Genomic DNA, 143,107 nt, shown 5'->3' on the forward strand with positions numbered 1-143,107 from the left:
CATACTTTCCCCCACGGGTCTATGGGATAAGGGAGCAATTGGAAAATTTGGATTAACTAATATAAAATAATTTTATATCAAAACTCCCGTTAGTGAGCAATTGTTGGCAAGTGAGTAGGAGCATGGGCTTTAGAGCCAGGCTGGATTGCTGGATTGAATTCAGGCTTCATCACTCCCTAGCTGGGTGACCCTGGGCAAAACACTCAGTTCTCTGTACCTCAGTTCCGTACATCTTAAGGTTATTGGGATACTTAAATTAATTAATATTTGTAAGTCCTTAGAAGAGCGCCTGGCACACAGTAAAGCTCTAAGTGTTTGCTGAAAATATTTCGCTCAACCCTAGACCACTAACTAGTTCACGCTGCTTGATGATAATCTGCCTCACTCACCCTGTATCTCCTGGACGGGTCTATGGCTGTGTTGATGGGAAGGTGTACTGGCTTTAGTAGTGGTAGTAGTAGTAGTCCTTTTACCAACACGGCCAAGGGTAAGCCTCGGGTACTCATGTGAAGTTCAGTTCACCAGAAGAGCCCCTGCTCCGGACTGTAGTGGGATGTCCTGGGCACACTCTTTCCCGACCCCCGCGCTTATCAGCACCACTCTTAGTTCTGCTTCTACTCACTCGCTTTAGCGTAAACGCCTGGGTGGGGTTAAGGGTCATTGGGCGGTCACTGCGCCTGCGCCGGGACTGGGGGTTGGGGGCCTGAAGCGGGTGGCCTGCCTGGCCCCAAGGTCTGAGCTGTCAGTGCGCCTGCGCGGCCGGCCAGTAGGCTGGCAGTACTAAGCTGCCTCGCCGCCGCCGCCGCCACTGAGCTGTGAGTGCGCCTGCGCGCGGGTCGGGCGCCGGGGTTCTTGACTGTGCCGCGCGGGGCGCTGGGTGTAGCCATGCAGAGTGCCGACTCGCAGAAGCCCCCCAAGCGGCCCCGGCGCGATGGCAGCCCGAGAACCCCGCCAAACACCCCTCCCGCAGACACAGAGAGGTCCCCGAGCCCCGACCTTCACCCCGACCACCGGACCTGGGGCCCGGAGCAGGTGTGCTCCTTCCTAAGGGACTGTGGCTTCAGCGATTCTGGACTGCTGGAACGCTGCCGAGGTAGCAGGGCTGTAGGGGTGAGGGGCCGGGGGCCGGCGACCCGAGGTCGCGACAGCCGGGCCTGAGAGAGGGCTCCCTGAGGCCGTGAGCGTGGGGGCCTCAGAGAGGAGCCAGAGCGGCCGAGGGAGACCGGACGCGGGAGGCATCCGAAGGGGTGGACCTGAGGCGGGGGCGCCCAGGAGGGATGACCTGAGGCGGAGAACGGAAACCTGAGGCTGCGAGCCCTCGGAGAAGGTTGCCTGAGGCGGGGGAGAGAAACTTGACGCGGGAGGCACCCGCAGGGGTGGACCTGAGGGGCGGCGCCCAGGAGGGATACCCTGAGATGGAGGGAGGAGAAATGGGGCGTCTGGCGTTGCGGACCCGTAGGAAGGGAGCGGACTTCGGGGGTTGTGAACCTGGGGCGGGGAGGGGGCAGCTGGTCTAACTCTGGTGGGCTTCTTCAGGAACTTGGCACCCCAGCGCCGGACAGGCGGGACTCAGGTTCCTTTTTTGTTAGAAGACCCTTGGTGGGAGGGTTGCTGTCATTCAAGCTCACCAGGCTCGGGAAACCCCCCTCTGCTGATGCAGCTCCCTGAACACTTGCCACGTGAGAGTATATTTGGGTGCTTTAAAGTTTGTTTCCTCCACTCCCCTCCCAACTCGGGGTTTGTCTAACCGGGAAAGAACTTTTCTGTTAATCTCTGAATCCGCATCGCCTTACCGTAGCGTCCGGGTAGGACTCAATACATGCGTGATGACTGTACTTGCAGAGCTTAGTAAAGATCATGTTTTGTTCTCCGAAAGTTTCCCTCGCTAAATCTGAACCCTGGGGTGGTTCGGTTGACCACTGAACTCCCAGGTGCCCACAACTTGGCCTGTAGGTTGTGAGTTTTAAGCGACTTTACTGGCTTAAGTTCAAGCATCCATCCACTTGAAATCTACTCAACTTCCCGTAAGGGGGATGAAGTTTGACCTCTGCTTTACCCTCTGAAGTGTTCAATAGAAAAGTGGTGTGATTTGCAAATGCAGTAAACTTTTGCAGTTGGGGGGGTAGAACCCTGTTTGCTTAGGCTGGGTGGGAGGAACTAAAGAAGTGTTCAAGACGTAAAGATAGCTTGATGGGTGAAGGAAATTGCACTTCTCTTTTTCCCTAGCACCACCGCCCCGCCTCACACCCCACACACCCCCACACACACACCCCGCCTTGGTTTTCCTCCCCTTCTGGGGTGGAATTTTTCTTTTGAGTAGCAGTAGGTGGGGATGAAGTAGTTTTATGTCTTCAAAATGTGATTGGCTATATTGTTGGCTGCCTATTTCAGTGGTGTCCTGTAGATTAATTCATCAGTCTTCAGAATGATCTGTTCTCTTGAACCACAGTCTAATACTAGAAGACATTACATGCTTTAAATTGGTAAAAACTGACCAAGTGTTCACAGTTGCTAATTTCTTACTGCTCCCTGATCAACTTCTCCTAAGAACTGGCTGACCACAGCCAATGTCCTGTCAGACTGGGGTCACTTCCTCTCCAAAGATTCTGCTTATCTCTGCTTGCTCCTACTTTATCCTATTAAAAAACAAACAAACCAACCAAAAAAAACCTTTTGATTTTGAGCCACTTGCAGATTTCTGAGGTCAGAACGTTCTCCCTATTGCAATAATTTTCTCCCTAATTAGAGTCTGTCCCTATCTAAGTCCAGATTTTTTTAATTGAAGTATAGTTAATTTACAATGTTGTATTAGTTTCTGGTATACAGAAAAGTGATATGTGTGTGTGTGTGTGTGTGTGTGTGTGTGTGTATGTAGTCTTTTTCAGATTCTTTTCTGTTATAGATTATTACAAGGTGTTGAATGTAGTTCCCTGTGCTATACAGTACGACCTTGTTTTTTATCTGTTTTATACACAGCAGCTTGCAAGTCCAAATTTGTTTTTATTTGACAAAACTAAGCACAGGTGCTGGGTCCCTTTCCTCATTTTGGAATACAATTTCACAGGAATTTAGAGACTGTAATGTGTATTTTTTAGTAGATGATGTGTTTGAGATTCAAAGGCCACACAACTAGAAAAAAGCAGAGCTGGATTTTTTTTTTTTTTTTTTTTTTTCAGAGCTGGATTTTAAAGTTAGGTCTTTGGACTCCAGAATTCATGCCACTTATACCTTAACAAGTGTTCTCATCAAAATGCATTGGATTTCCCTCAGCAATAAGGGAATAAACAAACCAGTGAGAAAAGAAAAAAAATGGAGAACATAACCAAAGTTATAAAGTCAACTAAGAACAAGGAAAAAAACACCCCAGTAGGAAAATGAGCAAAACACAAGAACAATTGACAAGCAGCCAATAAAAACAGAAAAAAAACATTCAGTCTTAACAGTAATTTTAAAAACACTGATTTTAAAATTTAAATGGAAAAATATTTAAAGATTGGTAATCCAATAAAGTTGATGGAAGTATCAATTTGCTTAACCCTGGACAGTTTGGGAATACCTTTTTACTTATAGAAAATTTTACTTGTAGGAGTTTACAGAAACATTTGTACACTGTCCAAAGAAATATATTCAAGATTAGTCTTCTAACCACTAGTTATAAATAGCAAAAAAGTAGAAATGGTCTAAATATCCATTGATAATAATAGTAAGTAATATTGATGATTAACAATTTATGGAGCATTTACTTTGCGTGAAGTACTATTCTCTGCACTTCATGTTTCATCTTATAAAATCTTTACAATAACTCTGTGACATAGGTTCAGTTATACTCATTTTAGTGGTGAGGAGCATAAGGTTCAGAAGAAATTGGTTAAATGTGTTATGGTACATCTGTATTGTGGAATAAAAGACAACCATTAAAAATGATGAAACTACATCATTAATAATTGTTAATAATTGACAAGAAAGATCTTTATGACCTATTAGTTGGGAAAAATAGATTATAAACAACATAATTTCATTTGTGTAAAATTACATAATTGCATAAGTAAATGTCTTGAATTTTGTTATCTAAAATATTAATGATTATTAGGAGAATATGAGTAAGTTGATATTTTATACTTTATATTGTTTGGATTTTTTATATTGAATATTTTTTATGCTTGAAAAACACCCCCCAAAATGCCATTTTCATTTAAATGTTTTTTTCTTTCTGGAAAATTACATCCTCATTTTCTCTTGTTACCTTTAGAAAGACTTTTGTTTGTTTGAAAATAGTCCAGTGTTCTGGAATCTGAGGTCAGGAAGATCTGGAATTAACTATATAGAAAGATAAAGAAAAATAAACCATGTGAGACTTCCCTGGTGGCACAGTGGTTAAGAATCCGCCTGCCAATGCAGGGGAAGCGGATTTGAGCCCTGGTCTGGGAGGACCCCACATCCCTGGAGCAACTAAGCCCGTGAACCACAGCTACTGAGCCTGCGCTCTAGAGCCTGTGAGCCACAACTACTGAGCCCATGTGCCTACAGCCCGTGCCCTGCAACAAGGGAAGACACTGCAATGAGAAGCCCGCACACCACTACGAAGAGTAGCCCCCGCTCGACACAACTAGAGAAAGCCCATGTGCAGCAAAGAAGACCCAATGCAGCCAAAATAAATAAATAAATATTTTTAATGTATATAAACCTTACTAAACAGATTGTGTGCTTTCTTTGGAGGTTTTAGAACTAAGTCAACTTGTGGAGCATCCCTCAGGCTATGGTTTTGACCTGACTATTCTAACAATAGACTGACATTTCTTTCCCCGCCCCACCCCAAACCTCACCTGTTTCAGGAAGAAGCTGCCAGTTTTGCAGCTGGACTTCCTTACAAATAATTTACTCAAATAATTTAAAAAATTTTACCTGGTTTATCAAAAAAGTCCTCTTGGTATAGTTATCAAATTAAAATTAAGACTTTCCGGGCTTCCCTGGGGCGCAGTAGTTAAGAATCCTCCTGCCAATGCAGGGGACACAGCTTTGAGCCCTGGTCCGGGAAGATACCACATGCCGCGGAGCAACTAAGTCCATATGCCACAACTACTGAGCCTGTGCTCTAGAGCCTGCAAGCCACAACTACTGAGCCCGCGTGCCACAACTACTGAAGCCCGCGCGCCACAACTACTGAAGCCCACGCACCTAGAGCCCGTGCTCTGCAACAAGAGAAGCCACCCCAGTGAGAAGCCCTTGCACCACAACGAAGAGTAGCCAGCACTCACCGCAACTAGAGGAAGCCCGTGCGCAGCAACGAAGACCCAATGCAGCCAAAAATAAATAAATTTATTTAAAAAAAGAAATTAAAAATAAATAAAATTAAGACTTTCCAAGTAGCAATCAAAAATGTGGTACTTGGCACAGTTTGTTGCCAGTACTGGGTGCTCAAAAAAATGTTGATCTGAGTAAATTCTGGTGGATCCAAATTGAAAGAAATCAAAAGCATGTGCTGTGAATATTGAAATCATTCATTTTTTTCCCTCCCTTTTCTTCCACAGAGAAGAAAATCACAGGTTCAATACTGCCCTTTCTTGATGAGTCTCTTCTTGAAGACCTTGGAATAAGGTAAGAATGATAAAATTCACATTGTAGCCAAGCATACTTAAGACCTTTTTATTCACACTGAAGAGACAAAGCCCAAGATTGCTGATATTAAGTGTCCTCATTTTAAATCTGCACAGGTTTTAAAACAGAATACCACACCTGCTGTCTAAGAGTTGTTTTTATTTGTTTTTGCTGTGCAAATCCTATGTTAAATATTACTAATGATTCCTGTTTTTAAAAATTTTGCTAATAAGCCTTCATGAAGTTTGTAGTGACCAACTTTTTACTCTCAAGTTCAGAATAATTGAATTATACACTCCAGAAAATGTAGAAGAATTGATAGGAAAAAAATGTTGGCAAGAAAAATCAAGGCTACAACCCTATCTTGAGTATATTTCTAGGTCTTTCTAGAGCTACTTAAGGCTGGAATGCTTCCCTGGTATTAGATTTAAAGACACTATCCAAAGTAGTTTGGCACTTTTCAGATGTATGATTTGGGACAATTTATTTAACCCTTCAGTTTCTGCACCTGTGAAATGGCTAATAATAATGAGACATTGTATGTAGAGTGATTAGCACATGTTAAGCCCTTCATAAATTATATATGTAGGTTGAGATCCCTATATGTGACTGGAGATTCTAGGGTCTAGATTTGTGTAAGTCCACTTTAAATATCTCAGTTGAAGATCCAATCAATATTTAAACCTTCCTTAAAGTAGAGACTTTGTTTCTATTAGGGAATTGGCAACAGTGGTAAAATGTGGTCTTTTCTTCTGGAATTCCACTTAGCTAAGTGTTGTTTGTGGAAACAGTAACCAAAGAATCAGAACAAAAGATTATACTGAATTACCTCATGCATTGTTGTTTAGTAATTGATAATGCAAGTAGATTGAGGGAAAGATTACTTTAGAACATTTTACTGACTTTTAATAAGCCTCCTTTGGGTCAGAATCCTTGGGAACCTAATCTTGCCTCTTTCATAATTATGTATCAGCCCCTTCTGTCCCCCCAAAGTCCCGCTTACTACCTATTTCTTATGTATAATAGTAGCTTATTGTTTGAACTGAATGGAATTTTTTCTAATAGAGTTTTGCTTTTAAAGGGAACCATATACTTTGTGGACCCAAATGCTGTTGATTTATTCAACAAATATTTATGGAGGGCTCATTATGCGTTAGGCATTCTTCCAGGAACTTGGGACACATGAGTTAACAAAATAGTAAAAATTCCAAAAGGAACACTATATGTCATGTCTTTTTGTGCCCACGTCTTAACTCTGAGGTGGATTCTGCAGTATCCCTTAGAGCTGTGTTTTCCTATGCAGCAGCCACTACCTATGTGTTAAAATTAATTAAAATTAAATGAAGTGAAAATTTTAATTTCTCAGTTATACTATCCATAATTCAGGTGCTCAGTAGCCACTTATGGCTGGTGGCTACCATGCTGAACAGGGCAGATATAGAATATTTCCATCATGACAAAGTTCTCCTGGACAGAGCTGCCTTTGAGGATTTCAGTGGGATCCGTTGAAGTTGTTCACAGTCGTCCAGTGCAACCAACTTATTAATGTACCCTTGCATTATTTTCCCCTCGTTTCCTGTTTCACCTTTTCTAGCCCTCCACTCCATATCCCAGGATTCACATCCAAAATAAATTAACTGTATGCATGCTCTTGTCCTACACTCTGCTTTCTAGGGGGAATCCAGTTTAGACAAGTACTCCTGTATTTCCTCAGTTTTATGATTAACTGATGACGGTAAAAGATTTTTCTAAAAAAATAAGAAATATTGTCACATTAAATGTACACATCAGTTGTAAGAAACAGTAGATTTCAGAAATGATGAAATATGGAAATAAAATCTTATTGTAGTCCAACTATTCTGGCCCAGATCTTTGTTTAAAGTATTTATTTTGCCATAGCCTTTGCCAAAACAAAAACACCTCCAGGTTTTGGGTGGCTTTTTAAATATACTTTAATCAGTGATTTTTTTTAAAAAATTAAATATTTTTATTGAGGTATAATTGACATATTAGTTTCAGGTGTACAATGTAATGATTCAATGTTCGTATATATTGCGAAGTGATTACCACAATAAGTCTAGTACCCTCTGTCACCATACAAAATTACAAAGACATTTTTTTTCTTGTGATGAGGACTTTTAAGATTTACTCTCTTCGGAATTCCCTGGCAGTCCAGTGGTTAGGAGTCTGTGCTTTCACTGCCAAGGGTGAGGGTTCGATCCCTGATCAGGAAACTAAGATCCTGCAAGCTGTGCAAAAAAACAAAACAAAACAAAAAACAACAAAAAACAGATTTACTCTCTTGGGTCAACAAAAAATTAATCAATATTCGATCTAAATGAGAAATAGAGAGTTTTATTCAAGCCAACCTGAGGATTATAACCCAAGAGACAGTCTTTTAGAAAACTCTGAGGACTCTTCTGCCTGTTAGAAGTCAAAGGAACAGTCATATACATTTTCGAGAAAACAGATTGTACATCAAAGTGACACACTGACATTTTATGTAAAGTTCACCAAAGATACATAGTCCAGATCTGCACATAGGCACAGTATGTCACCAAGATCCCTTACAGGATTAGGAAAGGAAAAATTAATCTTCTAAGGAGTTACATTGTTGGCATCAGAAGAAGGAAAAAAGCATTGTTTTTTACAGTTGAGCAGGCATTCCCAACTTTGAGGAGGTCTGGTTAATGTATAATGCACATTGCACATTAGGGAGGGCCCAGTACAAGCAGCGAACATGTTATGCTTAAATTTTCTTGCCCTGCTTAAAACATAAATTGTATACCATCACTTGGCAACTTTAAACATGCACTACAACATTATTGACTATAGTCATCATGGAGTACATTACATTCCCATGACTTATTTATTTTATAACTGGAAGTTTGTACCTCTTGAAGCCCCTTCACCCATTTTGCCCACCCCCCCCCCATGTGATTTCTTTATGAATACAGTAGTTTCTTTTGGAGTTCTAATTAAGTGATGAATACTGAGTATCAGTTGAGGAAAAGACTGGGCTGTGAGGTTGGTTTAGGTTTGGTATTATTTTATGCTGTGATTCTTGGTTATGCTCCACTGTGCAACTATACTTAACCTGTGTCAGTTACAGCTCTGCCTTAAAGTACTTCTTGGAGCCTGGCCTTTCCCTATGCTTGTTATTTCAAACTGATGAGGGTAGGGGAATAGTAAAACACAAGCTATGCTGCTTTAATGGTTTATCAGCTGTAATGATGCTTCTGTACATTCCAAAAAAATCATTCTTAGATTCTGTAGTTACTGTGGGTCTTGGGGGACAACATAGAGGTCAATTGTAGTACTTCTGGCTCCAAGTCTATCTAGGACTTTTAGCAAAAGATTTACATTTCAGTCTAATTAGCTAAAGGATTGATAAAGGCTAACCCCTTGCCTCCTGCTTCAGCCAGGTACCAGGCTAACATGCCTAGACCAATTAGTAAGTGTAAATGGAGCAAGAAAGTGAATTATAGGATTTTGAGTTGTTTAATTCCTATTAAATTCTTTCTCAAGACTGGAGCATTATGAGTAATTACTAATAGAGGACAATAGGTATAAATGAAGCTAAAACCATATATACTTGATTCATGCATAATTCATACCTGATGCTCATAAGTCAAACTTGGAACTTTGCAACTCATCACTATAAAGAGTTTTAAAAATCTATTCATGGACTGATCACGTGACTGACAGCCACCCCTGCCAAGAAGTCTTACATTGTCCTGCGTTTCCTTTCATTGTATTCTAGACATTTGCATTTGATGTGACTGTTTCTTAGTTGATGTAAGCAATGATTATTTCACTTTGAAAGTTATTTTGATATGACAAAGGCTCAGTTTGTCAAACAAATGTAGTCTTCCTATATGTAACATCTTTGCCCAGTTTAGTTAGATAACTTTGTTCACATACTCCCCGCTTGGTTATACTAATAAACTCCTAGATTCTTGTCCTTAAAACACTGCTGATGGGATAAATATTGAATTTAACATCAATAATAATTTCTATAACATCTGTAATCATAGTTAAAATTCTCCTATAGTTCTTGAGGGCAGGAACTGAGTCTTTTGTATCCTCAGTGCCGGACACACTGTTTAATCCCTCTCCAGCCCTGTGAGGGAGATAGTATTATCTCTGTGCTATAGATGAGAACGTCAGTGTACCAAAAAAGGTTAAGTAACTTTTCCAAGATCATATAGATTCCACGTGCAGATGTGAGTCAGTTCTGCCTGATTCCAAAAACCTTTTTCATTATCACTGTGCTCTACTTCAAAGGGATTTACCTATCTTGAGATTTCGCTTACGTGAGCCATGCAAATTTAGGATCATGAGGGTAGATGTTGGCCTCAATTAGGTTAAAATAAGTTTGAAGTGTAAATTGAGCATTCAGTGATATAGGTATGAGAGGTGTTGAAGTCTGAATTTACCAAGAGAGAAGAGGATTGAGGGCAGAAGAGTTTCATGTCTTAGAAGCAAAGGAAGGGAGAGGGTTTCTAATAGGAGTATGTTTGAATTATTAACTGTTCCTTTTAATCTGACTTCTATTCTAACAACCTACAGTTGATTATATACTATTATATACTCCAGGGATTATTATTTAGCAAATAATGATAGATTTGCTTATCCTGTTATAATTTTAGTTCCTATGGGAAGAGAATAAAGCTGCTTAATAATATCCAACAACTGGATCAAACTCATGTTTATACAATGAAGGTAAGAGGAATCTGAGTTTATTATTTTTTTAATATAAAGTGATATAACTCAATTATGTAGAATTCATTTTGAAAAGAATGGAAAGAAATCTCTTTTCAGTAACGGGATTGTGAGTAATGGGTTTTTACTTTCCTAAACTTTCTGCATTTTCTAAAATAACCACGAGAAAAACTAAAATATTTTAAGCACACAGAAAAGCATAGACTACTGCCCAGCTTGTCAAATCTTAACATTTTGCCTAATTTGCTTCAGATCTATTATATTTAGAACAAAATATTAGAAACAGTAGAAGGCCTCGTTTGTACCCCTCTTGAATTCTGTTTCCATCCTTTTTTCCCCAAGTGTTTAATCATTTTCTTGAATGTTTTTTTAGATTTTTACTACATGTGTATGTATAGCCATAAACAGTGTATAGTATTGTTTTACATATTTTTTAAACATTTATAAATGGAATTTCATTTTATTAGAAGTAACCTTCTAAGCTTTCATATAATGTTGTATTTTTGAGAACTATCCATATCGACACATATAGCCCTAGTTACCCCTTAGTCATAGAATAACTTTTAAATTAAAATTACTTATCAGTTTTGGTGAACTTTTTTGTCAAACAGTAGACGAAAGAACAGATATATGCCTAAAATTTGATCTATCAATAACTGTTTATTTCTTATCCCCCATCCCCTTCCAGACATTTCAAAAGCCCTGTTTTTCACACTCAGTGTCCCAAGAATCATTTTAACAAGCAGTCAACTGCCTAGCTCCCATCTCAGAAATTCTGATTCTGGGAACTTACAGTAGAGACCCAGGAATGTGCATTTTTCACAAGCTCTTCAGGATGGTTCTAATACCGTAATTAAAGAAATGTTTCTTGATTGGTTGGTTACAGGAAATGTACCACACTGTTTATGCTTTTGACATCTATAGGGTAAGAAAACTTAGTTTCAGACCTGGAAGAGGGGAAGGGGTCTCATTCTCCTTTTACACAGTCATCTTTTGCACTTTTCATCAGAGGTGTTTTATGTATTGAGTTATCTCAGATCCTATGAGCACATGAATTTCAATTTTACTGTTACAAGTCAGTCTGCTTATTTTTCATTGAAAATCGTGTTTGAAGATATTTAATAAGTGTGTTTGGTTCAATTCTACAAGAATCTTCTTTTACAGACAAAGTAGTTGTTCTTAGAGCAAATCTGTTATTTGAGGAATGATCAAATCGTAGCCCTTTTTGAAAATGTTACCTAATATTAAAATACTTCATTTTTATGAAGAAGTAAATAGAAGAATCACTTACCAAAGATGATATCTAAATATTTTGTTCTGCAATTGGGAGACAGTTGCTGTCCTGCATTCTTTTTTGTCCTTTCTCAATAGCAGCAGCATGGGTGTTCTCATCAGGCAGGGCAGAGATAAGATGAGTTTTCTTCATTAGTTGAGATCATCTCAGATAATCTCTGAGGTCACATTTTCACAGTTTGCAACAAAAAATCTTTTTGAAGTAATTTTCAAGGCAGTCAGTAGTTTCATTTGCCCCCTTTTATTTATTTTTTCTATTTTTCATTAAAAACAAAATTGTTTAACCTCATATGTAAACTATAGTCATTGAAAATAGATCTTAAAGCTACTAAGTACTTGAGTCGGTGAGTCACTGTCTAGTAATGAAATTGATACCTTTTTTGACCTTAGCTTCATCAGCAGTACAGTTGAACAAAGAATTAATTCCTACCCTAATTTGGCATCTACCTTTTTTTTTAACATCTTTATTGGAGTATAATTGCTTTACAATGGGGTGTTAGTTACCTTTTTTAACCCTTTTTTTTTTAAATAAAAACAGTTTTAGTGAGATATAATTCACATACCTTGCAATTCATTCATTTTATTTTATTTTATTTTATTTGTTATTGAAGTGTAGTTGATTTACAATGTTGTGCCAATCTCTGCTGTACAGCAAAGTGACTCAGTGACACACAGATATTTTCTTTTATTCACTCATTTTAAATATACAAGTCAGTGTTTTTTAGAAAGTTCACAAGGTTGTTCAGTCATCACCACAATCTAATTTAAATTGTAACAGTTCTTTATATATTCAGGATACAATTCCCTTATTAAATATATAATATGCAAATATTTTCTCCCATCCTCTGGATTATCTTTTTACTGTCTTTTTATTTATTTATTTAGACCACATCATGAGGCTTGCGGGCTCTTAGTTCCCTGACCAGGGATTGAACCTGGGCTCCCAACAGTGGAAGCGTAGAGTCCTAACCCCTGGACCACCAGGGAATTCCCTATATTTTTAGTTTAGTTTAGTTTTGTTTTTTTAATCAGTATTGCTTCTTTGTAAATGTGTTTATTTATTTATTTTTGGCTGCATTGGGTCTTCGTTGCTGTGCGCAGGCTTTCTCTAGTTTCGGTGAGCAGGGGCCTCTCCTCATTGTAGTGCATGGGCTTTTCATTGCAGAGCACAGGCTTTAGAGCACAGGCTCAGTAGTTGTGGCGCACGAGCTTAGTTGCTCCACAGAATGTGGGACCCTCCCAGACCAGGGATCAAACCCGTGTCCCCTGCATTGGCAGGCGGATTCTCAACCACCATCCCACCAGGGAAGTCCCCTCTTTTTAGTTTCTTGATGGTGTTCTTTGGAGCACAAAAGTTTTAAATTTTGATATAGTCCAGTGTATCTATTTTTGCTTTTGTCTCTTATGCATTTGGTGTCATATCTAAGAAACCATTGCCTAACCGAAGACTATAACCTCTTATTCTTGGCTTAGTTTTCTTCATGCTAAATTTAGTTCAATTGGCCTCTGAAACCAGGAATTGCATAATAGTGAGGATGAAGTGCAGTGTTTGACATAGTAGGCACTAATTTGTCAAATGTATTGGTGATTTTTTTTTTTTTTTTGGCCATGCTGTGTGGCTTTGGGGATCCTAGTTCCCTGATCAGGGATCTAACCTGTGCCCTCCCCACAGTGGAAGCGCAGAGTCCTAACCACTGGACGACCAGGAAAGTCCCTGGTCTTTTTAAAACAGAATTTTAAAACAGTGAAATGTCTACCTAATATGTGTGAAATTATAGAATCACCACCTCTGAATCTTTTTCTGAGGGTTCCTGTTCCCCTTTCTTCAGGGTAGAACTGACCACTCCTTCTTTTGTTTCTTTTTCCCCATTCTCTTTCCCCACTACTCTACAAATAGATTCTATTATTTTTCCTGGGGGCAGGAATGGTAATTATTCATCCCTCATCCTCAGTGCTTGGCATATACAGAAGGCAATAGAATTGTTTCATCCTGCTTGGCTAGTAACACAACAGAATATCATATACCTTTAAAAGTGATAAGTAAGTGGACCATGTGACTATAGAAGGAGTAGATTATATTAAATAACACTGGGAGACACCAGCTCTGAGACACCCTGGGCACCTCAGCCAGGCACCCAAGGATCTGGCCCCGCTCACCAGTGGGCTGACACAAGCTTCAGGACAACCCTGACCCTACAGCCAGCTGTGTCAGGAACCAGCCCCACACCCCCAGCTCTGGGACCCCTGGGTCCTGCAGCCAGGGACCCCAGAATCCAGCTGTGCCCCCGCCATTGGGCCAGCACTAGCCCCAGGACCCAGTTTTACCCACCAGTAGGTGCGCACCAGTCCCAGGAGCTCCTAGACCCTGATCCTGCCCACCAGAGGGCAGACACGGGCCCCAGGACCACTGCAGCCCCACAGCCTGCCCTGTCAGGACCCAGCCAACACATCAGCAGTCCAGGGGCCCTACCTCTGAACCCTGCCCACCAGTAGGCCAGCTCCAGCTCTGGGGCACCTTGGGTGCCTCCGTCAGCAGCCCTGGGATCCAGGCCCACCCATCAGCAGACTGTCAGCTTCGGGACCCCCAGGGCCCTGCATCCAGAGACCTCGGGACCAGCTCCACCCACCAGTGAGCTGGCAGTAGCCTAGGACCCACCCTGGGCCCTGCGCCTGCCCACCAGCAGGCTGACAACAGCCCTGTGACGCCCCAGCCCCTGGACCCACCCATCAGCAAGCCAACACCAGCTCTGAGGTACTTTGGACTCCTCAGCCAGCCACCCTGGAATTCATCCCCACTCACCAGCAGGCTAGCACCAGCTTTGGGACACCCTGGAACTCACAACCAGCAGTGTTAAGAACTGGCCCCACCCACCAGCAGGCCAACACCAGATTCAGGAACCTCAGCCTCACAACCACTCATCTCAGAACCTGGCTCTGCCCACCAGTGAGCCAGCAGTAGCCCCAGGATCCCCTGGGGTTCTGCAGCCAGCCACCTTGTGACCCGGCCCTGCCAACCAGTGGCTAGCAGCCTCCACACAAGGTAGGGCCCGGCAACCAAGCAAATTGGGGTGCCAGCCATGCCTATCAGACCACCCACAGTAGTCAGCCCACCACAACAGAAGGACCCATGCAGCTCACACTGGGGGCATCCCTAGAACATATAACCCTAGTGACCAGAGGGGAGTGCGCTGCTGGGACACATAGGACGTCTCCCACAAAAGGCCACTTCTCCAAGGTCAGGAAACATAACCAACATATCAGATACGTAGAAATAAAAACAGCAATTTAGGCAAAATGAGACAGTAGAGGAATATGTTCCAAACTAAACAAGACAATAGAGGAATATGTTCCAAACTAAATAAAATATGTTTATTTTATTTGAACAAAATAAAACCTCAAAAGAACTAAGTGAAGTGGAGATAGACAATCTAGCTGATAAAGAGTTGAAGGTAATGATAGTAAATAAGATCAAAGAACTCAGGAGAAGAATGGATTCACAGAGTGAGATGTTAGAAATTTTTAACAAAGAGTTAGAAAATATGGAGAAGAACCAAGCAGGGATGAGGAATACCATAACTGAAATGAAAAATACACTAGAAGGAATCAGCAGTAGACTAAGAGAGAATATTAAAAGCAGCAAGGCACAAGCAACAAGTTATGTATGCAGGAACTCCCGTCGACTATTAGCTGACTTATTAGCAGAAACTCTGCAGGCCAGAAGAGAGTGGTAGAATATCAAGAACCAAGAACCTACCTGGCAAGGTTCTCAGTAAGATTTGATAGAGAAATCAAGTTTTATAGATAAGCAAAACCTAAATAAGTTCATCACCACAGCCAGCTTTACAAGAAATGCTAAAGGCACTTCTCTAAGCAAAAAAGAAAAGGCCACAACTAGAAACATGAAAATTATGAAAGTAAAAAGCTCATTAGTAAAGGCAAATATACAGTGAAGGTATTCAATCAACCACGTACAAAACTAGGAGGAAGGTTAAAAGGCAAAAGTAAAATCATCTATATCTGCAGTAAGTAGTTAAGGGATACACAAAACAAAAAGATGTAAAATATGACACTAAAAACAGTACTCACGGCAGGAGGGGAGTAAAAATGTAAGGTTGTTAAAAGGCATTTGAAATTAAGAGATCAGCAACTTAAAATAATCATTTATATATATAGATTGCTATATATAAACCTGGTAAGCACAAACTAAAAACCTATAACTGATACATACACAAAAAAGAGAAAGGAATGCAAACATAACGCTAAAGACAGTTATCAAATCACAAGGGAGGAGAACAAAGGAAGAAGAAAGGAACAAAAAAGAATACAAAAACAACCCCCGAACAGTTAACAAAATGGCAATAAGTACATACCTATCAATAATTACTTTAAATGTAAATGGGCCAAATGCTCCAATCAAAAGACATGGAGTGGATGAATGGGTACAAAAACAAGACCCTTATATAGACTGCCTACAAGAGACTCACTTCAGACCTAAAGAAACAGACAAAGTGAGAGAATGGAAAAAGATATTCCATGCAAATAGAAATCGAAAGAAAGCCGGGGTACGCATGTAACAACTAAAAGATCCTGCATGCCGCAACTAAAGATCCTGCGTGCCATGACGAAGATCCCGTGTGCCGCAACTAAGACCCAGTGCAGCCAAATAAATATTAAAAAAGCAAAAGCAAAAGAAAGCTGGGGTAACAAAAACTTAGACAAAATAAACGTTAAAACAAAGACTGTTACAAGAGACAAAGAAGGACACTACATAATGACCAAGGGATCACTCCAAAAAGAAGTTATATAACAACTGTAAATATATATGTACCCAACATAGGAGCACCTAAATACATAAAGGAAATATTGACAGACATAAAGGGAGAAATTGACAGTAACACAATAATAGTAAGGAACTTTAACACCCCACTTACACCAATGGACAGATCATCCAGACAGAAGATCAATTAGGAAACACAGGAGTTAAATGACATATTATTCCAAATGAATGTAACAGATATATAGAGAATATTCCATCCAAAAGCAGCAGAATACACATTTTTTTTTTTTGGCCATGCCGTGTGGCATGTGGGATCTTATTTCCCTGGCCAGGGATTGAACCCGCACCCCCTGCAGTAGAAGCTCAGAGTCTTAACCACTGGGCCTCCAGGGAGGTCCCAGAATACACATTCTTTTCAAGTGCACATGAAACACTCTCCAGGATAGATCACGTTCTAGGCCACAAAACAAGTCTCAGTAAACTTAAGAAAATTGAAATCATGTCAAGCGTCTTTTCCGACCACAATGCTATGAGACTAGAAATCAACTTACAAGAAAAAAACTGCAAAAAACACAAACCTGTGGAGGCTAGACATGCTACTAAATAACGAATGGATCACTGAAAAAAATCAAGGAAAATATCAAAAAAACTTGGAGACAAGTGAAAATGAAAACACAGCAATCCAAAATCTAAGGGATGCAGCAAAAGCAGTTCTAAGAGGGACCTTTATAGCAATAAAAACCTACCTCAGGAAAAAGAAAAATCTCAAATAAGCTAACCTTACATCTAAAGGAACTAGATAAAGAAGAACAAACAGAACCCAAAATTAGTAGAAGGAAAATGGACAGAAGACCTGAATAGACGTTTTTCCAAAGAAGACATACATAATGGCCAACAGGCAGATGAAAAGATGCTAAACGTCACTAATTATCAGAAAAATGCAAATCAAAACCACAGTGAGATATCATCTCACACCTGTCATAATGGCTATCATCAAAAAGCCCACAAATAACAAATGTTGGCAAGGGTGTGGAGAAAAGGGAACCCTTGTACACCCTTGCTAGGAATGGAAATTGGTACACCCACTGTGTAAAACAGTATGGAGATTCCTCAAAAAACTGGAAATAGAACTACCATATGATCTAGCAGTTCCACTCCTAGGCATATATCTGAAGAAAACACAAATGCTAATTTGAAAAGATACATGTATCGCAATATTCATAGCAGCATTATTTACAATTGCCAAGATATGGAAGCAATCTAAGTGTCCATCAACAGATGAATGGATAAAGAAGATATATATACGCAATGGAATAGTACTCAGCCATAAAGAGTGAAATTTTGCTATTTGCAACAACATGGATGGACTTGGAGGGTATTACTCCTAGTGAAATAAGTCAGAGAAAGACAAATACTGTATGTTATCACTTACGTTGGAATCTAAAAAATGAAACAAATGAATATAGCAAAACAGAAAAAAACTCAAGAATAATAGAGAACAAATGAGGGGTTAGCAATTAGGAGAGGGAAGAGGGAGGGGCAAAATAGAAGTAGGGGATTGAGAGGTACAAACTGCTATGTATAAAATAAGCTACAAGGATATACTGTATGGCACAGGGAATATAGCCAGTATATTATAAAACTGTAAGTGGAGTATATTCTATAAAAATTTTGAATCACTATGTTGTAACCTGAAACTAATATAATATTTAAGTCAACTATACCTCAAAAAAATACTGCAGGAACAAAAATAACAGATTATATACAATGATCAGAGCTCTACTCAGTACTCTGTAATGACCTATGTGGGAATAGAATCTAAAAAAGAGTGGATATATGTATATGTATAACTGATTCACTTTGCTTTACAGCAGAAACGAACACAACGATGTAAATCAACTATTCCCCAATAAAAATTAATTTAAAAAAGTGATCAAAACACTTTAATATCACATATACACACTAAGGGTTGCAAAGGGAATATGAAATTGACTAAATAGAATTTCTAGTTTCGCAAAGCCCAGTGTTAGGGGAGTGGTTTAAAAATGTTGGTTCATCAATGAAATAGAGCCATTACAGTGATAATTATTAAGATTTGTAAAAACATGAGAAACTGTTCATGATGCATTTTGACCTGAAAGGAGAGTGTGTGTTATGATACTAAGTTAAAAATAATTTTCATTGAGTTCTTTTAAAAACAGTTATTAACCATTGAAAAATTGACAGTGAAGTCTTTTAGATCTTTAAATGGATTAAAAGTAGATTATGGGACTTTTCTTTCATAATTTTTCAAAATAAAATAGATTCTTGGGACTTTCCTGGTGGCGCAGTGGTTAAGAATCTGCCTGCCAATACAGGGAACACGGGTTCAAGCCCTGGTCTGGGAAGATCCCACATGCTGCGGAGCAACTAAGCCTGTGCGCCACAACTACTGAGACTGCGCTCCAGAGCCCACGAGCCACAACTACTGAGCCTGCGTGCCACAACTACTGAAGCCCATGTGCCTAGAGCCCATGCTTCACAGCAAGAGAAGCCACCGCAATGAGAAGCCCGTGTACTGCAACGAAGAGTAGCCCACACTTGGCACAACTAGAGAAAGCCCACGTGTAGCAACTAAAACCCAACACAGCCAAAAATAAATAAATTAATTTATTAATTTAAAAGATAGATTCTCATTTGTTTCGTGGTTACATTGATCTTGTATAAGGGAGAAATAATAGACCAGTATATGATTTTCATATATTTAAAAATTGTGCAACTTTTTCTTCTCTGATAAGGACATTCACAGGGTTGAATTACAACATCCTTCTATTGCTGAGATACTTTGACATCATTCTTGGTGTATTATTAAAGATATACTTGGTACACTGTATTACTTTGCAATAATGTTTCAACAGTAGTCATTTAAAATGTGTCTGAGTTCCTACTCTGTGCCAGGAACTGTGCTGTTTGATGGGTTCTGAGAATATGGCAGTAAATGAGGCAGACAAGGCCCTTCACCTCCCAGAATTCCATACATTTTTTAGGAACTTCATGGAACCATTTGAAGCAGTTTGAAAATCATGGATTAGATCATTTATCATGTTTCTTTTTTTATTCTGAAACATTCTTTTTAAAAGACAGTTATGGACAATTAAGAAAGATGTTATCTTTATTTAAAGAAACATAGAGGAGCATTAAATCTTCACCCATAGGGCTTCCCTGGTGACGCAGTGGTTGAGAGTCCGCCTGCCGATGCAGGGGACACGGGTTCGTGCCCCGGTCCAGGAAGATCCCACATGTCGCAGAGCGGCTGGGCCCGTGAGCCATGGCTGCTGAGCCTGCGCGTCTGGAGCCTGTGCTCCGCAACGGGAGAGGCCACAACAGTGAGAGGCCCGCGTACCGCAAAAAAAAAAAAAAAAAAAGATCTTCACCCATATTTAAAGCCCCTGCTTAAGCTTAGAGTAATGAATAATTATGAAATGTATGTTTACTAAGTATAAGTAAGTACTTCTTAGAGACATTAAGTGCTGTAGAATTTTATAGTACTTCCTGCCTATGATTGTTTACTACATGGTAGGAGGTTTTTTTTTTTTTTATGAAGGATTATAGTGATGGGTAGATACATTTACAAAAAATTAGACACAGTGCCTGTGGTAAAATAGTGTATGTGATCTGAATGAGTGTGTTAAATGAGTATGTTTAACTTGAATACCAGACTAACTTACTAAAGGCTAATGAAATCATACACATAAAAGAAAGATTGAAATCTTTACCCTTCTGTTATTAGAATCCATTAATCCATTAGGTCCAATATACTTGCTTTGTCTGGTAGTGATACCTAAATAAGGTAAAGATATTCATAACTTGTCATTTCCCTTAGTATTATTCTTACTTAAAAATGAATAGTTTTGACTTTGCACTGTAGATAGGAATGACTGGACAAAAATTTTAGATGGTGTTATGTATTGTTATTCACATTAATTTATAATTTTCTAGGTGATTAATGATCCTATCCATGGTCACATTGAATTTCACCCTCTTCTCATCCGAATCATCGACACACCTCAATTTCAGCGCCTGCGATATATTAAGCAGTTGGGAGGCGGTTACTATGTTTTTCCAGGAGCTTCACACAATCGATTTGAGCATAGTCTAGGGTAAGAAGGGTATTGGGGTGGGGAACTTATAGTTATTAAGTCCCTTCTCGGTCACATCGTATCTTTTAGAAAACAAATAGTTTTATAAAATGGTAATAATAGCCTTATTTTTTTTAAGAGCCTTGTTTGACTGAGACAATCAATATTTGACTTTTTTTTCCTTTGGCCGAGCCATGTGGCATGCAGGATCTTAGTTCCCCAGCCAGGGATCGAACCCGTGCCCCGTGCAGTGGAAGCGTGGAGTCCTAACCATTGGACTGCCAGGGAATTCCCAATAATATCCTTATTTTATTGATGAGAAAGTTGAAGGTTTGATTTACTTTGCTCTACTTTACTTATTTTATGTATTCTTAGAAGCCACCTCAAATCCTTCCTGGAAAGAAAATGAAAGTGCCTGGAAGGACTTTTAGATGAAATATTTGTGTTTAAATATTATTTAAAAGTTAATAGGGTTGGTTACTGATACAATTAACTTTGTAAGTTTGATTATTTAACTTTCCTACATTTCCTATTTAGTCTTATACATAATTGCCCTTTAAAACCACATCGTTGGGCTTCCCTGGTGGCGCAGTGGTTAAGAATCTGCCTGCCAATGCAGGGGACACGGGTTCGAGCCCTGGCCTGGGAAGATCCCACATGCCGCAGAGCAACTAAGCCTGTGTGCCACAACTACTGAGCCCGTGTGCCACAACTACTGAAGCCTGTGCACCTAGAGCCTGTGCTTCTCGACAAGAGAAGCCACCGCAATGAGAAGCCTGTGCACCACAACGAAGATTAGCCCCTGCTCTCTGCAACTAGAGGAAGCCCACATGCAGCATCAAAGACCTAATGCAGCCAAAAATAAATTTAAAAAAACGAAAAACAAAAAAACCACATTGTTTTCTTACCTATCAGGAAACGTGTAAATCAGAAAAGCATTCACAAGCTTAGAGAAGGTGGCACCTCTGTTACATACAACATAGTTGAGACTTTGCTTGCTCTGCTTTTTTTTTTTTTTTTTTTGCCTGCGTTTGGACTTCTTTGATGCGCACAGGCTTTCTCTAGTTGCCGCGAGTGTGGGCTACTCTTCATTGCAGTGCACGGGCTTCTCATTGCGGTGCCTTCTCTTGTTGCGGAACATGGGCTCTAGGCGTGCGGGCTTCGGCAGTTGTGACACATGGGCTCAGTAGTTGTGGCTCGTGGGCTCTAGAGCGCAGGCTCAGTAGTTGTGGCGCACTGCCTTAGTTGCTCCGTGCATGTGGGATCTTCCCGGACCAGGGCTCGAACCCATGTCCCTTGCATTGGCAGGCGGTAACCACTGCACCGCCAGAGAAGTCCCTGGTCTTCTTTTTCATTATAAAAATGTAGAGCCAGGTGGACATAGGCGCAGAAGAATCAGACAGTTATCTAGATTTTCATGAAGTACTCACAGTGTAAGTGGTCCACCCCTTATCCACGGGGTATATGCTCCTAGACTCCCAGTGGATGCCTGAAACCACAGATACTACCAAACCTTATTTATACTATGTTTTTTCCTTAAAAATACATACCTATGATAAAGTTTAATTTATAAATTAAGCACAGTAAGAGATTAACAACAACTAATAATAAAATGGAACAATTATAACAATACAGTGCAATAAAAGTTATGTGCATGTGGTTTCTCTCTTTCAGAATATCTTATTGTACAAATTTAATGCCTTTGCCATCTTAATTAAGCACTTATCACACACCGTGGCTGTAACTCTGACAGTTTGAGATGCAACAGCAAAACTAGCACAAATTTCTTTTTCCTTCTTCACTATTTCACAGGTAGAAGATTTGTTCTTATGATAGATCTTAGCAACCTCAGCGTACAATTTTGTTCTATCTTTATTGAGTTGAGAATTTTGACCGTTTCACTCACTTACCGGAAGCACTTCTCGACTTGTCTTTGGCACATCTGAATTGCCAGCTTTACTACTCTTGCACTTTGGGGCCATTATGAAGTAAAATAAGGGTCACTTGAACACAAGCACTGTGGAAACCTTGGCCGTCAATCTGATGATTGTGTTGGCTACTAAGTGATTTAATGTGTGGGACACGCTGGACAAAAGAATGATTCACGACACAGTCGTGATGGAGCAGAACAGTGTGATATTTCATCATGCTACTCAGAATGAAGTATAATTTAAAACTTATGAATTGTGTATTTCTGGAAGTTTCCATTTAATATTTTCAGACCATGATTAACTGCTGGTAACTGAAATGAGGAAAGTGAAACCAATAATAAGGGGAAACTGCTGCGTTACTTTGGTTTTGTTTGTTTGTTTAGAAGCATGTTTAATTAGCCAGAACACATGCATCTACTCAAATGTTTATTCATCAACAAATATTTATTGAAAACTTATTAGTGCCTACCAAACCAACAAGATATCAAGTGTTTCTATCCTTGTGAAGCTCAGAGTTTAGGGGGCAAGAAAGATATTGTATTCATTCAGGAAGTACTTTCAGGTAGAAATGCTAAAAGTGTATTTAACATTTGTTGAGCACCTTTTCTACAATCTATGTTGTAAACATTACAATACCAGAAGCTCTGCTTTTAAAAAAAATTGTGGTAAAATACACAGAATATAAAATTTACCATCCTAACCATTTTTAAGTTTATAGTTCAATAGTGTTAAATATATCCACATTATTGTGCAACCAAGTTCCGGAACTTTTTCATCTCGCAAAACTGAAACTCTGTACCCATTGAATTCCCCATTCCTCTTCTCCCCAGTCCCTGATAACCACCATTCTACTTTCTGTTCTAATGAATTTGACTGTTCTAGGTATCTCATATAAGTGATTTCATAGAGTATTTGTCTTTTTGTGATTGGCTTATTTCATTTAGCATAATTTCCCCAAGAGTCACTCATATTGGAGCATGTGTCAGAATATCCTTACTTTTTAAGGCTGAATAATATTCCATTGTATGTATATGTTACATTTCATTTATCCCTTCATTCATCTGTGGACTCTTGGGTTGCTTCCACCTCTTTGGCAATTGTGACCGCTATGAACGTGGATGTGCAAATATCTCTTCAAGACCCTGCTTTCACTTCTTTTGGGTATATACCCAGAAGTGGAATTACTGGATCATATGGTAATTCTATTTTTAATATTTTGAGAAACTGCTCTACTGTTTTCTATAGTGGCTGCACCATTTTACATTCCCACCAACAGTGTACAAGGGTTCCAATTTCTCCACATCCTGGCCAAAATTTGTTAGTTTTTGTTTTGTTTTATAATAGACATCCTAGGGACTTCCCTGGTGGTCCAGTGGTTAAGACTCTGTGCTTCCAGTGCAGCGGGGACGGGTTCAATCCCTGTTTGGGGAACTAAGATCTGCATGCTACGTGGAACAGCCAAAAAAAAACCCCAAAAACCCTTCCTAATGGGTATGAGGTGATGTCTCACTGTGATTTGATTTTGCATTTCCCTAATGATAAGTGATTGTGAGTCAAGAGGTCCTGCTTTTGGGAATCTGTGTGTTTCTGCCTAGTTCTGAAACAGACTATTCTGTTAAGTTGCCCTCGAGGTATATTAGAACATTTGAAAAACATATTGAAATTCTTGAGTGTTAACTGAAAGAAAAATGCACGATGTGAAAGTTATGAGTTAAGTTTTATTTGGGGACCTTACTGAGTACTATAGCCCAGGAGTTCTCAGATAGCTCTGAGGAACTGCTCCAGAGAGGTAAGGGAGGAGCCAGTATATATGTGAACTTTTTTGCTGGGGAAAACATGTGGTCAAGTGTAAAAAGATTACTGCTAATCACAAATGTAGACCAAAAAAATGTTACCTGTCATTCTAGTAAACAACAAATATTGCCCGCCGTCAAGCCATCAAGCCACTGCAGCTGCCCCCAGTGCTGCACCCAGAGGGGAATTCAGGGTGGAGAAAAACAGCATGCTGGCCCTAGATAGATCAGATGAATATCTAAGGAATAATTTCAATGACCCCAGACTCTTACATCTTCCCATACATAGGAAAATGCTAAAAATTATTAACTTGAAGTGACTGGTTTTTGTCATTAGCAGTAGTCTTTTGATGTTGGACGAAATGTTTTTTTTTTTTCCACCAGAAACTCCTATATACCCTGGTTCCTCCCTTACCTCTTTGGAACAATGCCTCAGTGCTGTCTGAGACTGTTTCCCGGGCTACAGTCCTCAGTAAGATCTCTGAATAAAACATAACTTGGAACTTTTAGGTAGTGTTTTTCTTCAGTTGACAGTTCAGTGACCACGAAGGGATCCAGAGCCAACTTTTCTCCTTTGCCTGAACTTTACGAGGATCTGGAGCCTTGGTACTAGCAGAGGCCTCTTGTGCCCGTCTGTCTCCTCAGTGAGTCCAGATGAATTTGGATGAGTGTCTCCTGGATCTTGGATCTCCTGTTATTTGCTTATGGTCCTAAGTTTTATTTGGTGGTATTTAACTTCTCACTGGAGGAGTAGGTTTTCCTTGAACTTAGTTTCAAAAAGAGGTAACAGGGTTATCTTCAGTTGAAAGACATTAGGAAGATTGTGGTCAGTTGAATGACAGAGTGGGTTATCCTCACTTGAAAGACACTGGGAAGATTTTGCTCAGTTAAAAAACGCTGATGGGTTACCCCAATTGACAGACACTGGGAAATTTTTATTATGTACGTACAGAATTTGTACTTGCAAGTACTTGCTTAATTGGGAATTAAAGCTCATCCTAAAAATGGCCAAACTGGGGTTCTTTTGACATTCCAAAATTAATTTTTTTTTCATATGCAGCTAGAAAAACCCAACTTGATAAAACATCTTTTCAAAATTCTGAACTTAAAGAAACAAAAGCCCTTCTGGGAGAACTTGCATTTCTCTACCTGTGTCTTAGAGATGTAAATGTTCTACCTGATCTTCTTAGACTTTTTTTTTTTTTCTCCTGTGTTCTGAGAGCTTGGTCTCTGCTACCCAGGAGGTACACATATGGTGTACATTTGGCAACCAGTCAAATAGACTGGAATTCTGAGCAATCTTTTTGCCTGGCTGTATCAACTCTCAGGAAAATTTGTCATAAGGGGTCCCAGCCCATAAGGGGCCTTTGTCATCTCAACCTTCATTGCAACCACCTGTACAACGAAGGACTTTACTCTCTTAGGCTGTTTGGGGGAGGAAATTTCTAAATCTTATGAAGGCTGCATCCTTTGCACTCTCTTGTGGGGATGCCTCTTGCATTTTATTGGCTTGAGTCACTATTAAGATACTATTCATCGGACTTCCCTGGTGGTGCAGTGGTTGAGAGTCCGCCTGCCTATGCAGGGGACACAGGTTCGTGCCCCGGTCCGGGAAGATCCCACATGCCGCAGAGCGGCTAGGCCCGTGAGCCATGGCCGCTGAGCCTGCGCGTCCGGAGCCTGCGCTCCGCAACGGGAGAGGCCACAACAGTGAGAGGCCCGCATACCGCAAAAAAAAAAAAAAGATACTATTCATCAATGACCAGACAGTGAATCCTTAAAATTGGAGAAACTTGGTAAATTAGTAAATTTTTTAGAGAGCTCTCATAACAAACAGCTGTTTTATTTTTACCTATAAAAAAACAACTTAGAAGATGGTAGTATATATAAAACAGCTAACCTAAGAACTCCCTTAGTTTATTTATTTATCTTTTTTTTAGCATTTTTAGTTTTTTTCTTAACTTTAAAAAAATTTGAATATCTTATTTTCCCCCAGATTTATCATGATATAATTGACATATAACGTTGTGTATGTTTAAGGTGTACAACATGATTTGATACAGTTTTCTTTGTCATAAGTTGTGGATTTAATTCCATTGATTTAAATGTTACCTTTTGTTGTAAATTCACCACATATTCCATTAAGAATAGAGACCATATTATCTAGTTCAACAATGCTATATATAAAATAGATACCCAACAAGGACCTACTGTATAGCACAGGGAACTATACTCAGTATTTTGTTTTTTGTTTCTTGTTTTTTTATCTCTTCTTGATTTTGTGGACTTAACATAGGTGTTGAATTTATCTTGTCACTGACTTTATCCAATTATTTTTTTTTACTTTTATTTATTTTTTTATGCAGCAGGTCCTTATTAGTCATCAATTTTATACACATCAGTGTATACATGTCAACCCCAATCGCCCAATTCATCACACACACACACCCCCGCCGCTTTCCCCACTTGGTGACCATAAGTTTGTTCTCTACATCTGTGTCTCAATTTCTGCCCTGCAAACCGGTTCATCTGTACCATTTTTCTAGGTTCCACATATATGTGTTAGCATACGGTATTTGTTTTTCTCTTTCTGACTTAACTTCAGTCTGTATAACAGTCTCTAGATCCATCCACATCCCTACAAATGACCCAATTTCAGAACTCCCTTAGTTTAAAAGAGACAAAAATAAACCAGTTTGGGAAGCCTTATTTGTAGTCTCTAGGGTTACCCTCAATGGGCCTTACAGATGCTAATGAAAACATTAGGTTAAGTAATGTTAATTGGGTTGGTTAATAGGGAAAAAAAGCTGAGGGGAAAGTTAAGAGACTTCTTCCCAAGAAGGTGGAAATTTTAACGGGACTTGTCTCAACAGGATAAAAATCTTTAGATGGTTATTAAGAAATTGGATAAATAAAATGGATGGTAATGAGATTAAAACAAACGTTTTTATACAACACTATGTAAGGTTGGATGGGCCAAGGGGACATCTTATTGGTCCCCAACATTAAGGGCCCCGAAGAAGTCCATTCTATCATTCTATTTACCCCAGTTTAATACACACACACACACACACACACACACACACACACATATATTTAAAAGGCTGGAAGAAAATTACACTGAGATACCTGATCAACAGTTGAACAATTGTTTGGGGCAACAATTAGACCAATTAATCAAGTTAAATTTTTTTAAAAAGGCCTGTGTCCCTGGGCTCAACTCCTCCCTGGAGACCCCAGAGCCTTTATACAAAAATAGATAAAATAGCCAGAGAATAAAAAGGAAAGTTTCTAGGACTCCTTGTAAGACCACAGCTTGTTGATGGGGTCCTAATGGAGGCTAAAGTTAAAGGTGTAAGAGTTGATTGAATCGAGATGACAGTTTATAAAAGTAGGTATATTTAAGTGGGCTTAATATAAGATGTTTATATCTCTTTTGCCTCACTATATTGTGTGTAGACATTATGTCTCACTGGGGAATGCTTCCGCTGCCTGGTATTAATGAGACAGGGTATGTAAATCTGCCCCTCAGAAAATATTAATTTAAATATACAAAAAAAAAAAACCCAGTAAGGTTACATGAACCCACACAATATAATGTAAAACTATGGGCTAATATTCAGAAGCTAATAATAATCAAATTAAAGAAAATGTAGTTGGGCAAATCAATCTTTTAAAATCATTTAGGCAGCAGAGCAGTTCTTTGAGGAATTAAAAACAACTGTCTTTGTCTTGCAAATCCCTACAAATCAGAAATGTAATACAGCCCAAAATGACCTGAGACTGAGCCTATAGCTAGTTCAATCAGGTAGACTCTGAAACAAAAAAGGGGAAAAGAGGGCTTTTTATACTCAAACTGCTGGGAAGGCTCCTTCACCCAAAGTCTAATTCACAGCCTCCTTAAGGATTTATCAAGGACAAATACAAATCTTAACAGTCGCTCATCTTTCAAACAGAAGAGTAATTTTTTCATTTTTGTTTTGTTTTTTCCGCTCTGCAGCGTAGGGTATCTAGCAGGACGTCTAGTTCGTGAACTGAGTGAAAAACAACCAGAGCTGCAGATAAGTGAACGAGATATGCTCTGTGTTCAGATCGCTGGTCTTTGTCATGATCTCGGTAAGCAGTTCAAAGAGCCAGAGTTCTAATGTAAAAACCACATGGTACCTCTCTTTGAAATTAAAAAATCCAACTAACTAGGAGAATATGAAAGTTGTGTTTTAATTCTTCAGTTAACATTAATGTAAATGTGCCATTGCTTCTTCCTAGAATGATTCATAAGCCCAAAGCATTGCTATTTTTTTTTGTAGGCTTTCAATGAATTTCCCATGTTAAACATCTTTGTTGCAGGTTATATGAAGGGACTTTCTGATAGTGATTTTTTTCTGACTACTGTGTGTTGGATGATGTGAATTTGATTTTTCCTTTATCTTGGTTGAAATAAAATTGCCATTTTCCTTTAGATAATTTGTCAAATCTATTCTTCTCACACCTAGAATACATAATCTGCTCTAACAGATTAACAACGGATTTAGAGAACTTCTTTTCTTCCCTGACCCATGTGAGGTCTTGGGCCACTTAAATCCAAGTAGAAGAATATCATCCTTTTCCATGGTCAAAGAAAGAGAAAAAGGACTGTTCTCTTTTATCACAGGAGATTTTTCCCCTATCCTTGTAATTTTTTTTTTTTTTTTTTTTTTCGCTGTACGCGGGCCTCTCACTGTTGTGGCCTCTCCCATTGTGGAGCACAGGCTCCTGACGCGCAGACTCAGCAGCCATAGCTCACAGGCCCAGCCGCTCCGTGGCATGTGGGATCCTCCCGGACCGGGGCACGAACCCGTGTCCCCTGCATCAGCAGGCGGACTCTCAACCACTGTGCCACCAGGGAAGCCCTAGCCTTGTAATTTATTCCTACCTGTTGGAGGATCCTAAGAGTTTGCATGTGCCCTCAGTGCAGGGAAAGGGAGGTTTCAGTAGCCAGATACTTAAAGGCATAGGGCACGCTCTTCAGCATGTCCCCTTGGAGATTTCAGTAGGACCAGTATCAGCCCTAGATCATAAATTTAACAGATTTTTGGTATTTTGAGAGGGAATCATTGGAAACTTTTGCCAATTTCTAGGAGTCTGAGCTCTGTAGTAACAAGCCTTTGTGTACAGACTGCAACATGCAAAAAGGCCCAGGGCTGGTCCAGGTAGGCTCCCTTTCCCATCTATCAGGACCCCCTGCGGATACAAAAAAAACCCCCCAAAACCCCAAAATCCTGGATGCTCAAGCCCCTTATATAAAATTTGCATATAACCCACACACATCCTCCCATGTACTTTAAATCAATTCTAAATTACTTATAATACCAGCACAGTGTAAGCTATATGTAAATAGTTGCCAGCAAGCCTGGCAAATTCAAGTTTTGCTTTTTGGAACTTTCTGGAATTTTTTTTTCTGAATATTTTTTTGTCCGAGGTTGATTGAATCTGCGGATGCAGAGGGCCAACTGTAACTCCTTCAGAAATTCTGATAATCCAGAGTTGTGCCTCAGCAAAGTTTCATATTACTAGATGTTGTGGAATGTTAAGATCACTTATGAATAAGATAAAGTAGTGATCTCCACTTTTGATTGCCCATATCATCAGTAAAAACCCAAGATAAGCCCTGATATGTGTATATTTATTATAAAATAAATTACATACATTATAAAATTTACATAAAAATAGATGTTTTTAAAGGTTGAGAGTAATAAAGTTCTAATATTTTCTTTCTAACCCTAGTGGATTGTGTTAAAACTGCTGTTCTAACACTACCAATATATAATCTGAAGAAGCCAAAAGTTTTTGTCATTAACATTCCTTTGGTTACACAAAACTGTCCTTTTATCAGATTTATGTAAACTATGGTGACTCAGAGACCCCTCAGTGGAGAGCTTACTTTCCTGTATTTGTTCTGCTTCCTGTTCTCTTGTTTTAGAAAATAGGAAGGAAGGGTTTGTTCCTTTTTGTGATGTATTTATAGATTATTAATTTCTATTGATATTCAAGTTTAACTAAAAAGATTTACATTTTACCAATTTACAAACATTTTTCTTGTTCTAAGGCTGCTTTTGTTTTTAAGGTCATGGGCCATTTTCTCATATGTTCGATGGAAGATTTATTCCACTTGCTCGCCCAGATGTGAAATGGACGGTATGTATTCATATATTTAATAGTCAATAAAATAAAGACTAAGCAATGACTGCTGTGTTAAAGTATTCTTCCTTTTACAGTTTTTCAGAGTGTTTATATATAATGCTTTCATTTGATCCTCACAGTAATCTCTAAGGAGGAAATCATTATCTCCAGTTTCGTAAGTATAAAGGAACTTGAAATTCGTAGAGGTGTATTGATGCACCAAAAATCACAAAGTTGTTAAATGATAAAGCCAGCACTAGAAAACCAGGTTTCCTAGCTGCTAATTTAATGCTCTTTCTACTCTATCACACTAGTATAAAATAAAAAATAAAAGGCTGACTCTGGCTTTGACTCATTTTGTATGACCATGAAGTAACTAATACCAGCTAAGTTCATTTTATACTTACAGATTTGCAGGTGACTGACCTGTATTTTTGGAATCAATTTTTGAGAAGTAAAGTTAGGTCAACTCCTATTTTGGGCCACACTATTATTTGGAGTAGAAAAAGGTATTAATACATATTGAACACTTCTTACATGTCAACCACTATTTTTTCTCTCTCTCTTTAAAGGTAATTCGTATACAATATGTTGTACAGATCTTCAGTGTACAGTTCAGTGAGTTTTGACAAATGTATACATCCATGTAGCCACTACCCAAGTTGAGATATAGAATATTTTCATCTTCCTGGAAAATTCCTTTGTGACCCTTTTCAGTCAGTTCCTACATCTCCCTCCCACTATTACCTTCTGATTTTTATAAACAGACTAGTTTTGCCTGTCTTAGAATTGATAAGAGTAGAATCCTATAATAGGTACTCTTTTGTGTCTTGCTCTTATTCACTCAACACAATGATTTTGAGATTCGTTGGTGTGTCATGCATCAGTTGTCGGTCCCTGCTCATTGCTGAGGTAGTATTCCATTGTATGAATAAGTTATGATTTTTTATTTTTTCTCCTTTTGTAGAATTTGGGTTGTTTTCAGTTTTTTGGCTGTTATGAATAAAGATGCTATGCATGTTACTGTACACGATTTTTATGGAAAACGTTTTCATTTGTCTTAGGTTCATCTAGGAGTAGAATTGCTGGGTCATTAAGTAGATGGATACTTAACTTTATAAGCAACTACCGGATGTTTCCCATTTTACACTCTGCCAGCAATATGAGAGTGCCTGTTGTTCCATAGCCTCCCCAACATTTAGTTTTTTAAGTTATTCTTTCTAATGAGTGTGAAATGGTCTCTTATAGGATTTTTTTTTTTTTTTTGGCATCCTCTGTGGTATGTTGAGTACCATTTCCTGTACTTTGTCATTGATAAATCATCTTTTGTGAAGAGTTTTTCCATTTACTCATTTAAAAAATTTGAATGTTTGCCTTTTAGTTATCAATTTGAGTAATTATATATATAGTCAGATACATGTATTGTGAATATAGTCCCTGTCCCCACCCCAGTCTCTGACTTACCAATTCATTTCTTTAATGAAGGTGGCTTTTGAGAAACAAAAATTTTAAATTTTGATGAAGTATTTCTGGTTCTTCAACCTAGTAAGATGGATAGTTTCTCTCCAGTTCTGCAGCCTTAGGGCCTCCCTCAGGCTAAAAGCCATAAAAGAACTGGAATATTGCCCACTGCCTTTCTCTTCCAAGTGTTTATTTCCCTCTAACATCTGCCTGCTTTTGGTCATAATCCAATACCTTCAGGAAGTTGTCCAGAGTTAGTTTTTTTCTCCAACAGGGTCGATTGAAATAGGATCTACTCAGCCATTCCCAAGTCTTTTTCTTTAAATATTTTGCCTTTAACATGTAAGTCCTTACCTCATGGGAATTTATTTCTCTGCATATGTGTGGTAGAAATCTGATTTCTTTTTTAATATGGATAATTGTTTATTGAATTTCCCCAGTGATCTGCAGTCAAATGCTCTACCACTGTCCCCACTGATTCTGTGATACCAACCCCAACATTTTTTTAACATTCTGTAATGATGAATCTTTCTGGATTCTGTTGCATTCCACACTTTTCATAATTGTTACTTCTTTATAATAAGTCTTGATAGCTGGTAGGACAGCTGTTTCTTTTATTAGGTATCTTTGGCCTTTTGCTCGTCTATTATAAATGTTGTAATTTTCTCCATAAAGGTTTTATACATCTTTTATTATATTTACTTCTAAGTTGCTTATAATTTTAGTTATTATTGTCTGTGCTATCTTTGTGGAACTTGAATTTTTCTGTATGTATAAGTTTTTTTCTGAACCATTTGAAAGTATGTTGTAGGCATGCCCGTTTATTCCTAAAGCTTCAGTAGGTATTTCCTAAAAATAAGAACATTCTCGTACATAACCTCAGTACATTTATTAAAATCAGGAAATTATTATTGATACAGTACTATTATCTAATTTACAGACTTTCTATCAAATTTCAACAACTGTCCATATAGAAAAGGGGAAAGAAAACCATTTTTGGTCCTGATCCATCATACATTACCCTTAGTTGCCATTTCTCTTTAGTTTCTTTTGATCTGCAACAATTCTTCCGTCTTTATCTCTCGTGACCTTGTCATTTTTTGAAGTATACAGGTAGATTATTTTGTGGATTGCCCCTTACTTTGAGTTTCAGTTTTCGGTTTCCTCATACTGTCAGACTATCTGTTTTTGGCAGAATGCCACGTGTGACCTTCTTAGTGTATCCCATTAGAGGCACATAAGGTCTTTTTAAGCCATTACTGGTAATATTAACTTCAATCACCTGATTAAGGCCATGGCTGCCAAATTTCATAAACTTACTGTTTTTCCTCTATGTAATTGATATATATCTTGATTCAGTTAAAAAATAGATATAGGACTATTCAGGGTTTTGTCTTCATGTTTCTTGAGTTTGTTTTTGCTAAGACCTGTGATGTCTCCCTCCAGTGGGCCATTTGATCTTTATAACGATTATAAATGAGCAAGCAGAGACAGATGAGTAAAATGAGTCTAATTTGAGATTCCAGTCCAGATCTTGACTTCAGGGCTCTGAGACATTTTTGTTTTTACTGGCAAGTTTGGAATTACCCCCCCCTTTTTTTTAAATTAAATTTATATTTTATTTATTTTGGGGTGTGTTGGGTCTTTGTTTCTGTGCGAGGGCTTTCTGTAGTTGCAGCGAGCGGGGGCTACTCTTCATCGCGGTGCGCGGGCCTCTCACTGTCGTGGCCTCTCTTGTTGCGGAGCACAGGCTCCAGACGCGCAGGCTCAGTAGTTGTGGCTCACGGGCCTAGTTGCTCCACGGCATGTGGGATCTCCCCAGACCAGGGCTCGAACCTGTGTCCCCTGTATTGGCAGGCAGATTCTCAACCACTGCACCACCAGGGAAGCCCTGGAATTACCCCTTTTTATCAGTAGATGGAAATGCTAATAGAACTTGCATCTTCACAAATTCCAAAGCTGATGAAACAATACAACTAAATTTTATAGTGGTATTCATTAAAATGGTATTCTATTGGGAATTCCCTGGCGGTCCAGTGGTTAGGACTCAGCTCTTTCACTGCTGGGGCCTGGGTTCAATCCCTGGTCCGGGAACTAAGATTCTGCAAGTGGTACATCTCAGAAAAAAAAAAAAAACCTATTCTATCTTTATGATCTGGTAATATTCAGTTGTAGTGTACAATACTTATGTATTATAAATGATTATATCTCATTAAACATTTATGTAATAATGATGAACCTAGTTTGTAAAGGTTTATAGACTGGTAAAATATAGAGGGTTTTTTTTTCCAGTCCCATCTGATATTTATTTATTTATTTGGCTGCATTGGGTCTTCGTTGCAGCATGTGGGATCTTTCCTTGCAGCACATGGGCTCTTCATTGCAGCTCGCGGGCTCTCCAGTTGTGGCACACAGGCTCTAGAGCTCGCGGGCTTAGTTGCCCCACAGCATGTGGGATCTTAGATCCCTGACCATGGATAGAACCTGCATCCCCTGCATTGGAAGGAGGATTCTTAACCACTGGACTACCAGGGGAGTCCCAATATAGACAAATTTGACAGATTTTTAAAAATATCTGTAAGATTATAGTTGAAAACTTGATAATTAACATGCATTAGAACCTTACCTCTGAATTACCTGGAGCCAAGAGTAATTTAAATAATGAGGGGTCTCTGATGGACTAGAGTCTACAACAGACCATACTGTGCTGACTTTTCCCAGCATGAACAGGGCTCGGTTATGATGTTTGAGCACCTAGTTAATTCTAACGGACTCAGAGATGTCATGGAACAGTATGGTCTCATCCCTGAAGAAGATATTTGGTTTATCAAGGAACAAATTACAGGACCACCTGAGTCACCCATCAAAGATTCTTCAAAGGTAAGTTTGTGTACAACTTAATTTGAACTGACTGGTTCCTTTCATCTAGTCTCTCTGCTTGATTCCTTCAGATCTATTTGAAGAGGTGACATTTGGCTATTTTAGAGAGACTAAATGATAAAATATGTGATACATTTCTACTGTTTAATGCAAAAAATAAAAGACTTATATAGTTCTTCCAGCTCTTAACTGAGTTCTTCAGAAGTTATCCCCCAAATTAAAATACATATATAAATATTTTTAATGAATATGTATGCAGTATTTTATATAGAAGCCTAAAGTAACTTAGTTTGGAAAATGTAGAAGTATGTCTTGTTTATTCATTAAAATTAACATATTTGAAATATTTAGATATGTGAAGACCTAGAAAAAAGTTGAATTAGTTTAGAGGGAAATATGTTTTGTTTCCTTTTTGATCTTTTTTATTTTACTTAGAAAAAAGAATTTCCCTTTGTGGTTTTTAAAGTTTTTTTCCTTAAAATATACAAAGCTACTTGTAAGGCATAAGATAAAGAGGTGGATTTTATAGCAAATATCCTGTTTCCAAAAAACAGAGCTCCTGGGAATTCCCTGGCAGTCCACTGGTTAGGACTGTGATGCTTTCACTGCTGAGGGCCCGGGTTCTGTCCCTAGTTGGGGAACTAGGATCCCACGGGCCAAACTGCACCGCCAAAAAAACCCAAACAAACAAACTACAGAGTTCCAAAAATTCTTTGAATGGTGCATATCATTTAGACTAGATGTGTGGCTACTTTGAAAGACAATACAATTTTCATGCCTGAATTTAAGCATTAGAATATAAGGAACATTCTTACTAGTTCATAATTAGATCTTATATTTTTTTTAAATTTTTAAACAAGAAAGCTTGTTGGGGCTTCCCTGGTGGCGCAGTGGTTGAGAGTCCGCCTGCCGATGCAGGAGACACGGGTTCGTGCCCCGGTCCGGGAAGATTCGTGAGCCATGGCCGCTGAGCCTGCGCGTCCGGAGCCTGTGCTCCGCAACGGGAGAGGCCACAACAGTGAGAGGCCCGCGTAAAAAAAAAAAAAAAAGAAAGAAAGCTTGTTGGTTATGGGAAGTGTAATAGAGTTAGGATCCCTCCGAAGGCACAAGGTTTAGTATTAACAGGGTATCACACTTTAGCATTTCTTTTCCCTTTTCTACTAATTTAGGAATTAAATGGAAGAAGGAATGAGTAGAACCTTCTCACTTACCTAACCTTCCCGTTCAAATATCTGTTTATAATTTTCAGATTAATACAGTTGCTTTGCTTTGCTTACAAATAGATTTGGCTCCTATCCTAAAACTTTCAGTGGGTTTTCTTGTCTTCCAGTGGCTATATAAAGGGCTGGGTTTTCTTGTCTTCCAGTGGCTATATAAAGGGCGTCCTAAAGAAAAAAGCTTCCTTTATGAGATAGTGGCCAATAAAAGAAATGGCATTGATGTGGACAAATGGGATTATTTTGCCAGGTATGCACTGAACACTTCAGAAAAGTTGTTTAAAATCCTTATATACTTTAAATATATACAATTTTTATTTAAATAAACAAAATAAAATTCTTGTATAAATTTAGTGTTGATATTTAAGGTACCGTTTCCTTTGTTGAAATATTTAATTTCTCTGCTTTGGAATCTTTCTAGGGACTGCCATCATCTTGGAATCCAAAATAATTTTGATTACAAGCGCTTTATTAAGTTTGCCCGTGTCTGTGAGGTAGATGATAGGAAGCACATTTGTACTAGAGAAAAGGTAAGCTATGTCAGAGAACAACGAGGAAGGTATAGTTCCTAGTGTGAAATCTAGAAATAACCTTTAACTAATTTGGAAAAATCACTACCTGGTAAATTGTCAATCTCTTTACTTCATGCTTAGCATTTGGAAGTATCATAAGGCTCTTTTCACTTTTACTGCATTGTTAAATAATAATAAAATTATGATAGACATTTATTGAATGTTGTGCTTTAGAGGGATTAACTCAATCCTCCTCCACCCTATGGAATAGATACTGTTATTATCCCATTTAACAGATGAGCAGATTGAAGCACAGAGAAGACATACAATTAATGGCAGAATTGGAATTTCAATCCAGGAAGTTTGGCTTGAGTATTATCCTTAATCACTATATTACGTGTTTCATGGTAGTTAAAATCCTAAAATCATTAGGTCCCATGCTAGGTTAGAATCATGTAACTAAAGAACATTACAGTATTATACTATAGAAGGTCTTTCTCTTGAGAATGAAGACTATAAGAATAATAATACCTAATTTCTAGAGGTATTGGGAAATTTAAAGACTATATTTAAGATGCCTAAAACAGAATGTGTCACTGAGTTAAAACACTCAGTAGGGCTTCCTTGGTGGCGCAGTGGTTGAGAGTCCGCCTGCCGATGCAGGGGACACGGGTTCGTGCCCCGGTCCGGGAAGATCCCTAATCTGATCCTACATTGTTCCACATTCTTCTGCAGGAGGTTGGAAACCTGTATGACATGTTCCACACACGCAACTCTTTGCATCGCAGAGCTTATCAACACAAAGTTGGCAACATCATTGATACAATGTAAGAAATTCGATTGTTATTTCCCTATAAAATTTTCCATGATGCTTTGCTAGAGTATCATACTTGGGTCAAGTTGAGATTTCTAGGTAAATTCAAGTGAATTTTAAGTGAACAAACCTAAAATGGTTCGCTTAAACAAATAAAAACTAGCAGAAAGTGAACTTCATTAGAGGTGAGGAGGAAAGTGGGTAAAGAGGATAGATTCAAGCAGAAGATGGGGTTTAGGCTAGGCAGGAAGGAGGCCACGCTGGGATGGCTTAGACCTCCGCACAGGTAGTCGCTTAGGTACCAGATATTAGTCATGGAGGTGAGAGGTGGGACGTGGATAATTGATATTCTGAAATTAATGACAAAAATGAATTTTAAAGATTAAGATTAATGTTGCTCCTTACCCTGTCAATTATCAAAATTAGTAGCAAATAGTAAAACCTACAGGAATTTCACCTCTTCTCCCTGATCCAGTCAGAACCAAAGCAGAAAAGTACAGCCAGGTCTCTGTGTGACTCAAAGACCCCATGAGGAATTACCAAAAGTTGGGTGTGAGTCAAGTTAATTCCATGTCTCTAAAATAGTTTTAAATTGATTTATTTTAAGCCTTTCATGTTCATATTTAACATTTGTGTTGAGAAAATTTACCTTCTTTTCTACTCTTTTCCTCATCTCTTCTCATGAGCACACTGGTTAGAATTCTTTCTCCTATTTGTATGGTTGTCACTTTGGTAAGAGATTTTGTTGTTTTGTTTGTTTTTAATGTGGAGAATCAGAGAGATGTAGGTACAAAGCCTGGTACCACTTCTTCCTAACTTGATTAAATGAAAATTCCTTAATTTCTACATCTGTAAAATTGAGGCTGATTACATCTATCTTATAGTTGGAAAGATTAAATAAGATGATGTATTTAAAGCTCTGTTATAATGCCTGGAACACAGTAAATGTAGTAGTTCACAAATCACCATGGATTTATTTAGCATGATTGAGAAGCAGTTGTCTTTTTTTTTTTGCTTTTTTAAAAATTATAAGTTGCAGGTGTACAATATAGTGATTCACAACTTTTAAAGGTTGTATTCCATTTATAGCTATTATAAAATATTAGCTGTATTCCTCATTGTACAATATATCCTTGTAGCTTATTTTATACCTAATAGTTTATACCTCTTAATCCACTACCCCTATATTACCCCTCCCCACTTCCCTCTCCCCACTGGTAACCACTAGTTTGTTCTCTATATCTGTAAGTCTGAGAAGCAGTTGTCTTTAGAACATTGTGTCTCAAGATTTTATTTCCCTAAAGTAGAAAGATTTCCTTAACTTTAAGCAAGGCATAAAACAAATATTCAAAATTTCTCATAAGCATAAATGTTTATAAAATGATCTTTAGGATTACAGATGCCTTCCTCGAAGCAGACCCTTACATAGAGATAACAGGTTCTGAAGGAAAAAAGTATCACATTTCTACAGCAATTGATGACATGGAAGCCTTCACTAAGCTGACAGGTAAGAACTAGAAGGTAACATAGGTGGTCCATCTCAGATAAAGTATAAACTTACCCTGGATTGCAGATGAGTTATTTTCCAAACATTCCAATGTATTTAGCTTCTAAAGTGATTGTATACTATTGGATTTGAGTTTTATCTCTGCTTTGTACTAACAAGGTAACCTTAATAAAGTTATTTAACCTCTCTGAACCTTAGTTTCCTCATCTAAGATGGGAGTAATGACACCTAGCATATAGTTCTGTTGTGATGCTTCAATGAGGCATGTAGCACCAGGAATAGTACTTGGCACATAAGTACTCAAATTATTATTTAACTTATAATACAGCTGGACTAATACCATACTAGTATCAAAAAGCTGACTTGCCCTTTTAACATGATTTTTGTTGCAAAACACAGGATGTGAGAAACATTTCAGCAGAAACAAACTCTGCGGCTTAGGGTGTGAAGGAAGAGAGGTGAGGGGTTGCAGCTGATTCTTTAATGTGGGAAAGTGTAGACTGAGAAATAAAGATCAGTAAAGCAAAAGAGGTAAACCAAAAAGCATGTACCAGTCAGAGTTCTTAGTTGCAAATCCTAAAACTGTCTCTGCTTAACTAAAAACAACATGACAGAATCAGTGGAAAGGCTGGAGGCTCTGAACCAAGCAAGAACAACAGAAACTGAGTGGCCTCAGACACAACCAAGATCAACTTCCTGCTCCATCTCTGCTAGATTTTATTTTGTATACATATAATATAGAGAGTCCCCATTACACTTGTAAATTTTTAGTCATTTTCCAATCATAACTAAATCAAAGATTAGAAGTGAAATGGTGATTCCCTGTATCAAATGTCTGTGTACACTGACAACACTGTACATAAGTACTTACAGTTTATAATGTGACAAGTGAGTTTGCTTTTTGCTTGTTAATTAATCTGGGTTGGACTGATGACAAAGTTACTTATAGGGGATAATGTATCTAAATTGTTTCTGTGTTTTGTTTTAATAACAGCATAACAGGTATACTAGTCTCCCATTGTTGTGTGGATAGGAATGGAAGAAGAGATTATAAGACAATGTGAGCAAGCTGTGGATATTTATTTATTTATTTATTTAAACATCTGTATTGGAGTATAATTGCTTTACAATGGTGTGTTAGTTTCTGCTGTATAACAAAGTGAATCAGTTATACATATACATATGTCCCCATATCTCTTCCCTCTTGCAACTCCCTCCCTCCCACCCTCCCTATCCCACCCCTCTAGGTGGTCACAAAGCACCGAGCTGATCTCCGTGTGCTATGCGGCTGCTTCCCACTAGCTAGCTATTTTACATGTGGTAGTGTATATATGTCCATGCCACTCTCTCACTTTGTCCCAGCTTACCCTTCCCCCTCCCTGTGTCCTCAAGTCCATTCTCTATGTCTGCGTCTTTATTCCTGTCCTGCCCCTAGGTTCTTCAGAACCTTTTTTTTTTTTTTAAGATTCCATATATATGTGTTAGCATATGGTATTTGTTTTTCTCTTTCTGACTTACTTCACTCTGTATGACAGATTCTAGGTCCATCCACCTCATTACAAATAACTCAATTTCGTTTCTTTTATGGCTGAGTAATATTCCATTGTATATATGAGCCATATCTTCTTTATCCATTCATCTGTCAATGGACACTTAGTTTGCTTCCATGTCCTGGCTATTGTAAATAGAACTGCAGTGAACATTGTGGTACATGACTTTTTTTTTTTTTTTTTTTTTTTTTTTTTTGCGGTACGCGGGCCTCTCACTGTTGTGGCCTCTCCCGTTGTGGAGCACAGGCTCCAGACGCGCAGGCTCAGTGGCCATGGCGCACAGGCCCAGCCGCTCCGCGGCATGTGGGATCTTCCCGGACCAGGGCACGGACCCATGTCCCTTGCATCGGCAGGCGGACTCCCAACCACTGCGCCACCAGGGAAGCCAACATGACTCTTTTTGAATTATGGTTTTCTCAGGGTATATGCCCAGTAGTGGGATTGCTAGGTCATATGGTAGTTCTATTTTTAGTTTTTTATGAACCTGCATGCTGTTCTCCATAGTGGCTGTATCAATTTACGTTCCCACCAACAGTGCAAGAGGGTTCCCTTTTCTCCACACCCTCTCCAGCATTTATTGTTCGTAGATTTTTTGATGATGACCATTCTGACTGGTGTGAGGTGATACCTCATTGTAGTTTTGATTTACATGTCTCTAATGATTAGTGATGTTGAGCATCCTTTCATGTGTTTGTTGACAATCTGTATATCTTCTTTGGAGAAATGTCTATTTAGGTCTTCTGCCCAGTTTTGGATTGGGTTGTTTGTTTTTTTAACATTGAGCTGCATGAGCTGTTTATATATTTTGGAGATTAATCCTTTGTCCATTGATTTGTTTGCAAATATCTTCTCCCATTCTGAGGGTTGCCTTTTCGTCTTGTTTATAGTTTCCTTTGCTATGCAAAAGCTTTTAAGCTTCATTAGGTCCTGTTTGTTTATTTTTGTTTTTATTACCATTACTCTGGGAGGTGGGTCAGAAAGGATCTTGCTGTGATTTATATCATGGAGTGTTCTGCCTATGTTTTCCTCTAAGTTTTATAGTGTCTGGCCTTACATTTAGGTCTTTAATCCATTTTGAGTTTAGTTTTGTGTGTGGTGTCAGGGAGTGTTCTAATTTCATTCTTTTACATGTAGCTGTCCAGTTTTCTCAGCACCACTTATTGAAGAGGCTGTCTTTTCTCCATTATATGTTCTTGCCTCCTTTATCAAAGATAAGGTGACCATATGTGTGTGGGTTTATCTCTGGGCTTTCTATCCTGTTCCATTGATCTATATTTCTGATTTTGTGCCAGTACCATACTGTCTTGATTACTGTAGCTTTGTAGTATAGTCTGAAGTCAGGGAGCCTGATTCCTCCAGCTCCGTTTTTCTTTCTCAAGATTGCTCTGGCTATTCGTGGTCTTTTGTGTTTCCATATGAATTGTGAAATTTTTTGTTCTAGTTCTGTGAAAAATGCCATTGGTAGCTTGATAGGGATTGCATTGAATCTGTAGACTGCTTTGGGTAGTATAGTCATTTTCACAATATTGATTCTTCCAATCCAAGAACATGATATATCTCTCCATCAGTTGGTATCATCTTTAATTTCTTTCCTCAGTGTCTTATAGTTTGCTGCATACAGGTCTTTTGTCTCCTTAGGTAGGTTTATTCCTAGGTATTTTATTCTTTTTGTTGCAGTGGTAAATGGGAGTGTTTCCTTAATTTCTCTTTCAGATTTTTCATCATTAGTGTATAGGGATGCAACAGAATTCTGTGCATTAATTTTGTATCCTGCTGCTTTACCAAATTCATTGATTAGCTCTAGTAGTTTTCTGGTGGCATCTTTAGGATTCTCTATGTATAGTATCATGTCATCTGCAAACAGTGACACTTTTAGTTCTTCTTTTCCAATTTGGATTCCTTTTATTTCTTTTTCTTCTCTGATTGCTGTGGCTAAAACTTCCAATACTATGTTGAATAATAGTGGTAAGAGTGGGCAACCTTGTCTTGCTCCTGGTCTTAGTGGAAATGGTTTCAGGTTTTCAGCATTGAGAACAATGTTGGCTGTGGGTTTGTCATACATGACCTTTATTATGTTGAGGTAAGTTCGCTTTATGCCTACTTTCTGGAGGGTTTTTATCATAAGTGTTGAATTTTGTCAAAAGCTTTTTCTGCATCTATTGAGATGATCATATGGTTTTTCTCCTTCAATTTGTTAATATGGTTTATCACATTGATTGATTTGCGTATATTGAAGAATCGTTGCATTCCTGGGATAAACCCCACTTGATCATGGTGTATGATCCTTTTAATGTGCTGTTGGATTCTGTTTGCTAGTATTTTGTTGAGGATTTTTGCATCTATGTTCATCAGTGATATTGGCCTGTAGTTTTCTTTTTTTGTGACATCTTTGTCTGGTTTTGGTATCAGGGTGACAGTGGACTTGTAGAATGAGTTTGGGAGTGTTCCTCCCTCTGCTATATTTTGGAAGAGTTTGAGAAGGATAGGTGTTAGCTCTTCTCTAAATGTTTGATAGAATTTGCCTGTGAAGCCATCTGGTCCTGGGCTTTTGTTTGTTGGGAGATTTTTAATCACAGTTTCAATTTCAGTGTTTGTGATTGGTGTGCTTATATTTTCTGTTTCTTCCTGGTTCAGTCTCAGAAGGTTGTGCTTTTCTAAGAGTTTGTCCATTTCTTCCGGGTTGTCCGTTTTATTGGCATATAGTTGCTTGTAATAATCTCTCATGATCCTTTTTGTTTCTGCAGTGTCAGTTGTTACTTCTCCTTTTTCATTTCTAATTCTCTTGATTTGAGTCTTCTTCCTTTTTTTCTTGATAAGTCTGGCTAATGGCTATCAATTTTGTTTATCCTCTCAAAGAACCAGCTTTCACTTTTATTGATCTTTGCTATCATTTCCTTCATTTCTTTTCCATTTATTTCTGATCTGATCTTTATGATTTCTTTCCTTCTGCTAACTTTGGGGTTTTTTGTTCTTCTTTCTATATTTGCTTTAGGTATAAAATTAGGTTGTTTATTTGAGATGTTTCTTGTTTCTTGAGGTAGGATTGTATTGCTATAAACTTTCCTCTTAGAACTGCTTTTGCTGCATCTCATAGGTTTTGGGTCATCATGTTTTCATTGACATTTGTTTCTAGGTATTTTTTGATTACCTCTTTGATTTCTTCAGTGATCTCTTGGTTATTTAGCAGTATATTGTTTAGCCTCCATATGTTTGTATTTTTTACAGATTTTTTCCTGTAAGTGATATCTAGTCTCATGGCATTGTAGTCAGAAAAGATACTTGATACGATTTCAATTTTCTTAAATTTAGCAAGGCTTGATTTGTGACCCAAGATTTGATCTATCCTGGAGAATGTTCCATGAGCACTTGAGAGGAAAGTGTATTCTGTTGTTTTGGAATGGGATGTCCTATAAATACCAATTAAGTCCATCTTTTTTAATGTATCATTTAAATCTTGTGTTTCCTTATTTATTTTCATTTTGGATGATCTGTCCATTGGTTAAAGTGGGGTGTTAAAGTCCCCTACTATTATTGTGTTGCTGTCGATTTCCCCTTTTATGGCTGTTAGCAGTTGCCTTATGTATAGAGGTGCTCCTGTGTTGGGTGCATAAATATTTACAATTGTTGTATCTTCTTCTTGGATTGATCCCTTGATCATTATGTAGTGTCCTTCCTTGTCTCTTGTAACATTCTTTATTTTATCTGATATGAGAATTGCTACTCCAGCTTTCTTTAGATTTCCATTTGCATGGAATATCTTTTGCCATCCCCTCACTTTCAGTCTGTATGTGTCCCTAGGTCTGAAGTGGGTCTCTTGTAGACAACATATATACGGGTCATGTTTTTGTATCCATTCAGCCAGTCTATGTCTTTTGGTTGGAGCATTTAATGCATTTACATTTAAGGTAGCTATTGATATGTATGTTCCTATGACCATTTTCTTAATTGTCTTGTGTTTGTTATTGTAGGTGTTTTCCTTCTCTTGTGTTTCCTGCCTAGGGAAGTTCCTTTAGCATTTGTTGTAAAGCTGGTTTGGTGGTGCTGAATTCTCTTAGCTCTTGCTTGTCTGTAAAGGTTTTAATTTCTCTGTCGAATCTGAATGAGAACCTTGCTGGGTACAGTAATCTTGGTTGTAGGTTTTTGCCTTTCATCACTTTAAATATGTCCTGCCTCCCTTCTGGCTTGCGGAGTTTCTGCTGAAAGATCAGCTGTTAACCTTATGGGGATTCCCTTGTATGTTATTTGTTGCTTTTCCCTTGCTGCTTTTAATATTTTTTCTTTGTATTTAATTTTTGATCATTTGATTAATATGTGTTTTGGCATGTTTCTCCTTGGATTTATCCTATATGGGACTCTCTGCACTTCCTGGACTTGACTGACTATTTGCTTACCCATATTAGGGAAGTTTTCAACTATAATCTCTTCAAATATTTTCTCAGTCCCTTTGTGTTTCTCTTCTTCTTCTGGGACCCCCTATAATTTGAACGTTGGTGCATTTAATGTTGTCCCAGAGGTCTCTGAGACTGTCCTTAATTCTTTTCATTCTTTTTTATTTATTGTGCTCTGTTGTAGTTATTTCCATTATTTTATCTTCCAGGTCACTTTTCCGTTCTTCTGCCTCAGTTATTCTGGTATTGATTCCTTCTAGAGAATTTTTAATTTCATTTATTGTGTTGTTCATCATTGTTTGTTTGCTCTTTAGTTCTTTTAGGTCCTTGTTAAACGTTTCTTGTATTTTCTCCATTCTATTTCCAAGATTTTAGATCATCTGTACTATCATTACTCTGAATTCTTTTTCAGGTAGACTGCCTATTTCCTCTTCATTTATTTGGTCTGGTGGGTTTTTACCTTGCTCCTTCATCTGCTGTGTGTTTCTCTGTCTTCTCATTTTGCTTAACTTACTGTGTTTGGGGTCTCCTTTTCACAGGCTGCAGGTTCGTAGTTTCTCTTGTTTTTGGTGTCTGCTCCCAGTGGGTAAGGTTGGTTCAGTGGGTTGTGTAGGCTTCGTGGTGGAGTGGACTGGTGCTGGTGTTCTGGTGGATGAGGCTGGATCTTGTCTTTCTGGTGGGCAGGACTGCATTTGATGGTGTGTTTTAGGGTGTCTGTGATCTTATTATGATTTTAGGCAGCCTCTCTGCTAATGGGTGGGATTGTGTTCCTGTCTTGCAGTTGTTTAGCATAGGGTGTCCATCGCTGTAGCTTGCTGGTCATTGGGTGGAGCTGGGTCTTAGCATTGAGATGGAGATCTCTGGGAGACATTTCGCCGTTTGATATTACATGGGGCCAGGAGGTCTCTGCTGGACCAATGTCCTGAACTTGGCTCTCCCACCTCAGAGGCTCAGGCCTGACACCCAGCCAGAGCACCAGAGCGTGTCAGCCAAACAGCCAGGTATGTGGGGAGTTTCTTGCCTTTGGGGAAATCTGAGGTCTTCTGCCAGCGTTCAGTAGGTGTTCTGTAGGAGTTGTTCCACATGTAGATGTAGTTTTGATGTATAAGTGGGGAGGAAGGTGATCTCCACATCTTATTCCTCTGCCATCTTGAAGGCGCCTCCCTGGATATTTATTTTTAACTTTTGCTCATAATGAAGCAAGTGATGCTGTGTTTTAAAAAATCATCTTCAGTTTTCCTCAGAGACCAGTCCCAGCCATTCATCCTGTAACATTATATTACATTTAAATTATCTTTTGGTGAAAAGAAATGAATTCTGCATTTTATACACTTTGGGGTTAACTGACAAACCATTAAAATATCATACATTTTAATGAGGTCTTAAGTGCTCATGACAATACATAGCTCTTGCTCACCATGAAAGTTCTAGAACACCCAAACTGGTTTTTAACCCCATTCGGTAAGATGAGTTCACTGATCACATACTTGGATGTTGTAACAATGTCAAAAATCCCAGACAAGAAATTAGGTTACATTTTTGTGCTTTATCTGCCAGAGTATGGGAGAACAAGCATATAGCCTTTCCAGCTTTCATCATTTCAGACAGGGATCATTGTAGTTTTCTTGCGTATTATTCTGAGCAGTCATATAATCCTTATTGTCCTTAACTACATGACCTTGAAGGAATAGGACCATGTGAGAGCCTTCCTTACTTTTGCTGCATTTCCAAAAGCAACTCACCTTATCTTTACTTTAAAAATCTCCACTTCTTTTTTTAAATCAATTTGCTTTTATTTATCTATTTGATTGCACCAGCTCCTTAGTTGTGACAGGCAGGCTTCTTATTTGCGGCCTGCATGTGGGATCTTGTTCCCTGACGAGGGATCGAACCCGGGACCCCTTCACTGGGAGCTCAGAGTCTTATCCACTGTGCCACCAGGGCAGTCCCAAATCTTCACTTCTTATTTTTAAATTTTTTAGAATGTTTTTTCACATTTTGGGGGTAAGTGTTGAAAATATATAGCAATGTTGAAAGAATTTTACAGTTAAAACCTGTATACTCACCACCTAAATTCTAGCATTTACTGGACTTGCTTTATCACATATTTATTACCTACCATCCCTCTACCCATTTATTAATCTATCTAAGGTTTGATGCATTTTAAAGTAAATTTCAGACGTCAGTATACTTTACCTTAACTCCTTCAGCATGCAGATTAACTAAAGTTCACTAATTGTTTATAGATTTTTTTCTTTTGATGTAAAAGTTACATGCAATTTGTATAAATGCAAAAATGGTAAGTGTAACATTTGCTAAACAAATGCAGGACACAGAACCTTATCTTCTCCTTAGAAAATTCCCTCATGCCCTGTCCCAGTCAATTCCTGTCCCTACCTCACCCCGAGAAGCAACCTATTTGCCTGTGCTAGACTTTTATATCAATGGAATCATACCATACGTATTCTTCTGTGTAAGGCTTCTTTCACTCAGCATTATGTATTTCAGATTTATCCAGATTGCATGTACCAGTAGTTCATTCCTTTTCATTGCTGAGTAGTAGTCTATCATATGAATATGCTGTTTCTTTATCTGTTCTCACTGCTTCCTAAATTCCTATTTCTAATGGATGTTTCAGCTTATCTGGATGTAGCTATGTTAAGCATTGCAAATGTTATGACCACTGTCTTAAGTAACCATTTTCTAAATGCTAATACATTTAGCAAATACCAATGCTAAACCTTGGTCTTTATCCCTCAATATTCCTAAGCAATAGGTGGACCGTACCCCTTCCCTCCCTTTCCCTGCAAGACCCTACCCCCAAATCCCTTAATTAAATTGAGGTCTTAGAATGTTAAATTCAAAAGAACCTTAGAGATCATCTGCTTAAAACCCCTCAAATGAGGAAACAGGCCAAATGAGGGAAAGCAACTTATCCTAAAAAATGGCAAAGCTGAACTCAAACCAAGTCTTCTGATCCCAAGTTGAATGTTGTTTACACTATTTTAGTGATATTTTAGTCATTAAATTTAATAGACAAGCAGTTCACTTTTGTACATGACTCTTCTGAAAACATGTACGTAGAACAAATAGAACTCTCGTACATGGCTGGTGGGAATGCAGGTGGTACAGCCACTTGGGGAAAGTTGAGCATTTTCTTTTAAACATATATGTATCCTGTGATCCAGTAATCCTTCTTTTACCCATTTAGCCAACAGAAATGAAAATATAAGTCCACCCCAAAACCTGTACCTGGTAGAATAAGATGAAAGGCATAAGAAGAGTATCAGTTGAGTTCCATGGGGTTCAAAGAGGAATTACATCTCTGGTTTGGAAGAATTAGGGAAGGTTTCACAATCAGGTGCCTTTTGAGATGAACCTCAGGGATTAGACGGGCCTTCAGGAAGTGAGATTCTGTCATGGGGAAAAGCATTTCTTTAATTCACCTGGGAATAGGGTGGATAAAAGCATGGATAAGAAAAGCGTGGTCTTGTTTTTTGTTGTTGTTGCTGTTGTTTTTTATTGGGGTAGAGTTGTTTTACAATGTTGTTAGTTTCTACTGTACAACTAAGTGGAATTCCCTGTGCTGTACTGCAGGTTCTCATTAGTTATATATTTTATACGTATTAGTGTATATATGTCAATCCCAATCTCCCAGTTCATCCCACCCCTGGTCTTGTTTATGTTAAAATAAAATTGTTCTGTTTTTCATACTGTGCGTATAATGTGTAAAGGAATAATGAAAACTAAAGATGGAGAGAGGGGTTTGTAGACAGCATCACTGAGAGGGTGAGGAATGTGTTAACCGTGGATTGGTACATATATTTGTGGGTGACGTGAATGACATAGACTACTAATATTTTATTTTGCCAAGAAAAGGCATTTTAATAAAACTCACTTTGCAAAATGCGGTGATTGATTCAATGAACGATTATCGATGAATGCTAAACCATTGGTTGACAACTTATTGGGATAGTCAGACTCTCTCAAAATATTACCCTGCAGATTGTTAATTACAAAGGGAAAGATACATTTATAACAGAGAAATTCGGGGCGGGGTGGTGGTTATTGCTTTAACCAACTGTTGGAACTTAACATAACCCATAAATATAACAAAGCTCATTATGTGACTTGTGATGTGATGCACTGAGCCAAGCTCTTATATAGTGTTCTTAGATGTTGTAACACTTATACAGTGTTCTCGACAACAGTGTTCTCCTTGAATCTAATGGTGAAGAAGCAGTCGAACAAGTTCAAAGTCTGGGACATTTTACATAATGACTGCCTGAACTTTTCTAAAACGTCAACATCGTGAAAGAAGTCAGGGAAATTATCCTAGTTCTAGATGGGAGGAGACTATAAAACACGATAACTAATGTCATCCATAATACTTGATTGGTTTCTCTAAACAGCAACAAAAATTCATAAATTGCATTATTGGAACAATTAAGCAAATTCAGATATAGATTGTATGTCAGATATTTTTATATCAGTATTAAATTTCTTGGCATGATTGTGGTTATGTTGGGGGACGTTCTTGTTCTTGGAAGGTACATGCTGAAGTATTTAGGAGTGAAAGGTATTGATGTCTGTAATTTTCAAATGTTTCCTCAAAAATTTATGTGCATACACACGGAGAGAGTGTTTGCATATGTGGGAAAATGTTAACAGTGGATAAATTTCAGTGAAAGGTATTTTATTTTGAAATTTCCAAAATAAAAAGTTGGAAGAAAAAGAAAGAAGGAAAATAAACTACCTTCTATCATCATGGAATGAAACTTTTAAAAACTTTTTTTATTTCTTTTTTGCGGCCATACTGCGAGGCTTGAGGGATCTTAGTTCCCCGACCAGGGGTCAAACCTAGGCCCTGGCTGTGAAAGCACAGAGTCCTAACCACAGGACTGCCAGGGAATTCCCTTAAAAACTTATTATTAAGGAAATTTACATCACTTAGCCTCATCACTTAGCTGCAGCAATTATCAACGCATGACAATTTTACTTCATCCCTTCACCCCATCAGACCCTGGGCCATTTTGAAGCAGATCTCAGACATAATTTTGTAATCCTTAAGTATCATTCTCTTTAAAAAAACATAATATAGGGACTTCCCTGGTGGTTCAGTGGTTAAGACTCTGAGCTCCCAATGCCGGGGGCCTGGGTTCCATCCCTGGTCAGGGAACTAGATCCCGCATGCTGCAACTAAGACCTGACGCAGCCAAATAAATATAAATAAATAAATAAATAATTTTTAAAAACCAACATAACAATAAATTAATACACCCCTTTGTACCTAAAACCCAGTCTCAAGTCATCAACTCCAGTGCAGTCTTGTCTCATCTCTCCCCTTTCCCGCTATTAGATTACCTTGAAGCAAATATGAGACATTGACTGCAACACTTTTACAAAGGTTTTTTCACTCCAGGCTTTAAAATTTTTTTTCACATTGTTATAATCATAGTGTACCTACGTTTGTAAACTGCTTGAAATCATTTCAGACGATGTATGAGTCATACAGCAATGTATGAGTCTTTTAAAATTTTGTTTTTTCATTTTAATGTAACTGAAATTTCATCAAATTGGCAGATAACATTTTTCTGGAGATTTTATACTCTGCTGATCCCAAATTGGATGCTGCACGAGCGATTTTAAAGAAAATTGAATGCCGTAATCTATACAAGTTTGTGGGTGAGACTCAGCCTATAGGACAAATAAAGATTAAAAGGGTAAGTTGAAAGGTCCTCTGACCCCCAGGAGGAAACCATTAGCCCATCACAATACCACGACTGTATTCTAAGCCCTTTACACGTTCTCACTTAATCTTCACATCAGTCTTCTGAGCCCTGCCCTGCAGATGAAGAAACCGAGGCTTGGGAGAGATTAAATAATTTGCCTTTGGAAGCACAGTTAGCGAGCCAGGATTCAAAGCCAGGTCTCATTTACTCCAAAACCTTTACTCTCTCATGTCAGAAGTGAGAGGGGAGCCTCAAATTTTGTCTAGACCCAAAGGCAAGAAAATGAATGTGAGTAAAAGGGGCCTCAAAATGAGGTATCTGCATGAGCTTCTTTGACACTCTAAGGACCTGCTTTAACTACTTCCTTCTTTGGCAGACTATCAGGTTCTCGCAGATGGTGCTTGCTTGCCTTCTTTAGTTCAGTTATCAGTTATCTCTCCTGCTTGTTGAAGGGTTTTCTCTTTGCCAGAAAGCGCATAACAAAAGCCACACTGATAACCACACCCCGCCTCATGATACTTCCTTGGGTCACACTTTACTTCTTGTTTTACTAACACGTTAATGCCACATTTTTTTCAATGTGAAATGCTGTTATGAAAATCGCACTATTGTGATTTGATTAAAAGATGGCATAGGCAGAAACCATATATTTGTTAGGGAAATCTCTACCCACTTTTTTTGGTAAAGTGCTGTTTTTAGAGAGGGAACCTCTTTGTGACACAAACACTGTAGAATGAAGAACTGGAGTTCTAACATGAGGAGCCTCGTCTTTTCTAGGAAAACTACGAAAGCCTTCCGAAAGGGGTCGCCAGTGCTAAACCCAGTGACATGGTGCTAGAACCCGAACTGAAGGCTGAAGATTTCATAGTGGATGTAAGTAGTTAGTCCAATAACATACTAAGCAAAGAATTTATTTAAAATAAAGCACTGCTACCCCCCCTCATTATAACAGTAGTACATGTTCATTATAGAAAATTTGGAAAATACAGAAAGATGGAAGAAAGAGAATCACCTGTGATATCACAGAAAAAAACTAACATTAAGCAGTTTTAAAACCTTCTTTGACATTTTTATGTCAATATTGTAAATATTTTTATGTAATTGTGGTCATGTCATTAATAGAATGTTGTATATAGTGATTTTTGAATGTTTTCTTGATCAAAAAAGTAATACATACCAATAATATTTTAATTGCACACACACACAAAAGAAAAAGTTAAGACTTTTTGACTCCTATTTTCATAGAGGATGTAGTGTCTTCTTGTATCCTAATGAGAATGCCAAACGGCTTTCTCACATTTTCTTGTTTCCTCTAAGAAATTCTTTTCAGAGTTCTACTCCTCTGAAATCTCAGGACAGTGTTCTCTGTGTATTTTTTCCATAAGCCTCTCATTTGTTATTCTCTTGCTGATGCATCTTTGAGCAAAAGGCAATCTCTCCATAACCATTCTTTGCCGAGGGACACAGTGAGTGAACTGCCCTTGGACCCTCTCTCTATTCACTTGACTGCGTGATGAAGTGCCTCAGATCTGCAGATCAGGCTGCAGTTTCCTGTTTCATTAGATGAGGTTCCACCAGAATAAAGGGATCTCACATCCTGACTTCCTGAGGCTCTGAAAGGCTTCACTCTCCAGAATGTTATCCCTGGGCTCCCACGTGTCTGCCCTTTGCCCTCAGTGCAGGCATTACTCCTAGTCGGTCCCCCACCTCCCCATCTCCCAATGGATAGAGGATCAGAGGTACTTCAGGTGGCTGCCATGCATAGGAGAAGATGACATACACATGGCCAATAGACATGAAAGAAGTTTAACTTTCTTGTTAACCTATAGGCAAATTGATGCAACGAGTTTTTTGATTATCAGACGTATAAGATAAAAAAATTTTTATAAGATTTTGTGATAATAAAGGTATGTGAAAATGGGAGTGTAAATTGATACAAGAGACCAAACTAGGGTCAATTTTAACTGACCCAGCAGTTTCATTCTGGGGATTTGTCCAAAGGAGGTGATCAGTTTTTCAAAAAAAAGCACAAATATATTTATTGTGGCTTTATTATAGTGTGAAATTAGGGGAAAAATGTGTATGTCTTTTTTTTTTTTTTTTGGCCATGCCACATGGCATGTGGGATCTTAGTTCCCCAACCAGGGATTGAACTCGTGCCCCTTGCATTGAGAGCGTGGAGTCTTAAGCACTGGACCACCAGGGAAGTCCCTATATATGTCTCTCAATAGGAAATTCAGTGGAATAATGCAAACATTAAAAGTTGTTTTTAACATCAAAAGATGTTTATAATAAGTGAAAAAAAGTACGTACAGAATGATTTTGTTTCTTTAAATGTATATACATTACATTTAAATATGTGTGTGCAGTGAACATACTGAAAAAATTTTGGATATATTAATAGTAAAACGTTAACACTGTTTCTACCCAAGTGGTGGAATTGCAGGTGATTTTTTTTTTTTTTACAGTGAGTATGGTACAAGAGTTTCATAATCTGAAACTCTTTCCATTTTAAGATGGGTAAAGCCTATCTGTATTCTGAGAAAGCAATAAAATTGCTAATTAAATGTCTTATCATGAATTAGCATCTAGTTATAGCTTGACAGTGTAATATATTTACGTGGTGCATCTTACCATACATGGCCCCTTTGGGGACTGTATGTAGTAACTTTTATGATTATGTAATGGGCTATAAAACATAATGTACTATTTAGAATTAAAGATTCATTGTTGTTGGTCTGTAGCTACTTTTTTACTCTTGAGTCCTTGGTTAAGCACGGGATCTCTGTATAACATTGCCCTTCTGGAAAATAATGGTTTTATCAAATCTGCTTTAAGGAGGAATTTACAGTTATGCATTATGAAGAAAATAGGGCTTGCCTTTTATTACTATTCTAAAGCCAAGGAAGTAAATACCGAAGAGGTAGTGGCACTTAGATTGTTGAAAATTTGACTAGTGTTCATGCCTTAGCACGATGGGTAAAATGTCAGTGCTGCAGCAGGTCCCGCCCTCATGAAACAACACCCAGGAGAGAGACCTGTGACAGCACCAGCCCTGGGACCGTGGGGAGGACTGAGCAATTTTCCCTCACAGATAAAGGAATGCAGCTATCAAAGCCAGTAGACCATGCAGAGTGGGAGGGCTGGCCGTGTACTGCAGACCCCTGGTCTCACTTCTGGACCATGGCTGAATCTCAGATGTCCACCCTTGTCTCACAGGCCACTGGCAGCATAGCCAGCAAAGCACATATACCGGTTTTCTTCAGTCACCACTCACAGGATAAGCCCCTCTTATCATCTGTTCTTTTCTGTACCGTCATCACCACATTACTCTATTTCTTCCCCTTACTTCACTTCCAATCTCTTCCCTGTCCCAAACCTGTCCCTGGAGCCCTTTGGAATTTCCACTCCGTAATTAACTAACTCCCCTCTATCTTTAGCCTCTCCTCTGACTATCTTTTTGCCTTTGTTGCAGCCTGGCTGTCCCCTGAGAGCCTGATTCCCCTGCAGCTCTTTCAGGAAAAGCACATTCCTCAGGGTCAGGAGACCTTCCTGTTCATCAGTCCTCTTGTTCCCTAGTACCACTTCAAGACCCCATGCAAGATCCCTGTTCCTCTGAGACTGACATCCTTAAACCATCTCCTGTCCTCTTGGTTGCAGGTTTTGGCATGGTGCAGAGCCTTCCACTCTACTCCGGTTCCTGCCATCATCCTTAGTGGCTTCATAGTCCACATGGCGCCAACTCTGATCTCCTTATCCTCATCTTCAGTGACCTTATCCCCTCCACCTCTGAACCTTATCAACATTTGAAAATGCCCTCCCTCTAAAAATCACTAACTGAAGCATCCCATCTCTGTCCATAAACCCCTTTCTTCCTTACTTACTTGTTCCTAGCTCATCAGGACCTCCAGTTTACTGTCTCCTGACTTTCTTCCAGCTGGTTAGTGATCTTCTATCTTTATTTCTCTCCCAATCTAACTTAGATCGTGTTTCCATTAATTCAGTCATTTTCTGCAATTACCCTCAACTCCCTCGCAAAACGCTGAATGACAGTTCATGGTCACCAACCCTAGGTGGGCCCTCTGGACTTACTGGCAAGCTTAGTGCAATTCTCCTAGTCTCCATAGTGACTATTTCAAACCATCTTCACTCCTCCCAAATCTCCAGCCCTGCTTCCCAACCCCAACTGTATTCACTCTCAGTGACTAACTCCACTTTAGCTCTTATTTCAGAGATAAAATATAGGTTATTAGATAGGAACTCTCTCCACCTACACCGTCTGCCTCCACATGCAGCTGTGTTCAGACTTTGCTCTGGTACAGTGGGGAAGTGTCTCTCTTCCTATCAAAAGGCTAAGGGTAACCCTTCTAATTGTGTTCCAGGCCAGGGCTGTCCAATAGAACTTCCTGTGGTGATGGAAATGGTCTGTATCTGTGCTGTCCATTTCAGTAGTGACTAGCCACACATGTCTATTGAGCACTGAAATGTGGCTGCTGCAGTTGAAGAACTAATTTTAATCTTATATTTAATGTTAATGACTTGACATTGTAAAAATCCACACATGGACAGTGGTTACCCCATTGGGCAGTGCAGCCAGAGAGCAATTTGTCTCAGAACGTCTGCAGAACCACACAGTATGCGTTCTCTCCTCTCTCTCTTTGACTTTCCCATCAGCAGTTAAACAGACTTTCATCTTAAGAAAATAACAAACCCTGCACTCCTCTTTACCCATCTTCTCTTCTTCAAGGTTAAACTCATTGAAAAGTTGTGTCCCCTTACCTTTCCTGGGTACCACAGTCCGCTTCATATTCTCCCCTCTTGCCTCTCGTAACAGCCAAACTTCCAAAAGTTGTCTTCTCTCTCATTTCTCGTCTACTTCTTTTTTGTTTTGCCTTGTTTTTTGTTTGTTTGTTTGTTTGTTTTGGCCACGCCACATGGCTTTCGGGATCTTCGTTCCTGGAACAGGGGTCGAACCCGTGCCCCCTGCACAGAGTCTTAACCACCGGCCCGCCAGGGAAGTCCCTTCTCATCTACTTCTGAACCTTTTCTCTGTCACCATCACTATACAGCTATATTTCATTTTATTGCAAGTCATTTTATTGCACTTTGCATGTATTGGAATATCTCTGACGTCTGCCTGTATTAAAACTACTGTCACTAAGATCAGCAATGACTTCAGTGCTACTAAAACCAGCAGACAAGTTTCAGTCCTCTCTGCTTCAGAGCTGTTTCTTCTGCCTGGAATTCTTTTCTTTCCTACCTAGGCCTTGTTAATTCCTGCTCACTTATTAGTAATGTCACTTTCCCAGGAAAACATTTCCAGTCATTGCCTAGGAGCCCCAGACTACTAGGTTCCCAGGTTACAAAGTTTCACAGTACCATTTGCTTTTCCTTGGTAGCTCTTATAACAAATGGTGCTAGATAATTACTTTTTTTTGGCCAGGCTGTACAGCTTGCAGGATCTTAGTTCCCTGACCAGGGATAGAATCCGGGCCCGGCAGTGAGAGCACCAAGTCCTAACCACTGGACCACCAGGGAATTCCCGATAGTTACTTTTTAAATTATTTGTTCTACCTCAGTCTAGGCCATGTGGTCTACGGGGGCTGGGATTTTATCAAGGATCCTTGTATCTCTACACAACAGTGCCTGCCACGTGTCTATCACATAGTATGTATTGACGTTATACCCTACTTATGTTGAAAGCACAAATACCCCTCCCACCCCACCCAGATTTCAAAGACCAATTCCCTATGGGTCATGCACCAGAGCTACCTTTATTCCGCTATGAGCCACCCTACCAGGGCTCCTACTTCTCAACCTCCAGAGAGCTCTGCTTCATTTCCTGTGATGCCCCACAACCCTGAATTGAACTCTCATTGCTATTATGTACACGATCACTTACTTATTGCTTGTATTAAGGTTATCAACATGGATTATGGAATGGAAGACAAGAATCCTATTGATCATGTTCGCTTCTATTGTAAGAGTGAGCCCAGCCAGGCAATCATGATTACTAAAAATCAGGTAACTACTTAGGTAAAACAAATATACGACAGTGGCATTTGGAACTTTACAGTAAATTGCATTTTACTTTCAGGTTGAGTCCTAAAGTCAATGTGTACTGTTTAAAAAAAAAGAAGCAGAAGCATATCTTTAAAATTAAAGTATACCTGATTTTGTGTAGCCTAGACCATCTTAAGAGCCAGTTTATCCTGTTTGCTAAACACAGAAGAAAGCTCTGTTTTTTGGTTTAGAGGCTAGCTTATAAGTCTGGTGGGAAGGGAGTGTCATATGGTTGAAGTCATCTAAGTGAAATGTGCGTATTTGCAGATCTTCTGTGTGAGAGTCAGTCGTCTTCATGTAATTATATCATACAAACCTTTCATCTTCTATTAATGGACATAAAATTGCGGGACATTTTGCAATATGACAGCTGCCTTGAATTCTTTTCTCTGGATTATCACTGGGATAAAATAGCAAAACAACATGGTGCTTTTAATATAACATCAAGCACGGAGCTTAGGAACAGCTGATCTCTCTTCAGTGTGTGAATTCAAGGTGACAGTGAAATTTTTCCTTCTTTAAAAAGGTTTCACAGTTTTTGCCAGAGGTGTTTGCTGAGCAGCTGATTCGAGTTTATTGTAAGAAGACGGATAAAAGGAGTCTCTACGCTGCACAACAACATTTCGTTCAGTGGTGTTTAATCAATGACTTCACCAAGCCACAGGTGGGTGACATTATTCACATATGTTGCACAAATTTTTAAGTAAAAAACGCAAGCAATCCTTACATCCCTCTGAAAAGTTCTCATTTAAATATAGTCATTTGATGAACTTATTTACAAAACAGAAACAGACTCACAGACTTAGAGAACGAACTTACGGTTACTGGGGGGGACAGTAGTGGGGAGGAATAGTTGGGGAGTTTGGGATTGACGTGTACACACTGCTGTATTTAAAATGGATAACCAACAAGGACCTTGTATGGCACAGGGAGCTCTGCTCAATATTAGGTAATAACTTAAATGGGAAAAGAATTTGAAAAAGAATAGATACATGTGTATATATAACTGAATCACTTTGCTGTACACCTGAAACTAACACAACATTGTTAATCAATTATACTCCAATATGAAATTAAAAGTTTAAAGTAAATAAATAAAAAAATGTCATTTGGTTTTGGTTTGGGAGAAAAAGGTTTTTCCACATTAAGCTTTCCTTTTAAAATGCCTGAACCTGTGTCCACCAGCAGTTTCTTCCTACAGCAATTGTGAGTGGGTGCTCTGTTTATCACTATTGTCCTAATAATAAAAGTTTAAGATGGTGAACATGTGAATAGTACTTGACAGTGTTCTCACCAGTTGTCTCACCCAGTCCTCCCAGTGACCCTGGGGGGGTGAGATATTGTGTCCTCATCTTGAAGAGAAGGTTACCAAAGCTGAGCTTTAACTTATTTAAGGCCACATATAACTGATAATAAGTTTTCTAACTTATTTCAAACTCAGCATTCCCAAACCTATAACCTATTTAAATTCTCTAGTTGCCAATCCCATAGAGAATGTTGTTGAAATTGTCCCTTATTGACCTGCACATGGTGGGTGCCTGGCACAGAGAATGTGACCAGTTGATATTTGTTGACTGAATGAATATGATTGGCAGGCAAGTGGGAAACAGAGTTCTACTTCCTGGCCTAGTGCTGTCTCTCACAACACCTTAGCTGCTTCCCACCCCCGCCCCCCTGTGTTGGGTGCTGAAGGAAACAAAAACCAAAGGTGAGACGTGAAAGAGTAGCCCAGTACATCGGCTCTTTGTCAGATGCCAGAGGGAGGGACACAGGTGAGTCTGTTAGGACTCAGAGCTTTGGGAGAGCTGTCAGAAAAGCCTTAGAGAAGTTCCTTTAGCATTTGTTGTATAGCTGGTTTGGTGGTGCTGAATTCCAAAATATGGAAGCAGCTCATGCAGCTCAATATCAAAAGAAAACAAAACAACCCAATCCAAAAATGGGCAGAAGACCTAAACAGACATTTCTCCAAAGATATACAGATTGCCAACAAACACATGAAAGGATGCTCAACGTCGCTAATCATTAGAGGAATGCAAATCAAAACTACAATGAGGTATCACCTCACACCAGTCAGAATGGCCATCATCAAAAAAGCTACAAACAATAAATGCTGGAAAGGGTGTGGAGAAACGGGAACCCTCCTGCACTGTTGGTGGGACTGTAAATTGATACAGCCACTATGGAGAACAGTATGGAGGTTCCTAAAAAACTAAAAATAGAACTACCATACGACCCAGCAATCCCACTACTCGGCATATACCCTGAGAAAACCATAATTCAAAAAGAGTCATGTACCACAATGTTGCACTGCAGCTCTATTTACAATAGCCAGGACATGGAAGCAACCTAAGTGTCCATCGACAGATGAATGGATGAAGAAGATGTGGCACATATATACAATGCAATATTACTCAGCCATAAAAAGAAACGAAATTGAGTTATTTGTAGTGAGGTGGATGGACCTAGAGTCTTTCATACAGAGTGAAGTAAGTCAGAAAGAGAAAAACAAATACCGTATGCTAACATATATATATGGAATCTTAAAAAAAAAAAATGGTTCTGAAGAACCTAGGGGCAGGACGGGAATGAAGACACAGATGTAGAGAATGGACTTGAGGACACGGGGAGGGGGAAGGGTAAGCTGGGATGAAGTGAGAGAGTGGCATGGACATATATACACTACCAAATGTAAAATAGACAGCTAGTGGGAAGCAGCTGCATAGCACAGGGAGATCAGCTCGGTGCTTTGTGACCGCCTAGAGGGATGGGATAGGGGTGGGAGGGAGACGCAAGAGTGAGGAGATATGGGGATATATGTATATGTATAGCTGATTCACTTTGTTATAAAGCAGAAACTAACGCCATTGTAAAGCAATTATACTCCAAGAAAGATGTTAAAAAAAAAAAGGAAGAAAGAAAAGTCTTAGGCAGGAGGGAGGATTCTCCTACATCCAGAAGGCTGGATTGTGTTTGGATGAGTAGCAGAGAGAAATGGGAGCTACACAAAAATGCAACTGGAACAAGTTGAGTGTGTTTGGGGGCCTCAAAGTCTTATTGTTGAGGTGATGGAAACGGAAGAGTCGGCTGGATTGTGGAGAAGCGTGGGTAATCAGCTAAGAAAGATTTACTGTTATGTACGGTGGGCAGAGTATTCAAGACTTACCATGCTGCTGTAATATTTACTTCTGGGTTTTGTCTCCAGCTAGAGTGAGACCAGTGGAAATAAGGAAGTATGTCTGTCTTATGTACTGTAGCTTCTAAGGAGACTAAACCCCTGATGAAGAAGGAAAACTCTAGCAGCAGATGGATTGGAACGTGGAGAGACTGGAAGCAGAGAGACAAGAGGCTATTCAAGTTCAGCCATGTGGTGATAGTGACTTAAATCCAGATACATTCAGTCAGGGAATGAGTGTTTTCACCAGGCCCTATGTTAGGGGCCAGGGATGGAACAGTACCTGAGACAGTTCCCACAGGTTTCGCTCTATTTGGGGATAACAGACACATGAGTAAATAACAGTCACAATGGTGTGGTAAGTGCTTTGGGGTTAGGGGCAGTGTGGACAGTCTTAGAGGAGCAAAAAGGAGCCGGGTTTAAGTCTGGTTGGTTGGGGAAGGCTTATTTAAAGAGGGACTTGGAAGCTGAGACCTGAAGAATGGGTGAGGAGTCAGCTGGGTAAAGGTGGGTGGGGGGGAGGCCGGAAGGTGAGAGAGAACAGGGTGCATTTAGGGATGGGGCGGGGCACTGTGCACAGTGCTGTAAGCCAAGAGCACCAGAGCAGTGGGAGCCCCTGGGGTGTGTAAGCAGGAAAGGGACATAGTCAGGTCGGTGTTCATAAAGTTCACTAGAGTTGAAATTAGAACGGGTAGAGATAAGGATGTTTGGTAGAAATAGAGACGAGTTTGAAAACAAATCATGTTGACTTGAGGTACGGGTCTTCCGAATATGAGTGTCATGGCAATAGTGTGGCTGCTTTTAATAATAGCTCTATCAAGTCGGATCCAGCGTAGGTCAGCAGAAGAAATGTGATACGGGGCAGGAGATCCGAAAGCTTTAGAAGAGCTAAATGGGCCAACAGGACAGTGAGACAACAGGAGGGAGCTGCTGCCACCTCTAGGGTAGGAGGTGGGAGTCCAGGTGCTGGGCCACCTGCAGAAGCTAGAACCACAGCAGAATCACAGCCACTGTACCCAGCCAGAGGGGTTAGGGGAGAGACACCCTGGCTTCTCTGCCCCCCTCTCTTCCAGCCTCCCACCAGTGCCTCCCATCGGCCAAACCTGACTGGAGGCCAGTAGACACGGGAGCTGGGAAACGTAGTTCACAAGAGCAGCTCCTGTTACACAGCACAGCAGAGGGAGGCGAAGTGTGAATCTGAGAGCAAGTAGGCAAATGAAGGCCACGATATTCTATCACAAGCGTTCTCTTGCTAGTGCAATAAAGGCTCTCACAGATCTGTACCCTCACATAACCTCGAGAATCCATCCACAAGTTCAAGAACGATTCAGGATAGAGTCAGGTGTTAGAGGGCCTAGCTTCTCACACTCTTTGTTTTCAAGTCACTTCACTTTGACACCATCCCTTGTTTTGGGTGGACTCAGTGCTGATGGGGCCAAAGTTATAGCCTTGATTGTGGAGCAAAGCTCAAGTTCTGCAGGCGCATGCTGTCCTTACCCCCTTTGCCGTCTTACAGGCCTGGGACGTTTATTACAGGGGAGACTAGGAAAGAGAGGAGCAGGGGTCCAGTGCAGACCCTCTTTCTCCTGGAAAACCAGGACAGAGTGTGTTCCATGGAAGTGTGTGAAGGGAGAGGGCCGTAAAACCTAGCCATGTGAAAAGATTAGGTCTGGTGGCTTTTGCTCTGAGGGCTCTTCCCTTGCTAGGACCGTGGTGTTTCTAATTCAGCCCACACACTGAGCATATATACAGTCTGGGGTTTCCCAAGAGTAAGTCTGTTCAGAAGCAATCTGTCTGGAGGACAAAGATACGTGTACCTGAGGCCTTCGCAAAAACCATGAAAACTGGCTTTTCTCTATTTCTAGTTTCTCTCTCTTTGACAGGATGGTGATATCGTAGCTCCACTTATAACACCTCGAAAATCGGAGTGGAATTACACAGATTCAGCCCAGAGTCCAGCTCACACCCGAGAAGCATCCAAATGCAGAGCCCAGCTTTTTCGAGATGGTTCAGTGTGAATGTCTGCAATCAGTTGTTTACAAAAAGCCTCTCCGTCCTCCCCCCAACAGAATTAACTTAGGGAATTTGATTACAGAGTTCTACAAATGTATTGACAACTAGTGCTTTTTATTTTATATTTTGAATGTACGCACATGCTAAGTCATTTCTATTTAGAGGAACAGGTATTAGGCAAACTTTATTACATGAGTTATGGAAAGCACTGCCTTGCCTATTTTTAATATTAATCAAAGCCTTTCTTCTTTAGCAGCCAGTTTTCTTAGAATAACCGCTGTTTTATGTACTTTGAACTCTTAGGACATATGATTGTTTTTTAAAAAATTTGGAAATTAGACAAAGGTGCACACTGGAATTTGCATTTGGGATTGTCACGAACAGCCACAGTTAAAAGCAAAACGTAAAATCCTGCGCCCCTGAGGAGGCGCCCATCACCCCAGATTTGAAGAGAGCTCTCCTTGAGTGACTGTAATATTAGTGAAAGGCACCTACCCTCACCCTTTTCGCCCCCTGTCAGCTGCCCTGTGGGATCAACAGTAGATGAGGGCCAGGAGGGGCTCCAGCGTTTTGATGACAGGCCTGACTGATTTGCTGAAAAGATCTGAGGGCTCTGGCCTCCTCTGAAGTGGGGCATAAAACTACCTTATAGGAAACCCCTAGCCCCAGTGGCAGAGGGATCCCCCAAACCAAGCTGTTCTCTGGGTCAGCTGTGGCTCTAGCCCGTGTTGGTTTCTTTCCTGGGTGCTCACTGCCCGAGCCCTGAGGGTTCTGCCATTGCCCAGCCTGGAGAAGGCAGCTTCCCTCCCACCTGCTCTCTGCCTCTTGCTTGGGTGCTGATCAGAGGTCATGACAGGAACCGTCCATCCTCAGGGCTCCTCAGAGCTGGGACTTCATTTTTGCTGGTAGCTGCCCGTGCAGAGATGAAGTGATTGCCCAGTGAGCTCCAGGTTCCACTCTGTGTCTCTACACAGTGGTTGAGCAGCGCTCCTGAACTGAGGGCTCTCCTCCCATACGCACATCCCCAGTGCTACAGAAATTCACCAAGAGCAAAGTCTGGAGTTAGAGCCAAAGCTGGTGGCTGCCAGAGGCAGGGCAGTGGGGAGTGTAGTCATGAGCCCCTAACATCTTGTGCTTTGACGCTCCCTTACAAAAGCCTGACACTCCCTGGCAGCCTGGGCCTGGGGAGCCAGCCCTGGCCCTGGGCAAGAGCAAGAGGGAGTGGGGAGGAACTCAGACCAAAGGCCAGCGGATTATCCCCAGGGCCTTAGGAGTGCTGCACCTTCCACTGTGTAACCAGGCTCTCTGCTGTAGACACTAGGGTGACAGGTATTTGGAATGTCTGCCGTTGTGCACTATCACCCCTCCCCCATCCCTCAGTAGATAAAGAGTTGACCCTAATTCATAGAGTAGTTAGAACCCTTCTCTCCCACCACGGTGCTGTGTGGTGGGGATGTGGTCACACATGGGCTCATAGAAGCACAAGGAAAGTGGTCCGTGGTACTGGGTCATGTCCGTTTTAACCAAGGTGCCTCTGAAATGTTCAGCAGGGAGAAGCATCCGTCCCAGACTCCATGTGCCCGGACCCAAGGTCAAGAATGTAATGTTTCTCTGCCAAGATTGTTTTATTTTTGCACCTCCTCCCTTTAAATCATTGTTTTACTCTGCAATTTTGTGGTCTCAGTGTTGTATCGTTGTACTCTCTGAGAAACAACTTGAATCTGTTTTGTTTGCATCTTTTGTTACATACCAGGCAGCTGCACTTTATGCTCTTTGCAACTGTTTTAATTATGGGAACCATGTGCCACTGACAAGGTTAAATTTTTCTTAAGAAACATCTTCACTATTCGTATAAAAACGGAGACTTTAACTGCTTGGCCTCTAGAGTTACTGCGCATTGTCACATTGAGAATGTAAATAGAACTGCAAGTTCAAGTGACTGGTTATTTCATCTGGGTGAGGGAAACAGCTGCAATAAAACGTCATGAATGTATCTCTATCTTGAAACCAACCGTGTCTTCCTTGACGACTTTCTCTCACACTTGTGTGCCCAGTTTTGACCCTTTTGTGCAAAAGAACTGTGTTTGGTCTAGGAATGCGCCCAGATGTTTCTTTATACCTCAGCACTGTGTTGGGTCTTCGAGAGGGGATAATATTAACAGGGCCTATGTTACTTGGTTTTCCTCATTCAGTAATGGCAAGTAATGGCCTGATAAAGAATCTTCTGGAAGGAGACAGGCACTAGCATGGGGAGGGATATGGCTTTCTTTTTTTTTAGTTTTTCTGAGCTCCTGTTTTGCCAGAAAACATATCCTTCCTCCTTTTTAACCTCCCTGAGGTTCCCATCTACAGAATTTCAAATTCTTTACCCAAATATGCATATTGTTCATTTGCTGCTTTCATATTTTCCTCGTGGAATTAAATAAGAGATTTGCAAGCACCCGGTGGCACACTGGTGGCAGACAGAAAGCCCTCAATGTTCTGGGAAAAGAAGGATGCTACTGGAGTCTTTATTAATTTCACTGGTTGAGTCCTGGTGTCTGTGGCTTGACAATATTCTTTAAGTTAGAATAATGTCCAACACATATAGAGTAGAATCCCATTTTGTAAGATATATATATATATATATATATATATATATATATATATATATATATATCCTTGGAAAATTGTCTGGAAGGATATACATGAAATGTTAGTGTTTTGGGGGGTGGTTGAATTTTAGGCAACTTTAATTCTTTTATATCTTCTGGTTTTTCTACAATAAACATGTATTAACTGTATACTCTCTAAAAAGATCATTTTCCTGAGGGACTTTGTGCTGCTCGGGTGAGGTATAAGTGCTTTCACTCCTTCAAAGTCCCCTCTCCAGGAGAACATGGGCTGTGCTCATGCCTGTCTTGGTCCTCTGGCGACGGGAGGCTGGCTCAGAGCCACAGTCCACACTGGGACACTTCGCCATCTGTGTTTCGGACAGAATGGACTGCCCAGGGTGACGGAGGCCTCGTCAGCATCCGGGGGCAGATCCAAGCCCCTGTTGCCCCAGGAAGCTGCCCACCGGGGCATCAGCTCAGGACCCAGGCCTCTAGCTCCTTGATGCAGAACTGCTCCTGCCCGGCCAGCACCTCGTTGTTGAAGGTTGCACAGGGGTGGCTCCCCCCGTGATACAAGTCTCCATCCAACCACAGCCCAAAGTGTCCACTAAAGAGAGAGGAGAGTCTTGGCATCGCTCCCTCCTGGGTGCTGACACCTTTCGGACCTGCACCAGCGGTGCTTGGCTACACCGCGACCGCAGCCTCACTTCACCTTTGTCTCAGCTCCCCTTAAACCAATTTATCCTGATTGTTAGGGGCTCGCATGTTGTTCCCCACAGGGTTTGGAGCGTTTTTTGTTTTTTTTTTACAGTTCAATGATTTTGATAAATATATGCAGTGGTGCAACCATCACCACAATCCAGTTTTAGAACATTCAGAACGTTAAAGGTGGCAATGCTTAACCAAAGGAGGGACTCGCGCAAGCGCGGAGTCTGAGCCCAAAACACGTCAGAGGGCATCCATTCTAATCCCCTCGTTTGACAGCAAACCTAGGCTGGAGCTGGGAAGCGGCTTACTGCAAATCAGCCATGGCTGGTGCATTCTGTGTCAATCTGCCTCTCAGTGGAGGCTTTTCAGGCAGTTGGGAGAGCAAAGAACTTGCCTGGTACTAAGCAAGCAATGCTTTCATCTGTATCCTCAGGATAAGAGTTATTCTGCCTGAACTTGCAGGTCATACCAGAGGCGAGACTAACCTTGTCTTCCTAACGCACTCCATCTCCCACCCCCAAGAGGCGCGCGCGCACGCGTACACACGCACGCACGCACGCACGCATGCCGGGTTCCAGGCAGATGCCTGCCTTCCTCCAGTGAGTTATGTTCCTACAGTCATGGAGCTGACAGGTAAATCTGAGGCTTGCCCATCCCTTGAATCTAGCCTCATCCAACCATAGGGAATGCTGTTTCCAAAGTGACAGCCTAAGCTGTCACCAACGTAACACTTCGGGGGAGAGTTCACGCCACCCTCTCCTCTCAATATTGACTTAGAGCAGGGTTTAGGGGATTGGCTAGTGGACTGAGCAGGAGCTGCTGAAGGGAGAGGCTTGAAGGTTAACCAGCAGCCTCCCCATCTTGTCTGGGGGCAGCCTAGCTCAGCATTTCCGGACGGGAGAAGGGATCCGAGCACAGACCACCCCGACACTCGAGACTCGGGGAGGACTGAGACACGCACCTGCCACAGCCCATCATCAGTGAATCCAAGTCTCCTTTCACGAAGAAAGAGTTGTTTCCTGTCCACTTGAAGACCTGTGATGATAGGAGAAACCTGCGGTTACTGGGTGAGTCCTGCCCTTGCACTTTGACTCTACACCACTGGGCGGCAGTGTTGTGGAGGAAACAGAACCTCCAGGCCCCAACGAAGGCGCAGGAACTACTCTGGTCTCCAGTCTCCCTGGAGTTCATCTCCTCTTGCCCTCCAGTCTGAATTCCCACAGCCCCAAAGCCCTTCTGTTCTAGGAATAGACCCGAACCCTCTGAGGCTTCCTGCGTCCAAAGCTGGAGAGAGGAGGCGGAAGGTCCAGGTCAGGGGCGGGGCCCTGATTCTACCCTTACTAACTGTTTCCTCCCCTCGCTGGAGGCAACACCAAGCCTGCACACTCCCCAGTGCTGCCTCACACCCAGTTCCTCAGCAAGTGTTGTGGGCCCCACCCCAAAGAGACACCCTGACTACCACCATTTCTGTCCCATCCGTCCCCGCCAGTCACTCCTCCCTGGATCACAGCCTCCTAATGGGTCTCAGCTTCCACTGTCTCCTGCCCAGAGCCCATGTCCGCACTGCGGTCAGTGACCTATTCAAAATCCAATCGGATATTAGCCCTCCTCTGCTAAAGCCCTCCAATGGCCCTGGAAATAAAATCCAACCGCTGACAACAGCCGAAAGCCCAGCCTGCTGTGCCCCCGATTTCTCTCCGACCTCTTTTCCCCCTTAACAACTGCACTTCATCTACCCTGGCCCTTCTGTCCCTGGGACACTTGAGGCTATTGCTGCTCTAGGATCTTCATGCTTGCTGACCCCTCTGCCCAGGATGCTCTTCCCCCAGATCCTCAAATGGCCCACTTCTCATCTTTCAGCCCAAATGTCATCCCAGAGGAACTGAAAGTAGCCCTTCCTCCCAGGCCCTGTTCATGTGGCAATATGCCACTGCCTGCCCAGCTAACAGGTAAGCTCTGTGATGGCTGCCTTGATTCCGGCAGTATTCCTGAGACATGGTATAGATGTTTGTTGAATAAACAAATTATTCAAGGGTCAATTTAGCTAATAAAAAGATTTTTAAAAGGCTGCAAAAGTATAGCATATTATTGCCTGTAATTAGCTGCCAAAAATGCTCTGAGCAACCAAAGGGTGTTAAGCAAGAAAATGGACTAATGAAAGATAAGCCCTGGGCTCAGAACAGGTGAGATAATATTAACAAGTGGCCACGAGAAGACAGAACCATTCAGCTCCTCCTCCACTTTCCTCAAGGAACATGACCTTCAGACTTGAAGGAGGAAGATAAACATTGCTACAGAAAAAGTTAAGGCCACGTTCATGGTGCTTCTTGGAAGAGCAGTAAAGGAACGGCTGGGAATTCATGCAGAACACAAGAAGTGCCAGAAGACCAAAGACGGGCAAAAATTAACCAATTTTTGAAAGGATGAGATTCCATAACAGTATCCTGGGAAGACTATAGTGATCCCCTGAAAACAATCATAAGCTCCTTTGAAGAACTTTTTTGGCACTTAGCACCAGGCACTGTTTAGTCACTGGAGAGAACAGCAAACATAACAGACAAAAACTCCTGCCTCCTGGAATTCCCACTCTAGCGGCAGGAGGCGGGTAAATCAGTAAAATAAATGGTATATTAGGTGGCGACAAAAGCTAAGGGGAAAGAAGTAGAGAAGGGCAATAAGAATTTCTAGGGGCTGGAGTGTTACAAATTTAAAGCAGGCGGCCAGGGAGGGCCTTGCCGAGAGGGTGACATCTGAGCAGCATCCTGAAGGGAGTGAGAACCGACCCACATGGAGATCCTGTGGAGGGCACACTAGGTAGGGCAGTGTGTGCAAAGGCCCTGAGGTAGGAACAGGCCTGCCTGCTTAAGAACAAACCGACAGGGCTTCCCTGGTGGCGCAGTGGTTGAGAGTCTGCCTGCCGATGCAGGGGACACAGGTTTGTGCCCCGGTCCGGGAAGATCCCACATGCCGTGGAGCGACTGGGTCTGTGAGCCATGGCCACTGAGCCTGCGCGTCCAGAGCCTGTGCTCCGCAGTGGGAGAGGCCACAACAGTGAGAGGCCCGCGTACCGCAAAAAAAAAAAAAAAAAAAAAAAGAACAAACCGATAGGTTTGTGTGGCTACAGCGGAGTGCAGGAGAGGGAAAGTAGCAAGAAATGACATCAGAGAGAGGCCAAGAGACGTAGGGACTTGTAGGTTATTGTGAAGACTTTGACTTTTCTCTGAGGGAGAAAGGAAGCCATCGGCAGCTTGGAGCCCAGGAGTGATGTGCCCTGACTTACCTTTTAAAAGGCTCACTCCAGGTACTGTGATGACTGAAGGTGGAAGCATTAGGAGGCTATAGCAGGAACACAGGCAAGTAATGATGGTGGCTTGAACCAGGGTGACAGCAAAGGACATGGTGAGAAGTGGTGGATTCTGGATAGCGATAGAAAGAGAAGGAAGAGCCATCAGGATTCGTTGACAGCTCAGATGTAGGGTGTGAAAGAGGCATTAAGAAGGGCTCCAAAATTTTTGGTCTCGACGGCAGAAAAGATAGAGGTGCCGTTAACTTTGTCAGGGAAGATGGCAGGGGGAACTGATTTTCTGGGAGAAAGTCAGGAGCTCAGCTTTGAACATGTGAGGCTTGAAATGCCATTTAGATCCAACTGGAGACACTGGGTAATGGTTGGATGTATGTGAGTGTGGAGTCCGGGGGAGAGGCCATCAGCACCTGGATGACATGGAAAGCTGTGAGAATGGACGAGACCTCGAAGGAAAGAGGATAGTCAGAGAAGAGATGACAACCAAAACCAGAGCTTGAGGACCCCATGATGTTAAAAGGTTGGGGAGATGAGGAGGAACCAGCAAAGGATTCTGCCACGAACTGTCGGAGCAGTAGGAGGAACCTTGTACAACTTGAGGATTCTAGTAGGTGAACCCTGGAAGGCCAGCGGTGGGGACTAATACCCAGCATGGGTTTATTGTAAACAACTGTCCCCTCTCCTCTTCTCTGATAAGATTTCCAGGCTGGCGATGGAGGCAACACAGCAGATATGGTGTGTTTTGCCTTCGGCAAGGCAGTCAGTCCAAGCTTGTGACCTCCTTGTCATGCAACCAGATGCCTATGTTGTTGCATGTATCTGTAGGTGTCTTGCTCTGTGCATGGGACAGGGGTTTCTAATGGCAAACCAATGCACCTGCAACTAGTGCTTCATCTATTTTGTGTTTCCACTCCATTCAACTCCCTTTTCCCTGTCTACCTCTAGTAAAGCAGCTTGGCAAAACCCCAGTCGTGGTTGAACCCTCCCATCGCGCTCTCCATGCTTGAACCTGAGGAGCTGAATTTTGCTAGAGAAGAGCACACACCGAAGTAAGTGGCCTTTGCATTCGCAGTCTCGGACCTCCAGTCAGCCCTGCCTAGCTGCCCTTCTGTTTCTCCAGTTTTCTCCAGCAGCTTCCCTTTCTATTCCTGCCATACCTCCTCTCCCCTCAACCTTCACACCCTCCTCTCCATCTTCACCCTTAGCTGATGCCCTTACCCGCCACTGCCTAAGAAAATATAAGCCACTGGGCATGTCTGTCTTCATCTTCCTACCCCCACACCCACAGGGCTACCTGCACTTGGACCAGTTTTGTCTTTCCAGCCTGTATCTGCTGAGCGACACACCTCCTCTCAAGCCAGTCAGTGGTTGCCAGGAACTGAGCACTTTTTAAATGAAGGGGGATGCTCTGCCTGCCACTGCCCTGCTGTACTCCCTCTGTGGAAAGATGGAAGGACACCAGGCACCCAGCACGGGGGATGGAGCTGGGGGCCACTGGGACCCCGGGTTCTTTGTCCTGCCATAGATCCCACTCCCCGCCTGGAAGGTTAAGAACATCACCTTCAGCTGTGGAGAGAAGGAGAAGAGGAACGTCTCGCCAGTACCGTAGAAGCCTTTGCTGAGTCGAATAGCCGAGGAGGAGAAGGCCCCAAACATCTGGAAAGAAGAATTTGCAGTTTGCCGCTGGAAGGGAGCTGGAGGTCCACTGGCAGCACCACCCTTCAGGCTTGGTAACATAGGCCCATCCTAGAGAGGCTCCTGGGGAGCCTGGGGCAGAGCTGGGGGATGGAGAGGCCCTCGGGGCCCCATCGACATGCATCCCTTCCACTAACACTCCCCGCACGGCTCACCTGGCCATCCTGGTCCCTCAGCACCAGCAGCACCGGCCCGCTGTGGCCCTCCATCTGCCTGTACAGGCTCCGCAGACTGAAGCCGTCCCTCGACGTGCGAAAGGCCAGACTCCAGGAGTGTCCAGCGACTCTCGGGGGGAGGTGGAGGCTGATCTAAGGGACAGGACTGGAGGTGAGTGAGGGTTCCCGGTCCTCCCACCCTCCTCGCCCCATATCCTTCGGGTCCCAGGAGGACTGAGGTTGAACAGCCACCGCTCACCCAAGCACGGTGCTTTGCAGGTTACAGGGTACTTTACTGTTTCCAGGGGACTTTCACGCCAATTAGCAGGAACCCTCAGAGAGAGGGATTAGTGTTCCCATTATATAGATGAGGAAGCTGAGGCTCAGGGAGGTGAAGCAACCTGCCTGAAGCCCACATGGGGAGTAAGTGGCAGAGCCAGGATTTGAACCCAGGTCAGAGGGGTCACCTTGGCCCCCAGCAGCCAGAGAATAGATGAGACGCTGAACCCTTCCTCCTAATTCCCGCCTCTCATCCTCCCACCCCCACCCCAGCTTTGGCGTCAGTTCCCAAGGACTAGATTAGTTCACTATATCCTTAACCTCCTGGCCCAGGGAAGAAGGCGGTGCTAGGATTACTGGATCATTTTACAAGAAAGGAAGAAAAGCCCAGAGAGGAGAAGTGATTTGCCCAAGGTGACACAGTGAGCAGAGGACAGAGCAGGAGTGACCCTGGGTGTCCTTGGGCCTAGCTTGGGTGGGGCAGGAGGGTGGGACCCTCAGGCTCAGGGCTGAAATCTTTGTACCATGGACTGTGCCCGAACCTGCCTCATCTCCGAGGCTCCCAGAACCTGGCTGGCTTCTGCCAGCTGGGGCTCCACTGGATCTTCCGGAGCACGAGCTGGGGCTGGGGCTGTCTCCTCCTCCTTTTCCTCACCCTCCTCCCCAGACAGAGCGTCCTCCACCTGGCTGGGCTGTGAAGACACAAAGAGGCCTGGTGAGTGGAGGGACAAGGAGACACCAGCCTCCACATGTCCTCGGCCACCTCATCACCCCGGCCCAGGCCCCTGCAGCCACGAGCGCAGCCAGAGGAAGCAAGTGTCAGCGACAGACCAGGCCCTGCCCCCGCCTCCAGCCAGCTCCCTCCCTGGCCCCTGCCAGCCATGCCCATCCGATGTGGCCGTAGGCCCTGCAGCTTGTATGCCTGGTTTCTCTGGATCCGGAGTGGATGCCAGGGATTGCGTTCTAAGCCTGTGGGCAGGAGAGAAGGGCAGATGACAGCCCAGCTCTGGGAGCCGCAGCTGTGCCTTTGTACGTGAAATAACGATAATAATAATAACAACAACAGTAGTGGCTGACGTATACAGCACACACTTGACTAGGCCTGTGTGAAATGCTTGCTGTGCGTGGTCTCTCTGAATTTTCCCAAGAATTCTAAGAAGAATGTGCTGCTTTTTTTTCCCTTTTGGCCACGTACTCTGTGGCTTGTGGGATCTCAGTTCCCTGACCAGGGATTGAACCCGGGCCGCAGCAGTGACAGCGCCGAGTCCCAGCCACTGGAGTGCCAGGGAACTCCCGAGAATGTGCTTCTTGCTACGCCCATTTTACAAAGGAAGAAAGAAGGCCCTTTCAGCCAGTGAAACAACGCATGTAGTCATAGGTGAGACAGTGTGCAGGTTAGCAGATTCATATAAAATGCACATTTGTCTGTGTGTGATGTGTTGGCTTAAAATAGAGTTGTGTAGGCAAATCAGTGTGAGAAGGTATTGAGTGCAACTTTGTGTGTTACCTGTCAATGTGTTTGTGAGTGTGAGTTGGGATTGTGTAAATATATGTGTGTGTCAGTGGGCATGTATGGTGGTGTCTTCATTCATTCATTCACTCCATTGAGTACCAGAGTGTGTGTGTGTGTGTGTGTGTGTGTGTGTGTGTGTGTGTGTGTGTGTGTATGCACGCCTGCACACAATGACTTCGGGGCTTTTCATCAGGAGAGACTTCCTCAAGGACTTCCCTGCTGGCGCAGTGGTTAAGAATCCACCTGCCAATGCAGGGGACATGGGTTCAAGCCCTGGTCCAGGAAGATCCCACATGCCGCGGAGCAACTAAGCCCGTGTGCTGCAACTACTGAGCCTGTGATCTAGAGCCCACGAGCCACAACTACTGAAGCCCACGCACCACAACTACTGAGCCCGCGTGCCTAGAGCCCGCGCTCCGCAACAGAAGCCACCGCAGTGAGAAGCCCGCGAAGCCACCGCAGTGAGAAGCCTGCGCACCGCAATGAAGAGTAGCCCCTGCTCACCGCAACTAGAGAAAGCCCACACGTAGCAACAAAAACCCAACGTAGCCAAAAATTAATTAATTAATGAATTAATTTTAAAAAACAGCAGCGGGTACTCCATTAAAGGAAAAAAAAAAAAGACAGACTTCCTTGAGAAGGAGAGAAGGACAGGAAACTGCTTTCCTATTCCCCAGGTTCAGGCCTAGGGAGGGCGTCCTAGCTGTGCGGGCTTCTGGATAGAGCTCCATCTGGCACCCACTCCGGGGAGGAAGGGATGAAGACAGTGGTCTGTGCTTCCTGAGGGTCTTGGGACCATGGGGCTGGGCACTAATGCCCCAGGTTCCTGAGCCCTTGCTCTGAACCCTGGGCCAGCTGAGGAGGGGCTTGGAAGGGGGACACCAGCCTGTATCCAATCCTGGCCCAGACCCCCTCTTCCCCGCCTTTCCTGACCAACCCCCAGCCCAAGCTGGCCCCTTACCAGCCGAGTGTAACGCCAGCGGAGACCTTTCATGCTTCTGTCCGAGCCCAGCTGAGGGCAGTAAGCAAGCCCTCAGCCTTCCTGAGGGAGGCAGCACCCTTGGTGAGGCCTAAAGATGAGAGGGAGAAACCTGGGGCACACCCGGCTGGCTCCACGCCCATCCGCCTACCCTTTGCTCCCTCTCATCTGTCATTCACCTGTCATTCCCGGGCCAGTATGTCACTGGGTGGGTCTGTGAGGTCAGCTACGCTGGGCATTCAAGGCCGCACTTGTAGTTAGCAATTAACACGTTAGCCGTAGATGCTAGCTGTGATTCCCTTCTACCTCCTTGTCCTTCTGGCAGCCTGGCCCATGGACTGTAGCCTTTGGGCAGATGCCTGAGCCCCCAGACTGGGGGTCTGGGGCCTCTGGTTCCCTGTATGACCTTGCATAAGTCCCTTGCACCCCTGGGTTTCCCCACATGTAACTGGGTTTCCCCACATGTAACATGTAGCACTGTTACATGTTTCCCCACGTGTAACATATTACACTGTTTCCCCTCTGGTTTCTCTGAGACCAGATTATTTCAGAGGCCCTCACAAGACTGACAGCCTGCAATTCAGTTGCCTCTCAAAGCTTGAAAGGGGCCAAGCTAGACCAAAAGAACAGATATTGAAAACAAAAAAAGTCATTTTTCTAATTAAAAAAGCAATACATGTTTACTGTAGAAAATTTGAGGAATTTAGAAAAGAATAAAGAAAAATACAAAAATATTCATAATTCCACCTCTCAGAGATAAACTCTCAACCCCAAGGGTATTTTTTCCCGTCTTTTATATTTATTTCATATACAAGTATATACACACATTTATAAATACATCATACTGTGTATCGTTTTATAAAGTGCTTTTTCAAACTTAACAAATGAAAAATTTCCAGTTACATGCAGTACCCTTTGAACACGTGATTTTTAATGGCTGCTTATTATTTCGTCACAGGATGTACATCATTTCTCAAATGTCTGACATTTTGTTTGCTTCTAATTTTCTGTGATTATAAGCAAAACTGTAATGAACCTCCTTATTCATAAATCTGATGATATCCTTTATGATAAATTTCAAAAGTTGAATAATGGATCAAAGGGCATCCCCATATTCTTTTTTTTTTTTTTTCCCCACACACCACGCAGCATGTGGGATCTTAGTTCCCCGACCAGGGATCGAAACTGCGCCCTCTGTACTGGAAGCACGGAGTCCCAACCACTGGACCACCAGGGCAGTCCCCATTCACACATTATTGATAAATGTTCCAACAGGGCTTCCCAGTGCTTAAGGCTGACCCATGTCCAGATATCTTTCCGGAATCTCAGGACAATATCGTTCTGATCATCATGTTTTACACCCTTAAACTGCAGATAAGGAAACTGCCACTCAGAAAGTAGAAGGGACTAACCACAGCCACATGATAGAATAGCACAGTCATTAGGAGCACAGACTCTGGAGTCAGGGAGTTTAAATCCTGGTTTTTGCCACTTCCTTGCTGTGTGACGTTGGGCAAGTTACTTAACATCTTTGTGCTTCAGTCTCCCTATCTGTAAAATACTAATACCTATCTACCCGATGGGGCTGCTGTAAGAGTAAATGAAGATAATGCCTGAAGAACTAGGATGCTGAGCCAGGCCTCCATCATCCTGTTCACAGTTCCTGGTGTTTGCTGAGCACTGGACAAATGACAGTGCTATGGCTATCCCCCGACATTGCCCCTTTGTGAGATTCAGGGCTCAAGTCCCGGGCAAATGGCCATTCAGTCTCCACCCGGGCACCTCTGGGGCAGAGAGTCACTCAGTCACTTGCAGGGGTGAGTAGCTCAGTGGAGAAGGGAAAGGCAGGAACCGTGGAAGAATGTACTCACCCTGCCGAGTCGCAGCCTCAGGTGACCTCCTCCAGCCTGTCCAGCCCGACGGCTTCCCTAGTGCCTCTGCTGGATCCCACAGAGAAGGGGCCACTTCCAGAACTGACCCTGTCCACCTGGTGGTCTGTACAAAGCAGTTTTAGCTCTGCACCCTGGTCCCCCAGCGGGCAGCTGGCACCTCTGCCCCAGCCGGGCTCCAGCCCTCCTCCCAGCTCTTATACCTGCCCAGAGGGTGGCAGGCCTTGGCCCCGAGCCTGCTCCGGTTCCAGCTGGAAAGGCCTGGCAGTCATTGTCGTCCATCAGAAACTCAAATCCCACAAACAAGACCTTGTCACCTCAGGCCCCCAGTTCTGCCACCACCAGCCCAAAGAGGTGGGGTTTACTCAGCTCCTTGTCTCTAACCTGGAGCCTCTCACCCACAGCTACTAGGTGCCACGTGGTGCCTGAAGCCCATCACATAAGGCGCTTCCTTAAGGGGTGCAAGTGTCCAGGAAAGGGTCCTTCCGTGGGGTCCCCACCAATCACCCTGTGCTGCAGGGGAGGCCCGGGGCTGGGGGGTGAGAAGAGGCAGCCTTGCTGGTTTCCCACTCTCACACGGGATGCCGATTCTTTTCTCACTGGCCTGTCGTGCCGTGGGGTGAGGTCATGTCCAGGAAGCCCAGCGTCTGGCATACAGTAGGCACACTGTCAGTGGGGCACTTCTCTATCCCTGGCTCATAAGGGGACTTAAGTGAACGCTGTTGTTGAAACACAGAACCTCAAATTTGGAAGGGGCTTCAGCCAGTCCCAGAACTAGCGGCCTCCACCCAGGGCAGGAACTCCTGAAAAATTATGTCCACCAAGGGTCCCCCAGCGTGTTGGGTGGGTAAGCCCACTCTCTCGGGTGGCTTACTCCAGCTTCACAGACCTGAAAGAGACCCCCTCCTGCTGGCTTTGGTGGAAAAGACTCGGGTCCCCAGATCCTCTCCCCATGACCAGGTCTCCTGGGGCAATGCCCGCTCCGGGAAGGTGGGATACCAAAAGGACTTGTATTATGGGGAAAACATTCAAGTGAGGAGCCCTGTTGCGACCTCAAACATGGCTGTTGCTATATGCGTTTGAGCTGTCAACAGCTCGGGGGCCACACGTCTGGCCTTCCCTTCTCTCAGGGCCCCTCTCCCAAATCTATTTCCTCCACACTCAATTCCCGAACCTTTGGGCACTTTGGGAGGCCAGTGAGGTGTGCCTTGCTGTCCCATTCTTCATCCTCAAGTCTAGGAATGTGACCTGGCAGGAAAGCCAGTTGCCATGTAATTGGTCCCTAAAAAGCTTCCACGATGAGATTCTAGGCACCAGCGTGTTGAATGTCCCAGCTCTGCCTTGCAGCCTGTCTTGTCCTTTCTCCACCAGACCACAGGCCGCCTCTCTGAGAACTGCAACAGTCAGAGCCAGGAAACAATTTCCATGTCCAGTAAAAGGGGAAAAGTTTAAGCGACCCATGGAATATCCCCTCTGTGGATCATTTCTAAGTATTAAAAGTGATGTTTGCCAAGAGTTCATAAATGCACGGGGAAATGCTTCTGCTACTCTGTAAAGTGAAAAAAGCTGGATATAAAACTGGATAGGCGGCACAGTTTCAGCTCTGTGCTTTGCTGAGTCGACTGGCTTCACTCTGATCCTCGGATGGGTGCATGACATACCCCTTCACACATCCTGAGAGGTCTGATTTCTTCTCTGGTCGCTGTGACAGACGGTCTTTGCCCTCCTCACACAAGCTCCACTCCTTCGGCTGCTGACTCAGCCGGCAACTTTATTCTTCACCGAGAAAACAGAAGCCATCAGTCACTCCCTCACCTTCCCGACAGACCCACCTGCATCTCACCCATCTCTTCCGCCTTCCCTCCAGGACAACGGAGGAAGGGCCCCTGCTGCTTTCGAAAGCCAGTCCCCTGGGCCTCCCTGGCTCTGTCGCGCTCCGCTTCTCCTGCCCGGCTTCTCTCGGCCTCACCCATCTCTCGCCTGCCCCTCTCGACACAACCGTCCCCGCCACGACTGCTCTATCCTCTTCTCCCTACACTCCACCTCTACCTCTTCTTCGCTCTTCAACCCCCTGCCTTTGGCATCTGTCCCTACCACGCCTGCTCTTGCAAGGTCCCCAGCAGCTTCCGTGTCGCCCTAGAAAGGGGACACTGCTCTCATCTTCCTTCAGCTCCTCTGCCGCTTGACAGAGCGATTCTCCCAGACAACACGCTGTCTTCATTTCCCTCCGCCCTCCTCGGCCACTCCCTCTCTGTCTTTTGTGGCTGGCTTCTCCTCTCTTAACCACTTTCTAGAACCAGGAATTCCCCCCCCAACCCTTTTTTTTTTTCAATTTTCTACTTTATGAAAGAAATAATACATGGATACAGTTTTATTTAATAAGATTCAAACAATTCATGATAGATGTTTTGGGAGCAATTATTAAAGGCCCTCTTCATCTGTCCTCTCCCAATCTCATCCACTCCTAGAGGTAACAACTATCAATCTTTTTTTTTTTAATTTTTAAATTTTATTTTATTTTTTAAATTGAAGTATACTTGATTACAACATTATATAAGTTACAGGTGTACAGAATAGTGATTCACAATTTTTAAAGGTTATACTCCATTTATAGTTATTATAAAATATTGGCTATAGCGGAGCGGCTGGGCCCGTGAGCCATGGCCGCTGAGCCTGCGCGTCCAGAGCCTGTGCTCTGCAATGGGAGAGGCCACAGCAGTGAGAGGCCCGCGTACCGCAAAAAAAAAAAAAAAAATTGGCTATATTCCCTCTATTGTACAATATGTCCTTGTAGCTTATTTTACACAGAATAGTTTGTACCCCATACTCCCCTACCCCTATGTTGCCCCTCCCTCCTTCCCTCTCCCCACTGGTAACCACTAGTTTGTTCCCTGTATCTGTGATAGAACCAGAAATTCTTTATTTTATTTTATTTATTTTCAATATTTTATTTTATTTTATTATACAGCAGGTTCTTATTAGTTATCTATTTTATATATATTAGTGTATATATGTCAATCCCAATCTCCCAATTCATCCCACCACCACCCCCCTGCCTGCTTTCCCCGCTTGGTGTCCATACATTTGTTCTCTACATCTGTGTCTCTATTTCTGCCTTGCAAACCGGTTCATCTGTACCATTTTTCTAGATCCCACGTATATGTGTTAAGATACAATATTTGTTTTTCTCTTTCTGACTTACTTCACTCTGTATGACAGGCTCTAGGTCCATCCATGTCTCTACAAATGTAGAACCAGGAATTCTTAACTTCCTGGTTTTTCTTCTCTCTGTAGACCCTTTCTCTATGTGACCCTATCTGGTCTCATGGATTTAAATATTGTCTAAATGCGGATGACTCTTCATGACTCCGGACTAACTGCTACCCTGGGCTCCACACTCATAGGTCTCTTGCCTATATGACTTGGATGTCTCCACAGACATCTCAAACTGATAGGGTCCAGAAAGAACTCTCCATTTCCCCCTCTAAACCTGGTCTCTCTACCCCCGACCACATTTAAGCTGTTTTCCCTGTCTTGTTAAATGACACTGTCACTCATCCTGTAACGAAAGCCAGTAACCTGGGAGTTGAACTTGACTTCATTTCTCTGATTCCTCACCTCCAACCAAGGGTGTCTAACTCTTCAAAGCTCCAGAACAGATCTCAAAACTACCCCTCTTCTTCCCTCTCTACTGCCTCCACCCTCATCCAAGCCACCGTTACCTCTCAGAGGCTGGTTCAATAGGCCCTTTACCCATCTTCTAGCATCTTCTTGCCATCAGCTAGAGTGATCTATTTAAAACACAAATTAGATTACATCTCACCCCTGCTTACTCCAAAGTCCCCGGTGGCTTGTCACTGCATCAACAATAAAGCCCCGGGCTTCCCTGGTGGCGCAGTGGTTAAGAATCTGCCTGCCAATGCAGGGGACATGGGTTCGAGCCCTGGTCCAGGAAGATCCCACATGCCACAGAGCAACTAAGCCCATGAGCCACAACTACTGAGCCCATGTGCCACAACTACTGAAGCCCGTGCACCTAGATCCCGTGCTCCGCAAGAGGAGAAGACACCGCAATGAGAAGCCCGCACGCTGCAATGAAGAGTAGCCCCCGCTTACTGCAACTAGAGAAAGCTGCACAGCAATGAAACCTCAATGGAGCCAAAAATAAACAAAAATTTAAAATATATATATATAAAAGATATTTTAAAAACAAACAAACAATAAAGCCCTGCCCAGGGCTGCTGAGGCTCCCGCTGTCCAGTCCTGCTCTGTTTTGTCCTTCCTCTATCACCCATCAAGTGCCAGTCATTCTGACCTTCTTACTTCCTTGAACATCTATCAAGCTTATTCCTCCTTCAGCCTTCGCCCTTGCTGTTCTCTCTGCCTGGAATTCTCTTATTCTGGCTCTTTGAATAACTCAGTTTAAAGGTCACCTCCTAAGAGAGGCCTCCCTGACTACCCTATTTAAAGCAGGTTCTGGGACTTCCCTGGTGGCCCAGTGGTTAAGAATCCATGCTTCCACTGCAGAGGACATGGGTTCAAACCCTGGTCAGGGAACTAAGATCCTTCCCGCATGCTACGTGGTACGGCCAAAAACAACAACAACAACAAAAGCAGGTTTCCCTACTAATTCTTCTAATTCTCCTTCAGCCAGTGGTTTGTATAAGGAATATAACCTTTATTTTTTTAAAAAATCACCTCCTCTTTGGAGCCTTCCAGGATTTACTCTCCATTCAGTTTCCATCATGTTGGTCAGTTTAGCCACTTGAATGGGAGAACATAAACTGTTTTTCCGCTGGGTGATCAGCATCTTCATTTTGTACAATCTGATATATAATTCTTACAATCATTTAACGCTTCATGCCTTCTGGAGTAGAGCTTCACATGGCACACGCTGTGTGCCTGAGCTGGACACCACCCAACAGTGCAGCACAACAGGCTCTGAAGCTGGATGGCCCTGGGTTCCAATCAACCCCAGCCCTGCCACTTCCAAGCTGTATGACCTTGAACAAGCATTCCAGTTATCCATTGCTGCGTAACAAACTACCCCCTAAATTAGTGGCTTAGAACAACAATATTTTGCAGTTTGGGACAGCTCATTTCTGCTCCACTTGGCATCAGCTGGGGCAGCTCCAAGGCTAGGGGCTGAATCATATGAAAGTTCCTTCTCTCACATGTCCGGGGCTTCGCGGGGACCGGAGCTGGAGTTGTTGGCTGGAGCACCTTCACGTGGCCTCTGCATGAGGCCTGGGTTTGCTCCCAACATGGTGGCTGCGTCCCAAGGGAGAGTGGATTGAGAGAGAGCCAGAGAGACAGAGACTGAGAGACACAGAGAAACAGAGGGCAGAGAGAAACTGAGCTGTAAGAGCCATATTGCCTTTTATGACCTAGTTTCACACTGTCGCTTCTGCCATTCTCTATTGGTTGAGGCAGTCACAAACGTCTGCTCAGGTTCAAGGAGAGGGAACATAGACCACGTCACTCAACTGGAAGAGTGTCAATGCCACACTGTAAAAAAGAATAATTGGGATGAGCTATATATTGCTGAGCCTATCTTTGGAAAATATAATCAGCCACAAGAAGTTCCTACCCTTTCTGAGATCCTGCTGAAGTGTTGAGCACACAGCCTGGCATGAGTGCCCAGGGCTCAGGAAAACCCAGGTGGCCTCCCCGCTTGCATGGAGCCAATCCTGGGCCCCTGGCTAGTCTTACTCCTTTCGCTGTTGCCCTGGTCTGACCTGAGTCCAGAGCCTCACCCTGACCCAACCCCTGGGTCCCTCCCCACCAGGACCTTGCTGCTCCCCGGGCTCTTCTGGGGCTGCAATGTAGATTCGTGGCTCCCCAAATCCGAAGACCTTCAAAGCAGGAAGGGCCATCAGCCCCCTGCTCAGCCATGAGTGTTGGGACCCAGTCAGGGTTTGTGGTAGAGCCAGGACTCGGGCCCAGGCCCACATGGGGAGATCCAGGCCACCGCTGGTGTGGCCATGGGTGTGTCAGGAGTGGCTGAGCAGCCTGCTCTATGTAGCACATCCCCTGCTGGGATTCCCACCATCCAACATCTCCAAGCCCACATTCTGCATAGATGGAGAAACTGAAGTTCAGAGAGGGTAAACAATTTCCGAGAGCCACACAGCATCTCTCTGTGCCAGGCCAGAACCAGTCTACAAGAAACGGGGACATCAGAGCTAGAAGGACCCTGTCATCTGTTACATCAGACTAAACTAAGTGGTGTCTTCTGAGGCCCGGGAAGCAGGAGGGCTTACCCTGGCCCTTGCCCCTGTGAAATGCCATGCCACACTGTTTGTGGTGAGTCTATTGTGGCTCATCTCCTCGCTTTACTGTGTGTTCCATGAGGTCGGGAACTCACCATTGACAAGTCCACCACTGTGTCCCTCAGGGTCCCGCCTGGTGCCTGGTCTGGGTGAGTGGACAGTTAGTGGGGGCAGGGGAGCAGGTGCCTTGCCAGGATGGGGGTGGAAATGCCCCTGAAGAAGTGTTTGCAGAGAACCTGCTGAGTGGCCCTGTTCCTTACCTGGCTCCGTGGGGGGCACCCAGAGGAAGGATCCGAGGATAGAGGGGGCACTTACACACCTAGACACACCTAGATGGGGATGAAGCCGTGCCACTGGGAGAGGGCATACCCCAGGAGTGTATTCACCGCTGCGGGGCAGGTGGCACAGAAACAGAGTGGACCTGAGCCAGCTGTGTGTCAAGGGCAGGAGGAGGTGAAGCAACAGGTTTGGGGGAAAAGGAAGAGGAACAAAGAGAGAAATGGAAACGGAAGGAGGAAAGGGGGAGAAGGAGGAGGAAAAGGAAAGGAAGGGGAATAGAGGGAGGAAGAAGAGGCTGCAGACCGGTAAACACCAGCCTTGCCCCCCACGCCCGCCAGGGGGTGCTACCCGGAGAGTGAGCGCCTGCCTGCCGGGCAGCCAAAGGACTTCAAGTGGCTCTGCCCAGCTGCGGCTCGGTGGCGATGGGAAGTAGCAGCGAGGAGCGGGGGCGGGGAAGGCGTGACAGACACAAGGGAAAATCAACAACACAGGAGCACAGTTCTGGAAGGAAAGAAACGACACCCACAAGAGCCGGGGCTCCGGGGTTATCCGGAGTTGTTCCTGTGGGGGACGTGTGGGGATCAGGGCAACCGTGTCCAGCTCGGACCAGCCCCCACCGGAGCCAAAACCTATTCCCAAAGCATGCGCTGGTCTGACTCCTGAGAACGGGTCGCCTCCATTTTAGCCCCGCAGAACCTGAGACCGGGGTCAGGGGAGGAGGGAGTACGCCTGGGATCACAAGCCGCTCACGGCGTGCAGAGCCGGGCATGCACCCAGGGCCCGACGCTCCCCACGACTGTGAGAGGGAAGCCAAGCCAGAAGATGCGGAGCACGCCCTGGAGGCGCGAGGTCTGGCTTCCATCCCGGCTCTGCCGCTAACCGTGGGCTGATCGCCTGTCTTCCCTTGGCTTCAGTTTACCCATCTGTACATTGGGATAATCGGTCTTGCTCTGCGAGGTTCAGGGGGGCGGAGTTCGCGCACGCTCTGCACAGCCTCGAGGGGCGAGGTGCTCGGCGTGTATATGGATGCTGGCTCCCGCGATCTGAGGTCCACCCGGCCTCTACCTAGGAGTCCCCCCTCTCGCCGCTCGCGCGACCCCTGCGCGGACGAGGGGAGCAGGGGCGCCTCCGCCGGGTGCGTTCCCCAGGCCAGCAGGGGAGGGGGCGGCGGCAGAGCGGAGGGGAAGGGAGTCCGGGCCACAGCGGCCCCGGCCCGCCTGACCCTCGAGGGGGTCGCTGTTGCTTCGCAGATCCCTCCCTCGCTCGCTGCCTGTGTCCCTCCCTGCCGCTCCCGCCGCGTCCGCCTTTTGTTCGCGGAGCCGCGCGCCCCCGAGCCGAGGCGGCTGGGCGGGGAGCTGGCGGGGCTGCGCGGGGGGCGGGCCGCGCCGGGCGGAGCCGGGGCCCGGGCCGCAGCCGGACTCGGAGCCCGAGAGAGCGATCGGCGTGCAGGCAGCCGGGGCCCGGGCGCGCTCCGGGGGCGCGGCGAGGCCGAAGGGGCGGGCGCCGGGCGGAGCCGGAGCCGGAGCCGGGGCGCCTGGAGGCGATCGGGCCGGTCTCTCCGAGCCCAGGGCAGCGGAGAGACAGTACGGCGGGGGTCGGGGCCGGAGCGCAGCCGGGGGGCTGAGGTGGGCCGAGAGGAGCCGCGGCCCCAGCGGCCGGAGGGGCGCCAGGAGCCTCCCACGGGGCGCGGAGGCCGGGCGGGCCCGGGCCATGCGCGCCGCTCGCTAAGGCCGAGGGAGGCCGCGATGGAGGTGCCGGCGGGGGAGTCCCCGGCTCGGGGCTGCGGCCCCCCGCCTGCTCCCGCTCCGGAGAGGAAGAAGAGCCACCGCGCGCCGTCGCCGGCCCGGCCCAAGGACGTGGCCGGCTGGTCGCTGGCCAAGGGCCGCCGCGGCCCAGGCCCGGGCTCAGCGGCCGCCTGCAGCGCCGCGTCCTCGGCGCGGCCCGACAAGAAGGGGCGTGCGGTGGCGTCCGGGGCGCGGGGCTCAGGGACCCGGGTGGCCGGTGTCCGCACTGGGGTCCGCGCCAAGGGCCGTCCGCGCCCGGGTACCGGGCCGCGACCGCCGCCACCGCCGCCCAGCCTCACCGACAGCAGCTCGGAGGTGTCGGACTGCGCGTCGGAGGAGGCGCGCCTGCTGGGCCTGGAGCTGGCGCTGAGCAGCGACGCTGAGTCGGCGGCCGGGGGCCCGGCGGGGGCCCGCACCGGGCAGCCGTCCCAGCCTGCGCCGTCAGCACAACAGCCTCCGCGGCCCCCCGCCTCCCCCGAGGAGCCGTCGGTGGCCGCGTCGTCGGTGGGGAGCAGCCGCCTGCCACTCAGTGCCTCGCTCGCCTTCTCCGACCTCACCGAGGAGATGCTGGACTGCGGGCCCGGCGGCTTCGTGCGAGAGCTGGAGGAGCTGCGCTCAGAAAACGACTATCTCAAGGTGAGGGCGCTGGTGCGGGAAAGGGAGGCCGCGGGGAGGCGCGGGTGTCAGCCCCACCGGCCTGAGGCACCAGCCGGCCCGCTGTCCCACCGCACGAACTGGGAAAGGGGCCTAAACCCTCAGGGGCTCCCTCACATCCCACTTCCTGTTGTATCTGGGACACCGTCTCCTGAGGAAGGAACCTGGAAGAGGAGACTGCCCAAAGGACCCTGATTTGGGAAGGGGAGCTTGAGAAAAGTACTTTGGAGGATGCCTAGATGCGGTACTTGGGATGGGGGTGGGTACTCAGCGAGGGGCTGGACCTCTGATGCAGCTGCTCGGAGCCTCCACCCCCAAGCCAGAGGCTAGGCCTCTGGCGGCTCTCCTTTCTGGGACAGGCACTGCTGTGCGGTGCTGCCAGGGAGACCTGTGGCCATCCCCTGCCAAGGAGAGGCCAGAACACCATCCTGAGTCTCTACCCAGGGCTTTCCTGGCTCAGGCCTGTCCCTGCCTGCCTTTCAGGGCGGGTCCGGTTTGAAAGCATTGACATCTGGGAACATCCCCTTGGCTAGAGTCCGACTTCCGCCCTAACGGTCCCACAGCCTGGAGGATGATGTCGTGGGAGAACCGGTTCAGAGGCAGCTTCCTAAATCCCAGGGTATTGTCTTCTGCCCAGTTTGGGACAGGCCCTGTGCACGCAGCAGCTGCACTGGTGCCCCACGGCAGTGCCCATCTCCTTCCCATGTTGCCAGTGAGAGGAGGGAAACTGACATCTGAAAGGGGCCTTTCCTCTGGGGGGGCGCAGTGGGGACCTGAGAGTTTCCCCGGGAGAGCAGGCTTGGCCTTCACGCTTTCAGTGGACATTAGCACCTGCTGGGTGCAGGCCAGCCTCTGTCTGCCCACTGCCTGGCACCGAGGCAGCTTTAGGGACAGCCCAGCCCTGTGTGTCGATATTGGCCTGGGAAGCTTCATGGGTTCTGCCACCACTGGCTGGGCGTGGTTTGGAAGAGGCTGAAATGTACCTACTCTTATTAGTTGATGTCCTGGCACAGTACCCAGAGCACCCCTGGCCAGGAGCCGCCGAGTTCACGGCACTCTGCTAATTTACGTCTGCCCAGCAGCACTTAGCTTCGCATTGTAGCTCTTCTGGCCAAAAGGGTTTCTCTCGCATTAGAGTCTGTAAGATCTTACTTAACTGTGTTTCCCCTTCCCTATTTTCCCCAGCATCTGCTATCCAGCGTACGTTTAGTGACTGTTGTCACTAAATAGAATAGAAGGACAGGGTCTGTCTGAATCAGAATAATCTACCCCTTTAGCCTCTAACCTTTCCTCAGGCCAGGGCTTAGTTTTCTCATCTTTTAATTGAGAGGGTAAGCCTTCCTAAAGACCCCATTTGCTGTTGACAATCAGGGGTTCAGTCAGCTCCTATAGTATTCAAAAGCCAGTGGTGAGGAGAAGACAAGTGGAGGGGGGGTAAGAGGAGGGAGACAAGCCAGAAGGAGGCCTGGCCCTGCCCAGTTGGTGCTCTGAGCTGCTTCCAGTACTCCTTGCCTGAGCTGCTCTAAACTTGGACCCCGAGCTCCTCACTCCTGCCTCCTGGCCCCAACTGCTCCCCTTGGCAAGGGAAGATGGGCCATAGAGCTCTTGCTTTAGGGTCTCACGCACCCACCCCTGTGGGCTCCTGTTCATTCCAGGAAGTCAGCAGGCGGAGCTCTGGAGTCCCTATGAGCCACCCATGACTGTTAAGATGGAAAATAGTTCCAGAAGCCTGGGGATTGAGCCTAAGGTCTCACAGGGGCCAGGGCCAGGCTGGGGACCTCCCACTGCCTGGGTCAGGGTGCAGCCTCAATTTCTCCCATTCACGCAGTGTTTCTGGCTTCACGTGCAGGTCTTAGGCCACTGTTAGATCTGGGGTCTGTGCCTTCCTGGCTGTGTGATCTTGGGCCAGTTACTTAATGTCTCTGGACCTCAGTTTCCTCGTTGTATAAAGGGACATCACATGTCTTCCAGCCTTAAGGGTTAAATGAGTTATGTGTGCAAACACCACTAGAGCGCCTGGCATGTAGCGAGCCTCAGATGAGGGTAATTTCGATCACTGCTGTTCTCAAGTGGTATGAGACACATTTCCGTGGGCGCTTATCATGTTCTCCTGTGGACTCCATGGGGGCAGAATAGATCCTCCTCCCCACCTGAAGCAGTCCCGGCCCCTCGTTCATTCATTCACCAACTACTTATTTAAGGCCTACTGTGTACCAGACACTAGAGCAGTTCTGAGGATACGGCCATGGGCGAGGACGAAGTGTCTGTTTTCATGGAGCTGTTCATCTAGTGGGGGAGACTGGGATTAAACAAGTCATACACTACGTCACAGTACGGATCGTGATAAGGGTGGGGAAGGACACAGTGTGCCGAGAGCACATGAAGCTGGGGCTGGGGGTGCTAAGGGAAGCCAGGGGCTGAAGGATGAGATGGCGCCAGCTGAATAAGGAGCTGGAGTAAGACCATTCCAGGCCCAGGGAAGTAGGAAAAAGCTCGTGGATTTCGAGGATCAGTGCCAAGGCTGGAGAGAGGAAGGAGATTGGATGGAGAGGAGAGCAGGACCAGATTGTGCAGTTACACTGTGTATACATGGGTCAGTCCCTGAACTTCTCTCCAGCTGCCAGCCTCACAGAGGCAAGATGAAAATCTAGAGCCCTGAATGTGGGCCATAGATGTAGAGGCTGTTACGGGAGGTGTTGTTTTGTTCATTCTACAGATGGGTAAACTGTGGCCACAGTGGGGAGGGGACTTGTTCCAGGTCCCAGAGCCAGTTCTCCAGGCAGCCAGGCTTGGAGTAAGAGTACCTGTACTCTTGATGTGTTTCCTGCCCCTCTGGGCCACTTTGCTTCTAAGATGCAGGAGCTGAGTTACCAGGAGAAGGACTTCAGATCCCCAGTGTGTTCCCAGCAGGCCTCGTGCTGCCTTGGGCTGAGTCCCACTGAGTCCAGTGGGGCCCTGCTCGAGCTCACCTCCCAGCTGGCGGGCGGCCCTGGGAACCATCAACTGGGGAAGACCTTGCGGGTGATGGCAGATCTCCTGTGGCATGAGGCTTACTCTGGGGCCCGAGTGGAAAAAGTGGAAATGGGGCAGCTCTCTCTCAGTGAGACGACAGAAGGAGCTGCTACAGAGAAGGGAGTGAGCTTGCTGTCCGTTGAGTTATTCAGAGTTATTCAACCTTGCATGTTGGATAAAGACATGGGGTTTGTGGAAAGCAGCTGGTAAACGGCACGAAATGTGGTGGTTGTGATTACTTGAGGAGGATATTTATGTGGAGGCTGTAGTTGAGTTGCCTGACCTCAGCCGAGGAAGTCTGAAGGTTATTAACTTTTAAGGTTCCAGGATTCTAAGAGACAGCTTTGGCTGCAGGGCAGACACATGGACTGTTTGACCTTCAAAACCCTGGTGGTCTGAAGTCTTCCATCTCCCCATCACCACTAACTGTTGCCCATGCACCTTTTGAGGACATGCTGGGAACCCACCTGGTGTGGATGGAAGAGACCTGGTCTAGAGACCTGACTCTGCTGTTTACTGTGTGGCCATGAGCAAGTCACTTGGCCTCTCTGAGCTCTTTTTTTTTTTTTTTCATCTGTAAAATGAAGATGATGGAACCTGCCTGGGCAGCTTCATAGGATTGTTTTCAGGAATCAGGGAGGTGTGAATAGATAAGAAGATATTTTGCAAGCAGTGAAATCCCGCATCTTTTTTTTTTTTTTTTTTTTGCGGTACGCAGGCCTCTCACTGTTGTGGCCTCTCCCGTTGCGGAGCACAGGCTCCAGACGCGCAGGCTCAGCGGCCACGGCTCATGGGCCCAGCCGCTCCGCGGCATGTGGTATCTTCCCGGACTGGGGCACGAACCCGTGTCCCCTGCATCGGCAGACGGACTCTCAACCACCGTGCCACCAGGGAAGCCCGAAATCCCGCATCGTTTAGGGAATTGTTATTATTGTTAGCCAATGAGCAGTTAGGATGTCAAAGCCTTCATTCTTGAGGGAGCTGGGAGAAGCCAGGAGGGTGGATCCCCCTAGCTTTAGGATGTTGATAAATCAGGAGCTGCTCCGAGGAGGACAGGAAGGAGTGATCACATTCCATGCTGAGTGGGCTTCATGAAGCGAGGCCTCCCCACCTCCTTGGAGGTTCTACGTGTGAGTGTTTGAAGTGTAGCCAATCTAGGTGTCAGCCAGAAGGGCCCAGAGGAAGCATGTAATTCCCCTCCAGTTCCCATTGCACACTTGGGCAAATGGAGGCTCCTGGTCACACAGCCGGGATTCCAACCTGGTTGGTCTAACCCTGGGTCCTGTTCTTTCTACAGTCCGACTGGAGCATGAGCTTGTGGTTGCTAACAGCGTGTCTAGTTTGGGACATAAATTGTTGAGAGGAATTCTGTTGTGTGCAGGGCTCCAGGCTAAGACTTGTTGGGAGCAAGTAGAGAATGACATCTGCTGGGGCCCAGAACCTGGAGCCTGCAGGCGGCGTGCGGGGGACATGTGCCTGCGTGTGTGTACATGACCCTGCACCAGTAGAAAGTGTGATTGGGACCAGGGCTCTGAGGTCTTGGAGGAAGTGATGGGGGTTTGGATCGAGACTTAAGGGTTAGATAATGGTTAGGTTGGAATCCAGAGTGCTGGAATGTTAGAGCTGGCCTGGACACCCCCAGACCACTGATCCCCCGCCTTCTGTGGTACTTGCTCACAAATGCTATCAACAATTAGATCATTTCCAGTGTGCCAGGCTCTGGGTTAAGTAAGTCCTTTAGTCCTCACAGCAATCCTGTGTGGAGGGTTCTGATATCAGACCCATTTGACAGATGAGGAAATCGAGAGGTTATGTAATGTGCCCGAGATTGCACAGCTGGTGTACTTGGGAACCTCACTAGACAACCCCAAGGAGCTCCCTTCCCCAGGCTCTCTTCCACCCTCTCCCAGAGGCGGCTTGTGCCTCCAAGTTTCACAGAGCAGGGTTCTCACCTGGTGTTGCCAGTTATAAGCTTTGTGACTCTGGGTGAGGTTCTCAGTCTTTCAGAGTCTGTTTTTCCTTCTGAAAAATGGGAGGTAAGCATGTCTGCCCCAGGGTCATGGGGGCCCTTTTCCGAGTGATGATATAGATCGAGTGCACAGTAAATGTTAGTGCCTGTCTTGGTTGTCACCATTCCCATACCTGCTTCTAGGCCCTGTGCCAGGTGTCTGGGGCAGTAACCCACAAGTTGTGAAGCTCTCAGTTCCTGGGAGCTGTAGGGGGAGGACTCCAGTATATCTGTCACTGTGGGGGGGAGAGGAGTGGTCACCATGGTCAGCAAAGCTCCTGGCTAGTCCCAGCCCTCCCTGTGGCAGCTGAGAGGTGGCCTGAAAGAAGCTGCTCTGAGAACTGGGTCTTTAAGGATCCTTAGCTGGTCGCCTGTCATGGGGGGCGGGGGGCAGCTCCAGCGAGATGGAGAATGAGATGCAGAAGGTGAGGTGGCTGCTGCTGAGGCCTTAGGGGGACCACGAAGCTACCAGGGCTCCCAGCATTCCTTACGGAGGGGTTTGGCCTGTGTCCCTGGGCACACTCTTTCTTGCACACACAAACACAGGTACACATATTCACAGCGTGCGCTCAGAGATCCACGACTACTCACACATGTCTCACGTACACATCCAGGGACATGCTTGTGCTGTCTGTTTGCAGAAGCACACCTCCAGACTTATCAGGGAGGATGCCTGCTCAGAGAAGTACACAAACCCATGCAAGATACACCACCTCCTGTCTCATCACACCCGCAGTTATCAAACAGACACAACAGAGACTCACCACCTAGGAGACTGCTGGCTCAGAAACACACCCTTACACACCCCCAGACACACTTGACCATGTCCCAGAGATGGACAGTCCCTGGAGACACCCTCAGACATATCGGAAGCACACACGCATATGCGGGGGCACACACAAACCCACACAGAGTCATTACACACAGGTGCTCGCATCCGCGGAAATCCACGGATACGCCCCTGCCCAGCGGGCACAGACACAGCTCATCACCCAGCCACCCCCGCTGCCTCTTCCACAGAGAGAGCAAGCAGCAGAGGTCCTTGCACACCCAGGCTCACAGACACACACCCAAGAGACACACATGAGCAAGACATGTAGCCACGTACATAGAAGCAGGACACGAGCACAGGGCACTCAGATGTCAGGCCTGTAGCATTTGCTAACAGGAGCCAAAGACCCACAGACCAGGTTCCCCAGACGCACACACACACACAAACTGGCTGTGACACTTCAGCTGCACAGAAACGCAGGAAATCCTGGCCCGTGTCTCCCTGGAGCTCATGTGTACAAACTACTGTTTTTAGCTCCTCCACGAGGCTTCCTTCCACTAGGCTGCTGGGAACAGTGAGGAGTGTGGCAGGGGCTTGACTTGGCAATCTTCTGGATCTGGGGGTCCTAGGAGCCTGGCTGGGGCTGAGTGGTATGTAGGCAGATAAGGGGCTGGCAGGTCACCAAGGTGGAGAAGAGGCACCAAAGGCCCTCAGGCCCCGGACACGCAGCACTTGGGCCTGGGCCCAATGAACTGAGTGAAATGGAGCAATTGTCAGGCCTGCCAGCGCCCAGGGGCAACTCCCTTCTAATTTCCTCGGAATTTCCTGCTTGCCCTCATCTCCCGCCTCCTCCCCCTCCCCCTTTGCTGGGGACTGTGGAGGGCCATGCCACTGCCATCCCTAAAGGGTGCCTGATTCTGCCTGGGAAAAGGAGGCCAGGATAGAGAAGGTTGGAGGACATGTGGGCACTCAGAGGAGGGACCTGGAAGACTTCCTGGAGGAGGAGGCATTAGAGTGGAGGAGTTAGCCTTGAATGACTGCCTCTGTGTCCAGCTGCTGGGACCGTGCCTGGCACATCATAGGGACTCAATAAATATTTGTTGCATGGTTGAAGGAAAGGCAGTGATCAGGGTCTGCAGGTGGGCTGCAGGCCGGCTGCAGGCTTAAAACAGAAGAGCTGGAGGGAGTTGGGGGTGGCAGTGGTGAGGGAGAGGCTGGGAAGGGGAGTTGGGCCTGCTGGGGAAGGGCGCTGGATGCCGAACTGAGCCGAGGCATTGTGAACGCCTTGCTGGGAGGGGGCCGTGTTGACCTATAGCAGAGCTAGGAGCTGCCTCCTTTCCATGTGTCTGTAGCACCGGACACAAGGCCCCAGGGCCTCTCGGGAGGAAGGTGGACAAATTCCACCTTTGGGATCAGGTCTGGGGCCAAACCTTGCTTTGTCACCTCCTCCCTGTACATGAACCCCATGTGCAAGGCCCCCTCATCAAGCCTCAGTCTTCCTATCTGTAAAATGGGAACTTAATCCCTTTCTTGCAGAGCACTTGGGAGGATTAGTATTCAGGTATATGGCACATCCAGCACTGTCCTGGGCACAGCAGAAGGGAGGGATCCCCATGTCCTGTGTAGCTGCTGGGGCAGAGAGAGTTCCCCAGGGGAGGGGCTCGGCTAAGTTCTAAGCAGAGGCCTGACCAGCAGCCAAGGTTATTACTAAGGTCATTGCCCCGGATGCCCCATAGGCGTGACCTCATCTGCAGTCACATTCTCTTCCTTCTGGTGCCAGAAGGAACTTGGAGCTGGGGTGGGGAAAGAGCTAGAGACTCTGGGGTGTTCTGGGCCAGGCTGGCCCTGGCATTCACTGGAGGCCCACAGGTCAGCGGATGGCACTGGCCTCCCTGAGGAATGGCAGGGAGTCAGAGAAGGTGAGAGCAGCAGGCCAGCCTTTCCCTTCTCTGGGGTCGAAGGTGGTGAAGAGCACTGTGGTCTAGAGCCGAGCCCACCTGGGCTTGAATCCTGGTTCCGCCTTTTCCTCTATGAGCTTTGCCTTTATAAGCTTCAGTCTCCTCCTCTGTAAAATGGGGATGCTGATACTCCTTTGCTGATGCAGGGCTGCCTTTGGGGTCCCACATTCTAAGACTGGGGTGAATAATCTCCCATTGCCTGCACCGCAAAGAGAAGCTCGGGCTCCAATAGAAAAACTGTTTTGGGTCTCCTGTGGCTAGGCTGGACCAGTTAAACATCTTTCCCGTGGTTTTGCCCCAGATCCACATGGAATCTTCTGGGTCAGTTGCATCAGCCTCTCCCCTCCACACCCCTCCTGGGCCCTGCCCAATTGCCTGGGTGGCCTGTGTGGTCCTGCCTTTCTCAGCCTCACCTCACCCCTGCTCCACCCCAGTTCTGAGCGCTCCATGCACCCCAAGCCTCTATCCCTGCATTCTTCCCACTGCGGGGGCCTTTTTACTGTAGTTCCCTCCCGCCTCCCTTGGTTTCCTCCTCCACCTTCATGTGTTCAGCTCCAGGCCAGGCTCCTGTGTTAGACACGAAGGGGCTTCTTATAGGCTCCTTTGGGGCATTTACCTCTACAGTAATTAGATTATTAATTGGATAATTACAGGTTTCACTCCAGCCCCTCCCCCTATGTGCTCTGCATGAGGGCAGGGATCTTACCAGGGTGGGACTTAACCCCTTCCTTTCACACAAGTGTAAGTAAACTGAGGCTCAGAGAGGTTAAAGGACTTGCCAGAGGTCACACAGCCTGCAAGTGGCAAGAGGCAGAAGGACTGGGATCTCGTGATGCTCTTTGCTCAGAGATTTGGCTGTGGCCCAGAGGCCCTTTGGGGGATGTTTTAAACACATCCAGATCCAAAAGCTGCCTTCCTTCCTGTCAACAGAGAAAGGACAGGAGGGATGCTGTCGGGTGTCCCCGCTGTGAGTGCCTCCCCAGAGGCATCAGGGACTGCAGAGGTCTCCCTGCTCTGGCGGGTGAGGCCTGGAATGGGGCAGTGACAAGCCAGGCCTGGCCTTGGTGGGCAGTGTTCTCCGGGCATCTCCTCCCTGCCCACCACTTCCACACACGCACACAGCTCCCCACCAGAGAGAGTGTCTGTGGTCTCACGCACAGAGCTGTGCCACATCTGGGAGGCTCACTCCTGATTGCCTTTGGAGCCTTCATCTTCCTGAGCCTCTGTTTACTTATCTGTAAAATGGGCATAGAGTAATAGCACTTTCCTCAAAGGGACTGTCATTGAGATAACGGACATTCACTCAGATCTCAGCCAGGTGTCTGGCACATGGTAAACCCTTGTAAACGTTAGCTATTACGATTCTCACTGTTGTCCCATTATAGAGACTGTCTAGTCTCGTTTACTGGAGCTCAAATTGGACTCAAATCCTGGCTGTGCCATTGAACTGTGACCTCGAGTAGACCTTTCTGACCTCAGTTCCTCACCAGTCAGTGGGGTGGCTGGGGATGCAGTGAGGTAGTGTGTGCTACCTGGCACGTGCGTGGCACAGGGGGAGTGCTCAGCGAGCTCCGTGCCTGTTACTGTTTATTGCTGTTAGAGAGGTAAGTTCAGGACCCTGTCTTCCCTCATGACCCTGTGTGTCACTGGGACCAGGCAGCCTCCACGCCAGTGGGAGGGGGCATTGTGTAGCATGGCCGTGCCTGGCTGGGGTCCTGGCCCTCCTCTTCCAGGACCCTTGACCCTGACTCCCCTAAAACTAGAGCCCAGCCTCCAGGCAATGAGGCTAAGCTGGGAGGCAGGAACCCCGAGTCCCTCCCTGCTTGACTCTGTTCAGTCTGGGGAACTATGGGGTTGTCCCCAGTCCCTCTCTAGGCCTCAGTGTCCCTGCTTGTGAAGGGATGGTGTCTCTGGGTTCCCCTCTGCCTGCTGCTACTCCCACAGTCTTGGCTTTTGAGCTGGGAGGAAAGTGGAGCTCTGCAGAGCCTTCTGCCCTCCTTGGGGTCCAAGTGTGAAGATCTCATCTGGAGCCTTGACACACCCTGGAGGACAGGCAGAAGGGACAGCAGATGGCTGCCCTGGCCTCTCGGGGGTCTGGCATGCCGCCCTTGTGGCCACTGCTGGCCCAAACTGCAGGTCAGCCCTTCCGGGCTAGGGTGAGTGGCCCGGGCCAGAGCCAGGGTGGCAGATGGGCAGGCAGCCTGGGCTTTGGCCTGAGGGAGGGACCGTGGGGGGCAGGGTGGTGTGGGAGAAGGCAGGCCAGGCAGAGGCTCCCGCAGAGTGAAGGTTCTGGGTCCCTTAGCTCAGCTGTCATTCTTCCTGGGTCTGTTGCCCATTGATGGGTTGGGTCCCTAGAACCTGGGCAGGAGGTGATAAATTTGGGTAAGGTTTGAAATTGGGCAGGGACGCAGTTGGGCTGGGACCTGTGATACGCTCCTTGAAAGAAACACGGGGTTGAGATGAACACAGTGGGCTTAGAAGGGTCTGGAAGGCTTCTCTGAGGAGGTGGCATTTAAGTGGAGGCTTCAAGCAGGACGGGGAGCCGGTAGTGGGAGATGCAGGGGAGGGGAATCCAGGCAGAGGCTTAGAGGTAGGACAGGCAAGGTGTCTTCTGGCTGCGGGGAGAAGACCCGAGTGGCTAGAGTGTGGCCAACAAGAGGAGGAATGGGGGGAGATGAAGATGGACAGGTAGGCAGGATCAGCCTTCTGTTTTGCTTTCAAGTCCGGTGATATACATACTGTGAAATGAGTTTTGACAAATGCACACAGCTCTGTTAACCACCACCACAATCAAGACAGAGAACCATCGACCTCCAAAATTCCCCCGTGCCCCTTTGTAGTCAGTTCCTCCCTCCTCCCCCAGCCCCTGGCAACCACTGATCTGTTTTCTGTCCCTGTAGTCTTGCCTGTTCCAGAGTGTCATGGAAATGGCTTAATACAGTACGTAGCCAACGGAGTCTGACTTCCTTCACTTAGTATAATGCGTTTGGGCTCCGTTCACGTGGTTGTGGGTATTGGCATTTCCTTCCTTTTTCTTGCAGAGTTGTATTCCATTATATGGATGTACCACCATTTAGCCATTCACCAGTTGAGGAACATTTAGGTTGTTTCCAGATTTTGGCGATTGTTGGAGGGTTTTAAACAGGAGAGTAACAGTTTACAAAAAATCACTCCATGTACTAAGTGAAGAACAGATTAGTGGCGAGCAGACTGACCATCATGGGGACTAAATCCAGTGATTTGGTGATGAATCGGGCCCACCAGAGATACTCACTAATTGTTCATACAAAACGGCTGTGCTCCGAGGTAGCCAGGGAGGCTTCTTGGTGGAGGTGGCATTTGAGGTGGAGCAGTGAGGAGGTGGGAGACAGATGCAGAATGGAAGGAGGCCCAGGCAGTGCAGAGTCCCCGTTGGAGCTGGGTGGGCTGAGACCCCGGCTCCCTGCTCCTGACCTAGCCTTAGTATCCCAGGGTTTCTAGAATGTGGTGTGCAGGGCCCAGATCAGAGCTCCCTGGGGACGCTGGGTGAACAGGCCCCTCCCAGGGTCCACCCTAGCCCTGTGGGGGCTGATTCTCTTGGGAGGGAGTTGGCCAGGGGACCTCTGCGCTGGAACAGTCTCTTCCTTGGTGGCTGGTAAGAGGCTGCCTCCTCACGCCTTCAGGAGCCTCCTGTCCCCTGTGGGCCAGCTGGGAGCTGTTGCTGAGGCTCGCCCACCCATTGCTGCTTGCTGTGTTTCTGCAGAGGGGCTTCGTGTTTGGTCGCTTTCACCTCCAGCCCCATGGGTCAGGAGACCTCACCATCTGCTTTTCCAGACCAGTTCCATCAGACCCAGGCATCTGGAGTCACTGCGAGTGTTCCAGTAGCCCCACATCTCACCCCCGCCCCCTTCTGTCCTCATTGTGCAGAGATTAATCATCTTACATTCCTGTAGGTTTCCTGAAGAAAGCATTCTTTCCTGGAACATTTTATTTTGTTTTGGCTGCACCGAAAGGCCTCCAGGAGCTTAGTTCCCCCACCCGGAGTCGAACCGGGGTCCATGGCAGTGGAAGCACTGAGTCCTAACCACTGGACTGCCATGGAATTCCCTGGAACACTTTATTTATTTATTTAAATCTTATTTTTATTTATTTATTTTGGCTGCGTTAGGTCTTTATTGCCGTGCGCGGGCTTTCCTCTAGCTGTGGCGAGCGGGGGCTACTCTTCATTGCAGTGCGCGGGCTTCTCATCGCGGGGGCTTCTCTTGTTGTGGAGCACGGGCTCCAGGTGTGCGGGCTTCAGTATTTGTGGCTCCGGGGCTCAGTAGTTGTGGCTCGCGGGCTCTAGAGCGCAGGCTAAGTGGTTGTGGCGCACGGGCTTAGTTGCTCCGCGGCATGTGGGATCTTCCCGGACCAGGGCTCGAACCCGTGTCCCCTGCATTGGCAGGCGGATTCTTAACCACTGCGCCACCAGGGACGTCCCTCCTGGAACATTTTTAAATGTGGCGCGAAAGCGGAGCTCTGCTTCGCCAGCTTTATGCCCTGATGGTGGAGAGCAAGGGTCTGGGGTGGCGACCCAGACCCCACAGATGAGGCGGCTCCAGAGGGAACACAGACTCCATCTTATTTTGCGCCATGTGCTGAGAGTAATTCTCAGAATAATGTTTTTAAATGTTTAAAACAAAATATAAAGGAAAGCAAGCATATTGAAATATAGTTATCAAAGTATATTTTTAAATTATGATATAGTAATATGTGTGTTTATTAACTCATAAGATCTGGAAACAGGTCTGTTAACTACTGTAATTTCAAAGTACTGATGAGTGTATACAATATTTTGACATTTCTGCAACAGCTGTTATGGGATATGAAAATATCTGTGGTTTCTTTTGGTGCCGAAACTGTAAGTACTGCTGATACAGCCGTGGCTTGTCCAGAATAGAAGGAAACGTTAATTTTTAGTTAGCATTAGTGAAAGTAAAGACGTGATTTTTTTTTTTCCCTTCCCATCCAAGTTCATGGACTCACTGCATTCTGGTGCAGGTGAAAGAGCGTGAAGTCTGCAACCCGAGTCCCGCTTGGAGGTGTCTCTGTGTGACCCTGGACACAGCCCACCTCCCCTGTGCTCCTCTGCAGTTCTTTGCCTCTAGAACAGAGATGGTGATTCCTGTCCTGCCTGTCCATGGGGCTTCTGTGAGGACCCGTGAGATGACTCACATGGAATGTCTTTGTAAACTGTGAAGCCCCATGCTGCCATGCAATGCCACGCTATTATTAGCGGTAGTGTGAGCTCATGTCTGGCCCTCCGGCCCAGCGTGGACCAAAAGACTCTTCCTGGCCAGTTCCCTCAGGATTCCTGGGAACCAATCCACTTCAGGGAGCGGGTCTGCCCCTGAGAGGCTGATTCCTGCAGGCTGACCTCATGGGTCATTAGAGGATGTGAGGGAGGATGGACAGAGGTGTACTTGTGGGCAGGGAGTGGGTGGGTGAGCTGAGGTTCGAGAGACCCTGCCTATCCTCCTGAGGTGGCATGGGGGTCTGAGGCCTGGAGCAGCCTAGGCTCTCCCTGACTCTTTGCAGCTGACGTGGGGCTGGGATCAGGAGGGCCTGCCCTCTCTGGGCTGTGAGAGAGGCTGGGCAGGGCAGAAGCCATACTCCTTTCATTCATTCATCTACCCACCCATAGACAGTGACGGGTGCCTGCTCCGTCCCATGTCCTGTCCAGGGCTGTGCTGGGGACCAGACACGAGTCAGACCCAGCACCTGCCCTCCCCGCCAGCTCCTGGGGAAGATAGACTTGAAGACGAGCAAATGTGACCTAAAGTTGTTAGCACAAGAAGAATGGAGTTCAGAGCGTGGGGTTTGAATCAGATTGGGGGAGGAGGGAATACTCTGGAAGGATGAGAAAGTTAGCAGTTAGCCTGGCAAAGGCTCTCTAGCAGAGGGAATAGCTCAAGCAACCCTGGGAGTAGAACACACAGTTAAGATGAACTGGCCCAGGGTTACAGGGCTTGTTTGGATTCCAACTCCACCGCTCCTTTGCTTGAGCAGCTCTGGAAAACTTCTGAGCCTCAGTTTCCTCATCTGCAAAGTGGGAACATTTTCCCTACCTACCTCACAGAGCTGGTAAGGGGTCAAACTATTGTGCACGTACTGTGCTTGGACTGGGCCTGGTAATTAGTGAGCTTCCCGATAGGTGGTGACTATTTCTTCGTCGTGGTGTACCTGGACATGGAGGGCAGAGGCAAGACAGAAGTGGGGAGGAGACCCGGGGTGGGTGGGGGGGCGGTGGAAGAGGGGTGTGCTCAGATTCCAGGGTAAGAAGCTTGTACCTAACGCAGAGACCAGTGGGAAAGTGGAGGAGATAGAAAGCTATCTGCTTTTTTTTTTTTCCCCAATAAACAGGTATTACCTCTATAATCAGAGCAAAATAAACATTCTCTGTAAAGGGAAAGGCTGACTACCCTGGCAGCAGCATGGGTGCCCGATCCTGTCCCCCGTCCTCCCCACTCCACTCCCCGTTCTCAGTCCAGGTTAAATAATCAGGGTAAGCTTCAAGGGGAGGAGAGGTTTCCTTGAAGGAGCGGCCGGAGGGGATGGGTTTGGAGGCCTGGCAGGCTGTACCTGATCTGAGCACCTTTGCTCAGCTTCTTCAGTCCAGACTTTCTGACTGTGGCGGGGGGGTGCGGTTTGAGAATCGGGGGCCCCTGGGCTCTGAGGTGGGCACTGCTGGGCAGTGTGGCCTCTTCCTGTCTGCAGTGGGGGATGAAGTCTGGGTTTCCCCACCGACGTTGGGGGGTCTCCGACAACCTTGTTGTATAGCCACTGGGCTGGCGTAGTTCAGTGGTGTTGGCCCCCTCTCTCCGCATTTCCCCGGGGCTGGGGTGAGAGGCTCAGCGGACACTGAGCTGTCTTTTTTTTTTTTTTTTTTTTTAATGGAGGAAACTTTTTTTTAATTAATTAATTTTAAAAAAATTTTTGGCTGCGTTTGGTCTTTGTTGCTGCACACGGTCTTTCTCTAGTTGCGGCGAGCGGGGGCTACTCTTTGTTGCCGTGCACGGGCTTCTCATTGTGGTGGCTTCTCTTGTTGCGGAGCACGGGCTCTAGGCGTACGGGCTTCAGTAGTTGTGGCATGCGGGCTTCAGTAGTTGTGGCTTGAGGGCTCTAGAGCACAGACTCAGTAGTTATGGCACGAGGGCTTAGTTGCTCCGTGTCACGTGGGATCTTCCCGGACCAGGGCTCAAACCCACGTCCCCTGCATTGGCAGGCGGACTCTTAGCCATTGCGCCACCAGGGAAGCCCTACTGAGCTGTCTTTGAAGGGAAGCATGAGCTCCCCACCCACTACCCGCTGGCGATTCCCTACCAGCTCCCTCGGTTGGATCAGACAGTCCCTGGTTGAAGTCCTGGGAGACTGGGAGGCTCAGTGAGGTCCAAGAACCTCTGGAGGGAAGCAGAGTCCTACCTTCAGCCCCCTCCCCATGTCCCAGCAGCCCCTTTCCCAGCCCCCACCTCAGACCCCAAAAGCTCAGCTTCTGCTGCACACATCCCAGCAGACCCAGGCGTGCGGGCTACAATTCAGCCTTTGTGGAGTCACCCTCTCACGTGGACGGTGCCAGGAGGGGCTGACCGCATTCTGCCTGCAGCTGGGACAAGCCCCCGAGAGGTCTGGGCCCCCCTTGGCCTCCACGGAGAGATGGAGCTGGCATGAATGCAACATCCTGCATTTGCAGAAATGGACTGTGGTGAAGGGCAGGCCTGGAGAGACAGCTGCTCATGTGAGAAAGGTCATTCATTCATTCACTTCTTCAATAGATGCTTATTGAGACCCCGCTCTGTGCCAGGCTCTGGGCTGAGGACTTGTGTGCTGAGACATGTGACTCTTGCCCATTTAAGGAAAGAGACTGGAAGGAAGGGACTTCCCTGGTGGCACAATGGTTAAGAACCTGCCTGCCAATGCAGGGGACGCGGGTTCGAGCCCTGGTCCGGGAAGATCCCACACGCCGTGGAACAACTAAGCCCGTGTGCCACAACTACTGAGCCTGAGCTCTAGAGCCTGTGAGCCACAACTACCGAAGCCTGTGTGCCTAGAGCCCGTGCTCCGAAACAAGAGAAGCCACCGCAATGTGAAGCCCGTGCACCGCAATGAAGAGTAGCCCCTTCTCGCTGCAACTAGAGAAAGCCTGCATGCAGCAAAGAAGACCCAATGCAGCCAAAAAATAAATTAAAAAAAAAAAAAAAAGACTGGAAGGAAACACCCTGCATTAGAGTCACTCAGGGGCCCCCATTTCCAGGGTTTCGGATTCAGGAGTTCTCAGTCAGGGCGTGAGGATTTCTGGCAAGTCCCCCACCAGTGTTGCTAATGCTGCTGGTCCAGGGACCACACTTTGAGAACCACTGTGATTCAAGACCAGGTGGAGGAATGATGAGTGGTTTATGTTTTCTGTTTTCAAAACTGTCTTTATGACCGTCATTTACTTTTTTTAATAATTTTTTTTATGATTAACATTTTTTAAAATTTATTTATTTATTTAGTTTTGGCTGCGTTGGGTCTTCGTTGCTGCATGCAGGCTTTCTCTAGTTGCAGTGAGCAGGGGCTACTCTTCGTTGCGGTGCACGGGCTTCACATTGCGGTGGCTTCTCTTGTTGCGGAGCATGGGCTCCAGGTGCGCGGGCTTCAGCAGTAGTGGCACGTGGGCTCAGTAGTTGTGGCGCATGGGCTCTAGAGCGCAGGCTCAGTAGCTGTGGCGCACGGGCTTAGTTGCTCTGCGGCATGTGGGATCTTCCCGGACCAGGGCTCTAACCTGTGCCCCCTGCATTGGCAGGTGGATTCTTAACCACTGAGCCACCGGGGAAGTCCCGTCATTTACTTTTATAAACAGAAAAATCAGTTTTAAAAAAAAATATTTATTTGGCTGCATCGGGTCTTAGTTACGGCACGCGGGATCCTCGTTGCAGCATGCAGAATCTTTTCTTTTTTTGCGCATGCGGGCTCTTCGTTGCGGCACATGGGCTTCTCTCTAGTTGTGGCACTTGGGCTCTAGAGTGCGCGGCCTTAGTTGCGGTGCGCGGACTCTCTAATTGTGGCACATGGGCTTAATTGCCCCACGGCATGTGGAATCTTAGTTCCCCAACCAGGGATCGAACCCGCATCCCCTGCATTGGAAGGCGGCTTCTTAACCATGGGACTACCAGGGAAGTCCCGAAAAAATCAGTTATTTAAAAGTTAGAAAAATAAGCGGTCGCCAAAAATGACTCCAGTGCCCTGGGTGTGGTCCTGTGTTGTGGGCTGTCACCTCCCATGATCTAAATGTCATACATCTTTTTTTTTTTTTTTTTTTTGCGGTACACGGGCCTCTCACTGTTGTGGCCTCCCCTGTTGCGAAGCACAGGCTCCGGACGCGCAGGCTCAATGGCCATGGCTCACGGACCCAGCCGCTACGTGGCATGTGGGATCTTCCCGGACCGGGGCATGAACCCGTGTCCCCTGCATCGGCAGGCGGACTCTCAACCACTGCGCCACCAGGGAAGCCCTCATACATCTTTTAATGTAGCCCAGCATCATCAGCTTGTGCATCCCCTGCACTTCCCTTTGGCTCACCCTGCACTTTGGGTCCACTCCGACCCCCAAATCCTCCCTGTCAACATGTTCTGTAAATAGTATGGTGAGGATTTGGACATAGGCCCATCTGGAGGCTGGTTTAGCTTGGATTTAGCCAACTGGCCCACACTTCCTTAGTGCCGTTTCCTTTATGCTCCCTTAATCTCGCCAGCTGAAATGCGTGTGGACCCCTCACTTCCTCATTCCTTTAACTGGTGTGATCATTGACTGTCCCACTTCCTCCTTCTCCACTTTTAGTTCTGTCTGCTTGGCATGGGGGGGAGGCTGCGTCTGTGTATACATTGGGGTAGAGGTGGGGTTCCTGATGAGGGGACCATTCCGCTGCAGCTTGATGTAGGCAGAATCATTCACTTTGCGGGGTGCTGCTGAACACCCCCCCCCCCAACTAGGAGCGAGGCTGTGGTGCCAGGTGGGAATCAAACCCTTCAGTTGCTGGTGGGAATGGGACAGTATCTGTTGTGGTTGAGAGAAGCAGATACCCTGTCATCCCCTCTGTCTTCCTTTCCTGTGTTCAGAACCATTTGAGAAATAGTCCCAGGAGTAACTGGGTGCAGATGGATATAAAAACCTCCGTGAACTTTCATACTAAAAACCAGCCTGAAGGTGCCACTTCCTAAACCTGAATTAAGCCAACCCATCCAGTCTCAGGGGCGCTGGGAACCGCAGGCCATTCCTCCGTAGGGAGCCACCCATTTTCTTTGGGGAAAGGGAGGCTCAGAGGGCTGGTGAACCCAGCTCTCCAGATGTGGTCCCTCTCCAGAGCCTGCACAGTGGTTGGTTGGTTTGCTTCTTGGACCCACCCCGCTTTCCCATCAGCACCATTTCTAGGTGCTTTCTGTGACTCCTTTGGGATGCCTTTGGCAGGTCATTCATCTCCTGTGACTCGGTTTCTCTTTTTTTTTTTCTTTTGCGGTACGTGGGCCTCTCACTGCTGTGGCCTCTCCCGTTGCGGAGCACAGGCTCTGGACGCGCAGGCTCAGCGGCCATGGCTCACGGGCCCAGCCGCTCCGCGGCATGTGGGATCTTCCTGGACCGGGGCACGAACCCGTGTCCCCTGCATCGGCCTGCGGACTCTCAACCACTGTGCCACCAGGGAAGCCCATCGGTTTCTCTTTTTAGTGTACAATTTTATTTAATCCGTTCCATCACACTAAGGGCAGATATTATTATTTCCATTTGTGACTCAGCTTTCGTACCTGCTGTTAGACATAGTAATCATCCATTTCTTCTCCTGGGTCTCCCCACTCATCCCCCTACACTCTGTGGCTAATGATTGTTTCGCGTTGGTATGTCTTTTTGTGATTGTTTACATAACAAGACATGCCTCCGTGCACTCAGTATTTGTTGGGAGCCTGCAGGATGCTGGGCCCTGTGCTGGGTGTGGGGCATACAGCAGGGAGTGAGGTAGACGTGGGGAAGCCCCCCAGGCACTCACGGTCTCTCTGGGAGACAAACTCTTAAATGAAGAATTGCTGATATACCCATGATAACAAAGGGGAAGTGAAGGACATCTGGGAGTTGATGACAGAGGTGGTCAGGAGCTGCCCTGAGGAAGTGAGGTCATCCCCCTCAACCCCCTCCACTTAAAACCCAGACTCAGATTCTTTACTCAACCCTTCAAGGCCCTGGATGGCTGACCCCTGTCAGTTTCCCCAGCCTCAACTGACCCCTGTAGCTACCCTGGCTGCCTTGCTGTATCTTGACGCACTGAGCTCTTTCCTGCCTCTGGGCCTTTGCACACACTGCTCCCTGCCTCTCTCTCTGCATGGCTGTTCCTTCTTGCCTCAGCTCAAAGGTCCCTTGAGAGGCGGCCTCCCCGACCTCGTCCTCTAACATAGCACCTTCCCCCATTACTCTTTCATATTACCCAGGTGTTTTGGTTCTGGTTTTTTGGGTTTTTGTCTTCCCAGCTCTTAACAGTATCTGAGGGGTTTTTTTATCTTTCAGTGTACTGTGTGTCTTGCCAATGAGACTTGGGGCTCCATGCAGACAATACAGAAAGGGCCACGTTTGTCTTGGTCACCACTCTCCTTCCCCACCCCCTGTGCCTGCACAGAGCCTGGTACACAGTTGGTGTTCATAAATGCTTGTTGAATGAGCCTCTTCTCTTCCCCAGTGTATTACTTCCCTATTGCTGCTATAATAAGTTACCGCGAATTTGACTTAAAACAATCCCAGGGCTTCCCTGATGGCGCAGTGGTTGAGAGTCCGCCCGCCGATACAGAGGATACGGGTTCATGCTCCGGTCCGGGAAGATCCCACATGCCGCAGAGCGGCTAGGCCCGTGAGCCACGGCCGCTGAGCCTGCGCGTCCGGAGCCTGTGCTCTGCACCGGGAGAGGCCACAACAGTGAGAGGCCCGCGTACAGCAAAAAAAACAAAAACAAAAACAATCCCAGGTTATTATCTTATAATTCTGGAGGTCAGAAGTCTGAAAGCCAAGGTGTTGTCAGGACTCCATCCCTGTAAAGGCTCTGGGGAGAATCCATTCTCTTTCCTGCTTCTAGAGGCTGCCTGCATTCCCCGGTTCATGGCCCTTTCTCCGTCTTCAACATACATCACCCCAACCTCTGCCACATCGCCCTCTCCCGCTCTGAGCCCCTTGCCTCCCTCTTATACGGATGCTTGTAATTACACTGGGCCCACCCAGATAATCCAGCAAAATTTCCCAATCTCAAGATCCTTGACTTAATCACATTTGCAAAATCCCTTTGCCAGGTAAGGTAACATTCACAGATTCTGGGAATTAGGACATGGGCATCTTGGGGGCCCATTACGCGGTCTGCCACACCCAGGCCCCCTGAGGTGTGCCTGGGACAGCATCGAGTGTGCCCTGCACTCCAGTACCCTGGCCACTGCCATAGGGCCCAGCGACCTGACCTCTCCTTCCCTCTGCAGGACGAGATTGAGGAGCTGCGGGCAGAGATGCTGGAGATGCGGGACGTCTATATGGAGGAGGATGTGTACCAGCTGCAGGAGCTGCGGCAGCAGCTGGACCAGGCCAGCAAGACCTGTCGCATCCTGCAGTACCGGCTGCGCAAGGCTGAGCGCCGCAGCCTCCGCGCTGCCCAGACTGGCCAGGTGGACGGCGAGCTCATCCGTGGCCTGGAGCAGGACGTCAAGGTAAGCCCAGGGCCCTCCCAACCCTCACAGGTGCCCTTTCTGGGGGGTCGGACCATGAGCCTGAGTGCCCAGGTCAGCTCCCTCCTCATGTGTCCTTGGGCAAGTTCCATCATCTCTTTGGGCCTCAGCATCCTCATCTGTAAAATGGGGATCCCTAGGAACTGACAGGCCGTCTACCACGGTGGTCCCAAAGTGGTATCATAAGATGATACCTACTAACAGCAGCTGCTGTGTGAGTGCGAGCCACACACCTGGTGCTGGGCTCCAAGGTATCCGTGCATAGTCCATGGAGGTTTCTTTCTTGTGCTGATGGAGAGTAGTGAACGTCTGGAGTTGAATAAGGCTGGTTTAAATCTTGGCTCCAATATGCCCTAATTTTATGATTTTGAGAAGTCACCTGTTTCAGTTTCCTCATCTGTAAAACACGTGTAACGGCAGCCCCTGCCTCACAGGGTTCTATGAGGATCAAATGAGATCAGGTAGGTAAGAGGTCACTGTAGGCACTGGAAAAGGTTAGCTAGTAATTCTTCTTCTTCTTCTCATTTTCCGGATGAGGAAAGTGAGTCTCGGAGAAAGGAAGTACCTGTCCAAGTTCACGTGACCCTCCATGGAGCTGGCAGAGCACAGACTTATCGGCCTCCCATGCTTGCTGCCTGACCTTGTTGATCTTGGCCTCAGAGAGCAGGAAAGGGACGGCCTGGAGGCCGGCAGATGGGGCTTCCAGAAGAGAAGTCTGCTCTGCCTGTCTGTATGAGCCCTGGTCTGGGGGCTGAGAACTCCAGGGGACCTGGCGCAGCACCCTGCTCTCAGAACTCAGCCCAGTGTTATCCAGGGATGTAGGAGCTGGGGGGAGGGGCATCTGGCACAGCCTGGGGGACTGTGGAGTCTTCCTGCAGGGGTGACCTCTGAGGTGAGGCCTGAGGTGGAAGAAGGAATGTTGAAGGAAGAGGGCCCCTGTAAGGGGAGGTGAAGAGTGAGCACCAGATCCACACCGGCCTTTGCGTCTCCCATCGTCTTGCATGCGCTGTGGGCACATTGGGATTGTAGGCCTGCTGTACAAGTGAGGAAACAGCTCAGAAAGGTTGTATCTCCAAGGCCAAAGTGTACCTGTACCTAAGAAGGCAGCTCTTGAGATAAATTGTTCTACAAATATTCAAATTCCAGGTACCAGATCGAGAGGGTGTGGGGTGAGGGAGAGCCCTGGAAGCTTAGAGGAATCTGAGTTTGGGGCTTTGGGGCGAAGACACCGAAAAGTCAGCCTTAGATGAGGAAGGGGTGGAGGAAGGCTGGAGCTGGGAGCAGACTAGCTGGCTTGCTCTGTGGGAGGAGCTGAGAGCAGCTGGTGTGTGTGTGTAGAATGGGGAGGGGGGGAGGCCCTCTGGAGTCTGGGCGGAAGGGAGCGGCCCCTTCTGTTGGGATTTGAACTAGCCAATCAGCAGCTGGCTTGGCCCCTTCCCTCCCTCCTGTCCCCGTGCCTGCAGCTGGAGCGCTGAGCTCATCCGCACAGAGAGCTTTGGCCGCCTCTCTGTGTCCCAGGTGCTGGGATGTTCTGGGGCATTTTTTGGAGGCTTTCAGAACGCTGACTTCCCTGGCATTGCCTGGGAGGGCTTGAGAGACCCAAGTGTGGAGGGAGCTGGAGGCTGCCTGGGAGGGTATCCCCGGGGGCCCTCCGACTCGCCGTGCCAGCAAGAGTAGACAGGCGTGAGGCCGCCTCTTAGAGTCTCAGTTTCCCCTTCTGTTAAAAGGAGGGCTTCGAGCAGCTGAATCTCCGGGGCTTTTGCAGCCCCAGTGGTTTAAGCAAGCAGGTAGATTACTGGTGAGGGTGCCATGAAAGAAACCTCAGGCCTCGGCCCTCCCTCTCCCTCACCCCCACCCCCAGGCTCTCTCACTGTCTCCTGGTTCTCACAGCCGGCAGGACCCACAGACGCTCAGCAGGAACATTGTCCAGCATGAGGAGGGCAGGGGTGGGGAGGGGGAGAGACCTGCTCTACCACTTGCTTGCTGTGTGGCTTTGGGAAAGCTCCTTGACAGCCCTGAGCCTCAGTTTCCCCATGTGGAAAATGGAGATGCAACAAGTCTCTACCTGTAGAGATTTTTGTGAGGCTAAAATGAAATAGCTCAAGTAAAGAGCGTGCTGAGCACGGAGTCCGGCTCGGGATGCTCCCTCAGCAAATGAGCAGATGTTGCTTGGCGCGTTACTGTTCAGGAGGAGAACTTAAAAGGCACTAGTGGGACAAATGGCTGGACCACGGTGGAGAAGGGGGCCAGAATCTCTACCTCCCTGGGTAGATAAGTGTAGCCTGGAGGTTTGTTCACCATGGAGATTCCCGGGCCCCACCCTCAGGGCTTGGGATCCTGTAGGAGGGCGTCAGGTCCCGGGAATCAGGGATGAAAATTCCCACCTGAAGGGACTCTTGTGGGAGGCCCGAGGACACACCGGTAAAACAATTCTTAGAAATAGATGTTGCTGAAGAAAAAGTTCTGGCTTTGGGTTTAATCCCTGGGTGACCTGAGCAGGTTACTTTCTCTCTTTGATCCTCAGTTTCCTCATCTGTACAATGCAGGTAACATTCCCACCCTCCCGGGGTTCCTGGGAGGGTTTCGCCACACAGGACCCAGATGCTGCCTGGACAGGGGGTGCTCCTTAGTGACGGTTTCTATCCCACACCCTGGGGATTCAGAGTGACAGAGACCCCTTAAAGCTTTAGGCCCAGGAGCCAAGGGGCCCATGAGCGAGGTGGCTGTGGCCTGGAGGCTGCTGGCTGCATTCGGCAGGAGCCAGACCCCAGCGCTGTAACAGTGACCTCATGGCTGACAGCATTTGTTTGTGCTTTGGGGATTTGCCCTGGTTTCCAGAAGCTGCAGCTGCTTCACCTCCTGTAGTATCTCAGCCCCCCACCCTTGGGGGTAGTTGGAAGGATCATGAGGGGATCAAATGCGACAGGCAGGTGGGGCCCCGTGAGCCCCTGACACAGTGAGCCCACTGTTGCACTTATTTTTAAGACTCTTATTATTGATATTAATATAATGTGTCTTCAGGCTTCAGGCCAACAGCGGCTCAGACTGAGAGCAAGACTCCAGAGTTGACCCACCTGCTTTCAGACCTTGGTTCTGTAGCTTCCTGGCTGTGTGGCCTCGGGCAAATGACCTTTTCTTTCTGAGCCTCAGAGTGGGGATGATATTCAAAGCACGTTCCCAGGGGATGAAAGGCATGTGGTGGGTGCATGGGGAGCGACAGCTGATTCTGCCTGATTACCTGGGAGAGCCAGGGGGCCCAGGACCACTGAGGCTCAGAGAGAGAAAGGGAGAGGCGCAGGCAACCAGGCTCCTGCCCTCCAGGCATGCATGCTCTTTGCTCTGTGGACCTCCATCAGGGGCACAGGGCTCTGTGGGGATCTGAGATTAAGGGCTCTTTTGTCCACACTGGAATTCTGTAAGCTGCCTGGGGCTAGGCCTTCTTAACAGAGCACCCCTGGGGGTAGAAAGCAGTTGGAGAAGGGGGTTCCATGCATGATGGGGCAGAAGGCAACTGGGGACTCACGGAAGGGATGAAATCCATAGAGTCACTCATGAACCCAAGAGGATCCAGGAATCCACATGGATCATGGCTTCTTGGTGGGGAGTGGGTCACCTGCCCAGGTCAAGGCCATGGTGGGGACGGAGTGAACCCCAGGTGGAGAGGAGCTGGCCCAGGTGGGAGCATAGTTAGGAGAGAAGCCCCCACTCCTCCCAGCAGCTGATCCCGCATCCCAGTCAGGGACACAGCCCTCTCTGGACATCTGGGGGTGTGGGCAGTTGGGGGGAGCACCCCCCGCCAAACTAGGGCATGTGCAGCTCCCCATGTTTCAGTCATTCACTCCTTCATTCCCCTCCCTTTTTGCTTGCTGGGATCTTGGATTTGTTTGTTCATCCAACAAGCATTTATTAGGCACTTAGTGTGTGCCAGACCCTGTGAGATATGAAGGAGCCCCGGCATGGCCTGGGGCCTGGAACTCTGTGCTCCACCACTCCTGCCCCCAGGGGCTACGCAGATGAATGAATGAATAAATGAATGAATGAATGGAGTATTGGTCAGGACAGGGACTCACTGGGTGACCTAATAGCCTAAAACCTGGGACCTGGGGCTGAACACCCAGACACTAAACTCAAGAGTGAGGTTGTGGGGTGTTGGGCCAACCTGGATTGAAATCAGTGCACAGAGGTGAAGCAGTAATCTTGACAATGCATTAAAAATCATACTTTTGAGCACCTGCTATGTTCCAGCCACCAGCCCAAGCACTATGTCTTTTTTTTTTAATTTTTGAATTTTATTTTATTTATTTTTTTTTACAGCAGGTTCTTGTTAGTTATCTATTTTATACACATCAGTGTATACATGTCAATCCCAATCTCCCAGTTCATCCCACCACCACCCCACCCCCAGCCGCTTTACCCCCTGGTGCCCATACATTTGTTCTCTACATCTGTGTCTCTATTTCTGCCCTGCAAACCGGTTCATCTGTGCCATTTTTCTAGGTTCCACATATACGCGTTAACATACGATATTTGTTTTTCTCTTTCTGACTTACTTCACTCTGTATGACAGTCTCTAGATCCATCCACATCTCTACAAATGACCCAATTTCATTCCTTTTTATGGCTGAGTAATATTCCATTGTAATATATGTACCACGTCCTCTTTATCCATTCGTCTGTCGATGGGCGTTTAGGTTGCTTCCATGACCTGGCTATTGTAAGTGGTGCTGCAATGAACATTGGGGTGCATGTGTCTTTTTGAATTATGGTTTTCTCTGGGTATATGCCCAGTAGTGGGATTCCAAGTGCTATGTCTTTTATTCCTCACAGCAGGCCTCGTGACTAGGCTATATCAACACCCTTTTACTGATGACGAAACCGAGACTTCAAATGGTTAAATAACCTGTCCTGGGTCACACACCCAGTGAGGGCTGGAATCAGGCTTGAATCTAGTCTTCCCACCTGCGAAGTCCTCGTTCTGCTGGTGAGGGATTGCTCCCCCCACTTTGTGGATGAGGAGGGTTTGGTGGCCTAGAGAGACTGTGGGAGGAGCCTCGTGGGCCAGCTTCCAGCTGTCCTAGGAGGTCTTCAGGGGGCTGAGAGAGGCAGTGGGCAACGGAGGGAGGAGGGGGAGGCAGGGCTCGATTTCCTTTCTGGCCGTTGTTCTTCCTGGCCTGCCTTGCACACTGCCAAGGGGTCCGTGCCGAGTTGGGCCTGGGCCCGCAGAAGGCAGAGCCAGGGAGGGCCCTCTTCCCTTCCGGCAGGGAGGAGGTGCCACAGCCATTTCCGAGACTGGCAGGCACGAGGCACTGGGCTGTCTGCCCCACACATACCTCTTGCTGGCAAAGCCCTCACACCCCTTGTGGAGCCTGGGCCACGCTGGCCCTTCAGCCAAAGCCCCTGAGCTCCCTCCAGCTTGGCCCACACTAGCTCTGTTTGACTCTGAGCAAGTCATTTGCCCTCTGAGCCTCAGTTTCCTTGCCAGTAAAATGGGGGCAGAGTTGGGGTGAAGAGGAATGAATCTGGCACATAGCAGGTATTCAACAAATGCTAGTACTTAGTCCACTTGGGGATGGGGGCTAGTTGTGATTTACCAGCTCAGAAGGGCCTTCCTCATCCCCAGAGAAGAGACCCCCTTTCCTACCTTTCACCCCAGCCAGCAGGGGACAGGACAGAAGGGTCCTCAAGGAAACGGGGTGCTCTTGCAGCAGAGTCCTGGAACCGGGATTGGAGTTTGCAGCTCCATTAGCTCCTTCTGTACGGATGACTTGGACATCTGCCCAGCCTTTGTCACTGGGGGCATGTTCTGTATCCCAGACAACTGGAAATAGGCCTCATGGTCTGTGTCACACTGTGACCCCCAGCAAGTCATGCCCGCTCTGGGCTCAGCGCCTCCCAACAGCAGCTACCACTTACCCAACGCTCACTGTGCAGGCACTCGGCCAGGCCTTTGTGCAAGAGCCGATGCAGTCCTCCTGTCGGCCCGTGAGGTTGGTGCTGTTATTATTGCACCCATTTTGTAGTTAAAGGAAAGACCCAGAGTAGGGAAATAATTTGCCCAGGAACGTATGCTGGTCACTGGCAGAGATGGGCTTCAGATGTCTCTGGGGATGCCCATCTTGCTCTGGGTTTCCCCTCTCTTTAAAATGATCTTCTTGGAGGGTAGTGGTGGTGGGATGAACTGGGAGATAGGGACTGACATATATACACTAATTTGTATAAAGTAGATAACTAATAAGAACCCACTGTATGAAAATAAATAAATAAAATTAAATTTAAAAAAATAAATAAAACGATCTTCTGGCCCTGTCTTAAGCTCTGGTGAGAACTGGGCAAGAGGGTGGACAGGAGAGGCTTTTGGAAGCATCAAAAGGCTCAGATAAAAGTAAAGGCATTGCTAAGAACAGGCTTTCTGGGAGCTGAACTATGATGTGGACATGGGAAACACAGGGTGCCTGGGTTTGGGTTTTGGTTCTACCACTTCCTGGCTGTGCAACCCTTGGTGAGTTACTTGACCTCTCTGTGCCTCAGTTTCCTCTTCTGTAAGTGGGGGTGATGAGAGTACCTGCCTACGCTGGGGTTGCTCTGTGGTAGAGGTAGGATGGCCTGCTCATGCCCTGCTCATCACCCACCTTTGCTCAGGTCTCTAAGGACATCTCCGTGCGGCTGCATAAAGAGCTCGAGGCGGTGGAGAAGAAACGGGCGAGGCTGGAGGAGGAGAATGAGGAGCTTCGGCAGCGGCTCATTGAGACCGAGCTGGCCAAGCAGGTGCTGCAGACAGAGCTGGAGCGGCCGAGAGAGGTGAGGCCCCCGTCCACCCCGGCAGGGCCAGGCCTGGGCTGGGCAGGCATGTGCCAACCCCATCCAGCCAGTGTCTCTGAGCCTCTGTCTCTGCACAGTTATGCCTCCCTGGCAGAGCTGTCTATTCATTCACTGCTCCAGCACGCGCTCCCTGAGCACCTACTGTGTTCACTGTGTGCTGGATACTAAGGACACAGGGGTGCGTGAGAGACACCTGGTTCCTGTCCTCCAGGAGCCCACAGGCTAACGAAGGAGACAGTCAGCCATCAAAGGACCACAGCTGGGAGAGGATTGCCTGAGAAAACATGCAACAGTGCTGAGCAGGGGACCCAGCCCTCTGTGCCTCAGTTTCCTCATGTATAAAATGGGATAGTAATACTTCAAATCATTGGAAGGACTAAGTGGTATAGATTTTGTGGACACGCTTTAGGGACTGCCTGGCATTGCCACTCGGTATAAAGTCACTGCCGGGTCTGGGCAGCCTCTGGCTGGTGTCTCAACACATTTCCAGGACACAGATGCTTTTCTTTTTTTAAATTTAATTAATTAATTTATTTTGGCTATGTTGGGTCTTCGTTGCTGCACTCGGACTTTCTCTAGTTGCGGCGAATGAGGGCTACTCTTCATGGCAGTGCGCGGGCTTTTCATTGCGGTGGCTTCTCTTGTTGAAGAGCACGGGCTCTAGAGCGCATGGGCTTCAGTAGTTGTGGCTCGCGGGCTCTAGAGCACAGGCTCAGTAGTTGTGGCGCACAGGCTTAGTTGCTCCGCGGCATGTGGGATCTTCCCGGACCAGGGCTTGAACCGTTGTCCCCTGCATTGGCAGATGGATTCTTAACCACTGCGCCACCAGGGAAGCCCCAGATGCTTCTTGAGTGTGACCCCAGGCACCAGCTTCTCTGTCTTTGGTCATGAGAGTCCTTCCACCTGGCATCCCATTCTTCCTTCTGCTGTGTGTTAGGTGTACAGCATGTTAAACACCATGCTAGACACTTTCCATGATTTTCAGAAAGGCCTGATGAGGTTGTGATTGTACCAGTTTTATGGATGAAAACACAGCCCTGAGGGAGGGAGCGATGTCCTCCAGGTCACGTAGGGCCCAGTGGGCTGTGCAGATTGGAAACCATCAGCCCAGGTGATGCCTAAGGGCTGGAATCCTCCAGAATCCAGGGGTCCGTGTCCCAGGCGGCCCCGGTGCCTTCTGCCCCCAGAGGCACAGCTGGGCCTCAGCTGTCTGGCTGCGCATGAGGCATGCTAGGATCGAACGTTGTTCCGGGGCACAGTTCTCACCTTCCCAAGGGCAGGCGTGCCAGCATTCCAGGACAGACACCACAGCCCTGAGGCCATAACAATCCTTCTGCTGCCCTCCCCACTGGGTGTGTTGGTGTGACGTGCCAAAGGCTTCTCGGTGTGGAGATGGGAGGTGTTTGCTACTCAGGGCTGCCCAGGGCTCCTGCCCTCCATGGCCTGGCCAATAACAGGGAACCATCTTCACACATCTCATCGCCGCCACCCTTGATAGTGAAAAGGAGAGACAGTTTCAGAAGGTGCCTTGGATGTCAGCCTGTTCCCATTGTAAAGGAGAAGGAACAGAGGTCCAGAGAGGGAGAGCCTGCCTGAGCTCACCCAGCCTTTCCTTGCCTGAGATGGGGCTGAGACCCTGAAGCCACCTCCCCTAAGTTTCAGTTTCTTCATCTGTGACATCAGGATAATAACAGTACCCAGTTTATGAAGTTGTTCGTGATCATTCATAAGATTGGGTAACCATAAAACACTGTGAAGAAGTTAAAAAGAGTAAGGTAGTATAGCAGTTCCTGAGAAAGTTAAACAGAATTTCCAAATAAGCCAATTCCACTTCTGGGTATATAGCAAAATTGAAAGCCGGGACACGAACAGATATTTGTACCCTCATGTTCATAGCAGCATTATTCACGGTAGCCAGAAGGTGTAAGCAACCCCCATGTCCATCAATGAACCAACAGAAATGTAGTATATACCTACAATGTATGTATAATCTTAAGCAGGAACGTGATTAAACAGGCTACAACGTGGGTGAACCTCGAGGACACTGTGCTCAGTAAACTGAGCCAGACACAACAGGACAAGCATTATATGATTCCACTCAGATGAGATACTGAGAGTAGTCAAATTCATAGAGACAGAAAGTAGGTTAGAGGTTACCAGAGCCTGGAGGGAGGAGGGTATAGGGAGATACTGTTTAATAGGGACAGCATTTCAGTTTGGGATGATGACGAAGTTCTGGAGGTGAATGGTGATAATGCCACTGGATCGTACCCTTGAAAATGGCTAAAAATAGCAGATCTTATGTTATGTATATTTTACTGCCATCAAAAAGAAAAAAATGGTTAAAATAGTAAATTTTATATTAGGTGTACTTTCCCACGATTTAAGAAAAAAGGCAGATACATATGCACTGATGTGGAAAGATCTCTAAGATACATTGTTAAGCGGGGAGAGGAAGCTACAGAACCATACGTATTGTGCAGTCCCACTAATTATTTTGGAAAGTCATACAGAATGAACTGATTTCGAAGCCTGTGTCTATATGTGCAAGTGCATAGCCTGGAGGAAAGTCTGGAGGAAAACCCACTGAACTGAGGCATTAGAAATGGTAGGAGATGGTAGGCAGTGGCTTTTGCTTTTTATTCTATGATTGCTGTATTTAGGGGTTTTTGGGGGGGGGCGCGTGGTTATTATTAGTGAACTTTTAAATAAAGTCAAGCATGTAAAGAGCCCTTTGTGGTGCCTGGCACACAGTTGGTGCTCAGGAAACACTGGTTCACTTCCTCTTGAAGGCCACGTCAGTGAGGCTGGCCTAGCCCTCCCTGATGTGCCCCTGGGTGTCTTAGGATCTGCGGAAGGAGGCGTGGCCCTGTGTTTATTTGCTGATTGCCCTCTCTCCTCCCTCTCCTTCCTGATATGGTTTCTATGGAGACGAGGGTCCCTTAGCAATTCTTCTGCCAGAGCTGTTCCAGTCCCATCATCGAGATCTGCCTTTGCCATCCTGACAGGTTGCTGTGGCGATGCTGTCACCCGGCTGGGAACAGGAGCCCCTGGCCTGAGCTGATGTGGTTGCTATGGAGATGGCTCTTCGCTAGAGAGAAGGGAGGGTGGCCTGCCCCAGCTGTGTTCTGCAGTGGCACCGTTGCCAGCTGGGCTGCAGCTCAAAAATCGTAACACGAGCCACCGCCACCCCCAATCCAGTATCATTCCCCGTCTTTCTATTTTAGGCAGAAAGCCAATCTCAGTGTCGATGGGATTTATTATAACATAGCTGCTGTGTCTGAGTGCTTGCTCTGTGCCAGGCACTACACTAAGCACTTTATGTGTGTCTTCACGTTGTGTAGCCAGCAGCCTCCCAAGGTACATCGTGATTTTGTCCCCATTTTATTTTATTTTGTTTATTTATTTTTTTGGCTGGGCCACACAGCTTGCGGGACCAGGGATTGAACCCAGGCCCTCAGCAGTGAAAGCGTGGACTTGCTGGATATAGATGGGACAGGGGAAAGACAAGGATGGCATCCTAACCCAGGACTCCCCATCTCCCAAAGCCACACTGACTCTTACGGTGATGCCCGTGCCCTCCTTGCCCCATCCAGGGGCCTTCCTAGAACCCAGCTGTGTTTTGGAACCTCTGAAGAGGCCACTCACTCCAACGAGTACTTCCTTCTCTGGCCCAGGCTTCTTGGCCCGATTCCCACTCCCATGGGGTAGGAAGGGCACTCACCATAGTATCAGTTCACCTGGGTTCAAATCTCAGTTCTGCTGGCGTCGTCATCTGATGCAGCCTAGCCGTGGCCTGTGTGCTGCAGGGCAAACTCGAACTTGGAGTTACACGGGCCTGAGTTTGAATCCTGGCTTTGCCACTTATTTGCAAATAACTGTAGTGTTGGGCAAATCATGTAACCGCTCCAGTGCTCAGTTTGTTCCTTTATAAAATGGGAATATGGGGACTTCCCTGGTGGTCTGTGGGTAAGACTCCACGCTCCCAATGCAAGGGACCCAGGTTCGATCCCTGGTCGGGAAACTGGATCCCGCATGCATACTGCAACTCAGAGTCCGCATGCTGCAACTAAAGATCCCACGTGCCGCAACTAAGACCCAGCACAGCCAAAATAAATAAATGATAAATTTTTTTTAAATGGGGGGCTTCCCTGGTGGCGCAGTGGTTGAGAGTCTGCCTGCCGATGCAGGGGACACGGGTTCGTGCCCCGGTCCGGGAAGATCCCACATGCCGCGGAGCGGCTGGGCCCGTGAGCCATGGCCACTGAGCCTGTGCGTCCGAAGCCTGTGCTCTGCAACGGGAGAGGCCACAGCAGTGGGAGGCCCGCGTACTGCAAAAAAAAAAAAAAAAGGGAACGTGAATCCCTACATCTCAGAGGTGTTTATGAGAATTAATCAAGACAAGCAGGTAAAATGCTTAGTGGAGAATAAGAGCTCGGCAAATACTGGTTATCAGTGTCATCACCTGTGGGCCTTAGTTCAATACATATCCTTCTGCTGCCTCTAGCAAGGAGCTCTCCATATCTGACTGCCAGGCGCCCGTGGAAGGAGCAGTTAGGCAGCAAATCAACGCCTGCACTTGGCAGCCTCTGCCCCTGTACTTTGATTTGGGGTCCGTGTCAAACCGCTCTGTTTCCTCCACTCAAATGGTCTCCCTCAGCCCGGAGCCACACCGACTCTCTAGCTGCTTCAGCCACTTTGGAGGAAGAATTCCTCAGTCTTTGAGATGCACCCCTACCCCAGGCTCCCCCCGGAGTAAAGTTGGTACACACAGCACAGTCTGTGTTTTCAGTGAGACCTTTTCAAACATCCCCTCTAAATTGGATGAAAATCTACCCAACTGTTTTGGCAGAAGGCTTGTTTTATTCCTTGAAGGTTGGTCTTTGTTTCCTGGCAGCATGGAAGCATGGAAGGTGTTAGAAGACAGGGGGCCTCTCCAGAGCTGTGCTCAGGCAGCCTCTCTGTGTGGGCTGGAGGGGCGGAAGTACCCTCTTCTGATCTCCTGGAGGAGGGCAAGGAGGGCAGAGCTTCTGCTCCTACTAGGAGCCGTTAGACCAAGGATGCTTAGAGGCACCACCCCGGCTGCTCAAAAGCGGCCTTGTGAGTTGCTGGTGGGTGGGGAAGCCCCTGCTGCGTGCCAGGCCAAGGACTGTGCCCTCGGGGTCCGGCACTTGTGACTGGCATTCTTGTTGGTGCCCGGGTGCTGTCCTGCCCTGCCCCAGCCCGCCCACCTGAGGCCCAGGGCCAGAGCATCTGCCCCTGGGGGCTTGACAGAGGGGCTGTGACGGGCCTTGGCTCCCTGGAGGGGCAACGCGGTCCCCCAGGCCGCCTGGCCAGCTGCTGCCCTGCAGAGAGGAGGAAGGTCTTTGTGCTCTGTGAGCCTGCCTTGTTTTCCCTCCAGAGCCGCAGAGCAGTGTGGGAGCCTAAATGGCTTAGATGAGGTGGGGGGCAGGGACAGGGGCAGTTCCATCCAGAAAAGGCTGGCACCACTTTGGTCCTGAAAAGGTTTGCTGCTTCAGCCCCTCTTCTCTGCCCACTGCCCTCCCTTTCTGGTGGGCACTCAGATCTCACCCTCTGAAAATGTGTTGGAATGGTGTTCATGACTTTTCTTGGGGAAGTACATTTTAAAAACATTTTACTATAACTTTCCCCTCCCACCCAACAGGTAATATATGCGTAGTAGAGAAAGACTAGGAAATACAAGCAAGCCATAAGGAGAAGAAGTTTCACCCAGTATTCAGAGGGAGTTCCTCCGAGTAATTACCAAATTACTATTTGGGTGGGAGTACTTCCCAATATGTTGTACTTCCAATACGTTTTTCTACGTATGCGCACACACATATTGAAATGTATATATGCATTTTTTTTTACTAAAAAAGTAATATAAGCTCAGTGAAGCAAAAATTTCATTACAAAAACATCTAAATGCATGCCTAGCATACCTCTAAGGGTGGACACGTCAGGCTCTGGTTGCACTGCTTGCCTCGGGCAAGAGAGCTGGTCACAGGGTTCACTGTATTCCTTTTTGGTTTGTTTCTTTTTTTTTGTTTTTTTTGCGGTACGCGGGCCTCTCACTGCCGTGGCCTCTCCCGTTGCGGAACGCGCAGGCTCAGCGGCCATGGCTCACGGGCCCAGCCGCTCTGCGGCATGTGGGATCTTCCCGGACCGGGGCACGAACCCGTGTCCCCTGCATCGGCAGGCGGACTCTCAACCACTGCGCCACCAGGGAAGCCCCCTTTTTGGGTTTTTTGAAGTTTGAAGTATGTGAGTGTGTCCTCCAAAATGTAAGAAATAATAATGATACATAAAATAAAAGAAGAAAGGCTCCCCTAACCACTTCCCTCAATACGACGCCTGACTCAGCCTAACCTGTGATTTGGTTTGGTTTGTGTCTTTTCAGGCCTTTCTCTGTGCTTATATGATGTATATTCCTCTGTGTATTTTTTTTCATAGAGATGGGATTATGTTACTTGCACAGTTTCTGTAACATACAGAATAATATAGCATGAACACAGACTGTCTTTTTAAAGGCTGGATGTTTTGGGGTTTTCTTCTGCTTTAAGGTGCTTATTATAAAAGTCAAAGATCACAGAGTCGAGTAAACATAGGAAGGAAAGTCTAAAAGAACACCATCTATTTCAGTATTTTAAACACAGAGCCAGAGATCTAGAAGGAGCTCCAGCTGACCCTCAGCTGTGGTCACCCTCAGGAGGAGAAGGGATGGGGGTGTAAACAGGGGGGCTTCTGCTTCGTCAGAACAGTACAGATTTACAGTGAGAATGTGTCTTTATATATTAATTTATTTTTTAAAATACTGTATAATTTTTAAAAACTTTAAAGAGAAAACGCTGGAAGACTATGTCTTCCCTCCTGAAAAAATGTGGGGGAAGAAAAGTGCAAAGTGCAAGTTCCCTGTACTCTCATCGTTATCAGCCTGGTGCTTGTTCTTTAGACCATATTCCCCCACCATGCACATGTGCACACGTGTATACACACACACACACCATCTTATCTTTATAAAAATGGTAACATGTTCTGGCTTTTTTTTAAATAACAGCTTTACTGAGATGTAATTCACATACCATATAGTTTGCTTTTTAAAGGATACAGTTCAGTGGTTTTTAGAATACTCAGAGTTTACAGCCATCACCACTCTCTAATTCCAGGACATTTTCCTCGCCCTAGAAAGAAACCCCAAGTCACTCCCCATTCCCTCTTCCTCTTCCTCCCTGGCAGCCACTCATCTACTTTCTGCCTTTGTGGCTTTGCCTCCTCTCAACACTTCATGTAAATGGATTCATACGCTGTGTGGCTTTTTGCGACGGGCTTCTCTCACTCAGCATGTTTTCAAGCATGTTGTAGCATCGAGCAAGGCTTCGTTCTTTTCCGTGGCTGATACTGCCTTGTGTGGCTCTGCCACGTTTTGTTCATCCATTCATCCGTCGGTGGACATTAGGGTTGCGGGTTTTGTTTTGCAGTTAGTTTCCTTTCGCTCACCAAGCTGTCTCAGAGATTTTACCATGTAGTGAATCTCACCCTCCCTCTGTCCTCTTTCATGGCTTTAGGCTTTGTGTTATCTCACTCCTTTATATGTGATGGCTGGGACCTCTCAGTGCCCCTGGAGACCCCTGGTTCCCCTTACTGTTACCCCACTTCCCTCCTCCAGAAAGTCTACAGTGGTCACCTAATCCATGGCTCAGTTGTGTATTGATAGATGATGAAATGGAGTTTCAGAGAGAGGAAGGGGTTCACCCAGGATCATAAACTCAGTGTTGACGGGGTCCCAGCTGAGGTCACAGCCCCTGCCATCAGCTTGTGATGGGCGGGCCCAGATCTGCAAGCCTGACCACCTGACTCCTGGGCCCCCACCTCACCACTCCAGGAGGGGTCTCTGAGCATCCCCTTCCCAGGCCCCTTTTGTAGGAGGGGGTCTTTGGGGAAGGACTTGTTTTGTGGCCCTCACCCCTGCCTTCCCTACTCTTTCCTCCTTGCCTGGCAAGATCCTCCATCAGTCCTTCTCAAATACTGGCTCCCTGCTCTTGGCACCCAGCGTCTGAAATATCAGCCTCTGCCTTCTTGCCTCATTTGCATTTCAAAAGGTCTCTTTAGGAATTGATTCGGCTCTAAGATGAACTTAAGAGCCTGTCTGGGGTTCATCTCCCTGGCTCTGTGGTTCCAAGCTTAGCTGCACATTAGAATCACCTTGGAAGCTATTTAAAAATACTGATGCCTGGGACCTACCCAGACCAATGATGTGAGACTCTCTGGGGTTGGGACCTTGGGCATCTTTTTTTTCTTTTTAAGTTTCCCTAGGTAATTCTGACGTGCACCCAGGTTGAGAACCACTGTGCTGGCTCCACTCTGTCCCTTGTCCAAGAAGGCACATTTTCTCCTTCCAGGTCTTTGGAGCTAGAACAAGAGCTCTGTCAAGAACTGGTCCCAGGGACTTCTCTGGCGGTCCAGTGGTTAAGACTTCACCTTCCAATGCAGGAGGTGCAGGTTCGATCCCTGGTCCGGGAGCTAAGATCCCACATGCCTCATGGCCAAAAAACAAAACATAAAACAGAAGCAATATTGTAACAAATTCAATAAAGACATAAAAAAAAAAAAAAGAACTGGTTCCAGGTCAGCTCTGGTTTTGCTGTGGGACCTCTCTCTAGCCTTCAGTAAACTGGGGGCTTAGATTAGATCAGTGGTTCTCACCTTCAGCGACTGGGTGTGAGACATGGGGGACCAGGAGCCCATGTATTTGGACTACCTGGGAGCATGCTTGACAATTACCTGCCTGACTTGAAAAGTCAAATGTAACCCAAGGGTGATTTTATATGCCACTAACATGAATCACCCCTCTCTTGGGAAGAAGTGTTCAGTGGACTCATGCATCTGAGTGACTTTTTTAAACGTTGAGAAAGTTCAGAAATGATTTTTATAACAATTCCTCAAATTCCCCTCCACTGGGCTTGTGCCATTTTGCATTCTTGCCAGTGAAATATGAGTGATCCTGTTTCTCCATAGTTTCATCAATAGAATGTGTTGTCAGGTGTTTGGATTTTTGCCAATCTGATAGGTGAGAAATTGTATCTCAGTATAGTTTTAATTCACATTTCTCTACCATGATTAGGGTTGAGCATCTTCCTATGGTTGGAGCCATCTATCTTTTTTTGCATGTGAACCGGTTTTCATATCTCTAGCCCGTTTTTCTATAGGTGTGTTGGATTTTTTCCTCTATTTTGTGAATCTCTTTACATATTTAAGATATTAACCCTTTGTCAGTGTAATACATTGCAAATATTTTTTCCCAGTTAATTATTTCTATTTTTGCTTTTCTTCGGGTATTTTTTTTCCCATGTCGAATTTGCTTATCTAATCAAATGTATCTATTTCTTCCCCTATTGCTTCTGTAGTTTTGAATCATGATGATTATTATAGGCTTATTTTGCTTTAATCTGCATGAAAACCTACCATTTAAATTGTAAAAAATGATCAGTTCCTCGTCATTTCTAAGTGTCTTGTATAGTTATGATCTGTTTTACCATATTCATTTTGTTTATTAGTATCCATGCTGAATTAAAGTCCTCACTAGAATGTCAGTTCCATGAGCTCAGGATTCCCCCTGAGATGGAGATTTGCATACAAGAGGCTTCTGGAAACGTCCCCTTGGAATAACACCATCAGGGATCGAGGCAGAGGGAGAAGCTGAGCTGCAGAGCATTCACACCAATGGCCTCAGCTGATCCCATGGGGAGCTCTGGAGCTGAAGTGGGAGGGGGCACGGACCAGTCACTGGATGTGGGTTCCCCGCCCCCCCAGTACCCCCACCCAGGGAGGGCACATGACCTTGGATGAGGTGGTTGCCCTCAGCCAATGGCCATCGCTGGGGGAAGGACTCAACTTTGAGGTCTTAGCCAGGGGAATGCGTGCCCTAGTCCTAAAGGCATAACACTCCAGCATCCCCCTCAAGTACCCTGTCTGTCGTGGTCCCTGCTGTATTCTTCATGCCTAACTATGCCTGGCACGTGATAGGTGCTCAGGGAGTCTTTGGTGAATGAATGAAAGACAAACAAGAACAGAAACCCAGATTTCTGGGTCTTGGGCTCAACCCAACTGGATCACAATTTCAGGGTGAGAGAGGGGAGGAACCCTGGGCAGGTGGGTTCAGAATCGTCTCAAGTGCTTCTGTCCTGTTCCCCATTTGCAACCCATTGGGTGGTCTTGAGACTTCTCTGGCTCAGCAGTTGATGCTGGTCAAGGCTGGACATGGCTGGGCTGCGCTGGCCAGGGAGGGCAGGGGCCCTCAGCGGAACCCTAGGCACTGTGACTGCTCTTTGGATGTGCATCACCCTGTGAGCTTTCAGTTCAGTTTTTTTTAATCTCGCTCCAGCATTCCTTGAAGAAAAGAGGAACCCGCTCCCTTGGGAAGACGGACAAGAAACCTTCCATGCAGGTACCTCCCGTCAGCCTCCACAGCCTCTGTGCAGCCCCCAGCAGTAGCTTTCAGTCTGAAGGCCCCAGGCCTAACTCCATGTGGCTCGGGGAGTCCCCAGAGGTGCCCACCCTGCCCCAGTTTCTACTCCATCCTCCCCTTGTTCACTTTCTTAGCTTCGCTGTGTACTTTACTTCCCCAAAGTACACCCTGAGCCCATGGTTCTCACATGCTCTGCTAGAGAAAGTGCTATATGTAGCACAGGTCAGGCATAGAATATAGTTAGTTTCTAGTGGTCCTGGATGGTCAGGGTGTCAGGCACTTTTTACATATTGTCTCATTTAATTTTCTTCATGGTCTGTGAGGGAGGGAATGTTATTGCCCCATTTTACAGATGAGAAAACGGCAGTAGTAATGGTAGTAGTAGTAGCAGCAACACTGACCCTGGCAGAATGTTGCCTACTCCAGGAAGCCCTCCTGGACTCCCCAGGCTACATGCGGTGCCCCATCTGTGCTGCAATATGTATGTCCCCCTCTCTGCTTCCCCTCTGGACCCACAGCTCCTTGAGGGTCAGGGCTGTGTCCCCAGCACGTAGTTAGTGCTCCCTGAAATGCTGTGGCCGAGCCTCCCAACACTAACCTTGCTGGCTTGTGCCTGTCCCTGTTCCCCCTCGGGCCACAGGAGGACAGTGCCGACCTGAAGTGCCAGCTGCACTTTGCAAAGGAGGAGTCGGCCCTCATGTGCAAGAAGCTCACCAAGCTGGCCAAGGAGAATGACAGCATGAAGGAGGAGCTGCTCAAGTACCGCTCGCTCTACGGGGACCTGGATGGCGCCCTGTCGGCCGAGGAGCTGGCGGACGCACCCCACTCGCGGGAGACCGAGCTCAAGGTTCATTTGAAGCTGGTGGAGGAGGAAGCCAACCTGCTGAGCCGCCGCATCGTGGAGCTGGAGGTGGAAAACCGCGGCCTGCGGGCCGAGATGGACGACATGAAGGACCACGGCGGTGGCTGCGGGGGCCCCGAGGCACGCCTGGCTTTTTCCGCTCTGGGCGGCAGCGGCGGCGAGTGCGGGGAGAGCTTGGCGGAGCTGCGGCGACACCTGCAGTTCGTGGAGGAGGAGGCTGAGCTGCTCCGGCGCTCCTCAGCCGAGCTGGAGGACCAGAACAAGCTGCTGCTGAGCGAGCTGGCCAAGTACCGCTCGGAGCACGAGCTGGACGTGACGCTGTCGGAGGACAGCTGCTCCGTGCTCAGCGAGCCCTCGCAGGAGGAGCTGGCAGCCGCCAAGCTGCAGATCGGCGAGCTCAGCGGCAAGGTCAAGAAGCTGCAGTACGAGAACCGGGTGCTCCTCTCCAACCTCCAGCGCTGTGACCTCGCCTCCTGCCAGAGCACGCGGCCGATGCTGGAGACGGACGCCGAGGCCGGGGACTCGGCCCAGTGTGTGCCCGCGGCCCTCGGCGAGGCCCACGGACCCCACACCGCCCGGCTCTGCAGGGCCCGGGAGGCCGAGGCGCTGCCGGGGCTGAGGGAGCAGGCCGTCCTGGTCAGCAAGGCCATCGACGTCCTGGTGGCCGATGCCAACGGCTTCACGGCCGGCCTCCGCCCGTATCTGGACAACGAGTGTGCCGACTTTCGGCTGCACGAGGCCCCCGGCAACAACAGCGAGGGCCCCAGGGACACCAAACTGATCCACGCCCTCCTGGTGCGGCTGAGCTTGCTCCAGCAGGAGCTCCACGCCTTCACGCGGAAGGCGGACTCGGTCCTCGGGGACCCCAACAAGGAGCAGCCAGAGCCCTTCTCGACGCTGCCCGCCTTGGGCTCCCAGGGACCCTCCAAGGAGATTCTTCTGGCCAAAGACCTTGGCTCAGACTTCCAGGTAAGATGTCCCAGTCACAGGCCCTATTACTTTTTTTATATATGTATGTACGGTTTTTTTTTTACTGAACCATACGTACAGAGAGGCACGCAAAGCACAAGTACACAGCTTAATGAATTTTCCCAAAGTGAGCACACCTGTGTAAGCGTCACCCAGGACAAGAACTAGAATGTGACCAGCACCCCAGAAGGCCCTCCTCAGGTCCCCTTTTAGCCACTATCCCCACTCCCAAGGGTAACCCCTCTCGATTCAGTTTTGCCTGTCTTTGAACTTTGCATAAATTGAATCACACAGAACACACTCACCTGTGCCTGACTTTTCACTCATCATTATGTTTGTTGTCTCAGGTGGCAATAATTTGTGTGTTCTCATGACTGAATATGATCTCATGGGGTGAATATACCACAGTTCTCTTAGCTATTTGCTGTTGATAAAGGAATTCATTCCAAAGCCCTATCTTTTATGCCAGGTCGCCCTTTCTTCTCCTCATGTTTCTTTTGCAACGCTGTATTTTAAAACGAGTATTATTTAAAAAAAAAAAAGCTTTGGTCAGATCCTGTGCAAAGGCCAGAAACTTGGCTTTCTAAAGGTAATGAACTTCCAGCCTTGATATCTATAAACTACTAGTTAGAAAAATTAAAATAGCAAAAGCACTTGTCCCCCCAAAAAGCATCACTGCAAGAGTAATCCATAAACATGCGAAGAGCTTCAGAAGTGCCTCTGGTAAAAAGATGAAGCCTCCTCCCCCCTGCTTCTTACTCCTTCAAGGTTTTGCTATTAACACTGGTTTTGGAGCAGTGCTGTCATAGGCACGTGTGGGCTGCTTAAAATTAAATTAATAAAAGGTACGATACATATAATTGACAGTTCACTTCTTCAGTTCAGCCACATTTCAAGGGCTCGGTAGCTGCATGTGTCAAGTGGTGCAGATCTAGAACATTCCATCATCACAGCATGCCCTTCTAACTCTTTCTCTCCACGTACTCTCATATATTTGTTTTTGCCTCAAATTGCTTTATGTTATACCTCCTGCTACCGCACAACTTGTTTTTCTTGTGTAATGTATCTATTTGTTCATTTATTTACGATGCTGTATTTATGGTTCGTATGCTTTTTGTTCTTAGTGCTGGAGGTGCCATGGTAAGCAAATAAACAGTTATGATTCCTGCCCCCCAGCCTGCATCATCTAGTGGGGAAAGAGATGTTCATCAAAACATCATGCCATTGAATGGGAAATCACAAACTGAGATGAGGGCTCGCTAGGAAAGGTGCTGGCTTCTGTGAATGAGAAGCTTGACCTAGACCCTGGGTCAGGGAGGACCTCTGATCTGAGCTGAGATCAGAAGGATGGATCACCAGGGGAAGAGTGTTCTAAGCAGAGGGAACAGCCTGTGCAAAGGCATCATGGCCAGAAGGAACAGGATGTGTCCAAGGACTAAGGGAAAGAGTGCGGCTGGACCTCAGTGTCGGGAGGTTTGATCTTCATCCTGAGAGCACTGGGGGAGGGGCGTCTTCCCATGTCTGTACAGGGAGGTTTAGCTCTTTCTTTTTTTTTTTTTTTTTTTGTGGTACGTGGGCCTCTCACTGCTGTGGCCTCTCCCGTTGCGGAGCACAGGCTCCGGACGTGCAGGCTCAGCGGCCATGGCTCACGGGCCCAGCCGTTCCACGGCATGTGGGATCCTCCCGGACCGGGGCATGAACCCGTGTGGCTGCATTGGCAGGCAGACTCTCAACCACGGCGCCACCAGGGAAGCCCTCGATCTTGCTTTTCTTAAGCAAGCAGACTGCCCTATGTTGGGTCTCCCTCTTGGTTCTCCTTGGGGTAGGAATGAGCTGGGGCCGCATGTGTGGGAGGACAGTTGAAGCTGGCTCAGAAGGTTTGTGCACAAGACAGGCATTCACAGAATCAGTGTTTTCACTCACCACTAGCCACTCAGCCTTTCAGCAGACATTCGTGGGGCAGTCGCAGTGTGCCAACCAGGGCTGGGGCTGAGCCCCGGAGGTAAATCCACCTAGGCCCCTGCCCTCAGGTGTGCGGTCAGAGGCCTCTTTCAGAGCCAGAGGCCTGGGTGGGTGCAGTTTCTAGCGCCCCCGTGTCCCCTCCCCATGCTCACCTTTAGTCTCTTCTGCCTGTGCCTCTAGGTGCAGCCACCTGACCTCAGGGACCTGCCGGAATGGGAGCCCAGGATACGAGAGGCCTTCCGCAGCGGCGACCTGGACTCCAAGCCCGACCCCAGCCGGAGCTTCAGGCCTTACCGAGCTGAAGACAGTGATTCCTATGCCTCTGAGGTGGGCATAGGCCTGAGCAGGCAGCGGGGAGGGTGGGAGGAGAATGGCTGAGGCCGCTGAAGAGCAGAGTGATCTGTGGAGAATCTTAGCTGGTGATGATACGGGTTTTGAGTATTTCCTTTGGTTCCAAGCTTCCTGACAGCAGGGGCTGAGAGGGAGACAAGGAAGTTTGGGCCATTCTCAGGGCCTGATGAAAGGAAGTTTATAAACTTATCTGAGGAAATTGATCTTGTTCTCCTATACTACTGAATTCCACAGGGAAGTTAATAATTGATGTCATTTAATGGAAACAGTAATTAGTTTAGCAGGAAGGCAACAATCTCTACAGTCAGGCTGACTGGGTACAAATTGTGGATCTATGTATACTAGCTGTAAGATTGTAAAAGTGTCACTTTACTTCTCTGATCCTCAGTTTTCTCACCTTTAAAATAAAGGTAATGTGTCATAGGGTTGTTGAAAGGATTAAATACATGAAAAGCCTTAGCGTAAGGCCTGGTCCATGTTGGGTGAAGAGGACGACGACACATCACTGGCCTCAGGAGACCTGCAGGTTGTGTGGCCTCAGGCATGTTCCCACTCTCTGGCTGCAGATCCTCACCTGTAATATGGGAGGATTAGAGTGGGTGGTGGCTGTAGAATTTCCAGGATTCCCTGGCCCTTGAGGAATTCTGGATGGTTCTGAGCCCCTCCCAAGCCTACTGAGCCTCTCCCCAGCACTTCATAATGAACCTGAAACAGGAAAAGGCTCCTATGGACTGGATGGGGCTTCCCTGAGACTCCTGAACCGTGGAGAGTCTCATGTGTGCCCCAACCTGAGCGTCCTTTTCTTCTCAGCATCCCTAGGAAGGCAACTTTTGGTCCCAGGGAGGCCAGTCTGCAACTGTGAAGGGGGAGAAGCTCCCTTGAAGCTGATGGATCAAACTCTTGAAGTGGTCTGAGTGTCCTAGCAGCCATGGCAAAAGAGGACGGGAGGGGGCAGGAATCATGAGATACTTAGTTCTTATTTTTTGAGAAAAAGAGATAGGCCAGCTCACCTGCAGAGAAAATAATTTCCTACCTGCCCTCAATTATTGTTTCCTTCAGCCACTCTTTACTGAGAAGTCACAAGTTGCCAGGCACCGCGTTGGGCACTGAGTTTAAGGAAAACACCAGAGATAGGTAGTATTGAGCCCTTTAAGGATTTTAAATAAAAAACAGGCATACACAGGACTTCCCTGGTGGTCCAGTGGTTGAGAATCTGCCTGCCAATGCAGGGGACGCGGGTTCGATCCCTGGTCGGGGAACTAAGATCCCACATGCCTCGGGACAACTAAGCCTGCATGCTGCAACTACTGAGCCCTCACGCCACAGCTAGAGAGCCCACGTGCCGCAACTACTGAGGCTATGTGCTCTGGAGCCCATGCACCACAACTAGAGAGAAGCCCATGCACCGCAACAAAAGATTCTGTGTGCCGCAACTAAGACCCGATGCAGCCAAATAAATATTAAAAACAAAAAAACAAAAACAGGCATGCAGGATATACCTCAAGCCAGAGTGCCTTCCATTGCCAAACTTTTACATTATTGGCCAGATAACGAGTGTTTGGTTTTTTCACAGAGGGACATCTTGCCATACCTGGAAACCTTTTATGTAGGCGTTGGAGCTGACATTTCCCTTTTCTGTTTTCCTGCTTAACATGACAGCATAAAAATTTCCCTTTATTAGTAGAAATACTTTTAGAAATCTTAAGTGAAGTATAGCATACATGCAGTAAAGCACTCATATTGTAAGTGTACAGCTCAAATAATTTTCATAAACTGAACACTACTGTGTAAGCAAATCAATGAACAGAACATGACCTGGCCCTGGAAGCCTCCCTTCTACTCCCCATCTAGTCACCATACTGACTTCTAACAAAATAGAGTTTTTTTGCCTGTTTAGCTACAAATCCTTATAAACCCAATCCCCCCCGCCCCTCCCCACACCAAAGGCAGAGTTTTATTGTCTTTTTTGTAAGGTTTTATTATATAGTCATTATAAACAACAAATAACTATAATAAAGTCTCTAAGCAGCATTGCATAAGGATATAAAGAAGAAAGTCAAGATCACGAGATTATCACATAATTAACCACTGTGAACATTTAGTTTGTGTGTGTCCATGTCCTTCATGTTTTTCTATTGAGTATATATATTTTTTACTTTTTACTGAAGTATAACATAATAATATACATACAGTAAAGGGCACTATCCTTTTTTTTTTTAATTTAATTTTATTTTTGGTCATGCCACGCAGCTTGCAGAATCTTAGTTCCCCCGACCAGGGATTGAACCCTCACCCTCGGCAGTGAAAGTGTGGAGTCCTAACCACTGGACCACCAGAGAATTCCCAAGGGCACTATCCTTAAGTGTGCAGTTGTATGGATTTTAACATAAGTATAGACCCATTAAACACATATGGTTGATCCCCAACTTATCTTAGTTGTTTGTAACTTACTGCAATTATAAACGAGACGAACATCTTTGCGAGTTAAACTGAGTTTTCATAGTATTTATTTTCTACAAATTTCTGCAAGAAATTGTCAAGCTAAAATTATAACAATAGCTAGGTTTGATGTGCACTGTTTCATTTCATCGTCATGACAACCCACGGAGGCAGGGACAGCTGCCGTGCCTGGTTTATACTGGAAGGACAGCTTGGGCCTGACTTACTGCAAAGGACTCTCGTCCTTTGACTGCAGCTTCTGTCCTCCTCCTGCTCTCTCCCTCCTCCTTATCTGTGTCCCTCATCTCGACCCCAGATCAAGGAGCTGCAGCTCGTGCTGGCCGAAGCACATGACAGCCTCCGGGGCCTGCAAGAGCAGCTCTCCCAGGAGCGGCAGCTGCGGAAGGAGGAGGCTGAAAACTTCAACCAGAAAGTGGTGCAGGTGGGTGGTGCCCAGTGCTCTCCTGCACCTACTGCAACCTGTCTTCCCTGAACCAAACCTTAGCGGTCCATGGGTCTTCAGAGGCGGGAATGTCAGGGGAAACCTGTGTCTTCTCGCCCCGTGCTGCACTGGTGCTTATGCATTAGCTGTGCTGGGCTGGAATCCTGGGCTTGTCGTTGACTGTCTGTGTGACCTCAGGCCCATTCTGTCGCCTCTCTGTGCTTCAGTTTCCCATCTATGAAATATTGCCCCGTCAGAGTTGAAAATCTGTATTAGAAAGGCCGTAGGCCTGGCTGGTAATCAAGATGGTAGCTCTGCTAGTAGACAGCATTTATTAAGCCCTTACTCTATGTCAGGGCACTTGCCACACATCATGTCCTTTAATCCTCATGTTTTCCCCTGTGAAGTGTGTCCCCATTTTACAGGTGGGGAAACTGATGCCCAGAGTGCTGAAGTGCTTTGCCCAGGGTTGCACTTGCAGGGCAAGGTGGGGCTGGGATTCTTTTTTTTCTTTGTTTTTAATATTTTTTTATTATTTATTTTATTTCTTTGGCTGCGCCGGGTCTTAGCTGCAACACGCAAGATCTTCATTGCGGCATGCAGGATCTTTAGTTGCGGCATGCAAACTCTTAGTTGTGGCATGCATGCGGGGTCTAGTTCCCTGACCAGGGATCGAACCTGGGGCCCCCTGCATTGGGAACGTGGAGTCTTACCCACTGGACCACCAGGGAAGTCCTTGGGACTGGGATTCTAATCCAGGTTATTGGCTCTCTCTGAGCCATTACCCCGTGTTGCTTACTAGGCTATTAATGCTGTCAGCCTTCCTCACCCCGAGAATGCCCTTTGCTCTGCATGTGGGTCACCCCTCCCTGCCATCACTGCTCACCCTCCCAGGTGCCTCAATGAATGTGAGAGTTCATGTTGGTTCCTGGTATGGGCTCATTAGATGATGTCATGGTTTTTACAATCAGACAGAGCCAGATTCAGATCCCAGCTCTTTCGCTGATTGTTACTGTGATTGCTGCTGTTTTTATGAGTCTCTCTCCCCTGGAGGAGCTGAGGGAACTGTTTATTTCAACACAGTGAACTGCTAGTGGTGGAATCCCTGTCGGGGGTCACCACCGGGCACCCCCTGAAATTTCCTCTCGGCCCTTGTGTGAGGCCTGGAACGGGATGAGTTAGGGTCCCCTAGACAGCTGGGGTAGCTCACCCTCTTGTCCCCCTTGCAGCTGAAGGAGGACCAGCAGAGGGCACTCCTGCGGCGGGAGTTTGAGCTGCAGAGTCTGAGCCTGCAGCGGAGGCTGGAGCAGAAATTCTGGAGCCAGGAGAAGAACATGTTGGTTCAGGAGTCCCAGCAGTTCAAGCACAACTTCCTCCTGCTCTTCATGAAGCTCAGGTGGTTCCTCAAGCGCTGGCGGCAGGGCAAGGTTTTGCCCAGCGAGGGAGATGACTTCCTTGAGGTATGGTTCCCCTGGGACTGGGACTGGGGTGGGGTGGGGTAGAGGAGAGAGGACAGGAGGGACTTAGCCCTGGGGCTCAGATACGAAGCATCAGCTTGCAGCGTCCATCCTTGCATTCATTCATTCATTCACTCCTTCAGCATCGGTTTGCTGAGAACCAGCTCTTTACTGAGTGCTGTGGCAGATGCCGGGGAGACCGTGGTGAAGACGACAGACTCTGTCCCGGCCTTGCCAGGGGGCCAGTAGGTCTTTCACACTTCTCTGGTATTTGTTGGTTTCCCTTTTTAACAGACCTGAGTCTTGAGCTGGCAATAGGATGTAGATGCGTTTAATGAGCTGGTTTCGTTGTTTCTGCATTATAGGCATATATAGTACATATGAATGTTCTTTACTCTTTTAAGGTACAATTTATATACAGTAAGGTGCACACACCTTAAGTGTACAGCTGATGAAGTTTTATAGTGTACACCCTGCAGATACATAGTATAACATCACCCAGGTCACAGTGAGCACATTTCCAGTGCTCCAGAAGGCTCCCGGGTGCCCCAGGGGATACGCCCACCCCAGCAGTCAGCACTCTGCTGACTTCTTACACCATGCATCAATCTTGCCTATTCTAGAACTTCATACAAGTGCGTGTAGTCTTTTGTGTCTGGCTTTTGCTTAATTATAATTCTTTGAGATTCATCCACATTTTACCTATAAAAGTAGCAGTTGGTTCTGGGGCTTCCCTGGTGGCGCAGTGATTGAGAGTCCACCTGCTGATACAGGGGACATGGGTTTGTGCCCCGGTCCGGGAAGATCCCACATGCCATAGAGTGGCTGGGCCTGTGAGCCATGGCTGCTGAGCCTGCGCGTCCAGAGCCTGTGCCCCGCAACGGCAGAGGCCACAACAGTGAGAGGCCCGCGTACCACAAAAAAACAAAAACAAAAACAAACAAACAAAAAAAAAGTAGTTGGTTCTTTATTGCTGCTTATTTTTCACTTATGAATATATTTTATTTTTAATGTTACCTTTGACAATGATAATGGACACTGGCTTTCCATTTTTAGTAATATCAACTTCCTATTTTAGATATGTTTATTTAACTAGAAAGAGTACGTTGACTTAAAAGCATTACTGTTAGTACAGGTAGTATATGGGTGTGGCAGGAAACATGACGAGTGGAGCTTTGGGTATGTGTGAAGCTTGGGAAGGACTCACGTGGCCCATTTGTCCCTCAGCCTGTGCAGGACCCTTTGTCCTCAAATCCCTTTCCTGCTGTCACGATCAGCATGTTGACATTGCTAGGAGAAGGGGGCATGTAAGGACGTCATACCTCAGTCACACCCACCTGAGTTGGCACTGCTCACCTTGGCCTTGGCCTTTTAGGTACAGGTACCTCTGCCCTAGCCTAGGCTTGGCCCTTCTCCGGTTCAAGCTACTCATTCCAGAGCCAATGGGGACCAGTGGCAGTCCCCATGTACCCCTGTCAGGGGTCCCCCAGAGTAGCCTGAATGTCCCAGGAGCAGGGGATGGTGGTTAGACCTGAGTCTGTAGCAGGCGTTTCCTCCCCCACCCCCAGTGGGGCTCATAGGCCACCCGCCTCCTCCCCAAGGGCCTCTAGAGAGAGCTGCTACCATCTTTAGATGAACACACTCCCTGCTGCCCTCTCCCAGGAGTGTCTGACATGGAGTCACCCCTATGAGAAGCACCTGGAAAGCCCAGCATGGCTGCCCCTCGAGCATCACTCTTAGTGACACCTGGGGACTCCTATTTGAAGCCACTGTCTGCTTTAGGACTGTCCCTCCTGTTTGGAAGTCCCACACAAGCCTCTGGATGAAGCCCAGTTTGTTTTTCTTAATAACTTTTTTTTTTTTAACATCTTTATTGGGGTATAATTGCTTTACAATGGTGTGTTAGCTTCTGCTTTATAACAAAGTGAATCGGTTATACAATAACTTTTTTAAATTTTATTTTTTTATATTATAGTAAAATATATTGTACATAACATAAAATTTACCATTTTAACCATTTTTAAGTTTAGAGTTCACTGGCATTAAGTACATTCACATTGCTGTGTAACCATCACCACTGTCCATCTCCAGAACTCTTCATCTTGTAAAACTGAAACTCTTACCCATTCACTCCTTATTGCCCCCTCCGCCTGCCCTGGCAACCAGTATTCTGCTCTCTGCTTGTATGAGTTTGACTTCATTAGATTCCACATATAAGTGAGATCTTGTAGTAGTTCTCTTTCTGTCTCTGGCTTATTTTGCTTAGCATAATGTCTTCCAGGTTCATCCATGTCCATGTTGTCGCAAATGGCAGGATTTCCTTCTTTTTTGAGACTGAATAATATTTCCTTGTATGTATCTGTCACTTTTTCTTTACCTGTTCATTCATAGACACACACTTAGGTTGTTTCCATATCTTGGCTACTGTGAATAATGCCACAGTGAACATAGAGAGATCCAGATTTCATTTTCTTTGGGTATATACCCACAAGTGGGATTGCTAGATAGTATGGGAGATCTATTTTTAATTTGGGGGGAAACTTCTATACTGTTTTCTATAGCTGAAGCCCACTTTTGGCTGCTAGGGAAGATGTTTCCCCTCCACCAGAAAAAATGAATTGCCTTCAGACCACGTAGCCTGATTTTAAATCAGGTTGTCTCAGGCAAGCTCTCCATATTTGGTGAAAATCTTTCTAGCCATTTCAATGTACTGGGATAGCAGAGAGAAACAGAAACTTACTTTAGGAAAAAAATAAGGTGTAACCATAGAAAATAAAATAATATACATGCCTATAATAAATAGAAATATACATACTTACTGAGATAGACATGATAAGAAACATAGCCACCCACATTGTAAAAAATACATATATACATAGATATAATGATATAAAGCCCATGTGTATAAAATACATATAAACAAGTACATAATAAAATACAGATAACCAGGGCTTCCCTGGTGGCGCAGTGGTTGAGAATCTGCCTGCTAATGCAGGGGACACGGGTTCGAGCCCTGGTCTGGGAGGATCCCACATGCCGCGGAGCAACTGGGTCCGTGAGCCACAACTACTGAGCCTGTGCGTCTGGAGCCTGTGCTCCGCAACAAGAGAGGCCACCATAGTGAGGAGGCCCGCGCGCCGCGATGAAGAGTGGCCCCCGCTTGCCACAACTGGAGAAAGCCCTCGCACAGAAACGAAGACCCAACACAGCCAAAAATAAATAAATAAACTACCCCCAACATCTTCTTTAAAAAAAAAAAAAAAAAATACAGATAACCATATAAATAACAAACTTGATGTACATTCATACTTTTAAAAAATATGTGTGTCCACACATGTAGAATTAAAAGTATATATATGAGGGCCTCCCTGGTGGCGCAGTGGTTGAGAGTCCGCCTGCCGATGCAGGGGACGCGGGTTCGCGCCCCGGTCTGGGAAGATCCCACATGCCGCGGAGCGGCTGGGCCCGTGAGCCATGGCCGCTGAGCCTGCGCATCCGGAGCCTGTGCTCTGCAATGGGAGGGGCCACAGCAGTAAGAGGCCCACGTACCGCAAAAAAAAAAAAAAAAAAACTATATATATGAATGATAACCCTCATATATTAAGTATTTATAGTGTCGTGGGCACTGTGTTAAATGCTCTATTTGGATAATTGCATTTCACTTTTACACATACACTATGATGTGGAAACAATTATTATCCCCATTCTACTGCAGATAAAGATCTTTGATTCCTTGTCCTCAATTCTGAAATCCAGAAGCTCTGAGAACTGTGTTTTGTTGGGTCTAACTCAGTTGGAAAAAATTGACCTGACATTCATTTGGCAGCAGAACCTTTATTTACCCCATTTCCTATTAGTACTCACATGTTTGAAGGGGAAATATTGGTGTCCACGAGCATAGGGTATCTCACCAGACGGGGCTGTTTTACAATATACAGTGTAGGTACCATATTATCTTTCTAAATCCCGATTACTTCTGAATTCCAAGCACACCCAGCCCAAAGAATTTCGGAGAAAGAATTGTGCACCTGTGTATACAGATAATACAGATAATCAAAAGTCAGTATGTTTAGATTCTGACCAGGGAGGGAACTGGGTATTTATTCACACAGGCCCTGCTCCACCCCACATATTTCCAGGCTCAGTGCCTGCCCTGAACCCCAGAAACCCTCTTCATTTGATTTCACCACACTCTCTTGGTTTTCCTTCCACCTCACTCGTTGCTCCTCCTCAGTCTCCTTGGCTGGACGCTTCCTTTTCTCCCTGAACTGACCCCTTAACGTCAACAGTCCCGAGGGCTCAGCCCTCAGGCCGCGTCTCTCCTTGACCTTCACCTGCCTCCTTGGGGAGCGTGTCCAGGCACTTGGCTTACATGGCCTTTCCTGCACATTGCGAATCTATCTAGAATCTACAGAATCTGACCCAGCTGCACTGCCTACCCCCTCACCACCCCCATCTGAGCCATCACCACTTCTTGCCTGGATTATCACCGTAGCCTCCTAGCTGGTCTCCCTGCCTCTGCCCTTGCACCCTTCCACCGAGCATCTTCTATTCAAAGCAGGGAGGTACCAGGCCGCGTGTACTCCACGTGGATGGTGCCCCCTGGTGTTGTGCAGCATGGAGCTCTGTCGCTACCCTATAGAGTATCTCAACACAGCAGCTAGAGTGATCTCGTAAAACTGAAAGCCAGGCCGTGTCACTCCTCAGCACAATCCTCCCCTGGCTCCCACGTCACCCAGAGTAGAAGCCGAAGTCCCTACAAAGCTTGTTCAACCAGCCTTGGTCCCCGTGCCTCTCACTTCCTCCCTGGCTCTCTCGCTCTTCCTCAAATAGATGTGTTCCCATCTCAGGGCCTTTGCATTTACCGTGACCTTAACCTGGAATTCTCAACCTGCACGTATTCACGTGGCTTATTTTTTTTACCTCCTTCAGGATTTTGCCCAAATATTACCTTTTCTCTGAGGCCTTCCTTGACCACCCAGTGCAGCACATCCTAGCTCCTCTCCCAGCTCTCTTTTTCTCCATAGCACTTATTATTATGGAACATTCCATATATTTAATGATGTTTCATGTATCAATATTTCACATATTTGTTTGTTTTCCTGCTACTGGAATGGAAGCTCAAGGGGACCAGGGCTTCTGTCTGTCTTGCTCACTGATGTATTCCCAGCTCTGAACACAGGGCCTGGTGCATGGTAGATGTTCAATAAATATTTGTCAAATGAATGAATGAATGAATGAAATGAATAGTGAATGAGCACCCACTTCTGCTTCACTCCCGTCATAAACTAGACCCTGGTCTCCTGGGCTGGCTCTCGACTCCTGCCCAGAATCCATCAGCAGCAGACCCCTCCGCTCCCAGGAAGGGTCCCTTCTGCCCACCCAAGCCTCTGATTGCCCTTATCTATAATTATGAGGGTGCCTTGTGGCCCTTTATTCCAACCACAGTGCCTACCTTGACAGCATAGCTATTTCGGAGTAGCTCTCAGGGATGCCTCATGGTCCTTGGGGCAGAAGAGATGGTGTGGGGGGTAGAAGGGTCTGACTCTCCAGCTGTGCTCCTTGACCTGGACGGTGCCCAGGGCTCAACGTTAAAATCTGGGAAATCAGTGCCCAGCTGGGGTACTTTTGGTCCATAAACGCCCTTTCTTTATTCCTGCCTGGCTGTGCAGCCCACTTTCTATCTGGGCCACTAGCCTGTATCCCCTCTCCCTGAGGATCAGACCCCCCCAGGCATGATGCCCTCCTACCCGCTATTGAATGTGGTTTTTAAAAAACAGGTAAATAGCATGAAGGAGCTGTACCTGCTAATGGAGGAAGAAGAATTAAACGCCCAGCATTCTGATAACAAGACCTGCACGGGGGACAGCTGGACCCAAAACACGGTGCGTTCTCAGCCCATTTCCAGTCCTGTCCTGTCCATTTGTTCCTTTGTCTGTTTAGTGATCACATCTTGCTGCTTTCTGACCCCAGTCTTACACCAGGCACCGGAGCGGCAGAGGGTTATTGCTTGGTCACTGGCCCCAGATGCTCAGTGCTATGGGGTATGTAAGTCACCCCAGGGCAGTGACAGAGGGTCAGATGATGGACTGTGGAGTCTCAGGTGAGAGAGCAGTTAATTCTGTTTGGAGTATAGAGGATGGTATTACAGAGAAGGGGTCATAGGTGGTGGGTTTTGAAGGATGAATAGGAGCTTGCCTAATAGAGAATAGGGAAAAGGCCATTCGGTACCAAGAGAACTGTATATACAGAGATGTGGCAAGGTCTTCTGGTGTTGTGCAGCATGGAGCTCTGTCGCTACCCTATAGAGTAGGTGCAGCTTGGGATGTGCGTAGTGGGGGTAAGGACATCAGGCTTGAGTGAGTTGTATGAAGAAGGGCCTTGTGGCCTAGGATCAGGAACCATCAGATCAAGCCACGGGGTAGTATAGAGCAGTAGGGTCAGGCTCCCAGGGGCACCCACAGTAAGCTGGGTTACAGGTGGGAAACAGGTAATGGGCCCAGGAGAGAAGACTGGGTCCAAGTCGTGCAGTCAGGGAGCTTCCGTGGTTCAGACTCCCCATCTGGCCTACGGTGGGTCAGAGAAGGCAGATCTTGGGCAAGGAGAAAGACGGAGGCCTAGATGCTGCAGAGCCTCAGAGAAGCCAGGGCCCAGCTCAGATTTGGGTTGAATAATTGCTGTAACTACAGAATTTTGTGTTTTTGTGAGACTGGGCCATGTGTCAGTCTAAGAGGTGGCCAGGGCTGGGCTTGGTATGCCTGTTTTACGGGGAGATGACCCGAAGAGGTCGTGGGACTTGCCTGAGGCCTGGTAGAGTCCCAGGCTGGACTCTGGATGAGTTCCCAGCCCAGCCTCTCCTCCTTGCCGCTCCGAAAGCTCCTGACCCAGGCCTTGCCCCCATCTGCAGCCCAATGAGTACATCAAGACACTGGCCGACATGAAGGTGACGCTGAAGGAGCTATGCTGGCTGCTTCGGGATGAACGCCGTGGTCTGACTGAGCTTCAGCAACAGTTTGCCAAGGCCAAGGCCACCTGGGAGACAGAACGGGCAGAGCTCAAGAGCCATACTGCCCTGGTGAGTCTCCCACCTGTCAGAGACATCCCCCTCCTTGTTCCCCTCTCTGCGAAGGCCTCAGCTGTCAGACTGGGGAGGAGGATGCCCAAGCCATGCTCCTAGAAGCATAGGAACCCCTTCACTTACCTTGTGGCCCAGAGAGGGCAAGACACTTGCCTAGAGTCACACAGCAAGGGTACCAGAAACAGTGGGAACTGAAGGTCCCTGGGCTAGGGAAGGCAGGTGAGGGACTGGCAAAGGAGCCATGGGGACATCACAGGCGCCTCCGCCGCACCATGAGCTCACAGGTGAGACTGGAACACTTAAATGCCTGTCTGCACCTGGTGACATCCTTCATCCTCACACCCAGACTTCTGCTGCCTGCTGTCCTCATAAGGATCCCCTTAAGCCCCTGCTACCTGACTCTGTTTTGCTCCCTCCACCCAAACTGGGGGGCTCCCCTCCCTACAACTCAGATGATCAAAGGAGCCTTAACCAGGAGTCCTGGATATTTGGTCTTTGCTGTGTGCCTGGAGGCAAGGTGCTGCCCCCCACTCTGGCCGAGAAGTGAGGGGATGGGCTTCCTCCCGCTCAGAAAGAATGCTCTCACCACCCCAACCCCTACCCCACGCCAGAACTCTGCGGGGCCCAGCTTCCTCCCCGCTGCCCCTGCTGCAGTCTGCCCTCCCAGGTATCACGGGCCCCTCAGAGGTGGGTACCCTGATTATCTTTGTTGGGCAAGTGATAAAGCAGGCACAGAGGAGTTAAGCTTCTTTCCCAAGGTCACCCAGCTAGTCAGTGGCAGACCTGACCCTCACTCCCCAAACCTCTGCCCTCCTGGCTCCTCATGACCGTGATCCCACCTTCTTCCCAGTTCTCAGACTTCTGGCTTCCTGGTGCCACCGTTCTCTCCTCCCAACCCTCCCTGCTGATCTCACAGCTCCCGCCCCACCTGCACCTTCCACAGTGTCCCCTGCTCCCGCTGCCCCCCCAACCCCAGGCGTTCCAGGTGTCCCTCCCGCCATGGGAACCTGACCACAGCTTGCGGGTGTGGGGTACATAGCGTCTATAGATTGCACGTTTCCCTCCTGCACCCCAAGATTTGGGCCAAGACAGCCATCACGCTCAGGTGATTCCTGCCCACATTCTTTATGTGACTGTGCATGTCCCCCACTAACCGTAAACCCTGGTAAACATGGGTAGGTGTTGATGAAATATCATGAGAAGCAATAACTAGGAGCCTCTGCCATTCTGTAGCTATGTGACCAGGGACAAATAACCTCTGTGAACCTCTTCTTCCTCTGTAAAGTATCGACAGTGGTGGTTATCTTGCTGAGTTTTCTTGAGGGCATAGATAATGCCTGAAAAGCCCTTAGCACAGAGCTTGGTGTGTAGAAGCTGTGCTACACAAACCTTGACTGTGAGAAACGTTTAGTTCTAACTGAGGAGGTCAATGGAGGTTCCTGGGTGAGGGGTCCTCTGAGGAGAGCACCCTCCCCCTGCCCCCTGCTGGTGCCCGGGGAGGGACAAGGGAGGGCAGAGAGGAGGGTCCTCCTGGTGCCAGCCACCCGGGTTGCTCTTCTTTCCGCAGATGGAGCTGAAGGCTGGGAAGGGGGCTGGAGATCGGATAGGGCCCGACTGGAAGGCAGCCCTGCAGAGGGAACGGGAGGAACAGCAGCACCTCCTGGCTGAGTCCTACAGTGCAGTCATGGAGCTGACACGGCAGCTGCAGATCAGTGAGCACAACTGGGGCCAGGAGAAGCTGCAGCTGGTGGAGCGGCTTCAGGGTGAGAAGCAGCAGGTGGAGCAGCAGGTAAAGGAGCTGCAGAATCGCCTGAGCCAGGTGAGGTCTGTCCCAGCCCAAGATGGCTTAAGCCACAAGGGGGAAGTTGCTATAGGCACAGCCCAGGGGGAAGACTCCTTCAGGTAGAGATGGATCTGTATGCTCAGAGACTGCAGTAGGGACCAGGTCTTCCTCTCTGCCAGTCTCACAGGCTTGCTTTCCTCTGTGTTTTATTCTGAAGCAAGCCATTCTCAAATATGGCCTCTGTTAGTGTTGTATTCATATCCTCACAGCTTAGCAGTTTCAATGGAAAGAGAGTTTTCCTTTTCCACAGGGCTCTGATCTGCCAGGTTTCCCATGAAAATTAGAGTCCTCTGACCAAAAGGGGGAAATAGGAAAAACAATCATTGACCATTACAACCCCACTACAGTTAACATGCACCTATCTTATCAAGCTGCTATGCTCCACTGTGACTTTTTCCTTTGTTTATGTTTTATTGCAATTGTATAAGTCAGGACTTCATCTTTATATAAGACTCAAATATTACAAAAGCATACTCCAACCCACTCCCTCCCTTTCTTGCTGTTTAAATTTACATTCAGGGCTTCCCTGGTGGCACAGTGGTTGAGAATCTGCCTGCTAATGCAGGGGACATGGGTTCGAGCCCTGGTCTGGGAAGATCCCACATGCCACGGAGCAACTAGGCCCATGAGCCACAACTACTGAGCCTGCGCATCTGGAGCCTGTGCTCCACAACAAGAGAGACCGCGATAGTGAGAGGCCCGCGCACCGCGATGAAGAGTGGCCCCCACTTGCCACAACTAGAGAAAGCCCTCGCACAGAAATGAAGACCCAACACAGCCAAAAATAAATAAATAAATAAATAAATAAAATAAAAGCCAAGCATTTGAAGCCCTTGAAAAAAAAAAAGGGAGGGGGGCTTCCCTGGTGGCGCAGTGGTTGAGAGTCCGCCTGCCGATGCAGGGGACACGGGTTCGTGCCCCGGTCCGGGAAGATCCCACATGCCACGGAGCAGGCCATGAGCCATGGCCGCTGGGCCTGCGCGTCCGGAGCCTGTGCTCCGCAACGGGAGAGGCCACAACAGTGAGAGGCCGTGTACCGCAAAAAAAAAAAAAAAAAATTTACATTCAGAGATTTTTTGTAAATCATTAATTGAATCCTAATATACATATTATTTACACTTTGCCTCTTTCATAGAGAGCTGTTCATGACAGATGCAGAGGCCACTCTCATTCAGTTTAATTGCTGCTTAGCATACCTAGGTGGAGATACCACTTCGATGTCATTCAGCTGCTGATGTAGCTGTTACAGGCGTTGTGGCGTGAATTAACATGGTAATAACAACTATTACCGTGCTCGATATAATGACACTTACAAAGATGCCTGTAAGTGGTTGGTTTCATGATCATTTGTCAAACCCACTCCGTTGGTTCAGAGCTGCTGCCCACTGGGAAGGTAGCTCTGAGTCCATGATCTGGGTCATCTGGGCTGCAGAGTGGAGCCTGGGGAATGGCCCTGCGCAGAATAGGGCCCTGCTCACCATCTTTGCCTGCACATGACTGTCTTCTTTACTCTTGCCCAGCTGCAGAAGGCTGCTGACCCTTGGGTCCTGAAGCACTCGGATCTGGAGAAGCAGGACAACAGCTGGAAAGAGGTGAGTGGGGTGGCAGGCGGCCCATGTGCTGTGCTCCTGGCTACACTGGAAAGTCTCTCACTTGTGGGGAATGTGACAAGGAAGATGCTAATCCTGTCCCACAGGTCACACACCCTCACGCCCTTGGGCTCCTCAATCCTGAGGTCTCTACTTCATGGTTCCAGCCTTGAGACCTGTCAGGAGCCCCCTGTTAGCTCCATCCTTCCATGCCTGGGACAAAGGCTAGGTGTTTCTCTGTGTTTCAGTTGTGGCTTTCTCAAAAGCAGAGCCTCCAAAGAGCTGTGTGATCCTGGGCAAGTCACTCTCCCTCTCTGGGCCCCAGTTGCCTCATTGGTAAAATGAGAATCACTTTCTCTGCCTTAGCCCAGCCCTGGTTGTGGAGATCAATCAGTGAAGTTTGCTTCTAAGCCTCAGGTGCACTGTCCATATAGCCACACACTGAGTAACCAAAGAGTGAACATATGGGCCCTTGCTCATGATAGCCTGAGGAAGCAATAAAAGCCAATTCTGGGGAACTGAAGCAGGAGAGGATTTCATTAGGGGCTCAAAAGGGCTGGTGATGCAGGGTCAGAAAACTGGTGTAGGTCTCTGAACCAGGGTGGGGCAAACCCCAAGCAGGACCTCAGGTCACTGCTTTCACCTTCAGCTGAGCAGCGACTACTGGGTGCTTTGTTGCTGCCACTACATTCAGAATACGTTCTAAATAGAGTCTCTTTCCTTGGGTTCCCTCTTGGACCGCTGATTGGCCATGCCTGCATCACATACCTATGTGTGTGTGGAGAGGGGGTAGGTGCACTGTAGCCAGAAACTGACCAATGGGCATTCTAGATCAGTGCTGACATCACTCCTGCTCTACAAGAGGAGACTCATGCGTGGGGCTCGGGGCCAGCTCCCGCCCAGACCCCCTGTTACCTTCCCTCTGTGTGCTAGTGGCCAGACTGACCCTTTCCTGTCTCTCTTCTATGGCAGACACACAGTGAGAAGATCCACAACAAGGAGGCTGTTTCTGAAGCTGAGCTCGGGGGAACCGGCTTAAAGAGGTGCTAGCAGCCCCTCCCCATGCTCCACTCTGCAGCCCCTCCCCCTGCTCTGCGCCCAGCCCCACCCTGCAGGCTGCCCTGCCCCTTTGCCTCTCTTCTCTTCCTCTGCCCTGCGCACCCACCACTGCACCTCAGCTGAATTGGGAGAACACTGGGATATGGTTTCTAAAGATTTTTTTTTTTTTTGATGTGGACCATTTTTTTAGTCTTTATTGAATTTGTTACAATAGTGCTTCTGTTTTATGTTTTGGTTTTTTGGCCCGGAGGCATGTGGGATCTTAGCTCCTCCACCGGGGATTGAACCCACACCCCCTGCATTGGAGGGCGAAGTCTTAACCCCTGGACCACCAGGGAAGTCCCCTGGGATCTGGTTTTTATGGACCCCAAGCCACTTAGGAGCTGGGAAAGTTTGGGGGATGGAAATTGTAGCCTGTGCTTTTTTTGATTCTGGGCGTGGAAAACTGGGGCCCCGGAATATCCTAGCTGGGAAAGAAACTGTTTAGCTCCTCTTGGGGTTCTTCCTGTCTCTGGAGTTGGGAGAGTCCAGCTGGACATCTATTCCTGGGACTAGAGAGCAGCATCCTCTGGGCCCAGCCCTGTGCTATAGCCAGGAAAACCCCTAGGGCTATCAGGACCGTGTCTCCACCATTAGGAAACCATTATGAAAAGACTCAGGGTAACAGAACCTCCCAGGGGCCGGGCCCCAGGATAGGAGGGTGGCTCTGGAGTGGTAGTGTGGGATTTGAATTCCAGCACTGTCATTTCTAGCTCAGTGCCCTTGGGCTATACTTCCCATTTCTACCTACTGGGATAACAGGAATTGCCCCCTCGAGTTGTCGGAGGACTGAATGGTCTGACGTGTGCAATGTTGTCACGTAGGCCTGGCACTGACAGTCATCAGGCAGTGCACGTGCCAGGTCTGGGCCGGAGATTAAATGGTGTCCTAGATTGGGTTCCCTCAAAAGTAAACGTTGAGGCAAGGATTTAAGTGCAAATGGTATATTTGGGAGGGGATTCCAGGAAGAGCCTGGAAGTGAGACAGGGTAGGGAAGGCACCATAAAGGAGGTATTATCAACCAGGATACACGTGGGCAACTGGGTCAGCTTCACAGCATCTCTGGGAGCCAGAGCTGAACATTAGTTCTCCCACCTGGGGCACAGGGAGGCTGGTACCAAGCCACCGAACCCCACTCATTGTTTGTTGAGGGCTGTGTCTAGGGCCATAAACTATGTGAATGTCTAGCTTCCTGTGGGTGGAGGCCAAGTGTGCTCCTGCAGACAGAAAAAAGCCCTCCAGTGGAGAACGGCAGGTGCTCAGAGATGCAGTGCTGCGTGTGTAGGTGTGAGTGTGGAGGGGATGAGGGGCAGGGCACCTACAGCGTCTTCCACAAGAGGTGAGCAGGACCCTCATGGTCCGTCTCCCCACTGCCCCACCGCCCCCTGCCCGCGAAGTGCACGGACCAGGGAGGAAGACCAGAGTACCTGCTCCGCATGAGGCA

General features: G+C 46.6%; 3 protein-coding genes across 9 annotated transcripts in view; 2 read left to right on the forward strand and 1 right to left on the reverse strand.

The window, feature by feature from the left end:
• The first annotated feature begins 622 nt into the window (after window positions 1-622).
• On the forward strand, window positions 623-64,734 carry SAMHD1 (SAM and HD domain containing deoxynucleoside triphosphate triphosphohydrolase 1). Of its 4 annotated transcripts, none has more exons than XM_079945886.1 (16): window positions 624-1,093; window positions 5,529-5,595; window positions 10,248-10,320; window positions 20,369-20,529; window positions 28,233-28,348; window positions 30,336-30,406; window positions 34,574-34,732; window positions 36,099-36,199; window positions 36,371-36,479; window positions 37,197-37,288; window positions 38,667-38,782; window positions 50,304-50,443; window positions 51,230-51,325; window positions 56,372-56,476; window positions 57,042-57,179; window positions 61,571-64,734. In XM_079945886.1, exons 1-16 carry the CDS (start codon window positions 886-888, stop codon window positions 61,703-61,705), a joined length of 1,887 nt encoding a protein of 628 aa, XP_079802012.1. In that variant the 5' UTR covers window positions 624-885; the 3' UTR covers window positions 61,706-64,734. The 4 variants fall into 4 exon arrangements, with proteins under 4 accessions (XP_079802013.1, XP_079802014.1, XP_079802012.1 ...); XM_079945889.1 differs by lacking the exon at window positions 624-1,093 and adding an exon at window positions 1,256-1,327; XM_079945887.1 differs by lacking the exon at window positions 51,230-51,325 and having other exon boundaries at window positions 623-1,093.
• Window positions 64,735-64,737: 3 nt separating this feature from the next.
• TLDC2 (TBC/LysM-associated domain containing 2) lies at window positions 64,738-72,939 on the reverse strand (the record flags this gene model as incomplete). Of its 2 annotated transcripts, XM_079945893.1 has the most annotated exons (6): window positions 64,738-64,901; window positions 65,964-66,037; window positions 69,864-69,959; window positions 70,154-70,306; window positions 70,975-71,124; window positions 72,907-72,939. In XM_079945893.1, 6 exons carry the CDS (start codon window positions 72,937-72,939, stop codon window positions 64,766-64,768), a joined length of 642 nt encoding a protein of 213 aa, XP_079802019.1. In that variant the 3' UTR covers window positions 64,738-64,765. The 2 variants fall into 2 exon arrangements, with proteins under 2 accessions (XP_079802019.1, XP_079802020.1); XM_079945894.1 differs by lacking the exon at window positions 69,864-69,959.
• A 9,824-nt stretch (window positions 72,940-82,763) lies between these two features.
• MTCL2 (microtubule crosslinking factor 2) overlaps window positions 82,764-143,107 on the forward strand; it is a 68,558-nt gene continuing 8,214 nt past the window's right edge. For 2 of the 3 annotated variants that reach the window (XR_013831683.1, XM_079945874.1), the window contains exons 1-13: window positions 82,764-83,784; window positions 104,047-104,271; window positions 110,929-111,087; window positions 121,490-121,552; window positions 122,214-123,404; window positions 125,547-125,693; window positions 128,473-128,598; window positions 129,828-130,058; window positions 135,836-135,940; window positions 136,963-137,130; window positions 138,701-138,952; window positions 140,497-140,568; window positions 141,538-141,608. Coding sequence is in view for 2 of the 3 variants with exons in the window: in XM_079945874.1 (XP_079802000.1) it covers window positions 83,110-83,784; window positions 104,047-104,271; window positions 110,929-111,087; window positions 121,490-121,552; window positions 122,214-123,404; window positions 125,547-125,693; window positions 128,473-128,598; window positions 129,828-130,058; window positions 135,836-135,940; window positions 136,963-137,130; window positions 138,701-138,952; window positions 140,497-140,568; window positions 141,538-141,608 (3,485 nt within the window). In the remaining variant the exon portion in view is untranslated. The remainder of the gene's footprint in view (window positions 83,785-104,046; window positions 104,272-110,928; window positions 111,088-121,489; window positions 121,553-122,213; window positions 123,405-125,546; window positions 125,694-128,472; window positions 128,599-129,827; window positions 130,059-135,835; window positions 135,941-136,962; window positions 137,131-138,700; window positions 138,953-140,496; window positions 140,569-141,537; window positions 141,609-143,107) is intronic. The other variant, XM_079945875.1, reaches the window with a different exon arrangement.

The sequence above is a fragment of the Stenella coeruleoalba genome (assembly GCF_951394435.1).
Source record: "Stenella coeruleoalba genome assembly, chromosome: 15".
Taxonomy (NCBI): domain Eukaryota; kingdom Metazoa; phylum Chordata; class Mammalia; order Artiodactyla; family Delphinidae; genus Stenella; species Stenella coeruleoalba.

What these genes read in the sequence shown, in the direction of transcription:
- SAMHD1 (XM_079945886.1), top strand. Translation starts at nt 886, where the DNA reads ATGCAGAGTGCCGACTCGCAGAAGCCCCCCAAGCGGCCCCGGCGCGAT. An exon ending in CTCATGTTTATACAATGAAG is followed by an intron (nt 10,321 to 20,368) that starts GTAAGAGGAATC and finishes ATAATTTTCTAG; the next exon opens with GTGATTAATGATCCTATCCA. An exon ending in ACATTTGTACTAGAGAAAAG is followed by an intron (nt 36,480 to 37,196) that starts GTAAGCTATGTC and finishes ATTCTTCTGCAG; the next exon opens with GAGGTTGGAAACCTGTATGA.